General features: G+C 31.8%; 2 protein-coding genes across 3 annotated transcripts; both read right to left on the reverse strand.

Moving 5' to 3' along the window:
- Positions 1–16,889: 16,889 nt before the first annotated feature.
- LOC149897548 (uncharacterized) lies at positions 16,890–70,436 on the reverse strand. Of its 2 annotated transcripts, XM_090116110.1 has the most exons (9): positions 69,604–70,436; positions 66,270–66,456; positions 56,361–56,460; positions 55,679–55,787; positions 43,793–43,801; positions 31,428–31,519; positions 28,704–28,896; positions 26,548–26,702; positions 16,890–17,050 (listed from the first exon to the last, which is right to left on the reverse strand). In XM_090116110.1, the coding sequence occupies exons 1-9, from the start codon at positions 70,424–70,426 to the stop codon at positions 16,919–16,921; spliced, it is 1,800 nt and encodes a 599-aa protein (XP_089972236.1). In that variant the 5' UTR covers positions 70,427–70,436; the 3' UTR covers positions 16,890–16,918. The 2 variants fall into 2 exon arrangements, with proteins under 2 accessions (XP_089972236.1, XP_089972235.1); XM_090116109.1 differs by lacking the exon at positions 43,793–43,801.
- Positions 43,897–45,877, reverse strand: LOC149897549 (uncharacterized). The gene has a single exon (XM_090116111.1). The coding sequence runs from the start codon at positions 45,762–45,764 to the stop codon at positions 44,130–44,132; it is 1,635 nt and encodes a 544-aa protein (XP_089972237.1). The 5' UTR covers positions 45,765–45,877; the 3' UTR covers positions 43,897–44,129.
- Positions 70,437–120,820: the final 50,384 nt, after the last annotated feature.

A 120,820-nucleotide genomic window follows, 5' to 3' on the forward strand; every position in this document is an offset into this window, starting at 1 on the left:
TTTTTTTTTATTTGAAAACTAAATATTGTTCAGTTCTGGCAATTTGAATGCGGTGTATAAGGTACATGTTTCACTTTTTTATTCCATAACTAGCTTTCCGCCCGCGGCTTCGCCCGCGTTTTCAGAGAAAAACCCGTTCCCGTAGGATTTCCGGGATAAAACCTATCCTATGTCCTTTCTCGGGTATCAAAATATATCTATACCAAATTTCATGCAAATTGGTTCAGTAGTTCAGGCGTGATTGAGTAACAGACAGACAGACAGAGTTACTTTCGCATTTATAATATTAGTATGGATTAGGTATATTTTAGTGTTAATATTCAGATTTCAGAGCATTTAGAGGAAAATTACAGTGGTAGATATAATATGAACACACATTATACACATTTTTATAAAACGGGGTTGGTTCGTGAGTCACCTGTAACGTTTCCATAATTTCAAGTTTCAGATTTAAAGATATTCACGAAATAATAAAGTAAATTTTTAGAAAAAAAACAAAAACCGACTTCAAGACTATACCTATATGTACATTGTACAAATTTAAATAATTTCTGATAAACAGTCTATATGCCTACAAAATTTGAGGGTTTCTCTCGATTTTCCCGGGATCCCATCATCAGATCCTGACCTGGTGCCAATGGGACCACCTCTGACGTATGACCTACCAAATAAAAAAAGAATTATTCAAATCGGTTTATAATTGCCGGAGTAATCGCGTAACAAATATACAAAAAAAAAAAAATACTGTCGAATTGAGAACCTCCTCCTTTTTTGAAGTCGGTTAAAAATGAATATACTAACTAGTATATTGAATGAATAATGTAACTAGTGCATACTTAACTAAAAACTTTAAACTTTTAATCATGTTTTAGTAAGATGATAAGAAGAAAGATGCAGTTGATGCAAGTCCTAATAGTTTTTTATCCAAACGGCAAGCCAGACTCATACAGCTTTTATAAGCACTACAGGTTGTAATTTATTAAATAATTTACGGTTGTTTAAAAGTATTAAGTATCCAAGTTTAATATGCCTTTGCGTTCGAAGTTATAAAAGCAATCTTGAATAAATTATAAGTTGGAGCTATGTAGGTATATAGATATAGATATAGCTACGTATACGTATTTTGTTTTTTAACTTTTTTCAGATGAAATCTTTGATATTCTTAGTTAATCGATCGCCTTTTTAATAAGTCGGTCCTGCGTTTGAAGTCTAGCATTACAACACAGACATAATATATTATGTCTGTGCATTACAATAAAAGATAAACTTTGGTAGTTATTTATTACGTCCTTATTACGTCAATGTAAGAGATAAGAGCATTATTTTTAATTATAATGTAATATGGAATTTGTAAGGGAAGGCAATGCCTTCTGAGATACAGAAGAGTTCAATAAGTAATCCGGTTATCCTATATAGGTACTTACCCTCCCTTATCCCTTAACTATAAGCAAGCCTTTATAGCCTACAGAATGTTTCAATATTGTATTTCTCATAGCTTGAAACTGCATAATGTGCAATTGTATTACAATATCGTCCAGTCAATTGGTGAATCGGTACAAAGCACGTCAGCTAAATAATATTATGAATGGAGTAACAAAGTGCTTGCAAGCGAATATCTCAAACGTTTGAATTTGAATACACAGCAGTTTTGACTTTACAACGTTAAAGTTGAATATAAATCTAATCCAATGAATCTACGACCCAAATTACTTAAGCCGGGGTGCGAGGTGGGATTTCATAGATTACCAGCTCTATTTGATATTAAATTATTGTATACATTCCCGATTATTCAAATTTCAAATAACTAAGTTTGTGGAGAAACTAGCCAATTAATTAACTTAATATTAACAACATATCAATCTTTTTTATATAATTTTGATATAGGAACACGATTGGGTACCTACAATATGCATACCTAGTATATAAACATAATATAAACAGATATGTCTATAATAATTAGTTTTAACTTTAGATAGAAATATTGGATTTTTTAGTTTTACTTAGTTGGAAAACTTGTCTCTTAATTTACTTATTTTATTAACATTTATTTTTTGTTTACAGGAAATAACATCGGACAAATGACATGTTACTGAAGTCAGACATTCCCAAAGTGAATTTCGCAAATACATGGAAAATTGTGGAATTTCTTACGAACCGAAGATAATAAATTACCCTGCCCTCAATCCACGAACTTTCAGATTCTGTCAGTGATAAACGATGAAATTTTTGTTGGCGAATAACTGATTTTTCGGAGTTACTTTTTGTTTTACATAACTTCCGAACGATTATGAAGCGGGCCAACTTTTAATCTTTTGATTGAAGAACGAAAGCTCTTATAAATGAAACACGTTTTTGGAGATTCTTACCACTCTTTTAGATTTGACGTCACTTCTGAGCTTATGATATTTTTATTGTTATCACTAAGTTATCACAAATACTGAATTATTGGTGTTGGCAATCAAAATTTATAGTCGAATGAATTTGAATTGAAAATGGAATGTCAAAAGTTTGTAATAATCTGTGGTTCAAAAAAAAGATATATAAAAAATTTAAACTGTTTTGTAACCGTTTCTTATCCCAGACTATCTCTTCCCCTTTTAAGACAATAGATATGTACACAACTTTTATGAGATTAATACCTTTCTCAATATACTATAACCACGAGAGTTCTTAATCGTCTATAAAAGCAACATTTAAAATGTCAGGGTTCATATTATCTTCAGAAGTATAAGATTTTAGTGATTATATGGAGAGCTTATTACATAAGGTCATTGACATGTGACAAAGGAAAATTGTATGGAATTTTCCGCCCACGCATTTTTAGCCAAAATATAACCTCATTGTTTCCTTTGAGTATAGTAAACATTACTTAATTATATTTAATAAAGGATGTAATGTAAAAATAATTGCGTTAAAAAGTTGGTCAAATATTTTAACGACTTTCGTTTTCTGCTACTTACTTTTATTTTTCTTTTTATCCGGGGTTGTAATTTTTCGTACAAAAAGTTATAGTCCGGGATACATCGCCCATTTTTGCAAGTGATTACTATCAAGCTAATTTTTCGTGAGTAACTTTACTTTGATGAGATGCCCAATAATTTCATGTACGAAACTCTCGATTGTGGTAGCTTACAGAGGTAACAAGGATAAAAATTTTTGATTTGACGGTTCTCAAATATTTATTACGCAATTTGTAGGACAATATGTCTGTTGAATTATATAAGTATTAAATAAGTGAAAATAAAAAAATCAGCTGGTTAGTAATCATTTATGATGACTTCTTTATCGATACACATTGGAAAGGGGGACTCTTTGATCAAACCATAGATTTTGTAGGACAAATATTTTTTCGAATAATTTAGATAATTATCTTGAGATTGAACAAAAAAAAACATTCAGTTAGTAAGTAATTAATATTTGAGAACCATCAAATCAAAATATTTTATCCTTGTTTCCTCTGGTAGCTACCACAATCGAGAGTTTTGTACATGAAATTATTGGGCATCTCATCAAAATAAAGCTACTCACGAAAAATTAGCTTGATAGTAATCACTTGCAAAAATGGGCGATGTATCCCGGACTATTAAACAACATCACGGAAATTATTTTTAACATTATTTCAAAAATAAATGGAAATTATTAGATAAAGCATGATTATTATTTATATAGGTATAAATTTCCATATATGAAAAAAAAAAAACTGAATAAAATTGATTTGATTTTGAAACTATGTGAATTTTTCTGTAACTTAACATAAAGAATATATCATATGTACTTATTTCAGTTTCCTTAAGTATCTATAAATTATTCGAAAAGGGCCTTTTACAATTCCCTTTTTACAATTTGTAGCGAGTGAATTTATGGAAAAGCCATAGGGAAGGACTGAAGTACCCTACTTCAAGGGATGGGGTGTTTTTTGCTTACAAGGATTTACATAGCGGCTGTTTCAATGTCCCTTTCCTCATTCCTGTCACCAGCAGATATTGATTTATAATGTCATAGTTTCTTATTGAACCACTTCTGTTATAAGCAATTCGTTTTACTTACCGAAGACGGTATCAAAAATCAATAATACAATAAAGACACTATTTTATGCTAGAAAAAGAATACAGTAATAAACAGTACAGTAGTAAGTTTAGAAAACATCAAATGATATAAATTGCAGGAATATTAATGCAAGCAATCATAGATAAGGATCTACTTCCACAATTATATTTTCGTGTGATGTTGTTTTTTGATAAAGAAATACTGAAAGCATGTAACGATTTCCTTTTATAATATGCATAATAAAATAGTTTCAATTTTATTTACTCCATACAGCGTAACTGACAAAAAAACTATGCTTTTAATGTTTTATACTTACCTATATTACGATTTACGTGAACACTAATTAAAATGCGTTTAAATTAAGCACACTAATGAGATCAATTACTATTAATTTGAATTCAAGCTAAACCCGCAGTTTACAGAGCACTGAATTCAATAAACCATTATAACACAGCTCTAATATGTAACCCGGAAAAAATAATAATCAAATTTTACAACTCAATTACTTTTCAATATTTGTCCAAGAATGTCAATAATCAACATCCGTAACGAATATTTGCATCAAAAAGCTCAAGTAATTAAACATGAGACTCAACATAAAAATCCGCAGAAAATAATTGAATTATGCAATTAATTAAAAACGTAACAAGAACTAAAGTTAAACATCTAAATGAAATGCAGCGACAAATTAAATGGCGCCTCTAAATTGTACTTGTAGATGTAATTGCTCAAAGCATCCCCGCGAAGTTTGCTTTTCCTGATTGCTACGTAACTAAATAAAGGGAACTATAATTTTAGTCGACAACAGTTATTGTTTACTAACTTTGAGTTATTGCTTAATTATGTATCTAGTGACTGATGGTACTTGTAATTCTGCTCATCTATCACTTTTGACGTGGTCAAAGAAAATCATAACTTCAGTTACTTATACATCTATCGTTAGCTCAAAATTAAAGTATGTTGTCATAGCTTTGTGTTGGGTGTATTTTTCAGGAACGATATAATGTGTGCTTGTAATTGCTTTATTCAAGGAAAATTTTGCTTCAACATTAGCTGAGCATAACATGAGCTTTATTAATTACTAGCTTTCCGCCCGTGGCTTCGCCCGCGTTTTCAAAGAAAATTACCCTCTACATGTGTGCTAAATTTCGTTGTAATAGGTTCAATAGTATTCAAACTCAAACTCAAACTCAAACATTTATTTATTCAATTAGACTTCTTCCAGAAGCACTTTTGAATCGTCATTACATTCTTTAAATTTACCACCGATTCGGAAAGCAGTATCTATGGAGAAGAACCGGCAAGAAACTCCATAGTTGCTCTTTTAAAGTCATGTCCATATACAATATAATTTTACATTACATGTTACTTACATCTAACTACATAATATTATATATTATCATAATATGCCAAAGAACTGTCCTGTTATTCTTACGCGACAACCCTCCATGGATTTTCATCTTCCATATATTCCTTAATGCTGCAGTAGGCTCTCTGAACTAATACATTTTTTAAATAAGTTTATTTGCGTCAAAGAGTAACACACATACATACACATAGATCCATCCTCACAAACTTTCGCGTATAGTATTAGTAAGATAGGATAGGATTATTTGCATGATTAGGAAACCTACACATTAATCAAAGGTTACACAATATTTGTTTAACTCTAACCATATAAATGTATCCACGTGTACTCTATTTTGCTCACAATATAGGAATTTCATTTATTATTTATATAATAAAATATACTGTATACATTTTAATTATACAAATCTGCTTCTGTGAAAGCAAGGGCTTATGGTTACACACTCACAGCCTTTTTCGAATACCTACACCATAGGGAAGTCAGAAATTTATTTCACAAAGAAAAACTCCACGAGTATAGGATTAATTTTCGCTTATGGTATTTGGAAATTCGGGTCTGATTTAAGTTTGTATGTTGTTGAAATTTGTTCTGTATTTAAGAATTTGTAAACAAGAAACACGTTTGGTTATGATTTTTTAATTTTTTCAATTTTAAAGAACATAATATTTGTTTTAAAATTAATTTTGGAATGACTGTCGTTCGATAATTCTAGTTAATTTTAAAATGTGGTGGTTTTGGTATTATTTTATATTTTACTAGCTTTACGCCCGCGGCTTCGCTCGCGTTTTCAGAGAAAAACCCGCATAGTTCCCGGTCCTGTGGGGATTCCGGGATAAAATCTATCCTATGTATAATCCAAGTTACCCTCTATACGTGTGCTAACTTTCATTGTAATCGGTTCAGTAGTATTTGCGCGAAAGAGTAACAAACATAACAGAATTTAATTATAATTATCGTAATAAGCATGTAATCAAAAAGGCTTATTATTAACTCGTTTTCCTCCCGGAGGCAAAGATATCGAAAGAAGAGAAATGTCAAGAATACAATCGTTAAATGGATTTATCGATTTAATTGTATCCTTCTGGAAGGTTAGGCCATAAAACATGCTTACTGCTTAATAATAATATAGTAAAATACTTTTACTTTTTATTTCAGCACAATTACTTTTATATAGTGAAGATTAGATTAGTAAGAAATTTATAAAACTTTAGCCACGACTGAAAATTTTAAAATTATTTAGAGCACGAAGTTTTTCAAAACTTCTTGATATTTAGAATTGCGGTCGTATGAATTTCAGTACAAATAAATATGAATTAAGTACTTAATAACTTAAAATACCTTCCAAAATCAATATACGACGAAAAATATCCAGTGCTACGTCGTAGCCTTATTTAATCGTAGCATCGTATAAGTCGTAATTAGTTGTTAATCATTTTATTTTAGACTAGCTTGATTCCGCGTATTAACCTGTTACATAGTAGCTTTTATGCAAGACTGCATCATCCTACCATCCTCACAATAATAATAATAATTCCTTTCTTATTTAAACCATAAGTACAAATAAGTATATAGTATTGTAGAAACCTCGCTCGTGTTCTGGCCTACATCAATTAATGGACGCAAGAAAGAAAATATTCCATTTACATTCTTTTCTGTCGTCCTCCGAGATCCCTAACATTGTTTGTGTTACATTTTCATTATCCAGTGTATAAATATTAAAGCCGATAGGTCTTTGTGATTGGCGCCTTCGATTCTTAGCCTTTTTTGGTCTGCGTATTGATAATAATTTTAGCCCGCTGAATATGTTTTATTTTATTGTATACCTATTTCTTAAAACTTTGAAAGATTTCTTATTAAAATACATAATCGAAAATGTATACAGCTTTAAAAAACAAAGTAATAATTATGTAATCTTAAAAACTTTTGTTTTCTTATAATATCTATTTTATTTTTGATTATAGAGGTAATTTAAGTTTTCTTTCGTTTAATAAAGATGAACAGCTAATTTAATAGATTCACATTCAATTTTTTTTTTGCAAAAATGTTCTACTTACTAAGTATAGATATTATGATTACATTATTATATTACATTTATAAATAAATAAATATTATGTTGCTACCTTGTACGCATTGATAGAATAACAATATTCTGGTTCAAGTATTCCTCACCTGAACAGTTTCATTTAGCCAAATAACCAATTAACAGAACAAAACCCAACTACACGTGTAAGGTAGTTTCAAGGTAAGAGAGATTCAATATCAAATAGTTTTCCCGAGATCGCCATTTATCGCAGATTCAACGAAGATAATAAAAGGCAGTTGCAAATTAAAAATGGTAACAGTTAACGAGGATTGTAAATGAAATGTAGAAGGAGGAAAATTATTTTTGCTTATAATTAGATAAAACTAGCGGTCCGCCCCGGCTTCGCCCGTACATGAGTTTTTATAATTAGCATTTATGTGATAATAGCAGCATTACATTTTTAATAACAGCATAATAATTTCAACGGAAAATTGCTATTTTATAATGCGCAACTTTTATGAAATTCACATAATAATTTGTTCTTAGCTATAATTAACACTTAATACACATATTAACATTGTACAATAATTACAATATAGAGATTTTCTTTGATGGTTACTTTAAAGATTACCTAAGTATATTTTTATGGTTATAAGTAGGTATGAAACTATAGGTACTAGGAGATTAGTTTGTGAAAATCGATTTCAGATTTTAGTCAACTAAAATTGTATACTTACGTAAAAGTAGTGATTGTATTTTATCTATAAGTGTTTTTTTCCATTGACTTTATAATTTTGTATCTGAATTTGGTCACCCAAAATAAATAAATAAAAATAAATTATTTGTTATTATTTCACTCAAAAACAACTAATCAGATCGTAAGGAAATTTGGTACCGATATAGTCATAAATAGTCTTGCTATGCTACATTTTATCCCGGAACCTCATGAAACCGCGGGTTCCCAACTATTAGTACATATTTAATTGGCCATAAGTACAGCTACACTATACTGGTACTATAGACAACCATTACAAAAAATGTAATTATATAGAAAATAGTTGATAATACCTACGCACTATCAACTACTATAGAAAACGCTGGGTTTAGTTTGAAAGTTTACCTCAAAAGGGCCAATATTTGCGTACTAACACCCAGTTCAAACTTGTTCTAAGCTACTTGCATTGATTGTTTGCATTGCTTGGTCAGCGTATTATGGCCTAATTCCTATCTATTGCAAGGATTCAATGGATGATCGATTTTCTATTTTAGTTCGATTTTAGTGCACTGAATAGACAAGTTTTACATTCGTACAGTTTTTATAAAACATACAACTGTTATTTAATGGTTTCTACTTAACGAACGAACTTAAGACGAAGTTCGATCAAGTTGTTCAGGAAAAATTGTTATAAAATAATAGAATAAGAAAAAGAACAGGTTTACAATATACCTATAGGTGTGTATTGTGTTATTACATTTATTAAAACAAGATTATTTTTTTTGTTTCAGAGCTCTTTCCTAAAAAAACTCTAGGTAAATCTAACGTTTTTTATAGTGCAAGATACCTCAAAAGTTCACCAATATGGTCCCCGGAAGCTTTCGCCGATCTATATTGAACTGCAAGTAGTCCTTAGTGAAATTGACTCTTTTATTTTGTTGATGACTGATGTTGAGAGGATCATCTAATGCAATATAGATTTTTGGAGACATCAAAAATGTAGAAACTAAATAGTCCAGGAGGAATCGGCGCATGAGTACCGAAAACTATTCCACCTCAATTTTTTTACGTGATCCTCTTCAAATTGCCCTACTGATGATATAAATGCATGTTGCCATGGGGCAACCCGGTGCCATATTGTTTAAACCGAAATTGTTTAAACAATTGCAAGGAATTGTTATTTTTCAACCGGACAAATTTTTTTTATATTTTTTATCGAAATACCAATAAAAAAGGTCCAATTACTTTTCACGATAAAGTTAATATTTTCAAAGATATGAATTTTTTAAGGTTTGAAAAATCTCAAATTTGGGTACTTTCGACCCATGAAAAATATATTTAAAAAAAAAATAATATATAAGTAATATTTTTTTTTCAATTCTCTATACAATAGTTAATAATATTGTTAATAGAGATTTAAGAAAATTTCATTGTTTATATCTGTTTTTTAATTGTTAACTTCGCGCGCTCACAAGTACGCGCCGCTTACCTTTAAGTATCGCCGTCTCTCTCTTACTCATGCGCTGCATCGGCCTCTCTGTGTCTTGAATCATTATTTATCATTTATCTTAAAAACTATCAACTTTATCAAGATTTCTAAAGAGAGCAATCTTATTAATAATTAAATTGTCTACAATTTGTTTCTTATATATTTTTTTCTGAAATCAATTTTTTTAAAGTTATTTAAGCATAAATTGAAACATGTAATTAAAATTACTTTTTTGTCAGTTTATATTACTTTTTTGTTATTGAAACAGCAAGTAAGGTAAAAGACCCAGTTATTGACACTGGCCTAGTTGTTTGACACTCGCAATTTGATTTTAATTAAAAGAATGAAATGTTCTCAAAAAACCAAAGATCTTAAAATTTTTAATTCAAAAATTATATTTATTAATTTATTAGAATTGATTTGTTTTTTTTTTAACTAAAATAAAATTTAAAGTGTCAATAACTAGGTCTTTTACCTTATTAATTACATTGAATAACTTCTTCAAACGAAAGTTATAGATGGAGAAGTATGAAATAATAAAACAAGATTTAAAAATAAGTATTTATTTATTATCAATATTATTTTTATATATTATATTCTTACAGTCTTCTGAATCACAACCACATAGAAGTATGCAACTTATATTATTTGTGAGCGCGCGAAGTTAACAATTAAAAAACAGATATAAACAATGAAATTTTCTTAAATCTCTATTAACAATATTATTAACTATTGTATAGAGAATTGAAAAAAAAATATTACTTATATATTATTTTTTTTTTAAATATATTTTTCATGGGTCGAAAGTACCCAAATTTGAGATTTTTCAAACCTTAAAAAATTCATATCTTTGAAAATATTAACTTTATCGTGAAAAGTAATTGGACCTTTTTTATTGGTATTTCGATAAAAAATATAAAAAAAATTTGTCCGGTTGAAAAATAACAATTCCTTGCAATTGTTTAAACAATTTCGGTTTAAACAATATGGCACCGGGTTGCCCCATGGCAACATGCATTTATATCATCAGTAGGGCAATTTGAAGAGGATCACGTAAAAAAATTGAGGTGGAATAGTTTTCGGTACTCATGCGCCGATTCCTCCTGGACTAAAATACTAATGCATAGATGATTAGAACGACTTCAAAATGTTTCATCAATGAATTTCAGCAAAGTCGGTAACATGAGCTAGATGTCTTTGCGTAGGTGAAACCGTGTCTCTTCAAAATTCGGGTTCATACCTTGATACTAAATTTAGTTGATAACTCGTACCACAACCAATTAATGAAATTACTGGCAGAGGTTAAAGGATCAAAGGTCACAATGCCATTTTAGCTAAGTTTGCTTTACTTATGGTTGTTGTAGGTAACTTTGTTATGTATCAATATCGATAAGTGAGTGTTAAAATTGTTCTACTGGTGAATAATAGACCCCCATTAAATAAATAAATCATATTGTTTCGATTCTGTAAGTGTTTAAATAGTTCTAAAGGTCAATAAAACAACCCTATAATGTAATAAATAAATTAAGTTTTATTAAAAGATATGTTTCAAAAAAAGTGTTTCATTTCATCATAACCTTTATCCTATAGTTATGCCTATTTTCCTCACCAATTCAAGTACAAAAAAAGTACAACGATACTTAAGATGCAGACTGGAATACCGCTCTACCACAATGATCTTCTATCAATCTATACTAATATTATAAAGCTGAAGAGTTTGTTTGTTTGAATGCACTAAACTCAAGAACTGGTCCGATTTGAAAAATTATTTTGGTGTTAGCTCATTTATCGAGAAAGGCTGTAGGCACAATATCATCACGCTAAGACCAACAGGAGCGGAGCACTGCGGGTAAAGCTAGTTTCTTTACATTCTTATAACATTCATCTGGGTGTACACAAAAGATTATGTTTATTCTTTGGTTATTCATATATGCGGAATACCAAACTAATCAGTTAATAGTACGGTTATAGAATTATGAAAAGTACAAAATAATATTACCTATAATCACATTTCATTATTTTATTTTAAATCAAAACCTTCTTCCTTTTTATTGAAATTAAGTCAGATTGCAGTAAAGTTCAAAGGTAAAAAGGAAAGCAAATATTTTTACAAAATTATCTTCAAAGTATATTTAAAGTGCCCAATGAAGTGATTTGCTAAAATAGGTCAAGCGTGACCCTTACGATTGACGTAGAGTGAGTGAATATTGGTGGGGCATTTGATTCCACAAGCCTCTTGATTGTTTGAATAGAGCCATTTCTGAGACACTTCAACATTTTGTTTTTGTATGTAATTCGTTGTGATTGTATATTGTGTCAGGCTTCATCTTTTTTGGCGCAATACCATTTTTTATTCGCAAGCCGTATTGACTGCTAAGCTCTGAATTCTGTAGTTCAGTAGTCTTAGAAGTGTAGGTAACAGACTGATACGAATTGCATAGTACATAATATATAGGGATGAAATAAAACCATCAAATTTCAAGTCATCTGTTTATTTTCAACTATTATATGAGTCACATAAATAGTTTCAATTTCTTTAAAACACCAAAAATATTAACACGGAGTGTTCTACTTTGCCTTAAAACAAAAAGGACGAAGGGAAAAAACTAAGTTTAATATTTATGCCACTTACTAAAGATTTTACTGAGTTTTCAATAAAAACTTTCAAATGAAAGTCCTGACTGCACGATTGTTTTTTATTATCGGACTTTTAAAGAAAAAAGAAATCATTTTCACACGATTTGCAGTACCGTACTTAAAATGGACTTAGGAATAGTTTCAAATTAATTAGGTTAAACGTATTTTTTTCGACCTTTTTGTTATAAGAGCAATACTGTTTAACAATTTTAAAAACTATATCTAAGAAGAATCAGACTTTGAGAATACATTAGTAGTCATATAGTATTTTCGACTTGTATGAATTAGTTTATTGTAGACATTTTTTAATATGAATTTCACTTGTTTTGAATTTCCTCCTTACTTTATATTTATTATTTATTGTATTAGCAGATTTTAGAAGAACAAGTCGAAAATACTACACGACTTGCCTAAAACATTAAGTACAGTACTTAATTTTAATAGTATACATTAAAACAAGAATGCTGAAAAGTAAGATGATTATTAAATATGTATTGATGAATAAAACTACTTTTATTTCGTATAATAAAAATATAATGAAAGTTCGACGAAACTTTTATAAGTTTATTAAACTGAAAGAACTATAATATTCTGCAGGTAATTAAAATCTATACTAATTTATATTCAAATTTCTAGACGAAAATGAAAATTGGATTTCAATAATAAAGTATATTTATGAAAGAAAAGTTCTACAGTTAAAGCTCATTCTTCTACGAGTAGATATTATGAATCTATAATATACGGTGGGTTCTATTTTGATTTTTAAACATTTATAAGGAAAATAAACGATTCTATATTTATTTGAATAACTGTTAAAATATCTAATTACAGTGAAAAATGATTTATAACTTACCTATAGATATAATTTAGTCATGATTCAAGTACAACTAAATACATGTTTGTGAATACACATAATATACTTTCTTCAGAAAAGAAATAGCCCGCGTCGTTAAAAATTGTTTTCAAAAACTTTATATTTGACTCCATGCTTAAGTGTGAGCGAGACAACATAGGTATATATGTTCGCTAATGTGCAACAGAGAGGGAATACCATCGACCATTTCGAAAATCGATTCTTTAACGACGCGGGTTATATTACTTTGAATGATAAAATAACTACAATAATGGCACAGATCACTTATATATAAAAGTCGTAGAAAGTTTGGTTTGTTTAGAAAAATAGTAACTCTAACAGTAACACTTATATTAAACACGTGCAAGCGTAATATTTATTTAATACTGATATTTACATCTAACGCTAGTCTAAAAGAAGTATCAAATGTCTTAAGTAAAGAAAGGAAGAAAGATAATATTCTCAACCAATTACATTAGCGGTTCTGTATTGGTATAGGAGCGTGCGGTATTTTTTCGTTATTACATTGCATCAGAATGTATATCTTGGAAATTGTTTCGCTCTAAGAAAATTGCTATGAGTTTTTATAGTCTAGGAGATGGATGTCACATTCCGTGTGCCATGTGAAATTTAAAATAAGTTTCTCTTATATTAATTAATTTTAAAGAATTAAGTACGATTATATTTTTGGATTTCAAAAGACCTTTAATACATTTTACTGGGATTAATATTGTATGATAAATAGCAATTTTTTTTACCTATTTATATTTGTTTTTCGATTATATACAAAAATACCACCTTAATAAAACAGGCACACAATTCAGTTTTTCGAAACACGAGAGATTTTTACTAAAATTCTTTGTAATTAAAACCAAAGTCCATTAAAAGAGAATTAAATATGTAAGGGCCATTTTTGTCATCTTTTATTCATACGATTAATTACTCTGTAATAAATTATTTCGCTGAAAACCATGGAGCTTTTTATTTAAAATATGTATATTCAGTAAACGACTCATGTTTTAAATATCTGATAAAATAATCCATAAAAATCATATTTTTTTTACATTTAATTAAAAAGAATAAATAAACGATAACTCGAAACATAACCAAACTTTTTAAAATATCGTTTCCCCAAGAGAACTTTCTGTTAATAAAAAACTTGGAAAAAGAACTGCAAATAAACCAAATTGTGACCGTTTTCTCTAAGTGAAAGTTTTGTAAGAAAAACGGTACAATATCGAATCCGTAAAGCAAACAAGAATTGGCTTTTTATCCGTCAATATTTATACAACGAACGATAAATTTCTAGTACGAAGAAAAATACCCAAAATATACAATCTTGGTTGAAATCGTATTATAACAAAAAATGAGCTAAGAGTTTATAGGTCCTCTAAATTCTGAATAAATAGTATTTGGAAGAAAATATATGGAAACGTAGGTATTATAAGTAGAAATAGGAAGGTATGGCATCTTAATACTATTGACTAGATATACATTAAAATTTATAATCACTTTTAAAATAAAGTACACAAGTAATAATATATTTTAAAGACTAGAAAGTGTACAAAATATAACCATAGGGAATATACCTTATTCTAAACGAATTAAAATCTCAAATCCATTTTGATCAAGTCATCTTTAGTCTGTTAATATGTAGTTTTGTAACAATTTTTATTACAATTTTGAAGTGAAACTTCTTTATCGGGGTTGGAAAAAAATTTAGTGTAACATTTTTTCGTTACGCGTGACATTTTTCCGTTACGCGACATTTTTTTCTTATCCCTACTACGCGTGATTCGACGACGTATTTCTGTAAAGTTGCATATAGTAAATTATTTTTTGAAAAATAAGGTCATAAAGAAGTTTCACTTCTTACGTGTGTACACTATACACGCACACATTTTTTTATTTTTATAATATGTATAGTTTTGTAACAATTTTAATCACGTACTTTATTAAGTTATTGCAATGTATTTTCAAATTATTTGAATTAAGGTAAATAAAATTACTGTAAAATATGTCTCGATTATTGAATTTCAATGCTATACATAGTCGCATATTGAATTGTAAATATGCAATACATAGTCGTATAATTTACCAAGATCGGCTTGGTTATTGGTACACCATAGAGGTATAAAAATAAAGGTTCACATCTATATTTCTACAAATAAAAGCAATAGTTTTATTTGAAAACCTTTGCAAGTACTAACGCAAAAATATGGTGGATCAATAGTCAATACAGTCGAATGGCAATAGAATAAAATCGGAGTGCAATTTTACGGTCATTCACTGGTATTCAATACGCTTTTTATACAGTACACATAAGAAATTGAAAAAAGCTATATTTTTAAAATACAAATAACTAAAACAAAACAGTCATTTTCTGATATGAGGCATTTCACGCGAAGCGGACACAGATTTCCGGATTTCAGGTTGCGGACACAGATTTCAGTAATATTTTTTATTAGTATGTTACACCTGTATATGGGAATATTTATTTATTTATTTATAACACTTCATTGTATAAAACAATATAGGAAATGTGGTAGATACAAATTAATGAGGTACAAATATTTTGCACAATAGGCGGCCTTATTGCTAATATTGCCGCGCTACGCCATTATAATACATGTAGCTTCTAATTTCTAAACTTCTGCGATGACCACTCTAGAACTTGGCATGAAGTTTAAGCATAATATAAGCCATTTATTTAAGGATCTTAAAAAAATATGCAGTTTGTAAAAAATGACAAAGAAAAATATTTTTTTATTTTTCTTAGGAATTAAAAAAAAAATCGAAATTCGAAATATGAGGATAAAAAGTTTATTTAATTTATTTAAAAATACTTTTCTTGGACTGACAATTACATTCGAAGTCGCGCATGCCTAGCGCTAACTGACATCTTCAAATACCTGTATTTTTAAAACTAGCTCCCTACTAACCTATATATACCTACAGGTGTAACATAATCACTACATAGTATAAAACAAAGTCGCTTTCCCTGTCCCTATGTCCCTATGTCCCTTTGTACGCTTAAATCTTTGAAACTACGCAACGGATTTTGATGCGGTTTTTTTTAATAGATAGAGTGATTCAAGAGGAAGGTTTATATGTATAATAAGATCCATTAAGTAGTGGAGAAGTACTGTTATTTTTGAGGTTTCTAATGTGATGTCGTAAAAAATTACATTTATTCCGCTTACATTGCAAACGCAGGCTGAACCCTACGAGTTTTATCAAAATAATGTACTAAGTATTATACACATTGAAAAGGTCTACAGAAAAGTCCGCGATGGTATATGTCTATCTCTTATGGATAACCCACAATAACTTTTTTTGTCATTTACTTTTTACGACAAATAATGGCTAATTTTCGAAGCGATTTTAACCAATACAGCATTAATCCTTAACCAATTAAATACCATGGATACATTGTTCATTTAATATAGATCTATATGGCCCTTTACACCGTATGATTTAAGTGAATATTTTCGAAGATATTACAGATTTAAAAATTGCAGGACGTAGCGTTTGCGGCCGCCCGGCTATGTATTTTATACCCGTGCGATGCCGGAGGCCGGAGCGGGCCGCTATATTTTTATACCTATACAACGTTCACAATTTTTCTGTAGTGTATTTAGTATCAGCATTGCACCCGTGCGAAGCCGGGGCGGGTCGCTAGTAAAATATAAACGAAATCTGAAACCTGACCCTGAAATCTGTGTCCGCTTCGCGTGAAATGCCCCATATTATATTAGCTTTAAATTCGTATTTTTTCCATAGGTTTAAAGTACATGAAGATTTTCGCAGGACTTCGATTTGGAAATGTCGTTAATACATATTTTTTGTAGCAATTCCCGTGCGATGCTGAGAGAGATATGAGTTCTTGAGCTTGCTAACTTTGCCGGCTTTGCTTCCTGTAACAAATAACTAATATTAACGTATTAAAATATTACTAAATAGTAAGTATAGGAACTTATTGTATAAATATAAATATTTCAGTACAATTTTCACACACGGCACGATCTGATCCCATAGGTACTAAGCTTTCGCTTGTGTTATGGAAACCAGATGGCTGATAAAAATACATATATATATCATTTTAAATAAATACTTATATCAACACCCAGACATAGAGCAAACATCTATGTTCATCACACAATTTGCCCCGGGTGGGAATCGAACCCACGACCTCTGGCTTGGAAGGCAGGTTCACTACCAACTAAGCCAATAGGTCAGTAAAATAACTAATATTATAACGTATCAAAATATTACTAAATAGTAAGTATAGGAACTTATTGTACCTATAGTTAAGTATCTGTATTCTGTTATAAGTACGTGCTAGAATTGAGAAATACATTTGATTTGTAATTAATACATATTATCAGCAGTTCGACATGTTTATTTATTTAGATCACGTGGTCTATCTAATGTCAATCCCATACATTTTTCCTTTTCTAACTTCGTTATCGTTTTTTAATTGTTACTTTGTCTACGGGCCCTGATACCGTTTGACCTAGAGCTATTATTTTGAAACTCAAGCTATAGGTTGAGAACTTAGATTCCTTAATTTTATTCTAGTATAAAAAGCATATTTAATGATTTTACTGTATTATGTCATTAGAAGCCGTAAAAAGACCGTCTTTAAAGTGATTATATCGAAGTATTTATCTAAAATGTAATCTAAAGTATACAGAATTAGATATGTTTAGGTATGGCAAAAAGCCGAGGCGTAGAGGTAGAGTTAAGCCCCTTACAATGAAAGGTAAAGCCAAAACACGTGTAAGAATGTAAATAAAACTTGTGTCCCAAAGAAACACAATTATAACGTCGCTCGAATCTTATTATATTTAATATTCACTTTGAGCATAATGCTCTATTTCACATGCCCTTCGCCCTCACCCTTTATGAATTTTCCTCGTCAGAATATCAATGCTTTATGTCAAACATAATTTCGTGACATGCTCATGTTTAGCTAAACATTTTTTTGTTCGAAAAATAATTGAAGTGTCGCATGAAATTTTCAATGCACATTTTTCGAGGCTTAATTTGTCATATTTTTCCACTGTTATGTATGTGGAAATTTTATTTGTTACGTATTTTGTTTTTGGTATTCACACGAAATTTTGTTGCAAGCGTAGCTTATAAAAAAGTACCGTAGTAGCCAATGATGTGAGAACAATTTTAGTCAAATCTAAAGATACTTGTTACTGACGATTAATTTTTATACCGATCTCAGCCATGTATTTTCTACATGAAAACATAATGATAGTAAAGTATTTTAAAGGATACAATATGCGTGATTTATTACTTATATCATAGCCGACGTTTTAAATTATTTCTAAACAACGCGGTAAAAACAAATACATGCAAAGAGAAAGAAAAATATAACATTAAAGTAACCTGTACTTGTAACCCGCTTGAGTATTTGATCATAACTATAGTGTATGCGTGGATACAAAAGGTCTATAAATAAACACAACAAGAGAAAATGCGCATGTGTTGTTAACATAAGTAGGGACTCAGGATATGAATGGAATAGTTATAATAAAAGTAAAACTACGTGAAACAACCGACCCTTTTGTTATTTGAAAAATTTCATAAACTCGAAATCTGTATTCATAAAATCTAGTGCCATTTCTCGCTAAAAAATATTATTTTAGTTTCAAATCAGATCGGTGGAAAGCCAGTAATAGTTCCCTTTTCATCGGTTTAATGATGTTTTTTTTGCCTTTTTGTTGTTCGGTTCAGTTGTTTTCCAGAGACTAACCTGTGTTTTATTTTTTCCATTCATATGATAACGTTGAGAATTATTCATGCTTCTAGTTCCTATTGTCAGTGCTTTTATATGTTATTTTAATCTTTTATTCTTTAACATAATGTGTATTTTATCTGGAGCATTTTTATTTAGAGAGCACTCAAGCTGTAGTAAACTTTCAATTATCTATATGAAAGTTAACTTTATCTGAAATTGGAGTTTTAAACGTTATATTAAAAGAAAACAGCTGCTAAAGTTTCTATAATTATTGTAATTTTACTCCATCTTGCATTTTTATGGTAGATTCAATATCAATATAAAAAAAGGTTGGCTATACCTGAAATTGGTCTTTTAAACACTATATTACAGAAAAAGGCTGTTATTTTCAATCAATTACCTTAAGTAATCAATATTTAAAAAAGGTAATTGGACTTTTACACTCTCTATTAGGTAAGGAGAATAGCTGTTATTTTTGTTGCTGTTGTAGGTACATTCCTTAAGTACGCTTTAATAGTGTACTTCGCATTTTTATTCCAGAGTCAAAAAACTCATTCGTTAAACTGGTCCTAATAAATCACCAAAAACCTTACTCACAAGTACTATGAAGCAAAATTTAAGCTCGCTTTGAGACCGTGACGTGCTTGCGAAATGAAAGATTATCACATAATCCAGGTATCTCTGTCAAGTCGTCTATTCATGAAAAATCGGTCAAGTACGAGTCTGACTCGCGACACTAAGGGTTCCGTAAATCCGTAAGTTCTGTAAAAACTGTTATATTTATGAGCACGCGACGCCAATCGCAGTTTAACATTCTTTTTAATATAGTAGCTTTCTAATAGGAGCAGCAGAAATTCGTTATCTTTAAAAATTTCCACTGTCTAACAGCCGTGATAGTTGGAACTATCACGGTTCATGAGATAGTCTAGACGTGATAGACGGACGGACAGGCATACAGCGAAGTCTCAATAATAGGATGTCGTTTTACCTTCAGGTACGGAACCGCGTGGTCGCATATGTTACCGTCACATCAATAAACACTATAATAATTATCAAAAGTTAAAGTTAAAGTAAACTCAGTGTGATAAAAAGTGATTTAAAAGGAACATTATATATCAAAGTTTATTCGAAATTGTTTACGAGATAATCCGACGTGAATAAGTGCATCAAAAACAGTGTGACAATAAGTGCTACCAAAACAAACACAAAAGTAAAATAATTACAAAATTATAGTGTTAATAGTTTTTATGCTATGCCAAAACGAACAATAAATTGAAGGCTATGTGATAAAAGTGATAATAACTGCTCAAAAGGGACTAAAAATCAAAAACAAATTACGTTCTTTGTTTGAAAACCGTTGACAATTAGACTAAGTTTATAAGATGTCAACAATCAACAGCTGATTGGTTGACTATTTCACGGCGGTCATTGAACCAAGTCTCATAAAAAGCAACCGAGTCGCAATAGTTACATTAACATGCTTATTTTCAACTATTCTAATAAAGCATAGACGGCTCTGAGGACGAACGTACGTTTGAGCACTGAGAGATTGGAGATCGATCCTGGACGGGGGCTACTCTAAGATTATTTATTTTCAAGTTTTTTTCTTCTTATTTGAATAGTTACAAATATTATAAATTAACATGTTTGTAGAAATAATGATAACTACCTAATGAAAAAAATACAATTTGTGGCTGATTAAGCTGTACCGAATCGTCTATTAAATACGTGCAATTCACCGAAAGATGGCGGATAAAACAATTTGTTCCAAGTGTAAAGATGTTGTAGATATAAAACGCTGTTTAAAATGTTCACATTGTAAGCAAATACTACAATTTGATTGTGCTGGAATATCACAGAAAATGTACTTTTTAATGTCGAAGGAGTCTAGAGATAAATGGACGTGTAAAAAATGCGTTTCCCGTCTACAATCTAATGATCAAGAACTAACAAATAATATAACAATGCGCAAAGAACAGTACAAACATACAATTACAGCCACAAATCAGCAAGATATAGATGAACCTAAAGAATCTCAAATTGTAGATTCTCACATACTAACTGACTCATCCGATGAACTTTTCTGCTCTCCTTTAAAATTAACCCAACCTCAAAACAAAATTATAAACAATAATCAACCTACAATAGAGGACATAAACAAGCTAATAAGTCAGTTAAAAAATGACCTTAGAAATATGGAAACCACTCTGTCGGGCATAAAAGCAGATAATATTGAACTTCGTCAACAGCTTAGTAATATGAACACTGAAATAAATACGCTGAAGTCATTTCATATTTCATCGAAAATTCATTCAATAACACCTTGTTACGACAAACAAATCAGCTCTTTTTCCAGCATGTCCGTACCATCCTCTCCTGTTACACAACCAATAATCGTGCGCCCTCCTACTATCAATACACAATACCTCAAACAACAAATGGAACAATTACAGCAAAAACAAGACCTTACAAATAAAGAAATTGAGTCACTCACTAAACGATTGGAGATAATCTCAAGAAGTTTACTGACTACAACCATAGACAGATGCGATAAACTGAAGAGTTCTACAAATTTATCAGAGAGAAAGAAAATTCTTATTTATGGCGCACAACGATGTTCAGGTTTGGCTGCAGCTCTTTCTCGGTCTAGATACAATACAACATATGAAACGTATCGTGTATATGGTGAAACGCGACCAAACTCCCGCACTATAGATATTGTACAAAACTGTCAAAACGTCAAACTATCATCACAAGACAAATTAGTACTATGCCTAGGTGAAAATGACAATAATCCAAATGCTGTTCTTTCTTGTTTACGCACTATTTTGCAAAAGTTTGATCAAAATTGTATTATAATCTTAAACGTTAATAAAAATAATTTTCTAAATACATTTAAATTAAATGACAGTATTAAAAAGTTATGTAGGTGGTACAAACATTGTAAATATGTCCATTGCGGTAATGTTCTTCTTGATATCTGTAAATCTGTAAACTATTGTATTGATTCTTATGACTACGATGAACAATTTGTCAATCCGTCTAATCTCAAAAAAATTATGTTTAATAACAGACACACAAATGAATCGTATTTGCGTAATATTCCTAAAAAGGGGACGCTTCCTTATTATTGGACCCGGTATCAACATCATGACAAAAATAACAATTATAATAATTCTGATAATTCCACAATTCAAAAAAGTACATTTTTTCGTATCTAAAACGCAAGAACTAAATAAATTAAATTCAACATTTAAAATCCTTCATCAAAATATAGCCAGCATTTCATCTAAAAAAGAAATTTTGGAATTAACTTTAAGAGATCTGGAGGATATAGATTGTTATCCGGATGTTATATGCTTAACAGAAACGTTTTTAAAAAAAGGCCATGAGAATTTTATCAAAATCAATAATTTTATAATGGCAGCTTGTTTTTGCAGAGACAAACAACGTGGTGGCTCGTGTATATTAATTAAAAAGAATATATTATTTAAAGAGTTGCATTTTGTTAAAGAATATGCATCACAAAACATATTTGAAGTATGCAGTGTAGAACTACCTAAGATTAGAACAATAATTATTTGTGTTTATAGAACACCATTATCGGACCCTTTTCTTTTTTTAAATACTTTGGATAAACTCTTACATGATTTTATTAAAAAATTTAACTCTAAAACAAAAATAATTCTAGCTGGGGATATTAACATAAATACGCTTAAGAAAGGTAAAATAAGTGACGACTTTAAATTCTTATGCCACAATTATAATTTTACAATGCATATAAACGTTCCCACTCGCAATACCGCATGTATTGATCATATCATAAGTAACATATCTGACGCTTCGGGATCAGTGCTGCCTCTTCACCTTTCTGACCACGAGACTGCACAGCTATTATCTTTTCCCATAAAAAATGTTAAATTGTCAAGACCCCAATATATTTATAAAAGAGATTATAGTGATGCTAATGTTAAAAAATTTAGAGAATGCTTGCGGAATCTTTCATGGTTAGATGTGTACGATGAATTAAACTTTAACAAATCATTTAATATATTTCATGACCTAATGTGTCTTTTTTATGATCTATGTTTTCCAAACGTAAAAATTAAATTAAAACTATGTAATAGGATTGACAATAACTGGATAAGTAAAGGAATTCGAAAGAGTTGTAAAACAAAGAGACTTCTTAGATATAAATACTACCAAAATAAAAACGTAGATAATAAACTTAAGTACATAAAATACTCTAATGTATTAAAAAGATGTATATTTAAATCCAAAAGACACAGTAACATTAAATTCATAAATAAATGTGAAAATAAGAGTAAAGCAGTATGGAATGTTATAAAAAACGAGATCTATAATTTAAAAGAAAAAGATATTATACATGTTATTAAATCTGACGAAAAATATTTAAAAGAACCTATACAAATAGCTAATGCATTTAATAATTATTATATAAATTTCACTAAAAATACTATTTCTGCCCAAACACAAACTTCATTCTTAAATAAAAATTCTATGTTTTTAGCTCCAATGTCTGTAGATGAAGTAAAAACTATAATTTTATCATTAAAAAACACAAGCTCAGTAGGCTACGATAATATTAACACAAAAATAATAAAAGCATGTAGCATGGAGATAGTTAATGTTTTGACAAATCTTGTGAACGCCTCATTTTCTGAAGGAATTTTTCCTGAAAGACTAAAAAAATCAATTATCAAACCATTATTCAAAAAAGGGAGCAAAGAAGATATTAATAACTATCGTCCAATTACATTAATACCCATCATCTCAAAGATTTTTGAAAAATGTATGTACAAACGTTTAATAAGCTTCTGTGATAAATTTAACATTATAAGACAGGAACAATTTGCATTTCAAAAAGATAAATCCACGGTTCTCGCTTTACATTCCCTAATCAATACAATTCTACATAGTATAAATAAAAATAAAATAACTACAGGACTTTTCTTTGACTTAACAAAAGCATTTGATTTTGTATCTCACGAATGTTTACTGAAAAAATTAGAAAATTATGGTATAAGAGGTCCAGCATTTAATTGGTTAGCCTCTTATCTATATAACAGACAGCAATGTGTTATGATTTCTAACATTAATAAAATGAATGAAGTTGAAACTTATAAGTCGGAATACAAATATTCAAAATGTGGCGTTCCACAGGGCAGCATTCTAGGCCCTATCCTATTCATTCTATACATTAATGATATTCTGAATGTAACAAACCATAAGGTTATTTTATATGCTGACGATATATCAATAATTGTGACATCTGAAAAGAAAAATAATACGCTAAAGGATCATGTTCATGAGATTAATGTAACTGTTGACAAAATTATAGAATGGCTGACTTTTAATAATCTAAAAATTAATTTAAGTAAATCAATGTATGTACAATTTAATAAATATTCTATTGACATTCCGAAATTAGTAGCAACAGATGACCTAAAATTTCTTGGACTTAATATCAATCAACGTTTAGATTGGAAATCACACGTTGAAATAGTTTGTGAAAAAATTAATAAATTTGTTTACGCTCTTAGAAAAATTAAAATTGTCACAAATATAAAAACGGCTGTTACATTTTACCACGCCTGTGTAGAATCAGTACTTCATTATGGACTTATTTTTTGGGGTAATAGCACAGATGTTCAAAGGGTGTTTATTGCACAGAAGAAATGCATAAGAGCCATATGTAGCAGAGCTCCCGATGAATCCTGTAGACCAATGTTTAAAAAACTTGGTCTATTGCCGCTTCCGTCACTCTACATTTACGATGTTTGTGTGTTTGTATCAAAAAATCTGCATCTTTTCAAAAAGGCTTCTTATATAAATGATCGTAGTCGTAGGGATCCTAATAAACTTATTTTAGATGAAAATCCTCGACTAAAGTTGTATAACAAAAATTGTATTTTTATGTGTATTAAAATTTATAATCACGTACCTAATAAATTTAAAAATAATAATGGCAAATTATGTAAAAACGCATTAGAAGAATGGCTAACTAATCGGTCCTTCTACAGTATTAAAGAATTTTTTGATGACGAGAAATAAAATTATAATTGACAAGCTAATTTATATGATATAAGTAATAATTTTGTAATTAACATTTGATAATTTAATTGGACCCATTGTTTTATATACAATTATAAAATTTGCATGCTGTTTTTTAATGACGGCTAAACATGTTGTACCTACTATAAGTAAAAATGTAACATCTAAAAATACCATGTTTAACGTAAATAAAGAATTATGAATTATGAATTATGGAACCCTAAAAATGTGACGTAGATTCCTTGTTTACGACGACATATAACGAACTATGCTATAATGTTTGCAATTTTGGAGCTGTTTGATGCGCGATATTGAGTTCTTTGTGGATATGGTACATTTTGTTTGTTTGATATCTTTCTTACACGGAAATTGGAGCGATTTTACGTTATAATTTTTTGTCTGAGGATAGGTAGTAGGCTAGAGAGTGACGTAGACTACTTTTGACCGCAGTGAAACATTTCATTCCCATGTGCATTTCCTTTACCCGTGCGAGCAAAGCCATGTGCTCTAAGTTAGTAGGTTTGAAGGAAATCTAAGAAAGAAGAAAGAAAGAAATCTACATAATTCGTTAATCGATTGGGCATTTAAACATACAAAGTTCATATAGGTATATTATTAGAGTTACAACTATTGACGGAATACAATCTGTAGTGGATTTATCAAGTAAAATATCTTGTTCGAACTAAAAGATTGAAGCGTGTTTCAGTAAAACTTGGGTCCTTTGACTTGAAGTATTGGGTATCATATTATTTCAAGTATTTTGCCATCTGGAGTACTTATCTTATTTTATTAATAACTAAAATTGCATCTTTGAAGTGAAATTTATTTAGGCGCATTGAGAGTAAAATTCGCGTCAAGATCGCAAGTATAATATTAATATATTATCTCACATTGTATGAAAATATTGGAAAACACCAACAAATTGTACCTATATAAAAAAATTACAGCATCCCTTTTGCAGACTCCCAATTACTATAATAATTAATAACCCACCGTTTATAAGAAAGAATTTTATTGCTTTAATATTATTTATATCAGAAATATCTGTACATATTGTTTTATTACATCGGATAATGTTTTATTGTTGACTCTCAAGTTCACTATACACTTTGATTCTAACATAGATCATTGTGTAATTCCCAAAACTAATTTGGGATTATGTGACTAACAGCGGCTTAATTAATCATACTTTATACCTATTGACTTAATGTTTATTGTTGAGTATCGTTAATGTGAGTTTTAGTGTTGAATTAAATATTATAAAACAAGTAATTGTATCAAGCTAATTATAAATCGCAGATACTGAGTAGTAGCCCATAAGATTCCTTATTGGATATTATTCAATAAGAGATATAGAAAATGTTACTAACATTTAACATATCAAGGTATTCTTTTGAATATTTTTTGAGACAGTGTTTTTTGTTTTTCACTATATTAATTATTTCTGCTGACTACTGGAAAATTACCAATTTAATTTATGCTTTTAAAAGAAATACGTATAATTCACTTTTATTTCGATTATATCATAACAAAGAAAACACACTTAGAACAAAAAGAAAACATTTTAATTCTAGTAATTTTTACCTGTTTGCCAACTTTCTTCGCGTGTTTCTTGTCCCTGCTTTCTTTAAGTCTTATCTGTTTGAGGATTCCCACTAGTAATTCATCAACGTTGTGTTGGATGCCTGAAGACGTTTCTATGAATTTGCAGTCCCGTGATGTCGCTAAGGCTTTGCCTTCTGAAATAAGAATTAGGTTAGAACAAACTTTATAAGAATTCTTATAATTCTGTGTAAATAATATTTACTTAAACAACTATTTTTTTAATAAGTTTTAAGACTTCGTAGATTAATTGAAAACGCCGTGCAAATTATAATTATCTACTATATAAAAATAAGTCGGGGTTTTTTTTTTTACTATATAAAAATAAGTCGGGTTCTCCTTCCTAACGCTATAACTCCAGAATGCACGAACCGATTTCCACGGTTTTGCATTCGTTGGAAAGGTCCGTGAGGTTTATAGCAAAGAAAAGGTGTCTCTGTTGGCCTAACGGAGTTCGCCCGGTTTGCTAGTTTTATCATAAGAATATACTACTTAATCTAATATCTAATATATCTAATATCTAATATCTAATATATATTATATATTATATATTATTATATACTATTATAAAGGCGAAAGTTTGTATGGATGTATGGATGTATGGATGTATGGATGTATGGATGTATGGATGTATGGATGTATGGATGTATGGATGTTTGTTACTCTTTCACGTAAAAATTACTGAACCGATTACAATGAAATTTAGCACACATATAGAGGGTAACTTGGATTAACACATAGGATAGGTTTTATCCCGGAAATCCCACGGGAACGGGAACTATGCGGGTTTTCCTTTGAAAACGCGGGCGAAGCCGCGGGCGGAAATCTAGTATATTATAAAGGCGAAAGTTTGTAAGGATGTATGGATGTATGGATGTTTGTTACTCTTTCACGTAAAAACTACTGAACCGATTACAATGAAATTTAGCACACATATAGAGGGTAACTTGGATTAACACATAGGATAGTTTTTATCCCGGAAATCCCACGGGAACGGGAACTATGCGGGTTTTCCTTTGCAAACGCGGGCGAAGCCGCGGGCGGAAATCTAGTATATCATAAATTTCTATATGGCTTGATTTTATATAATACAGGATTTTTGTGTGATGTTACCAAAGCCAGAGAACTTTAAGAAAAAATTGAAACTCTAACGTGGGCGGTGTGACGAAATATTTACAACGAGATTTTAAAGTAACTTTCAATCGAAGCCTCAAAAAGTGCGCCCTTTAAGAACAAGTAAGTTTTAGTCTTGACATTTTCAGTTACAATCGTATTATATCTGAAAATGTATTTATGTATTATATACGCCTACCTAAAAATGTCTGGTAACCTTTTGCCATCTATGCCTTTTGCAGGCAATATTGAGAAGTCAATATAATTGAAATTCTATTTTGTAGTACTCCTATAATCTGCTTTAGTATTGTAGTGTCCTTAGAACTAATTATCTGGTATTTACTCAAGAGGTATGAAGCGTATTCTAGTACCTATTGAGCTTGAGAATAACGTTTGAAAGCTATGCTTTGCAGTAATAGGATTAAATCATATTCTATAACTCTCCTGATTTGTAGTCATATATTGGATTTTCTTACAGTAGTAGTTCAAAATAGGAAATATGTAAGTATTATATACCTAATGTCTATTTTGAACTAATTCGTTTGGAGTAAATGCTATGAATGTGTTAGAATAAATTGAAACATAGATATGAAAATAACACACTTAAACAATTAGAAATTAAATATTTTTAACGGATTTTAAACGTGATTTATTCATTATATTATTTTCCCGACGTTTCGAACACTTTAGCGAGCGTGGTCACGGGCCGACACAAAAAGACACAGACACAAAAATCTTTAATTTCTAAATGTATCATACTCGCGTAAAATCTAACACTAGAAAATACTACACTTAAACAAGTTAGTCAAATACCTACAGTAAATTCTACCATGACACAGCAGATCAAGATTGTTTTGAAGAGAATTTACTCTAAACAGATTAAACTATCATAACATTTACTAACACATACGAATTTCTTACATCTACACCATACTTCTACCTTATTCAGCATAGTATTTACAACAACAAAATTAAATACATCAATACAATACGACACCTATTATACATTATTCTGAAAAACTTACCATGAGTAGTCACCTGTCTCGCTCTAGCCAGATCCGCTTTATTACCAACTAGGACCACAGTTCTCTCCACGGTGAACTGCTCTCTTGCCAAATAGGACAATAATTCAGCCGCCCTGGTGAAGGAACTCTTGGCTACCACAGAGTATACAACCACGCAGGCGTGTGGTTCGTATGTTGAGAGGCAGTTTTCCACCTGAGGATGGAATTATATGGTGTGTACCGATGTTTAAGGCTGTTTTAAATATTAATCTTATATATAAAAATGAATCGCAAAATGTGTTGGTAAGCGCATAACTCGAGAACGGCTGAACCGATTTCGATAATTCTTTTTTTATTATATTCCTTGAAGTACGAGGATGGTTCTTATGTAGAGAAAACGTAAACATGTACCACGGGCGAAGCCGGGGCGGACCGCTAGTCTTATATATAAAAATGAATCGCAAAATGTGTTGGTAAGCGCATAACTCGAGAACGGCTGAACCGATTTCGATAATTCTTTTTTTATTATATTCCTTGAAGTACGAGGATGGTTTTTATGTAGAGAAAACGTAAATATGTACCACGGGCGAAGCCGGGGCGGACCGCTAGTTGTATATAATATAAATGTATATTCAGGTCAACTTTGTCTTTATATATTTTGTTAAATCAAATTTCACGAAGTCTTATGATCTTATCCTATAAAAAAGGTTTTCTTTGACTTTACTTATAGGTAGGTAGGATAAATTTTGGATAAATTCAATAGACAGGTTATTTATTATATTACAAAACCTGTAGCTGCGCTATTAACTATTATGTGCATGTAGTACCTATTATGCTCTATCCTTGACTTATAGCTGTTCTCTAAACTATGTTTGAACATGATTATTTACAACGCCACCACCTCTATTTTATGGAAAGACATTAACAATATTAATTTCTTTTCCAAAGCTAACAATATCTTTTAATAAATTAATTAAAGAAATACACAAATTGCTTGCTTAATTAATCATTTAAAGGCAAACCATAAAGACCTTGCGATTTTATTTCATTATAATAAAGAAAAAAATCAATATTTTCTAATTAGCAAATCCTTTCAGCCATTCAATTATTAATCTATTCTAATAAACATTTACTCCGTGTTTTCGAAAAATTTACAAAAGCTACAACTTTTTCAAGAAATACTGTGTATTGCGAATCAAGGTACTTACCAATATTTATCGTGTAATACTGTTCAATAAACTAGGTACCTATATAAAAATATACTGAAACACGGTCTACGTCCAGTTGATAATACTTTGATACTGATAGACTTAGAAAGTATGACGAAATACTTTGTTCTTTTAATCAATATAGCCTGGAGCCAATTTGATTTACATTTAGATACTTAATTTGAGGAAAACTCGTTAATTTGGATTCTTTTATGCTTTATTTATTATTGAAAATAATACAATACGAAAGGTTACGGGAATAAATTGACCAGGTATTTTCATAACGAACACAACAGATTTTTTGTATGTTTGGAAACAAAAGGACTTAATTAAAAGATAAAACTTTTATTCTATCAACAAAAAGCCGATTTATTAATGTTCACGGACGTCTGTTTATTGTGCTGTTATTTTTTTAACATTGAACCTTTTTTATAATAAAATTCTAAATTTGTATCAACAACATAAAGGAATAATTGTTCTTTTTTTATAATAATTTACCTTTAAAGTTAGGATTGGTATAACATTTTTTATGCCAAATTTACGGTTGAATTTTTTTTCAAAGAGCTGATTTAGTAAAATAGTTGATTAGCAATTTAGGAATACTTTGAAATTCTAAAATAAGTTTTTGTAACCTATTTCCAATATTTGTTGTATAAATTGTTAAGAAACAATATATGCAAATGGTATTATTTCTACCCGTAGGAGTAGTGTTCGATACAAATTTCAAACTGACTCAAATAGCGAGTTTGTGAACTCCATTTAAGTTAATAGTTTCGCTTACTAACCGATAGCTATAGTTTATGCTTACAAATGTACTTCATTATTACTTAGTCCATTGAAATGTTACATTTTTTAGGCCTAGCCTTGCGTTTTTTTAGAGGACGCAATTTTATTTTTTTGATGTGTAGGGGGGTTCAGTGTGAAGCTAAAACCAAGTTTGTGGGGTCGCCACCCTTGTCCCACGGCGCCATCTTGAAAATAGTGGTTGAAATGTTTTTTTAGATATATCATTATATTAAACTACATAATTATTTATCTGATAAAAAAAATTTTTGCATTATTTGTTGCCAATTAAATTCTCTACAACTTTGGTCCAGTAAGCTTTTGTCGTAGAACTATAAATAAAAAAGTTATAAGCGAAAATGTTCATAAATTAAAGTAAAGAGTACTGAAAAATAGTACTCACTTCGGAGCGCTGTAAAACCTTAGCTATTGACTTAATGAAAAAATGTTGTATATAAAAGTTGTTCCTCGAAAAATAATCTACAAAAATGGTCTGATATCATTTCTTCGTAAAGTGATAAAAAAAAAGTTTTATTGAAAAATATAAATATCTCTAATTTCTATATATATAAATAACTAGGATAGGAGGAATAAGGATTGCGTGGTACGAGGTAAGATAGAGTTGATGGTTAAAGATTTTTGTATTTAATTTGTTCAATTTCAGATGGAGCGGGCGAAGCTGCAGTGCTAAAATCTAGTATATTATAATAATATAACTACTAATACTTACAAACATTATTATAATAATACTTACAGACATTTCAGTGCTGGGATGGTCGATAAATATCAGCTCAGATTCCTCTCCATCCAGAAGCACCGACACCGATTTCTCTCCAAATTCGTCATCTGTAACAACATTAACTTTTAACACGATTTATTGAATTATCTATTAATTTTGTGACACACACAGTGAAAAGAAAACAAAGGGAAAACTAATAATTGTAATATGAATAGGTTGTGCTGAAATGTGTATCAGCATATGCTGTCGAATTAAAAGGCTGAATTTCAGTGTGACTGTGTGTGAAGGCAACGTGAATAATTATGTAAAGAAATGTGTATTTGTCATTATTATCTCAATGGTATTTGTTGAAATATTTCAGTTATGCTATTAAATACAGACATTACACGCATGCTGGGTACATAAACTTAATAAATATGATACCAAGAAATGAACGATAGTTGATATAGGCACAGTTGGGTAAGTAATTTGTTTGGGATTTAGATGGGTAATTCGTTACATGTAAATAATTGTGTATATTTTTTTTATCTGTTGTATACAATAATAAGTATACCTATATAATATATTATAGCAATATTGCAAATTGGACTTAATTGGGATGCAATTATGGTTGATTTCATTTGAAAGTATTATTATTTGAAAGTATTATATTAGTACATAATTGTTTCGAAAATGTTTCGTCTCTTTGAAGACCTTAGGAAAAACGTGTGATTTCTTTTTTTCATGAGTAGTAAATAGCTATAAAATTCTATATTTGATGTGTATGTGTAAATAAGAAAAGCAATTTTACGGAATATGTTAATTAAAAAATATATGAACAGTACATACGTATTCTCCAATGTTATTTGATATTTTTGTATGGGAAATGAAAAACTCGTAGACGATATACATCATTTAATATTACGGTAATGGTAAATAGAAAAAAGGCGGGAGAAATTACTTTTTAATATAATAACATTGAGACTGATATTTCTGAACGAGTGATGTTTCCTTTGTTGAAATTTCGGAAAGAAGTACAATGGACATGGAGTCGAAAAATTGTTATTGAAACTCCAGTGTAACTTATACATATTTTAAAAATATGTGTGTGACCCGCTAATTTAATATTGGAGGAGCTTAAAATGTAAATATCTTAGTTCTTAATAATGAAGTTTTAAACAAAATAAATCATTGTCACTCAATTGAATAAACATTTATACAAAATCGAATTATTCTTCTATCCATCACGACAGCATAACAATAGTTATATATATAATGTTTTTTTATCCCTTTCACACCAACTTGCCAAGTTAGGTGTGAAAGGGATAAAAAAACATACAGGCGTAATTCAACGTCATATTTTCTTCATACTGAAATCTCCAGTGTATTAGATATAAGCTCCTTGCCCAAAACATTCATTTATTCCTATAAAACAACCACAGACAGCAAGAAGTAACAACCTTGGTAACAACTAACATGGAAGGTATAGACAATAAAACCCTCAGTGACACGTATTGTGTCTATTCACTGCACGTTTCGCAATTACGCGGGAAATCGCTTCGGCAATCATGAATTGGCGGACTTCTCTTCAATCGAGACTGGATGAAGTTGTCAGTGCAAGAGGTTTGTATAAAAAATTGACGATGATATACAAATTTTTATGTGGATGAAGCTTCTAAATGTAAATATGTAGTTTTTATAAAATTTCTAATTATACAGGTTTGCATTATTATATAAACTCACTATTGTAATTATATTTATGCGCTCAAATTGGATAACAATATGAAAACTTTAAACTACCTATGTATAGTCTATACATACGATGTAAAATGCTTTTGCAAATTGGATACAATTATATTATGTTACAATATTATTATTGATTTCATTTTAAAGTATAGTTTTCATTAATAACTCAGTTGAGTTCAAACTTTTGTTTTATTTTTATTTTTTTTTCGTTACTTCTAAGTTAAACAATTTTGGTGCACAATAAAGTATTTTTGTTGTTGTTTGTTGTTGAGGTCGGATAGATTATGAGATAAATATGAGTAATTTATTAACATTCACATATTACATGTATTATTATATAATAATTGTAACGAAATATAAAAATAAATAGGGCTATAAATTACAATGTTACAAACCAAATTAAACTTGTAATTGATATGATGAAATATTGTGATATCAAGATATTCCATTACTAAAAAGGAAACATAACACGAGCATTGTATTTTGTCTTTTCAATGTATTCTATTACTAAAAAGATATGACATCTTATTTATATTATACAGTGAACATTTTCTTTTTCAATTATAAAGAATTCTTGGTATCAATTTCGTCATCAGTTATCAGAATATTTTAATGAAGTAAGCTTGAAAGGAACAACTATTAAATTGAGACAAGTTTACGAAGTTAACTATTTGGGGAATAACTATCTGTAGTAAGTTTATTGATGGGTAACAGTTTGTATACAATGCTTTGGAGCTGTCAAGGCAACTTGGAAATTATATGTCTGTGGATGATTTGTTAAATAGAATATAGATCCTGCTGTTTGATAATTCAAATGAGTCTCTTGCCCGTTTCGTATATAGGTACTTATCATACTTATGTGCATACATGTTATTGTATTTTTTGTCTATTTTCTTCCTTGTAATAGTCTATTATATGTATTTTATTTTTCAGTAAATTACATAAGTATCTAAGTTTATATTATGTGTTTATGGGGAAATAAACTTAATCTTTCTCATTTTAATAGTTTGGACAAGAGAGTGTTCTTTCGTGAATCAGAATTTTGTTCTTAACGAATGCGTTAAGAACTAATTTTAGAGCCACAAATATTTAGTGAAATTAATGCCAACCATCAAAGATTAAGTGACTTCTACGAAAGGTACCACATTAACTTCCGCACAAAACCATTTAAGCTATGAGGATACGGATTAAGCAACATAAATCAAAGCATCTCAAATAAGATCACAATAAATATCTTCCAGAACGTTCTGTAACCGATAAACCCATTGAAATGACATCGATTGAAGTATCTCAATTAACTACGCTACACAGCTCAACGCTTCCATTTGACACTTACATTGGCGCTTTGATTAAAATTCTTTTACAGCATCGGAAATTAACAATTACAATCCAATTTTATATAGTAATTATTGCTATTGGCCATCTGTTGATTGCAATTTTACTATGGATTGGAAACTTTTATAGCATTTCGACAATATGTTAATAACTAATGGACTATCTAAATAAGATCTAAATGCATATTACATGTATTTGTGTAGATAGTTTACATACGTTTTATACGTTTCTTATTCGTATTCAGAGCGATCTCCACATTGATCGTGATGATACATTTTAAATTTTAATATCGATTTTTGATTGTATTATATTATTGGTTATTTAATTTTAAGCATATCGTGAATTTCTATGTATTGCCCCAAGGATACAAGAATATTATACAATTTTTATTAAATATGTAAATATAATTTTTATATTATCAAAATGTTATTTTACGGCTAACCAGCTAAGAGCTTTGAATATTAAAATGTCAAGTGCAAGCGGATACGATGAGGTTCATCAAATTCAAATAACTTATTAAAATATGTAAGTGAAGTGAGTATAGTCTGAAATTAAAAGTTAGATATTAATAAGCCTTTCTATATAGAAACAAGTAAAAAAAGAACTGATCATGAATAAAAGGTAATAAATAAAGGTAGGCTGCACTATTTTTATATTAGGTATTATGCTTGCCTAATTAATCACTTCGCTTTATTTTATACATATTGTTATATAATTCGTTCATCCACTTTTCTAGTGTTTTTAGCTTTGGTCAAACTCAAACTCAACGTCAAATAATACATTATGTTCATATTTTCTTGTAAATTTATCTATTATTTAATATTGCGTTGATATTGTCTTCTGAGTTTCTCCAAAACATTTTTTTACGTGTCCCTGTAAATCTTTCTACATTTATCCAATGTACCGTCGCAGCTTCAATTTTACTCTCAATAAACTACAACGCTCGCTTCCGGATGCCTACGCATTCGTTATGATTAAAATGTAATAGACCGTTTTATTGCTAAGCCTTTTCGGAGCCATTTTATCATCGCTTCGCAAATTCTATTTATATCTATCTATCGGGTTGAGTCCTTAAATTCTTTTTTGATGACACATCTGTTTGGGGAGTTCCTGGATATTTGAAAATAGAGCTTATTTGGCAGTTAAAGAAGCGGTTTCAATCAAACGTTGAAAAATAATCTCTCAAATTCTTGTAAAATTTGGTAAATTACCTTAAATCAAGAGAAATCAAGAAGGAAATATTTACGTGCTTGTTTTTTCCGCTCACCTTTACACATTCTCATTTAACGACTACGGCTCATATAAAAATGTTAGTTGTCCCGGCAAACTTTGTTATCTTATCAATTAAGGGTATTAAAATAGTTTACGACCATTCAGGCCTACTGAATTCACACAAAAAATTTCATAAAAATCATTCAGCCGATTTTTTGGCGTTTAGTTACAAACACCATAACAAGAGCGACAACATAGATATACATATAGTTACCATTGAATTCAAGCCTTGGTATATTATTAAGAACTAGCTTTCCGCCCGCGGCTTCGCCCGCTTTGTCTAAAACATAATAAATTATTATATACTAAAACCTTCCTCTTGAATCACTCTATCTATTAAAAAAACCGCATCAAAATCCGTTGCGAAGTTTTGAAGATTTAAGCATACATAGGGACATAGGGACAGAGAAAGTGACTTTGTTTTATACTATGTAGTGAAGAACGCCCTCTGACCTATACGCAGAGCTTTAACTAATGTGAACGGTAAAATATGAATACCTACATGTACATAAATACCCCATGTAAGGGATACGGATTAATATGCTCCAGAAATAAACCATACATCAAGCTTAAGCCGCGTTTTAGCGAAACTATTATACATAATTTTAGTGGAGATAGAGTACATTTTATTTGGTTGGATTATAATGAATTGGAATTAAATAGCGAAAGAGAGGTTTTAGTAAAATTAATGTACAAATATTCGCATTCGAGTAAACATTAGCGTTATTTTGCAAGGTTTTAGGATTTGCTAAATTTCAGACAAATCGTAGAGTTTTTTTATTATTGTGAATACGGAAGCGCTTGATCACAATCTCGCCTGATGTTAAGCTGAGTATTCTTAGTATTTTTTGGGATAAAGGTAGCATATAATGTGAGCAAACAAGGAGCTTTGAGCTTATAATTTTTATAACAATCTTGCGCTCATAATACCTTGTCAATGAATTATGAGAGTTAATATTTTCTTATCCCGTTTCAAACTGAAACAACAACAACTATGATATAATATATATATATATATATATATATATATATATTATTAATAATTTATAGGTGAAAAACACCGAAGCATTAATTATGTTCATTATATTTTAACGCGACATAATTAATTTAAAACAAGGTACGATCGAGCGAGACCTTACCGGAGCGTAAAAAATATACCCCAAATAAAGTGAAATTCGGTCCCTTACCGAAAACTTTTCTGACCTTGTGACCGTACACGAAATTCTCTAATGAGTTTTACTTTTACAAACGTTTTTATTTCAGAATATTATATTCCTTAACCAATGCGAAATAGTTATGTCTTACTTTTTTAATAATTTACGATAATCTTGAAATTTTTGATATATAAATGTTTAATAATTTGAATAATGGTTTTTTTCATTTATAAATAGTTCATTCTAGAAAGTCATTTATCTTTTTAATAAGTAAATATTATATTAGAAAATAAAACACAACCACATGAACAAAAGATTAGTAATGTTTCAAATAAAACAAGCAACGCTCAACAGTCACACACATAAACAGAATTCCCTCCGTAAATAGTTTATTAAGGAACACTCTAAGATATATAACAGCAAAACACACTAATCTCCAGAGTCCAGAGGGCCGATCCATCGCCCTTAAGTAATTTGTAGCAGGTGCGGCCAACACAAGAAAACAACAGTAGCATTAACTCTACGAATTGATCGTTATTTTCAGAAATAAATTATCCCTTATACCATATGTTATAAATAAATTAACGCGCTGTTAAATACGAAATTCAATTTTGTAAGTGTCGTCCGAAATTTTACAGAGCATCGTCGAAATATTATATGGTTATAATTAATTTAATACATGTCCTTTCTGACATTTTGATATACATTTTCGTCTATTTAATGTAATTATATTGATTACTTCATAAAGTTTCATTGCGCGCGTCTTCTTCAAAGAAAATAACAATCGTTAGTTTTAATGCAAAAGTTATACCGCTGAAAGACTATAAATAGAAAAAATTTCAGTGTTGGTAACATCAAACTTTTTAATTTTTAATTTTTTCAGGTTCATCAGATGGATTTCACGGTTCACAATCCCACATCTTTGAAACAGCATTCACAACCATAGAATGAAGAGTTTTCCACTAAAGGATTCATGATTATGAGTGCTTTTTAGGGTTCCGTAGCCAAAATGGCAAAAACGGAACCCTTATAGTTTCGTCATGTCCGTCTGTCCGTCTGTCCGTCTGTCCGTCTGTCACAGCCGATTTACTCGGAAACTATAAGTACTACAGTGATGAAATTTGATGGGAATATGTGTTGTATGAACCGCTACAAAAATATGACACTAAATAGTAAAAAAAAGAATTGGGGGTGGGGCCCCCCATACATGTAACTGAGGGATGAAATTTTTTTTTTCGATGTACATACCCGTGTGGGGTATCAATGGAAAGGTCTTTTAAAATGATATAAAGTTTTCTAAAAAACATTTTTCTTAAAGTGAACGGTTTTTGAGATATCAGCTCTCAAAGTCGTAAAAAGTATGTCCCCCCCCCTCTATTTTTATAACTACGGGGTATAAAATTCTAAAAAAAATAGAGGTGATGCATGCTAATTAACTCTTTCAACGATTTTTGGTTTGATCAAAGTATCTCTTATAGTTTTTGAGATAGGTTGATTTAACTGTAATTTATTATATTTGCTGCTACGGAACCCTTTGTGCGCGAGCCCGACTCGCACTTGGCCGGTTTTTTATTGTGATTGTAGCACAGTAGTTAGCATTGATATTTGTGATGTTAGCATTGTAGTAGATTTTAGAATGTTACTAACTCAATAAAACATTCACGCATGTTTCAGTCTTTTACTTAATTTCTACACACATATTCCTTCGATATAATAATGTAGATTGAATTAATGATAAACGTATACCTACCTATTGAACGACTACTTTCCTTGCTTACTTTACGTATATAATAAAGTGGTGATCAAAAAATTCTTAACAAAAGCAGTAAAAGTAACCCTTGCAACAAAAATATTGCTTTCCTTGTATTTGCTATAAACCTTAAATGGGCTTTAAAAATAAATTGGAAGCTATTTCAGTTTAGTCTTAGGGTAATTACATTTTATACCTACAAGAATATATGGCTTCGAATTGCGTTTTGGCTATAATGTAAAGAATCGTTCATGGTTTTGGGTAGATTTTAAATTTATTTGAACGGTAAGAATTCTAATTTTACTTCTTAAGAAAAATTATAATTACTGCAATCTGCGTTTATTATAAGGAGTTATTCAATTCGACAAACACACATAGGTACTCGTTGACTTATGTATATATTTCACACTAGTATTCAATTCTTAACAACAATAGTGACTGAGATTTTTCATCTAATTGAATATAAGGCTGAATATTTTCAAGACACCTGCTTCTATTTCAACCAGGCATAGCTAAGAATCATATCGGCACAAGCCTATCTCAACAACGAGATTATAGAAGTGGTTTCATTCTTATTTTTGCATCCTTCAATTCTTAACAAGCTACGATGCACATATTTTTTTATCGTCAATTCACATACAAATAAGGCACAAGGTAATTTTAATGTGATTTTTTCTTCATTTTTCCCTCCTAGCTTCGATTGCACAATTATTTTCCGCCAACCATTGCAAAGATGTTCTTATTAATGATCGTAGGCTAAAATATAAACTATTCTTCACCTATAACGGCTATAATAAGCAAGCCATAAACATGAAATATACATTGTAACATTTAACAGGAAACCAAGTTACTATTTGCTCGGATGCCCCTACTTATGGCTGGTTGAATTTCACTAGCCTAAGGGGCAAGATGTTAATTAGGTAACCGAGTATCGCTTGTACATAGTCTTTTGATGTGGTCAATTCTATATAGATGCATAGATGGTATGAACTATCAAATCTATAGACTTTAATATATTTCGATCTACTAAACGTACCATGAATCTATACGGACGTGATTGGAAATTCGAATTCATTTGTATGGAGCACCGACTTAAAACGCGTGGAACTCAAGCCTCAAGATAAAAGTAATCTTTAATCTATATCCATACTAAATTTCGTAAAGATATGATGTTATTGCGTGAATAATTAATAATAGCATCTACCCATCCTCACAAATCTGGTTAAAATTGATAGGATAGGAGAAATTTTTTTAGAATGCCCAATGCAAAGAAAGAAAGAAATGTTTCTACTCATTATTATGTTTATTACTGTATATACAACTTCAAATAGGTTTGTGTTTTATTCATAATATAGACTCTTCGTATGCATTGTTACATGTGTTGACGTTAAAAAAAAAACACCCAAAACAAGAAACTTTGAGCCTTTGAAATACACGCCTTTCTTTTATTCACAAAAGAAGACATATTACATGTTGAGTTGAGCAATGTTATTCCAATAAAATTCGCCTGTACACTGTTAAGCGGTAACATATTTTGACGTGAAGCTATCGAGAGCATTTACTTTGAAAGCCCTGAAGCGAAATGCGGAGCATCCAATACATTTGCTTATAACTAAATATATGGAATACGTCTTATCTATGTGTGGCCCTGACACAAATCCTCCTGTATTCCCAGTAAATATTCCTGCATTTTGTATCTGTGCTACGTTAAGAAAAGAAGAAATTTTGTTTAAACCACTGCAATTGGTGAGATTTTCAGTAGATTAATATTCCGTATTGAAATAAAAAGAGCAAATATCTTTGCTTTGATATTTAACGTCACAGATAAAATATATGTTACGTTTATTAAATAAGGAAGAAATGGAACCATTCATTGGTTTGGATAAATTTTATTATATGCGAGTTCCTAGTGAATAATTTTGATTAAATATAATATTTCGAACAATCTAGTTTTAGAATGACGTCACAGGTGACCTGTATAAACGTGTATACAAAATTTCAGCTTAATCGGTTGAAGATATTTGCTTGAAAATTGAGTTGCTATATTCCACCCGAACAAACAGTTACCTATTTAATATTAAGAGTTAAAAGCTTGCCAAATACTCTAATTTTATTTTTTAACTATAAATATTATTACTAATTTTAATATTTAGCTTTATAGCATATTTGAACGCTATAAATGATACCTACAAATTAAACGGGATTCAATTCTTTTTTTCGGCAGGTAAAAAGACGCGGGTTCGGATCCCATATCGCGATTTTTTTTATCCTTTAAAATTTATCAACTATTTTATATATTACCTACGCTAAAATAAATTGATTTATTTCTGTATAGTACATTTTGATAGTAAGTAACTAGGCATGTTTGTGTGATTATGGATTCAATAATAATCTGTCTAACTTTAAGAAACAATAGCCAATGATATCTTTCGCTTAATTAAAGGTTATACAACAATACTATTTGATATAATAGTCTTCTAGGGCCCATAGTACAATGGAAACTGCTACAAAGGAACTAAATCCCCATCAAATTATGTACGTATTTCAGAAGACAATAGTTTTAGCTTCCAATACCGATTATCGAATAGCACATAATAGAGTCTAAACTCGATTAAGATTAAATCTCATTCCGAAGACTAATTGGACCTAGCTGACTTGAATCCACCTCCAACAAAATTGATAATTTTAATAAAAGTGAGTTGTACTCGTATACTCATAGAAAATGGTACTGAAACTAAGAAGAAGGTTAGAATTCTTAGCTGTATTATTTTCTTACAAGAAACTAAACACTTAAAGTAGGTAACTTAGATTTGATATTCTCTGAGACCCTGTCTAGTTAAAATTATTTCTATGAAAACTGAATATCATCGTGACACTTGCTTCTATATAGAACGAACTCAATTGATGCGACTTTTGATAAAAAACATTTCATTCTTACCATGTAGAATGTAAAGTAGCAAATAGCAATCTATACTTTAATATTATAAAGCTGAAGAGTTTGTTTGTTTGTTTGAACGCGCTAATCACAGGAACTACTGGTCCGATTTGAAAAATTCTTTCGGTGTTAGATAGCCCATTTATCGAGGAAGGTTGTAGGGTATATATCATCACGCTAAAACCAACAGAAGTGGAGCACTGCGGGTAAAACCGCAGGGCAGTTGTATGAACATAAAAGTTATAAATCTTTGTTTGTATACGTTAAACATAAAAATAAACTTATAAAAACTAGTCCATCTACTGTAACATTACGCAACTGTCTACAGATAACAGAAAGAATAAGGCTTTCAATTCTTCACCTGTCATATTGAAAGTTAACGATTCATCAAACTTGGCACGAGCATTAATGCTTTTTGAAACATAGGTATTATCTACAGAGGTTTTATGCCTATTTCTATTTTAACATAAGCTTTCTCGACCATTTTATCTGTATGATAAAACAATACGCGTAGACAAAACAACCATGGCATAAATAATGTTCAAAGCCCTTTGTTTTATTTGTAAATAAAGACGGTTTTATCAAACGAAAAAAGGGACAATTATTTTCAGCTTTCTTTTGCTTGTTTGGAGAAATATTTTTATTAAAATTCAAAGATCAATTCGTATTTCACTAGTCTTTTAAAGGATATAGATGGAAAAATATTTTATGAATTTTACAATGAATTGTGTTATAAATTATTCAGTTAGTGGATTATTTAGGGATTGAAAATATAGCTTCATAAGAGCGAAGTGGACGGATTATTATGGAACATATAAAGTTTGTTAATGTGTTTCATAAATATCTACATTAACTGGAATTACGGCACTACTTCTATTGTAATGAAAGGCATGTGTATGTTACTATAGTTGATAACCGCGTATCTAACGAGGATGAGTGATCATACACTTAACAATGTATGTGTTGATTGTGAATTTGTGATGAGAAAATAAATAAATAAATTTAATCTTTAATCTTTACACTATATTTAGTTACGAGCGTAGTAGAAGTTCTAGGTGTGTTATTCATAAAATTTAACGTAAATATTTACATACGTAGTCAGCCATACGTACGTTATACCTACTTTAAGGTGGGTCCACACTTGATCATTTTCGCCAATCATATCTCGCGACGCATGTTTGTTAAAATGGTTGCATAATGATCGTCCACATTTAGGATACGCATACTCGATACAATACGCCTGATGCGATTACTTGATGCAAATGTGGACTCACCTTTAAGTGTTCTTTTTTTACAACATTAATAATTAAAGTCCCTTCAGGGTTGACAAAACACAAGCAAAATATTTCCTTATCCTATAGCATTGAAGTCAGGGTTGACAAAACACATTAAAGCAAAGTTTTTCTTTATCCTATAGCATCTGTCAGCATGTTAGCATTATATTTTGTCTTAATCTAATAAGTGCGTGTATGTATATATTACTCAGCCTTACAACCTTGGCTTGGCATACCCGGGGAGCCTTTGTTAGCCGGGTTTCGTACCTCCCTCCGGGTATCATTACAATGATGAATGATTTCCAAGTACGTTACATTCTTTTCGCTTTGTCGAACAAGAAAGGCATTTTGATACCAATGTTACCTTTCACGGTTTCGGGAATATTTTTAAAAGCCCTAATGGAGCGAAAGTATTATTTTTCTTCGTGTTGTAAAACCTCTTTTGTTGAAGCGTTATTTTTTGGGTAGAATGGACGTGTTCGCTTTGATTTTGATCGTAACATATCGTAACGTTTATTAATATGATAATTTTAATAAATAATATCAAAGTGTTTTATGATAAGATTTAAATATGATGTTATATCAAGCAAAGGGGCAGGTGAGCCACCTGTACGGGTATGATAATAGTACATATTAAATAGGTACGTAACTAACACTAAAAATTAAAATGTTAAAATAGGGCTTAATTTATCTTTTGAATACGGGATATATAAATGTTCTCTATAATCTGTACCATGCTTAATCACTCAATATAAATTCTAATTAAAACATTAAACACAACAACAAAATGAAACATGCAAGAAAACTGTAAAATTGTGCATTGCCTTGTGAATTACTCACAAGGCAATGACTTAAGTGAAATATAAAGGAAAACAATATACCAAGAAGCGGGAAAATAAATGTATTAACTATTAACGTGTTAAAATAAAACTTACCACGTTTAACTTCGCCAGACCAGTGCAAGCAAAAAGAAGATTATTTACAAAAGAGTTTTTTTTTTTTTTTTTTTTTTTAAAAAGGCACCCGTCATCACAGGGTGTTCGCGCCACCTCTGGATTATAGTCCAGAGACATTTTTTGCTTTTTATTTATTTTTTTTGGATGGATAATATTAAAATACAATAAAAAAAAATACTAAAATATAAAATGACTAAAATATTATACAATAATTGCTAAAAATACTGTAAAATTAAAATTATTATAAAAATTCGGTAAAAACACGGCACAAAAACATTCAACTTAATCCTATATCACAGTAAAGAGCTAACTAATATCACACACTATTCCTTTGGTTGACTACGACTACAATATTTCTACAATATTGTAGGAACGCATCCCTACACTTGTCCCCCAGGGCAGAAGGCAGATTCTCACCCGTCATCGCCATGCCCAATTTTTGTTCAATAGCATATCTATTGCTTGCAAAAATTGGGCACTCGAGTAACAGGTGAGGAACCGTCTCCTCAACTCCAGGCTGACATAGACACGACGGATTATCCTTCAGCTTGAATCTGTTCAAGTAGAAGGCGAATCCGCCGTGACCAGTCAGTACTTGTGTGGTGTGGTGTGTGATGTTTATTTTCCCGACTACCTTGTATGCAGCAGCAGCGCTTGGGAAAAAGAGCTTCGTGACTCCGGCCGTTCCTCCTACATCGTATCTCCTATCCCATTCGCTGATCGTATCCTGTCTCAAAATACGCTTGACGAATGAAACAGGACACAGATCGTAATCCGGTTTCCTCCTCAACCCCAGAGCGGCCTCCTTGGCTAACTCGTCTGCCCGTTCGTTCCCCTTAAGCCCCGCGTGCGCCTTAATCCAAAACAGGGAGACCTCCCGCCTCTGCAATGCAGCGTTTCGGAGGGCCGCCCGTGTTTGCACAGCCAGGGGATGACGGGAACTCAGGGTAACCGCCTGGAGCGCCGATCTGGAGTCGCTGAAGACACCGACCTTTGCCGCTCCGCTCTTGCAGGCTATGTCTACTGCTCTTTTGAGCGCTAGGAGCTCGGCCTGATAGACGGTACAATACGGTGGCAACGCAAGTTTAACGGCCTTTGTCTCGGCCTCACCTTTCCATACGGAAAGGGCGGCTCCGACGCGACCCTCAATCTTGCTGCCGTCCGTATAGACCCTGTGGACGTGGCTGTCAACCACGTCGGCATAGGTGTCCTCATCTACCAAGCCGAACCCCAGCTCTACCTGCTCTGCCGGATGTGGGTCCTCAATCGCGGGTGCCATTCGTTCCACCTCCCTGTCCCTCAACACCGCCGGGTGCGACACACCCCTCCCGATCTCATAAAGCCTCGAAGCTTCGAGTATCCTGAGATCAAGAGGGAGAATCCCAGCCAACAGCATCGCAGAGTTCAGGGAGACAGTCCGATATGCTCTGCAGATCTTCAAGGCAAAACCCCGTTGAACGGTGTTAAGCCTCTTTTGGACCCCCATCTTTTCCGCTGTGGGTGCCCACGCTGCTGATGCATACAAGATAGTCGGTTCTATAACTGCGATATATATAGTCTTAACTACTTGGGGGTTAAGCCCCCAACTTACTCTGGCTGCTCTCGCTAATAGCTTGTAGCGGGCGATTGCCTTCTTGCAAACGTTCCCAACATGGTCGTTGAATGTCAGGCCGCCGTCAATAATAAGACCCAGTATTTTAATATTATCGAAATACTGGATGTCCACACTACCCATTGTAAGTCGTGGCTTGTCATATTTTAGTTTTCGCGTCGAGAGCAGGGCACATGTCTTATGTGGCGCGAATTTCAGCTTGTTTCTGACACCCCATTCGTCAATTATTCCTAATATGCGGTTTGCCTTGACCTCTATTTCTAAACCCGTATCTCCATCAAACACTAACACTATGTCGTCGGCAAACGCCTGACAGAACACTTTCATCTCCTCTAACATCCACAGCAGGGGATCCAACAAGAGGTTCCACAGGAGCGGTCCACCTATGGACCCCTGTACGCACCCCTTGTTGGTTTCCCTACTCACTTCCACACCTGCATACCTTACATTCACTCCCCTTTCACTCAGGGAGTTTACAAAAGAGTTAGCATCGGCCAGCCAGACAGTCTGGGGGACTGTGTGGAGACAATACCTACTAGGAATCAAAGAGTATAATTTATTGTTATACTAGCTGTGCCACGCGGGTTCATACAATGAAAGACGTCTGATTATTTATTGTTACCTTAGATCAATTGGTACACGCTATATGCCACGCGGTTTTAAGTCCTAAATCCAAGTAAAAAAAGCCTAGAGTATTTTGAAGAAAGTTTTCATTAAAAACTCTATTGAAAGAAAAGCTCGTTAAATTCATAAATAATACAGATACTTTTATTCTCGTAAACCCTTGCGAAGATATAAACAAGTTATAAAAACAAAAAATAATGAGAATATTTTCAATTAAAGGTTATGAACGTTTTTTCGGCACCAGCAATTAACCCACTTTTTTAAAACTTGTAATTATCTAGAAAATATTAAATAATCAGTATTTCTTGTACATTTCTTACAGCAGAAAATCTCCTCCTTCATAGTTAATAATTTTAAATTTATTTGCCTTAACAAGAACCAGTCCAAAACAACCTAATTTATTTTGTAGATGTTTCGACATTTTTCTAGAAAGATACGAAAAAGTTAAAGGTCGATATTGTTCATGGGCTACATAAAATAATTCTGACACCTTAGTCTGACAAAAATACACATTGAAAGGTGAACATTAAGGTGATTTTCCTTTACTTTTACCGTCCCTAATTCCATTTATAAAACATTCATTACTTTATACATTTAATATTTTGTGGCTTTTGTTGTCTTATCATATATATCGACACAAAATCGAACAATTTATCTATTGACATAATAATAAATGAGTAGGTACTGTCTCCAATAGAATTTATTAAAAATGAGTATGTAGTAATTACTAAATAAGTAATATTATAGTTAACCAGTCCCCCATTTGAAAGAAGTAAATTTAAGCTTATTAATCTAGATTATAAAATTGTGTCTTAATTTAACTACATCTACAGCTATTTTATACAATTATATAAGAAATTGTGGGTGTATTTTAAGTAATTTAAGAAATAATTTATTATATTTGTATCTTGTTAATTTCTACGGAATAATTTTACATTTATAAACCGACTAAAACTTAAAAAGCACTAAGCTCGGTTATACTTAGTATTTATGTTTAATGAAAGCGTAAAGCTGACTACTTCATAAAGCCAATATACAAATAGTAACATTGAGAGAGATTAACACAGACGCTTTATAAAGAAACAAATTCTATTACCACAACATTATTTAACCGCTTTAAATGAACTACGAAAATCGGGAAAACATAAACGAAGATATTCGCAATCTATTCATCTATACCTACTAATACTATAAAGCTGAAAAGTTTGTTTGTTTGAACGCGCTAATCTCGGGAACTACTGGTCTGATTTGAAAAATTCTTTCGCTGTTAGATAACCCTATAATTAAAGAAGGCTATATCACCACGCTAAGACCAACAGGAGCGGGTAGAACCGCGGGGCACAGCTACTGCTGGCTAAAATTAGAACGTCCTGTCACTTGTCAAACAACATTCTGTATGTAAGCTTTGCAGGTTAAAAGCACAAAGGGGTTGACAAGTTGCTTTGTGAGGATGAAATAAAAATAAGCGACAATTTTACAGCCTATAAATAAAGTGACCTTACATGCCTTTCGCTTGTCATATTTTTTCGGGTTTTGACAGTTTTGGTTTAAAAGAGCGATATAGGTAGTTAATTGAATTAATAATTTTACAAAAAATGTGACAATTTATCGTAAGACACAACCGAAAATGTACTTTCTACATTATTATTTACTTATGCCAATTTGAATATTTTTTTAACTTACACTTTTACCTATAGGTAAATATAAATGCTTCATAGAATAACCTCTAAGGTTTTAATTATTATCTACTGACGCATGTATTTTTGGGTACATTTGAAATATATATATATATATATATATATATATATATATATATATATATATATTATATATATGTATATACTATTTCGTTAATTACTTAATAAGTAAATTAACTTGAGGATAATTTTCGTGTTGTAGATTCGATTTGTGGCTGAAAAGGCGACGCTAGACAAAATCCAACCCTCAAATTGAGATAGATTTGTTTTATACTAATTTATTTTCAACAATTAATTAACTCAGCTAATCTAGTACTAATTTTGAGGATATTTTGTTATTTTATACCAATTATTATTGATTATTTTTTGGTAGAAATAAAGAAAGGCTTTGTTGTTTGTGTGACAGATTCTTGAAGTTGGTCAAGTAGTTTTGTGGCGTATGAGGCAGTTTGTACATAAAAATATACACAGACAGAAAGATGTTCCTGGTCGATCATACGTATATAGTCAAAGCGTTTAATTGGTCTTCGAATCGAGAAGTTAAGAAGACTTAACCATTGTCCAAGAAGGAAATTATTAAATCCAAAACTAATACAATATACAAACACATTCACATAATACTGGGGTCTGGGTATACAAAGAAAAATATTCAACTACGCTAGTACCAACACTGTTTATAATTCAAAGATTATTCTTGAGAAATATAAAACGATTTTTCATGTTCAAGATCCAAGTCTCACTCCCTCAATGAACATTTACAATGAAAGTGAAAATCTCCATTTTGTATTAGGTATGTTAAACTAAAATTCACGCGTTTCTTTTTGAATAAATAAGTAAATGTTTAGAGAAATACGAGTGCTGACGACGGTCTAGACTCTAGACACATAAATGTATTGAATTATTAAAGGGAAGCTTAGTGTTAATCTGCTTTATTTATGTAAGGCTATACATATATAACATACTAGCTTTCTGCCCGCGGCTTCGCCCGCGTTTTCAAAGAAAAACCCGTTCCCGTAGGATTTCCGGGATAAAACCTATCCTATGTCCTTTCTCGAGTATCAAAATATCTCTATACCAAATTTCTTGCAAATTGGTTCAGTAGTTAAGGCGTGATTGAGTAACAGACAGACAGACAGAGTTACTTTCGCATTTATAATATTAGTATGGATTACCTTTAAACGTTAGTGTAAAAAGATTTAACTTGCTTGTTTTGTTGCCGATGAAATACGGTAATTTCTACGTTTGACGATTAAATTATCTACATGTATTTTTACAAAACATCTTATTGTTGTCGTCTTTTTGAAATTTGCAGTTAACGTACGATAATAAATCTATGAAATATTAAATGCATTGGACGCTACATATAAAAGTATAAAGAAAATCGATATCTGAAGCAGATGTATAACATAATATAGCTACGCCTATTATTCCTATGAGCACCACGCCTGTATCATCTCAAAAGATAATTCATAATATCTTTTCTAAGCCTTTTATCGCAAGGGAGCCATCTTGTAATCTTTTTTAATATTCGTCCGTGGAGATACCCCAAATAGATTCCGTGTTGAATATTTATGAGTATTAAAGTTTGTGAAACAGGAAAATGTCATGACAAAACTGGCTTTTATAATTGGTTTATTGTCTAACAGTGTTTTGATGTTTCAGGTGGTTATAGAACACGTGTAGATTTGAATACCAATACCTTTTTGTCTAGTTAATTAAAAATTAGAATAATAAGTTTTTATTGGTTGATTTGATCATGCATATTGTGTTATTTTATGTATTTTGGGATATGTAGTTCTTCTTTATTACTTGTTTAAAATATTGATATGATATTTTAACATATTAGGGTAATTGGTTTACCTATAAATTATATTCACAGCGGCTCTCAGATTTTTCTAAACCATGTCTTGGTAAAAAAGGTTTCATATTTATTTTGGAAAAATTATTTAAATAGATTCATTTTCAACTTCATATTGAGGCATGTAGACATTCAAAGATTTGAAATCATAAATATTGGACATTTTAACATATTCCAGTTACCTAAAACTTATAATGACCTAATTCATCTTACAGCTCTTACCTGTACTCTAAAACAATTATCAGCTCTAAATAATTTTTAAAGAGAAGTGGAATAACTTTTACTTCGGGGCTTCATTACAACGATCTCACAACAAAAAAAAATATCAAAGAAACCGCCCAATTACCTACCATTATTTTGTTATAGCAATACTATTTAAGCAACTGTCTAGACTCTAGACAGTGCTATAAAATTGAGTCATAAATAAACTAGAAACTAACGTAATGGCTCCTGAAAATATGCGGGCAATTTTAGTTTTAGTTGCACATTAATTCAAAACATATCAATATTAGTGTTGTTAACTTCGTGTGGGGTATGGGCTAGAATTAGATGCATTTTAATTGATTGATAACTTTAGCAAATACGATAGGATTGATATGTATTGTTTTGTCCTTTTAGACAGATTTCTTTTCAAGTCAAGAATAGAATACAAGACCTTTTGCTTGTAGGGTTTAACGTGTTTATGATAGAAAGCAAAAAGTTAATGAAACTAACTATGCATTACGGTTACAGTCTTTTAAAAAAAATATATTATCTTGTAATATATATAAATATCGTGTCACAATGTTTGTCCTCACTGGACTCCTAAACCACTTAACCGATTATAATAAAATTCGACCACCATGTGCAGTTCGATCCAACTTGAGAGATAGGATAGTTTAAACATGTAGGTACCACGGGCAAAGCCGGGGCGGACCGCTAGTATTATGTATATATGTTATGCGTACCTATACGTATATGTTTTTTGTGAAAATAATCCCATATACGACACTGAATCTAGAGCTGAATCATATTTCACGTTTACAATACTGGTTTGTACTTTAGTTAAATATCACAAAACACAACGTCCAATTCCTCCAAATATTTACATTCAAGTTTTCTAGCAGAGGATGTGATTTTAAATAGAATTCGTATTTTCTAGTAAGTTTAGAAAAAAGTTATCTAGGAAATTGAATACTTGAAAGTCTAGTCTAGAACAGCTCACGGGAAGACATTTCGAGATTAGTTCCAAGACTAGCGAGTTTTTCTAACGTACAGAAAAGTTCCACGTTCATTATATATTTTACAAATCATTTATGTACTGTAAAATATTCCTTTTTTTAAATTAAGCGTCTATTGTGATTTTATCAAAACAATGGCCTTTAATTAACAGTCTTTTCTAAAGAATCTTAAATGTCCAATTTAATTCGTCTTTATAAAACTGCTTTAATAATAAAACCAATATTCTTCATACAATAATGTTCGCGCGTAGCAAACGTAATTTAACACAGACTCATAAATTATAATTCAAATGAAACCGTCTTTAAAATCACATGAAACAACACAGTAGTAAATGTCGCACATTGTTTAAATTTACTAGTTCACATAAAACAGATTTTCAATACTAAACAATCAAAATATTTAGTATTTCTACAATGTTATTTACCACATTTAGGTCTACTTTTCATTTGTTTAAGCGCACCGAGTTAGTTATGACAAAAATTTACTGTCTAACTAAATTATTTTTAATCTATACTAATTTTGTAACCGAAGAGTTTTTTAATTTGCTTGCTTGCATGCGCTCATATCAAGAATTACGCGTTCAATTTGAAGAATTATTTCAGTGTTAGAATTGATTGATTTATTTTGAATGGCTTTAGCTTTATATATATAAAGTCCAATAGGAGCAGAGCAATGAGGGAAAACCACGGGACACAGCTAGTTCTTAAGTGTATGTTCAATTAATTCCACTTTTATGTTGGAATGTCGTAAATATTTGTAATACTTTGAAACTAACTTCTTTATGTATAAAAATATGCTCTAAGCTAAAGTGGGGTCTCACTCAGTACTTGTATAAACTTCAAACTTCTAATCCTAAAGATATGTGGGGTGTTGTCCCTAACCTGTACGTGTAATAGAAAAACTTTGTTTGCCAATATACCCACGTAAAATAAATGTCGTCTACAAACTTTTCATACAGTTTACTAGCATTCTGCCCGCGGCTTCACCCGTGTTTTCAAATAAAAACTCGCATAGTTCTCGTTCCCGTGGGATTACTGGGATAAAACCTATCATGTGTGTTAATCCAAGTTACCCTCTATATGTGTGCTAAATTTCATTGTAATCGGTTCAGTAGTATTTGTGTGAAAGAGCAACAAACAGACATACATACACATACATCCATCCTCGCAAACTTTCGCATTTACAATATTATTATATAATTTAGGATAGGATATTCTACTAGAATACCATTTGTTTTTACCCCTCATTATCGTATTATCATTGTTTTTACCTCAATACTCAAAAGGGTCTTTAATCAAGTGTCCACAATGATTATTTCCAAGCACTTTTTATCGCTTAGCATCGCCGGTGTATTATCATCAATCTTTGTCTTATAAAACAATGCGTTTGTTAAATAATTTATTAAGAAAAGACGAGCGCCCTTAGGTCTCGTAATGAATGATTAAATTTTCAACGACCCCACCTGGCGACAACCCGCACATTTTGAGTGTAATTTTAGAATTATGAATACTGTGAACTTTCGAACGTGTACCTAAATTAAGTAGAAAATGACCCAGGGCAACATAAAACGCAAAAGGATTTTTTATTATTATTTTTGTAACATTTATCGACAATTTTTCGCGCTGCGCTGCGTCGTGATATTATCGAGAACTAAAAAGTAAAAACAGTCTTCCTCAATATTTTTTCCATGATATCTTTTTAATTTGAACCAGTAGTTCCTGAGTTTTGCTCTTTTAAATGAACAAGCTCTCTCTGTAACTTACGAAATTGGACATGTTGTTAAACACAGTATGTAATGTATTAAGGATTCATGTAGTTATAAATGTTAGTTTCTAATTTCGCTATAACTATCTGATGCTACCATATCATTAGGAATATAACTAACTTATACGAATATTCATTAAGCAAATAAACCTAACTAAATAACCAAAATCCATTTTAAAACATTTATAAAGTAAATCGACTTTGTTCATATGTCTCTAAATAACTGTGTAAACTAAACGCTCGCACTCCGACTTCTATTACTACAATATACAATTTTCTTTATTCAAATTGTGTCTCGTAGCTCATCACCCATTATAAAAATAAAAATGTCATTTGCTGGATATTTTTTCATATAACATAAGTATAAAAACCTACATATTCATATCACACTATGTTAGTGGAAACATATTGTTACATTGCTACAAATAAACAATTTTATTCGCAGTTTCCATATAAAATACGAGTTAGTATGCTCCGTGCTCGTCAAGTACTTGTAAAACTGGAAAGTTCTCTGCTCCTAACAAGATCATTTAGTTTCGTGTTCTCTACAAATTTTCTGGGAAAATCTTTAAGCGCGCCTTCCTTTCCTACGGTAATCTGTTATTACTTGCTTATTAAATCGTTATTTTAAATAACTATTTACCATTTTACATATAATTTATACTGTGTTATTACCCCTTGATAGAACTGCATTTTATACTATTTTATAGTTAAGAATTTATAAAGAGACACAATTTTTTTCTTACTAAATAAAAGTGAAACAAGTGAATTGAGTGATTCTTCAAACAATCTGAACTAGGTATTTAAATAGGTATTGAAGGTTTTAATAGTACTGTGTTAATTATTAACGAAAGTGTAGGTGTGCGTGGGCTACAAATTGATGACAGCTTAGTTTCGTTTAAGCCCATCATCATCATGACAATAACAAATTATAATAATATATTATTCTATAAATAATCGATATATTATTACTTTACAGGGTAAATTAAATTATGGATACATTATCAGTCTTTATATTAATCTCTCCTTTCAACAAATGTGTCTTAAAGTGCTATTTGCAGAAATAAAAACACAACATGAATCTCCTACGAATTTGGAAGAAGTTGCATGAAATAAAAAAAATGTAGTAGGTCATTACTTTTTTTTATTTCATGCAACTAAGGGCCCATAACATTTTTACATACATACTAGATATATATTATTTAGCAATTATCGCCCTAAATGTACTGCCATACGCCAAATGCCAAATGCCATACGCCACAATTGCCCATACGCCACAATTATAGAGCTCTATCATTATAAAACGTAATTATAACAGTATCAGAGCTTATAAAGCAAAAGTTGAGACTCTGAAATACGTAGTACAAGGTCGCATTAAGACAAGTTCCTAATATATTTCCGGTCGGTTACACGAAGATAATCATCAATAGACTCGGGAAACACTAAAACAATATAATGAACTACCATGTTTTGGCACGACTTTAGTAAGTTACTTGTAGAGTTGAAACAATCGGATAACTTCTCGTAATTTTTTCTATTGGTAGATATAAAAGTAGATATTAACAGGATTTATAAATGTTTGTGAGGGATTTCCTTGTACCTACTGTTTCACTTAATATGGTTTCTTATTCGTTTTTAAGTACTTACAATTTGCTATTCATTAGTATTACGATCAAGTTGAGTTACCTGCGTCTAAAAAAATTAAAAATTAAATATGAAATGTCCTCTTTTTTGTTTATTTGTGTTGTGTTTTCTAGCTAAGTTATGTAAGGAGAATCTGCATAAAGTATGTTGATGTTATAATAAATGAATTGTAAATAATCAACTTCATAGACAACCACGAATTCAACGAATCATATTTCCATTTCAATAGAAATAATGTAATTGAGTTTATATTGTATAATTGATTTACAGCTCTTACACTATAACAGAATTGCTTGCATCCGACACACATCCGCCGTGGCACGTCTGACATCTGGCTGGGTCTATATCTAATGTCATATTGAACACGATAATGTCGTCACTACCATTAGTTCGGGAGTAAATGGCGTGGAATAGCTTTGATTAGACCAAGAGCTTGTGTACATTTTGTACTACATACACTATTAGTGTATGAATGAAATGTACACTGCGTATGAGATGTGTAAAGTTATATATTGTGTAATTGAAATAATCCATGTATTTGTTTAGGGCGATGATAATTAATACAAAAGTTAGAAATCGTTGGAAGAGTCAATATATTATAGTAAATAAAACCGCCGTGGCACGTCTGACATCTGGCTGGGTCTATATCTAATGTCATATTGAACACGATAATGTCGTCACTACCATTAGTTCGGGAGTAAATGGCGTGGAATAGCTTTGATTAGACCAAGAGCTTGTGTACATTTTGTAATGAATAAACTATTAGCGTGTGAATGAAATGTACACTGCGTATGAGATGTGTATAGTTATATATTATGTAATTGAAATAATCCATGTATTTGTTCAGGGCGATGATAATTAGTACAAAAGTTAGAACTCGTTGGAAGATTTAATATATTATAGTAAATAAAACGTAAAAAATTTAATTAGTGACACCGTGGTAAGTGAGAAAAATCCTAAAGCTTAAAGTTAAGGCTTTAGAGCCACTTTCTCACTTTTAAAGTAACTTTGTTTGAATAAGAAATATTCTTGTGTCTCTTTAGGACATAATGGCATCATATTTTATACATATAATTGCTGTAAAACTATTTTTTGGCGCTAAAAATCGACGTATAAGAGTGATTATGATATTTGTTAATATGAGATTTGAGGTAGGTACTGCTTATTTAAGGTAGGTATATTATTATATCGCAGATTGAATCTACCACGAGTATTTGACTTCTTAAGCAATATTAGTATACCTACAGCTTAGTTAATAAAATTGCAAAATAATTTCAAATGTCAAATTAAAAGTACCTCATATTTTATCCTACAAATATAAGCAAATAATTAACATGCGTCATGCGTAAAATCCCTTCCGTATAAAAGTAAATCCCTAAACCCTTAAAGCAGCTACTACGCTATATTTTAATAGATTTATATGAAAAAATGATTAAAGTCCTTACCCAAACTCGCGTCGTATGTATTCATGTATTCTGACGTCATAAACTGGGACACAAGAGCAGTTTTTCCAACACCAGCGTCGCCCAGTAATACTACCCGATATTTTGGTATCTGAGGAAAATATATATGGTTAAAATACAAAAAAATATGTGACTCAACTGCATATTTATGTCTAATTTCTGAATAATGGGTTTTTTTCATAGAGAAAATGTGTAAAAAAATATATAATCGTGACATTTTACAACAATTTCTTTATTATGATAGAATAGATGTAGGTTTCATATTTAATACAATATTGGTTAAAATTTCTTGCAGAGCATTAAAACAATTAAACTCGTGGTAGTCAGATTGATCTACAACGAGTATTTGACTTCTTAGGTCATATATTTAAGTGTATATAGGTTAGTTTACAAAATTATTCAATTGTCAAATTAAAAGTATATTATTTTATCCTACAAATATAAGCAAATAATAATTTTCATGCGTCGTGCGTAAAATACCCTCTTTAATCTATAAATTTTTTAAGCCAAATTACCCTTTTAGCAGCTACTACGGTACATTTTTTTCTTTTTGTATTTTCTTTAAGAATCATCATTTAAACACACACACCTCGTTACATACCAGTTTTATTGGAACGTCATTATATTTCTGTTGTTCTATTAATAAAAAAAAAAAACATCTCACCGGATCCATTTCATCATCATCAGGTGTGGTGAGGCTGCCGGAGTCGACGGGCCGATAGCCAGAACAGCAAGAACCATCGAAGGGTGACCGGTCTGATGCTCTGCAGACAAAATATATAAAAATATTATATATACATAAAAAACGCTACGTATTCAGAACCTATAACTTTATTAAGTCGGTTTAAAGTGTAGGTAAAAATCTACAAAATATTGTAAAACCTAAAAAGTACTAGGCTAGGCTCTTCAATAACTATCTCTAGTCAAGGAATCACAATAAAATCGCTCCGTTACGACGTGAAAGAAAGACAAACACACACACTTTCGCATAGGTACATAAAATTAGTAAGGATGTTATTGATCAAATCATAAATATGGGTATGTTTTCTTATATTTATTTATAGTTAATACAGTCATTAGGTGAGTATAATGGCCCCAAACTACAGGCGTAATAAACAATTCGAGCAAAATTCGTACATAACTACGTAGAAATAAGTGAAGTGAAGTCCCGTGTCCCCTAGTGGGGTAAGGGGCAGATGCATTATTCATACATCTGTGTACGTAGAAATAAGAGCTCAGTTATTTTTCCATGATACAGATTTGATACATAGCTTTAGTTCATGTTTATAATGCGAGGACAGTATGAAAAATACCCATACTTATCAGTTATCACTTACTCCACACGTGTACTCATTATAGTATGTATGTATACATGTAGGGTCTTGATTGAATTGCATGTCATTAACTTGACATTAACATGGTAGCATGCCTAATTAATCGTAATCCATACTAATATTATAAATGCGAAAGTAACTCTGTCTGTCTGTCTGAAAATTTTCATGAAATTTGGTATAGAGATATTTTGATACCCGAGAAAGGACATAGGCTACTTTTTATCCCGGGAAAATGATGCAATCCCGAAAATCCAGCGGGAACGGGAATTATGCGGGTTTTTCTTTGACTGCGCGGGCGAAGCCGCGGGCGGAAACCTAGTACATTATAAGCTACATAACATTTCAGAAACATAATATAAATTTAATATTTATATCTATACTAATATTATAAACCTATTTACATTTCCCGCAGCCGGAGGCCCCAAAACGAAACTCAGATATACTTAGAAACTACATTTAATGACTAAAGTGAGACTTTACACCCATGTCTGCACGATGCAGACCGGAGTCAAAGAATGAATTTTTACATTTTAATAATTATAAAGACGTAAGCTTGGATGCTAACTAAGGGAAATCGGACCAACATTCTATTCCCGTGCGAACGGCGTATTCATCAGTTTCGTATGAAGGCAGGGCCGTAACTACCTGAAGAGTTTTTTTGTTTGTTTATTTGAACGCGCTAATCTCAGGAACTACTACTCCGATTTGAAAAATTCTTTCGGTGTTAGATAGCTCTTTTATCGAGAAATCACGCTAATACCAACAAAAACGGAGCATTGCGGGTAAAACCGCGGGGCACAGCTAGTTTATTATACTATGGTAATCTTGTTAATAGATTTACACCATAAAAACTTAGGAATTATTTACCTATTTGATAAAATATGACAAACGTATTGATTCTTATCACTGCTTTACATCGTATCTATTGTGATCCTTATTACACTTAGAATAGCGCCTTACTATTTGCTTATAATATGAAAAACTTAATACTTAAATCTTTTACCATTCATTTCATGAAAATATTGTAAAAACAAGCAAATTATGTAACTAAAGGTTAAAGGTGTTCAGTTAGAGTGAAAATACCATTCCAATTATAAATTAATATCGACGTAAATCTCATTTTTGCAATTACACATTATCAAAATAACGAGTTAATACCATTGGTTAATTCTCAATTATTTTACGAACGTTAATTAATACAAGTAAATGAAACATATTGATAATACAAAAACATTAAAATTGTTTATCATTTTGCTGATGACATGACAAATAACAGAATATTCAATAAACTTTATGTAATAAAGGATGAAAGGGTTCGTTTGATTCCAATTTAACATTGTTACATGAGAAAGGTATTGTTATCTGCTTCATACATAACTGAACAAATAATAATAATCGTTACATAATTTTGTTAAGAATATAAGTAAAAGTAAATTATATTTAATAAGACTTACCAAATATTTATTTTCTTGATTTTGTTAAGTATTTGCACAAAAAATGAGTTTACACATCCCGCGCTTTATTTAAATTTGGAACATTGTTTGCTTTTATTTTTTTATGCCATTTCTTTTTGGCCAGTTCGAGGATTCAAAATACAATAAGGAAAAAAATATTTCCAATCAAATGCCGGCATCGAAAAATAAACAGATGAAGAAAAAATAAATCAGTTCAATCAGATCACTTTCCTTTGAATTTGTTGGTGAATCATATTTTAGCAAACACAATTAATTAATATTTCCTTAGAATATTTCATATATTTTCTTATACAACCATCTATTAAATCCCACATGAACCTAAGTCGATAAACATAAATATTATCACATACATATACGAAAATGGCAAGTTTTTCTAGAAAAATCTTTTTATGTAACATCTTTTTTCAGCCGTGGCCCGTGGTGATCGAACCGCCACTGTCTGCCGCATTAGGGTCATTAACCTGAACCCAATGGTCAGTACTATGTTTTATTTATTGTTGAAAACATCTTCAAAAACATAATAGTATTTTAATTCATGAGACTAAACAAATGCGTAATACACAAGAGTAATTTTTATAATGAATAAATATTTATTTCTAGAAAATGGGTCCTCCAACAAGCTTTGTGTACCTATAATATCTATAATGAGAAGCGTATCAATATACTTAATATATTCATGTGTACATAAAAGTTAAAAAAAAAGATATTAAAATTAAATAAATGTTACCATAACAATGCTTCCTTGCAACCAAATATTTCCGTTCATTAACGAATGTTAACAGAGTGAAGGGTTGATATAAATTTAACATTCATATCTGTGTTATCTGTGTTTCCCTGTGATTATAGAATCGAAACAAATAACCAAATGAAATGCCGTGCAAAACGCACAGTTGTCGAACGCCATGCATCAAGATGGTGACGATGATATTTTTGTTAGTGCCGAGCAGTGCGGTGATGGAACTCTGCAGGTGGCATCAGTGCAAATAGTTCTTCAGTTATGCGTTTGTTTACAACAGCATTTTCTATTCAACTTAAAACTGTAATTAACTGTACTGCACACATAATTTCGTCAAGTTTTCTTATTATTGTTCACTTGTTTAACTATTTTTCATAACAGCACTGCTTGTATTGATTTTTGTTTTTATCTATTATTGTATTTACATGAATGCAGGGTAATTTTCATGTATTCACATGTATCTAACATTAGGGTCAGCTTTATCTTACATCACGCATTTGTTAAGGAATCGACTACAATGTAGGTCAATCGTACTATAATGTCTTAAGACTTAAAGCAGTATTATTACCAGTGTGGAAAAAGGACAGCGCCATACAGATCGTCTAGCGCCATCACTTTCTCACACTGGAAAAAATACTGCTAAGACATCATGTTAAGGTCACGATACAACACAATCACTCACTATTATCTGATTTATACATTTGCTGTCATTTTGAAGGCATTATTGTTAAGAATCGCAAATAATGCCCACGTCACAAATAAATGAAGAAATTGTTCATACTCAATTTAGTTTTATGAAAGGTGTGGTTATTCGTATTAAATAATTGAAACAGTTCACATAAAATAGTTACATTTTTAAGATTAAGATTGTTGTGTTGCCTAAGTACCTACCTCTGTTATAGTTCTCCGTATACTTTAATTGTTTAAAATAGAAAATCTCAATGTTTTCTAATTTCTATAGTAAATTATGTTCGTATAGTTGGTGGTGAATAAGTGCAAAAGTTATATCAGTGAAAAAAGTGGTAATTAATAAAATAGACACTTACGTAAGTCATAAACTATCAACACACAAACAGATCACTTAACTTTGTGCAATATAACAATACAACTTGGTTCGTGGTGCTGTGTAAGCAATATAAACGGATATTTATTATTTATGATCTTGAACTGTGAATTCACAAGTGTTTTACATCATTTATAAATAACTGTGAATAATTTTTTACCGGAAAAAAAAAAACAAGCATACACGAGGGTAAAACGAAAATATTACGTCGTTGCTAAGAACTATTTTTATTAAAGACTATATCGAACAATTAGAATATAAATTTCAACGTTAGCAGTACCAGTGTCCGTAGCTGTGTCGATCGACACCCTTACTCGAAGAATCGTTAGATGCCAGTTCAAATCATCACAGAACATTTATAAAAAAAAATATGTTTTTTTTTTGAGGATTTTTTTTTTTTTTTTGCATTTATAAATAGTACTGTAAGGAACTATTAAGAAAAAGTAAGGACCTAGACATTTGGAAAGAAAAAAGGAAAATAAGATTAACTTACACACTATGTCGAATGTTTGTAGTGGATGTCGAAACCTAATCAAAGGTTCTCATTTCCTAAGATGCTCTCTATGTTCTTTAGCGTATGATTTACAGTGCGCTGGAACCAACGATAAGAGATTTTATGCCATGTTACCTGAAAAGAAGTCTTCTTGGAAATGTCCAGCATGTCTAAGCCAGCGACCCAAACTGGATAACACCAATACGCCAATTCGAAACTGCACTAAACCTTGTGAGGACCTTGGTTCAACAACGGAACAAATGGATAATGTCACCCAAAGGATAAAAATAAGTGCTCCTAAACGGTCAGGAACTATTGCTTGCAATGACTTACCTGTAACTGAGGCCAGTTTGCGTGAGATTCTGAATACTTTTAAGATTGACATCGTCGATGAAATACAAAACGCCGTTGCTAAAGCAGTATGTGACAAATTAAGTGGCATTACGAAACAAATATCAGACTTTCATGACTCTTTAACCTTCTTAAATGACCAATATGAGGCACTTAAAAATAAACTGCAAGAACATGATACTGTTGTTGATAAATTAACTAAGGAAAATGCTACTTTATTAAGCACTGTAAGAGATCTTTCTAGTCGACTAGCCTATGCGGAACAGCATCAACGGGATAGCAATGTAGAGATTAATGGCTTACCCGAAAATCGCAGTGAAAACTTAATTAATTGTCTTACTAATCTTGCAAAAGTAGTAAATGCAGATATCATAGACGGTGATATAATGCATGTAACTCGTGTGGCTAAAATCAACAAAGATGATAGTCGACCCCGTGCTGTTGTTGCTAAATTGCGAAGTCCTCGCCATCGCGATATTCTGCTGGCGGCGGTACAAAAATACAACAAATGTAACCCAGAAGATAAATTAAGCTCACACAACCTGGGAATTGGTGGAATTAAAAAACCAGTTTATGTTGCAGAACATTTAACCCCAGCCAACAAAATTCTCCATGCATCTGCTAGAATTAAAGCAAAAGAAGCGAGATACCAATTTGTTTGGGTTCGGAACGGCAAAATATATGTGCGTAAAAACGAAACTAGTCAAGCATTACAAATCCGATGTTTAGACAGTATAAAACTGATGACATAGTCTCCTTTTCTATATCCCCAGTGAATGTTGCGGTTCTTATTTAAATTTATAATAATGATTACCTTATATTATCAAAATGTTAGAGGATTGAGAACTAAAACTAATGACCTATACAAGAATATTCTGTTAAACTCATACGATGTTATTGTCTTAAGTGAAACGTGGCTTAATTGTGGCATTTCTAGCAGTGAAATATTCGATTCCCGTTATATTGTTTATCGTAGAGACCGTATTTGTAACAAAAAAACTAAGTTGGATGGGGGTGGCGTCCTAATAGCAGTAGCTCGGAAATTACAATCTTCTAGATTATTTAAATATGAAAGTGAATATGAGGATCTTTGGGTGAACATTACTTGTGTTATTAACGGTGTGACAAAAAACATACCTATTTGTGCTATTTATCTTCCACCTCCAACCAACTACAATGCCCTTGACAAATTTATTTATAATGCTAATAATGTACTGGAACATATGGAAAATGTAATAATACTAGGTGATTTTAACTTAGGAAACTTAGAATGGGCTTATGGTCAAGGCGGTACTTGTGGAATGGTTCCTATTGCATGTCACGGTCGTGTGGAGTGTGCTTTGGTTGATTTTATCAACTTAAATAACCTTGAGCAAATAAACAATATTACAAATCAAAATGGAAAAATATTAGATTTAGCCCTAACCAATATTCCTCGTTTTAAGGTATCTACTGCGATTGATATATTGACCAAACCTGATCCCCATCATCCGTGTTTATTTCTGAGTCTGGTATCTGAAGCACCTTCCACACTAAGATGTGATGACTACGTCAGCTATAACTTTTTTAAAGCCGATTATGATTGTATTGTGCGGGAACTGGAGAATATTGATTGGTGCTCCAAATTCGCTAACCTCGTTGATATTAATGATAAGTTAGAGGCATTTTACGACATTATGCGTAGTGTAATTGATAACCATGTGCCTAAGAGTAAAATGAAGAAAAGTAAATACCCTCCCTGGTTTACGTCTGCCCTAATTCACGTTATCAAAGACAAGGAAAAAATGAGGCTCAAGTATAAGAAATATAAAAATCCACGCGATTTGTTTGAATTTAATTTATTACGAGAACGTTCCCATAAATTAATTACACTGTGTCATCAAAATTATAAGTTAAAGATCGAAAATGCAATCTCGAAGGATAGTAAAGCTTTCTGGAAGTTTATAAATAGTAAACGCAACAATCAGACATCTTCCATACCTTCTGTTGTGTGCCTAAATGACAAAATCGCGACCAACGGCCCTGATATAGCTAATCTTTTTGCATTGCATTTTTCTTCTATATATTCTGAACCCTTATCAACTATTTGTGTTCAGAACAGCGAAGCTGCTTGGGATTCTTGTGCAAGGGTTATTGTTTCAAAAAAAGAGGTTCTTCTCAAGTTGAAACAACTTGATATAAATAAAGGTGCTGGTCCGGATCGAATTCCTCCTGTATTTCTTAAGCGCGCTGCTGTCGCAATTGCCTCCCCTCTCGCTATAATAATTAATGAGTCACTAAAACAAGGTATATTTCCTGAATATTGGAAAACCTCTACAATTGTGCCCGTACACAAGAAGGGTGACCTAGGTGCAGTCAATAATTACAGGCCTATAACTATCTTATCTTCATTATCGAAGGTGTTTGAATCGCTGATCTGTCCAGTTTTGACTCGATATTTAGATAAATTTATAACTCCACATCAACATGGCTTTAGGAAGGGTCACTCAGTGCAAACTAACCTTGTTAAGTTTTTGTCTGACCTGACGCCTGTGATGGACATCGGTAACCAAATGGACGTAGTCTACACAGACTTCAGTAGCGCATTTGACAAGGTGGATCATCTGACTTTACTCGCAAAATTAAAAAACTATGGTATATCGGGTCCTATTTTACAATGGATTGCATCTTACTTGGATAAAAGGAGTCAAGAAGTTGTTGTAAAAGGTTTCAAATCTAAAGTGTTTACTGCTACATCTGGTGTTCCCCAGGGATCACATTTGGGTCCACTTCTGTTCGTTGCTTACATCAATGATATCTGTGATTCTATCAAACATTGCAATTACGCACTTTTCGCTGATGACTTAAAAATTTACAAAACTGTTAACAGTTTGGCGGATGTAGCTGCTATCCAGAATGATTTAGGTAATATAGGTCAGTGGTGTAAAAAAAATAATATGATAATCAACTCTAATAAGTGCTCATTCATTCGATTTACAAGGAAAAAAGTGCCATTTAATTCGACATACAGTATCGACAATGCTCCTCTCCTTCACCAGTATGAAATTGTCGACCTGGGTGTAACCTTGGATAGTAAACTCAAACTTACATCTCATCTTGATACAATAATTAAGAAAGCTGCAAGGATGACTGGGTTTATTAAAAGAAATGCAACATCCTTTAAAGCATCCACAAAAATTGCATTATATAATGCACTCGTACGGAGTCACCTCGAGTTCGCATGTGTTGTGTGGAATCCCCATCACGCCGTGCACTCGCAACGCTTAGAATCGATTCAGCGATCGTTTACTAGACATTTGGCTTTTGCCTCCCAAGGTATCACACATCGATGTCCATATACTGAGCGCTTACATTATTTTAAAATGATGACGTTAAGAGATCGCCGTAAATTACACGACCTGGTATTTCTTTTTAACTGTGTAAATGGTTTAACTACCTGTGAGGATATTGTTTCTGGGATCTCTTTTCGAATCCCGTATAGTTTACCCAGAAAACCGATTAGTAATCTCTTTGATCTACCAGTGAGTCGAACTAATTTAGTACGTCAAGCACCATTGCCTCGAATGTGCGCAGCATATAATCAAATTGTCACATCTATACCGGACCTTGATATATTCTTTGGATCTCTTGCACAATACAAACATAAAATTATTAATTGCTTGATTAATAATAATTGTAAAAATACTTAATTATAGATAACATTAATTAAAATAAAATTCATAAATAATTCTATATAATTTCGAGAACTATCTATTATTGTAAATGCTGTGTACACCTTTCATTGATAAGTACATAATATTAATTAATTAATAATGTTAATTTTATCATTGTCAAATGTATTTATTGTTGGTGTGCCAAATTAAAATAAAATAAATAAATAAATAAATAAAAATACATAATATGGTAATATTTTATAACATGTTCGTAATTAATAATTATATTAAAAAGAAAAAGAATTTCTATAATACAATGTATTACCTAGTACATAATAGGCATCTAATCTGTGGTATTACAGAGTATGGTAAAATCTTCGACGAGGTAATCTTTAACTGTGCATATATTATTACATATATAAGTTTTCCTACATTTTACACTGGTCCAGTTTCCATAATGTGCTTAGGGTTAAGCACCCTAGACTGGTAAAATATCCAGGAATATTTACTTGCGAATAAGCTTCTCAGTTCTTTGCGCTCCTAGAACTTGTAATATCAGAATGAATACCTAATTTAGAAACAATGTACGTTATAATTTTCTCAAAATGGATATAAATAAACTAAATATAATTAAAAAAAAAAATCCAAAAGTGCACGCCTCATCATTTTTTTTTAATAAATATTTATTAATTATTATTTTTGTTTATTTAATAACAATTAAACCACATCGAATCAGACCCTGAAAAATGAAAGGGTTCTATTCCTGAGCATACTCAAGCGTAAGAGAAAAAAAAAGACTCGATTAGTAAAGTATTTCGGTCGCTATCGTGTTAACAAGAAAAAGGATCCGCACATACAGACACACGGACGTCCAAGACAGAACTTTTTTAAACTGTTTTTTTTAACTAGTTTAAATAACAAAAATGACATCAAAAATATCATGAACGTTAAAAATAGTGTTTTTTCTTAATATGTGTGTGTATGTATTATCTTACAAGTGCAATGTATGATACATAAAGACATTTTAAGTTTGAAAAATCAGATGTTTTGCGCGAAGTGACAGTAGTACCCACCTCAACGCTTCGCTTATGAGGCGTGCAATAATTTCGATTGTTGTGGTTCGTTTCGGTCTGAAGACATCGCTACATTGCCAAATTGAATGCAATTTTTCAACGGACTTCAAAAAAAGAAGAGGTTCTCAATTCGTATTTATTTTTTTTTACCTTAGGACGATTCGATTTCTCTTTATGTGAAAGCTAGTGCATTCCCGTTGATTCTATTTGAATTTTATTATGTTCTGACCATTTGAAGGCAGTTTAGTTTTTTTTAAATAGTCATTTTTCTCCCCTTTTTAAGGTTCCGTATCGAAAGGGTAGAACGACACCCTATACTCAGAATTCGCTGTCTGTCTGTCTGTCCGTCTGTACCTCATGAACCGTGATAGTACGACATTTATAATCCCACTTACCTGCTATTAGTAGAATTGACAGACGTGTTAGACCGACTCCGTCGATTGCAAATGGAGTCGCCACAGTTCACGACGCCCCCTTTGGTCGTGATGGAGAAGGTCCGCAACCGATAAAGGTCGTCGGAGAGACGAGGGTTATATGGCTTCTCTGGCAGCGAACACACGCGCGGTCTTGAGTGTTCTACTACTGTGAACAAGGAAATAGATTAAGTATTGTAAATACGTTAATTATTATCAGTATTAAAGTTAAGGCAGAAGGCAATTAAAATACATATTATAATTATGGTCCAATTCTACTAGTAGTTAGTGCTACGCTGCTACCTATTCTACATTTTGTTCAACATTTTTTTTATAAAATGTACTTATTTGATTGTTCACGTAAAATATAGGTATCTAATAATAAATTATTGGCTTGAGTTAAGATACATGTTAATTTTATAAGTACAGCTTTGCTACATTGGCCACAGATTAGATACTGGCCTTGGCATATTAAAAAAATACATTTAAAACAGAAGTTAAATCGTGTTTTTTATAATACAATGTATTATTGTCCCGTCTCATGTATTTAGAGAAAATTATAACGTTGTATACTGTTTATTTTTAGTTACGAGTATTCCGTTTAAATAAAGTGTTATTTTTAAATTAATTTTTAATCTTTTACAAACAAGGTTTTGAAAAATGAAAGCTTAACTACCATAACCTAATTAATAGATCTAATAGCTTCTATTATAACCCGGATAATATAAGAGGTTGTCTATTCAGAAGAGCACAAAAGAAGCGAAGTAAGTATTTTAAAAATTCATAATATGGTCGGTTTTTTCCTTTATAACGTAATCCTCTTATAGTGGGTTGTGTGCTGATCTAATGGGAGATAGGCCGTGGAAAAATGCAACCTTATTTTATGGCTTCGAAGACTAATGGAAAGGGTATTGAACTCGCAAGAGTTGGAAATTAGAGTTATAGGTCAGTTTGAAATTTTGAATTAGGTTTAATAAATACATACATTATTAAGAAACATAAATAGAGAAACCAAGAGGTAATATTTCTGCACAAAATTTGATTTTGCACACAAAATTTAACAAAAAAGGAAAAACCAATCTAATAATTACATTAGGTATTAAAGACGAATATAAAAAGTTTAGCATGAAATTCCCGTGTTTTAAAACCTATATGAAGAATGTAAACATTTTCCGAATTTATAAAGACGCTATTTTTTTAAGATAATCTAAATTTGTACACAAATTAATACAAATACAAAGGTTCTAAGAATAACATTATATTGCCAAAGGGAAATACTGCCTACACGTTTCAATGTACTCATTCATTATCTATAATAAGAACAAAACAATAATAAGTGATAATAATATCTTTCGAAAATCTTTTATTTAAAAACACTTGTTATAATTTTAGTACTATTTATAGGAAAAAAAAGACGGGTTGCACTCCGGGAGTGCCGGCAGAAGTGAAAACTTGATTATTAACGTTCAGCATGTTTGATATTTTGGAATGGTATCCGTCTTACGCATGGAATATTAGGGCTAAAAAAAATCCGTCTTAGGTACGCTTTTTCGATCAGGCCACATGTCCTGACGCGAGTTTAAGATTTTATACCCAACGCCGCTAAAGAAGTTTTCACTTCAAAAAAAGGTTCCATCCTCAACATCAATATTTGTAGTCAATTTTGTAGCATCTTAATTTAAATTATAAGTAAACTTGATATTGTGGATTCTCTTGTTTTAGATTGGCATTGACAATCGAATTATAGGATGGATGTTTGCCAGAGAAGAAAATGCTATTAACCTTATTTTAAATTCGATAAATTACATTACACAGGTACATTAGTCAAACATAAAAAACCTTTTTATAAATGACAATCTTCAGGGACGTAACTAGTTGGGTAGTTATTTTTTATTAAAACCGTATTTTTTTTATTAATTTAAATACAGTTTTATCTCATGGTCAATGTTTGTAATAATACAATAGATAAAATATATCTTGATCTATATTACCTACAAGGGTTTTGATGTATTGTTATTAACAAAGGCATGTAACAGAACGTTTGTAGAACAATATTAAAGGAAATTGAATTATCATAGTTATACAGAAGTATGCGTGACTTGATATAACGTACCTACGTACTACATGTATATGAGACTATATTATAGTTTTAATTATTCTCGTGAAAAATTGATATGAATTAATACTTATTTACAAGGAACGTAATCTTAAATAATTTGGAAAATCCAAAAGTGCACGCCTCATAATTTTTTTTTAATAAATATTTATTATTTTTGTTTATTTAATAACAATTAAACCACATCGAATCAGACCCTGAAAAATGAAAGGGTTCTATTCCTGAGCATACTCAAGCGTAAGAGAAAAAAAAAGACTCGATTAGTAAAGTATTTCGGTCGCTATCGTGTTAACAAGAAAAAGGATCCGCACATACAGACACACGGACGTCCAAGACAGAACTTTTTTAAACTGTTTTTTAACTAGTTTAAATAACAAAAATGACATCAAAAATATCATGAATGTTAAAAATAGTGTTTTTTCTTAATATGTGTGTGTATGTATTATCTTACAAGTGCAATGTATGATAAATAAAGACATTTTAAGTTTGAAAAATCAGATGTTTTGCGCGAAGTGACAGTAGTACCCACCTCAACGCTTCGCTTATGAGGCGTGCAAATTATGGTAACCTTGAATTCAATTATATCTCCATACTACTGTTGAATTTGTCGTTTACAGGATTTAAAAATTAAGGTAACGGACAAAATATTAAGGCACATAATAAAACAGAATCACCTGACAGGTAATAACTTAGAATTATACCATAATCTTTACGACTATAATAGTCAATCAAAAGCTCTTTCAAAAAACGCCATAGATCCAGCATTAAAATTTAAGAACCACGTAAAATCCGGCATACGACCCATAGTAACGACCACGTCATATTAATTTACAGGCGAAACTTAAACCTGAGTACGAAAATTAATTATTCCATAGGCCTTTTACAACAGAAATTCTGTTATAACGTAAAATGTAACAACAGATGTCAACACCGACGATTATTACAAAGGAAAATTATGTTTACACCTTGTACAAATTTACCTTATTAAATTTGATATAATGAAAATTCTACCAATTATTATGGGCACGTAATGAGCTTTTCTGGGGCGTAATTTAATACTTTAAGCATATTATTTATACGAGTTTTATCATTTTGATTTTGGTAACAGTTACGTCATACTTTAAACGATGTTCATAGACGTGGAAATCTATATTAAACCACTAACTAAAATTCGAAATGTACTCCAATCGATAAACTTACCGGGTAACTCCAGGAAATTTGATGTTCGCCGTTGTCGACCGCGCATAGTGTTTTGGAAGTTTAGAGGGCCGATATCTTCGACTGAATCACAATTTGATACAGTTGATTCTCTAGAACCTCGTCTACTCGCTAAATATGCTAAGCCTCCTTTCATAGAACCCCTTCTCATAGGCGAGCATGGTCGGCTTATACTGGTCGACCGGGTTTGGGGCGTATCATCAGTTAAATCAGTCAAGTCTGATGTGGATTTGCGGCAAGCCCTCGATGACGTGGTTGTTGCTTCATCATCCGCGTCGTGCACAATAGCTGAAGGTGTGCCTGGCATCGCGTCAGTCGAATCATCAGTGTGGCTCGATATAATACTTGGTGACGTCACCAGCCGCGGCGAACTAACTGTGGAAGTGGAACTGTATAGCTTCCTTGTTCGGTTCGGGGAGACATATCCAGGGTTCGTGTGAATGTGCACTGGTGGAGGTTTGGGAGACCTGGACTTTTCGCCTCGATGGTGTTTTAGTGAGGTTGTGTAGTGGAGGCCTTGGGCTCGGTCGAAGTTGCAGGGACTGGAGCGTTCGGAGGGAGATTTTTGTTGGTTGAAATTGAAATGCCGTGGACTCATGGGACTTCTGTGGCCGTGCGCGAGTGGGCTTTTCGGTGGCGCATGCTTGTCGTAACTGCAACCGGATTGGGGTGTGTAATACCCAGAGGAAGAGGTGCTGGAAGTTATCGAGGGGCTCTTTTGTGGAAATATGAAATGCCTTGGACTTTTGGGTGTGAGCGGCTTGGGAGAGAGCGGTGGGTAGCCGCTCGGGCTATTTAATGCCATCTTTAGTTCACCTTTAGCGCCTTGGTTGAAGAATCATTTCCCGTTTACCTGTAACAAATAGAAATAAAAATAAACAAATGACGCACTTTTAATATTAGCTTTAGACTTTCGAGTATCGATAGTGGTTGATAACTTACAATCTGTTATGAACTTTGCATCTATTGTTGCCTCTTCTACCATAAAAAATAAACCTAATTGTTATATACGTACTAACAAAATTGATTCCACAATACTTGACGATATTTTTTAATTTTCCTTTCTGTCTCATAGACGATATTGTAGGTACAAAATACTTCAAATATTGAAGCCGATCGTAATGAATTCATCCCAGTGAATAGCCAATCAAAAGTCAATATTCTAACAATCAAATATTTGTCAATGGTTCAATAACAATTCACTCAAGTTTATACAGAAAGGGAACAATATTTAAATTAACACAAACAAGGTTTATCAAATGATATCAAACGAATTTCCTTAAATCGTACATACCTACTCTTATTAGTTATTATAAAAGGTACATACATATTTTAATCTAGTACTAGCTGTGCTGCGCGGTTTCACCCGCATTGCTCCGCTCTTGTTGGTCCTAACGTGATATATAGCCTATAACATTCCTCGATAAATGGGCTCTCTAGCACCGAAATAATTTTTCAAATCGGACCAGTAGTTCCTGAGATTAGCGCGTTCAAACAAACAAACAAATAAACAAACTCTTCAGCTTTATAATATAAGTATAGATTATGTGACAATATATACCTTAAAATGATAAATCTAGATATATACATTATACATGTACTTAAGTATCACTAATTAATCGCAATAATATTTAGTAACCTTTTATAGTACAGTACATGGATAAATTAACGAAGTTATTGTCCATGTAAGTACCTATATATAATGTATAGTATTATATTACCTGTGATTTTGTCATTGGAGATACATGAAATAGGTACATTCAGACTATATAATATCTATACTAATATTATAAAGCTGAAGAGTTTGTTTGTTTGAACGCGCTAATCTCAGGAAATACTGGTCCGATTTGAAAAATTCTTTCAGTGTTAGACAGCCCATTTATCGAGAAAGGCTATAAGCTATAATTATATCATCTCGCTAAGACCAACAGGAGCGGAGCAATGCGGGTGAAAGAGCGCGGCACAGCTAGTACGTAAATAACTAAATATACAAACACTTGTCATGATAAATACCTTAATTTATACAACATATGAACTGAACAATGTCTATAATGTGCGAGTAACAACTAACAACTCGACACGATCTCAAGAACGCTTAAGTTACATTGAACACAAGTAATTCTAAGTACGTACCTAAATTATTCATGTTCAGTTTAATTAATTTCAAACCTTGGTATAAACTATAAATGCTTGAAATGTTAGGGATATCTGTTTTAAGTTTGTGAAAATTTATTCTCATATGTATTCCTATTTTTATATTATAACTTTAAATCAGGTGGCATTTCAATAAAAACTGAATAAATATTAGTAGATAATAGTTTTTTTTAATGGTCAAAAGATCATCACTATATTAAATAAAAACTTTCAGAAACTTTAGAGCGATTTGGTCGATGTGGGATGAAAAACTAAAAAACTACTACGCCTCACGAATAATCTGCATTATTGTAAAGAAAACTCTTTCTACAGTAAAAAATCTGTCTTTTTGTAGAAAGAGCTTTCTCAATCAGTTCATACTTAGTAGGTACTTTAATTCAAATATAACAAACAACGAAAAAAAATTCTCGAAGTGAGCAGAATCTAACTACCACGCAGCTCATAAATCAAAAGTATTTATTTAAATTAACGGGCTAAAATTTAAATTATTTTAACGTGACAGCAAACCCAGCGAAGTTTACCTACGTATTTTATCCGCCCCTAACTTTCCATTATATTTCTGAAATTGAATTTTCTTTATTTATAAGGCGTGGTGCGAAATTTTGAATCAAGACGTTATTGTGTGTTGAGGAAAGTTTTATTAATTTTCGTTTAAATAGGTTTGAAGCTTAATTTTCGTTATAATAACGAAGTATTTTTCGAGGTTTATGTATAGTTAGTCTAAAATAGGATATATATAGATCAGTATTTATAAATACAATATTATTTGAACTATTTTAGATTATCTATAGGTAGTTAATCGAAATTTTATTTTTTTAATTTCAAAATACTTTCAACTTTTAACTTGTTTCTTATTGAAAATTATGCTTAAATTTTTCATCATTATTTTCATAATAGGTATGTGGTTATGTTTTTTAATTTTCTATTAAGTACATCGACATACAAATAAAATAATTTTTCATTACATTCACATTATATATTATCAGTATATTATTATTAGTCTGTGATATTATGTAGATATACCATGCAGAATATTATAGTAAAATATTACCCATAAATAAACTTCATACTAGTTACTAAGCAAAAAACATCAGTAAAAATAATCTTTGATCATCCAACCCAAATGTAGAAGCAAGATTGTTAGAAACAATAAATTTAAAAGCAATTAAAAGTACAATTCGACTTTTGCAATAAATAAACCCACAACATATTCATCATCAATCAAAAATTTGAATTAGTAGATATCAAGTCAAAATTATTAAAGGTCTTCGCAAAGGGTTCATGTAATTTATTTCAAAGGGTCTGGAGTCAGGACATCAAAGTAATTGACCTCCATTCAAAGGCCAATTTGAGGTTAAAATTTGGGCAAAAATAAAACAAGCTTTTTAACAAAATACATATTCAATATTCATATTTCACTGTCACGTACAATTTTTGTGTGAAACACATTTTTAACGAATGGTCATGTTGTATGTATGTATTTATAGGTTAGTCTTTTGTTGTAGGTATATTAGAATCAAAATAATTCGATAGAATTGTTTATTTGTGGATGATGGCTTCGTTACATTTGCATTGTTTTGATTTTATATGCCTGTTTTATAAACAGATTATAATGTGTTTAATAATTATTATAAATCATAATATTTTTACGTTAATTTTTTCTCCGTGTTTATTTTAATTCTTCCTTTAAGTAGGTATGTATCTTCCTATATTATATTTTAAAAGCAACGGAATTCAAAATGATAAAGTCTATTTACTTACGTGCTTTACTAAAACAGGGTCTTCTAATTTCCTATTATGTTATATTATTCAAGTCTAATATTATACTTATTTATTAGGCAAGAAAGTCTATGTACAATAAATTTACATTAATAAACACAGCGATCGATCTTTCCTTGAAAACAAATCTTTCTCAAAACCAGTATTCTTGACTTTGATGAATGACTTTATTGCCCGAAGTTAATTCCTTTATACATATTATTATGCTACCAAACAAGAGTATTGTGTATTTTAATTTAAGCCATAATTTTTGATGTATACAAATTCTATTTAAATCGTATAAGTATTGAATACCTATGATGAAACAACATATTTTGGATTATTTATGAATAATCCAAAATATGTTGTTATATTTAAAAATAGAAATAAATATTATACAAATTGATTTGATCATTTTACACATAATATTGTAACAAATTGATTTGATCATTTTGGATATTTTTATATATTGTGTAACATAATACGATCCTTGTATACAATTTTTTATTTTTATTTTGGTAGTGCATTTTTATTATTATAGTAGGTAGGCAAATAATTTCCATGCCGTTAACAAATCACTTCGCTTTATTTCATAAAATATTGAATGTGCTCGCAGAAAGAAATTCAAATAGAAATGCATTAAGAAAATTATATTCAGCCACTCCATTTGAAACAAACTTACAACAAAAACCTTTTAGATCATTACACAAATTGCGTCTAAGACAATTTCGACTCACGATTGGTGGATTGCGTGAAAAAGTATCATTATATATTATTTTAGCATTTTGTTAACTGACTGTGAAATAGAAGGTTCTCGAAGTGGTCTCTTCAAGTGATTTTTTTTGTTGTAGATGGCAAAAGAGCTGCTAAGTTACCTGATGCATACTACCACCGCCCATAAAAATTTGCAGAGGTGTAGGGCTATTTAAATTTAACACAGACGGCGAGAATATATTATTATTGTAAAATTTTAAAACGTGTTACACGCGGGAAAATATAGTTATTACACAGGGTACAAGAAAAGGCGTATCCGCGTTAAGAGCTTAATTATTGTAATTACTTCTTCTATTGTGTGTTCGTTAAATAAATGATGAATTAACACATTACTTTAAAAAAAAATATAAGAATGAAAGTTGACTTTTAAAATTAAATCAATATTATGGAAAAAATCAATATAAGACTCAACTTTTATACATATATTACATCTATGATGTCTATAAAATTTATGTATAAACTAAGCTTTGACAACAAAAGCTTTTTCTTTATAAAAGTACAACCTACTCAAGTTGTTTTATTCGTGGGCACTGCTTATAAGGATTTGCTAATAAGGACAAAATGCTTTTAAATATTTCAGCTTTGTTTTTGCTAACGCCCTCCATGAGGCTATCTTTTCCTATCTTTAGATAATATTATCGATTTTACTCTAATATAGAACACATGTGTATATGCTGATAAAATTCCTGTGAATTATGAATGAATGATGTGAAAACTACCGTCCAGTCATTGTACTATATTATTTTTGTAATATGATAATTCTGGAATGTACTTATATTATATCGCAGTATTTGGAACTTATTACATGTTTATGACTTGATAAAAATGAGATAATAATATGAAACTGATGTTATATTATGTTATGTATTTATTGTTCATGATTCACAATGCCTAGAATTTGCCTTGTGTAGAATTTTGTTGACCATCTTTTTTATAATTTTTGTTTATAATTTGTGACGTTATAAATTATTGCGCAGTTATATATGTAGTTTGTACTACAAAGTTTTGTTTATAAATATGTAAGTACAAATTAATTTTTTGGTCTAATTAAACTTATTTTTTTTTAAATCGCATTCATTTTATGATTTTCGAATATCCATGTAGTAATCGTAACTTTTTGTAATACAAATCGATCCAAAACTTTTACCAATCTCTCCCAATTTCTAAGCACTTCGTAATTTGGTGATTTCTATGTTAATTTATTGCCTTATTCGTACGTCAGTACACTGGAGACAAAGGGCCAGAGGACTGACGAGCCAATTATATCAAATATGAACGTTTTCTATCGTAACTAAATTACTTCGGAATTGAATTATGTAGTACTGAGGACTCTTAGATTATGATCTCCGATCATTGAATTTATGCGAATAGAAATTCGAATTGAATCCAATCAATGGACATCGGATTCTGCGAAATCTAAATAGTTTTTGTAGAGGAATATGACAGCTTCAATATATTCTATTGGAATTCGGGCTTATTTACTTGTGTTGGTGTATTTTGAATTTATGAATAATAGATTTATTTTAAGTGAAGCTTGTTGTGGAGACTTATATAAACATAATATTTCAGGTTGCTTTATCCTTTTTTTTAAGTGGCTGCATCAAAAAAGGATATAATTGTAGCACAGGAAATATAATATTGTAGTAGTCATGGGAATTTACGTGGCAGGCTTTGTAATTTGAAGCTGTTTGAAGGATTTGAGCACGTGACGTGGATTGGTTGCATTCCACGTGTACCTAAAGACAATAAAAATGACACTAAGGGCCGATTTTTCAATGCTTGGATAAAACTTATTCGTCGAATAATGTATAAAACTACAATTTTAAAAACATATTCTAATTGCTCGTATTTGACAGTTTACGTGACATTTTAATATTATCGTGTAATACTTTATTGGACGGATAAGTTTTATCCAAGCATTGAAAAATCGGCCCTAAATAAATTATTTTTAAAGCAAAATAAAATAAACCAACTATTAAACCATAAATGAAACAAATTCGGCTATTATAATTATTATGTAAGTACACCTTTTCTGGGGTAATAACGTGACTAACACCAATTTTAATACATTTGTACGCTAGATTATTAAATCGTACGCGAAACGTTTATAAATGGTGTGTTTAATGTTTATTTATTTAACGCTAAGGATTCATTCATAATTACTTTCTAGTTAGTGAGTTGTAGCGATTTATAACAATCTAGTGGCATGTTCAAAAATAAATATTATAAAATCCATACTAATATTATAAATACGAAAGTAACTCTGTCTGTCTGTCTGTTACTGAATCACGCCTAAACTACTGAACCAATTTGAATGAAATTTGGTATGTAGATATTTTGATACCTGAGAAAGGACATAGGCTACCTTTTATTGCGAAATATGTACCACGGGCGAAGCCGGGGCGGACCACTAGTAAATAAATAAATTTGTTACTCCTTCACGCAAAAACTGCTTAATCGATTTTCATGAAATTTAACACACACATAGAGAATATCTTTATTTAACAAATAGGATAGTTTTTATGCCGAAAATACCACGGGAACGGAAACTATTTGGGTTTTCATTTGACTACGCGAGCAAAGCTGCGGGCGAAAAGCTAGTTATACATACATGTGAATTGTGATATATTGTTATGTTCTATTGCCCCTTTCTTATGTTTTCTCTGCATAAGAACCCAAAAAACGTTAAATAAAAATTAGCCAAATTGTTTGAGCCGTACTCGAGTTTTACGCTTAGCAACGAATTTGTCAATTATTTAATAAAGATGGTATCCATCTAGCTGTTGCCAGCAGATTCGTCCAAGTTGTCAAAGGAATTTCCCAGGAGAATGAGATGTTTCACTTCGGTAAAAGCAGCCTATACAAGCCTGTAGCCTCCACCACCAACCACAAAAATCATACTAAAAAAATATTTCCGTTGTTACGAGAAAGAATGACAAACAGACACAAATAAAGAAACACTTGGTATTTGTAATATTATAAAGTTACGGTTAAGTAAAGATTTTCCTACACGGCAATGTTATTGACCCGTGCGACGTAAACACTTGTAAAGTTACGTCATGAAAAGTTTTGTCTGTTTGGATCCCTTTGTTTAGATATATAGGTCAATGACCCTTTCATGCCACAAGTGTGAATTACATCTTTGGGAATTGAACACTAAAAATTGTACGTACCTATACAGATTTTGAGTAATTTTACTATACAATTTAGGATATTATTATGTTAAGTACATATAAAGTACATATCGTTTTGTGGTTTAAATAATTATTTTTATTTGTTACTATTTCTCATGTCAAATTAAAAATAAATTAAGATAGTGGGTTTTCATAGTCTATGGCCGATAGATAGTGATCTTTATACGTACATTTGAAAATTAAATACAACAAAACAATGCACGCAAATATAAAAGAAAACAAATTTAATCTTATAAGATAGAATTTGATAGTTATCGGAATAGTACCACGGGATCGAATCAATCAACGCCGTAGGACAATTAGGTATTCAATAGTCCAAGCATCGCCAGCGGGCATAGCTAGTAAATATATTCATTAACCAACAATTGACGTTTCTGAGGAGCTTGATTACCTGTACAGTGTATTGGTCAACATGAATTTACATATTATGCTAATTAGAGCAGGCTCCAAGGAGATGTTCGTTTGCAAAAATAGCGGACCTAAATCTGACTTCTGGTATAGTTCGTACAGTGAAATAGTTGCATGGGGGAGTGGGGGGAGTATTCAAAGATGGCGAGTATATTTTCAAGTTTATGCCAGAAATAAAGGCCTAATACAAAAATATCGGTGTCAGGGCTTAGAATGGCATGGCAGAACATTCTTGAATCAGCCTCTGTGTGATTAGATATCAAATCGGTAACTTCAGTGAAAGTTGCGCCTTGCAATTTAAAACATTTTGTGGGGTCATCAAATCCACCACATACGTATAGCTCACTTATATTATATTACGAACTATTGAATCGTAAACAATGGACTATTGTTAATTATTTAAAATGATAATTTAAAAAATATATTCATGAGATTTCAATCTATAATAGTGGTTTAAAGTTAACTCAAAAATGGAGCATTTTCGTAAATTTTCTAAAAAATCATAGAGAAAGTGTAAGAAATGTTATAGTATACTATATATTCGTGATCTGCTCAATAAGTTCTTTCATTTGATACCCCACACGGTATGTTTTGGAAATTTTTATTTTTTTCTTTGTATGCCACATTTAATTACCGCGGTGGGGAGAGGGGGACCACAAAACTGATTGGCAACATCTGTCTATAGGATGTCTGGGATCTATACAATATATATCAGAAGTCAGATTTAGGTCCGCTATTTTTGCAAACGAACATCTCCTTGGAGCCTGCTCTAAATTTCAAACCTACGTTCACTGTTCTTTAGTTAAATAATGTAAAAATAATTAGAGCATTGTATGTATAGTGATGCATATATATAAGAATAAAGACTTGTACTATAATATGTTACTAACTTTCCGCCCGCGGCTTCACCCGCTATGTCTAAAACATAATAAATTATATAGGTACTTAAAACCTTCCTCTTGAATCACTCTATCTATACAAAAAATAATATATAAAAAACACCGCATCAAAATCTGTTACGTAGTTTTAAAGATTTAAGCATAAAATATAGGTACATAGGGACAGAGAAAGCGACTTTGTTTTATACTATGTGAAGAGTATAAAATTTATAATGATTTTATTATTAGAGGATCCCGCAAAAGGTCGACCTTCGCTTATCTGTTTATCAGATGAAAATTAGGTATATTTTATGAAATAGAATATTTTTAAAAGCCCATTTATTTATGTTCAGGAACACAGAATTAACGTGTTTTTTTTTTTAATAATAGATACAATTTTAAATCTTTAGAATTTAGACTATTTAGTATTTACTGTGAACTTGAAATTGTGTGTTTACGGTAAATTTTATACTCGAATTGAATGCTATATTTTACGTTACTGAACCTGTATAAAAAAAAACTTAACATACATTAAAATAAGATTAAAAAAATAAGATCTATATTAATTATAAGGTACTTTTAATTAATGTATTTCTAAAGTTTAATATAGTGGTCATGTGTAGTTATAAAAATAAACGGTTTAATGAGAACCTCCTTTTTTTGAAGTCGGTTAAAAATATGTCTTATTTGCCGATTGCTTTAATACTGAACATTAACATGAACTCGTTATTTTGTAATTATTAAGTAAATTACAAACGTTCTTAGCGAATTAATTCACCACTATTAACAAATACCATATTACAATGGTGGCTTTTAGTTGAAAATGTTATGCCGGGTCCAGACTGGTGAAACGTAACATGCAATGTAACATTCTGCCTTTCATTGCATGTTCGCTGCTGGTGTGGACGCATAGCGCGCTCATAACGCGCATTCACTACGAACATCCCGCGTTCGTCTGTTTCCGCCATTCTGCCGCGAACACGGCCCTTCGATACACGTTTTTTTCGTGCGCGTCAAACCGGTAGATCACACGAAGCATGGAGTCCGAAGACCACGTTCTTGCTATGACGATTATCAGTACTTCATTATTAATAATACATCAACCCATGAAAACACGCCGAAGACCCTTTCTTTTGCTCATTCCACGCAGTCTCGTCCTCCATGTTCGTTGCGTTCTCAAACGACCGTCCACATTGGCTGCTCCGCGCACCCTACGCGCCCCTTTGTGTTCGTCGAAAAACCGACAAATTTCGGATCGCTCCGCGCGCGGCTTGTAATGCTCGTAGCATGCGCGTGTAATGCACAATTCGCGCGCGCACGACGTCCAAACTATGAGAAATTGTTACAAAGTGTGTTACCTTTCATGATACATTGCAGCAATGTGGACGGTGAATTCTTTCATTGCATGTTACATTGCATGTTACGTTTCACCAGTCTGGACCCGGCATTATAATCTGTCAAAATATATGCATGTTTATTTATTTATTTAACACTTTATTGTGCAAGAAACAAAATATACATAAAGGTTACAATAATACGTTTAAAAAAAGCACAAAGGGCGGCCTTATCACTACGCAGTGATCTCTGCCAGGCAACCACGGGGAGAAAGGCAAAGAAGCGCAATATGTTGTAAAACAAAATAAAACATCTGTTTTAGTTTAGTACTTTCGACATCAAAACGAAACAGGATATTATATCCCTTTAAAAACTTTCCAAATAAACTTAATTAAAAAGGAAACAAAATACCTGTTTTACGACATTCTATCTCGAACTGTTACTTCCAATAAAATGTAATGAGTAAACAAGCACTTTATTTTTATTACACTGAACAAGGAATTCAAGTGAGTTTTTTAATGTTTATCAGTACTGTTTTACCTAAAAATATATTTTTAATTGCTTAAATTACCCGGATACAAAATGATTAGAGTAAAAGAAACACAATACAGAAAAAAATTGTCTTTGTCCGATGTATTGTGTGATTTTAAAATAAAAAATGTGTGCGTGTACTACGTACACACGTAAGAAGTGAAACTTCTTTATGACCTTATTTTTCAAAAAATAATTTACTATCTACAGTAATATTATAAAGAGGAAAACTTTGTTTGTTTGTTTGTTTGATTGATTGTAATGAATAGGCTCATAAACTACTGGACCGATTTTAAAAATTCTTTCACCATTCGAAAGCTACATTATCCACGAGTAATATAGGCTATATATTATCACGCTAAGACCAACAGGAGCATAGCCACGCGGGTGAAACCGCGCGGCACAGCTTGTATACAATATTACAGAAATACGTTAGTCTAACACGCTCGTCGTTTCGCTCCTTGCTACCTATTTAAATATTTACACCAGCCGCTGCTGCAACTCGCTCGCTTCGCTCGCTCGGCTCGTGCGGTAGTTCAAAAATCAAAAGTTAACCTAAGATGCTCGTCGCTTTGCTCCTCGCTACCTATTTAAATATTTACACCGGCCGCTACTGCAACTCGCTCGCTTCGCTCGCTCGGCTCGTGCGGTAGTTCAAAAGTTAACCTAAGATGCTCGTCGCTTCGCTCCTCGCTACCTATTTGAATATTTACGCCGGCCACTGCCGCGACTCGCTCGCTTCGCTCGCTCAGCTCGTGCGGTAGTTCAAAAGACCAAGGGAGACGCCAAAAAATTCGAGTTATATAGAGTTTTCAACTTATAAAGGATTTCGACTTAGGCGGATTTTGATTGGACATAAAGAGTTTGAGGTTTATTCTTATAAATGTAGGATCGGGGCCAAATGAAAAACACTTTGAACTTCTTGAGATTTATTTTCGGACCACAATCTTAATTTTTAGAAAACATCTTACAGAGAAACAGCCGTCTTCACCCACGATCCCAATGAAAAGAGAAAGATCATTCCTCATTCGCTCTCTACTTCACATTCACATTCACTCATTGATTCGCTCATAGTTCTTCCATTCTAATCATCGTTCAGAAAGTAATCTTACACGTTCAGAAACATCAATTAATCATACATCTCACCCCATCATCCCACACTCGGCCATTCCTGCACCATGTCTGCCCTCAGACATGCACACACAGTCATCAGTCATTCATCATCATCATCATCTTCCATCATCAGTCATCATAACACCGTATTAACACAAACAATTATAGAGTTATACAAACAATCTTACAAGTATCTTTAAATTTTTTAAACTTTCCGCATAAACAAAAACTTACAAATATCTTTAAATGTTTAGAGTTCATACTTATTAAACAAAAACAAAATCTTACAAGTTTCTTTACACTTTAAAACTTTCAACTTAAACAAAAACAATAGTACCGTTCTACTTTAAATACTCATAACAAAATAAACCTTTAAGAAAACATTACATTTTCAAATAAAATCAAAACTTACAAAACCTTTCTATAGTTAATTACTAAGTTTAAATAAACTTAAAGAAAAACTTTTTCTTACATCTTGTTACACAAAATATAAATAAAGACTTTAAACAATAAACCTTATTGTTTTATTTAACCCACGACCTTTCCTTCTTAGTAGTGTAGTTAACACATACAACTTTAACATGTATCACAAGATAATAATTTGAGCAATAAATCTTATAAAATAAACAAATCTTCCACCTTTCTTTCAAGCATAGTCTTTCATACACATTATTATAGAAAAATATATAAGTCTTCAGAATAACCTGAAACAGATAAAAATGTTAAGGCAAAATAAAACAGTATTCTTACCTCAAACTCGATCAGACCATTTCTTCATAAATTCAGCACAAGATGATGTTTTCTTGGATCCCTCTCCAGTATCACAAACTTTTTCAACATCATACCTATCATTGCCCTTTATTCCTGTAATCTTATATGGACCAATAAATTTTGCTTTTAACTTCATAGATGTTCCAAATTGAGTCTTCTTGATAGCAACTAAATCTCCTATGTTGTATTGTATACTAGGTTTCCTTTTCTTATTATAATTTTTCTTATTTTCTTCTTGTATTTTTAAAATCTGTTCTTTTGCTTTAATTCTTGTTTCTTCTCTCCGAGCTATAAAACTAGATACATATTCTTCTTCTAGCATATGTACAAGTTCAATATCTTCTTTTTGTCGCATCTTCACTCCAGTAAGCAGTTCAAAAGGTGTTGTTTTGATACTTCTCTGGTAAGTACTATTTAGTGCTCTTTGCAACTTACTTGTATGCTTATACCAGTGTGTAGGCTCCTCTATACTCATCTTGGTAAGTACTGATATCATTGTACGGTGAATACGTTCAACTTGACCATTCCCTCTTGGCACTCCTGTTGTGATTTTAACGTGCTGGATTCCTTCTCGCTCACAATACTCTTCAAAATCTTTACTCGTGAATGCTGCTCCTCGGTCGCTTACAATTCTGGCTGGGTTACCAAATGTCTGTTGTAAAATCTCCATTTTATCTATAGTTTCTTTAGCTGATACCGTCTTCACTGGGAATATCCACACAAATTTTGTGAAACCATCAACAATAGTGAGTATGTAATTATACTTTTTCTTCGTCTCCGCTAGAGGCCCTATGTGATCGCAGTGTAAAGTGTGCAGGGGTCCTTCTTCTTTAGAAATAGGATGTAAATAGCCTTCTTGTTTACCTTCTTTTCTGCTGCCCAATATACAAGGAACACATGACGCCAATAGATCAGTTACCTTCTTCTCTAAGTTTTCAATATAATAATCTTTACTAATCAGTTCTATAGTCTTCTTCTTTCCAAAATGTCCATTTTCATGTGCTTTTCTTATAATAAAATCCTCCATTTTTCTGGGAACAACTAGGGACTGCTCTGGCCCTTTGCGTAGTAAGCCTTGATAAATACAATAGTCATTGTATGTCTTTCCGTCTTGCAGGACATCAATAATAGCTTTCAAACCATCGTCGCTCTCCTGTGCACATTGCAATTCTTTATGCAGGTCCATAGTAATCGCAGACACATATGGATTTCGACTCAATGCATCGGTATGTCGCATCTTACTACCGCTGCGATGTTCAACAATAAATTCATAATCTTGTAGAAGTAAAATCCATCTTGCTACTCTAGTACACTGCACCAGGTCTTTCTTCTTTAAAGTCATCTCAAAAGCTTTGCAGTCTGTTACAATCTTAAAAGGTTTACCATGTAAGTAATGTCTGAACTTTTTAACGCCTTCTATGATAGCTAAAGCTTCCAATTCATAGCTTGTGTACTTGCTTTCTGCGTCTGATGTTCTACGACTCATGAAATGAACAGGATGCAGTTCTCCGTCTTCGCTACTTCTTTGCATTAAAATTGCTGAATATGCTATATTCGACGCATCAGTGTGTAATTCTGTTTCATCATTGAAATTATAAATCTTGAGTACAGGTGCACTCGTTAAACTCTGTTTAAGCATGTTAAAAACTAATCTGTGTTCATCATAAAACTTAAAATCTGCATCTTTCTTCAATAAATCTGTAAGTGGTTGAGCAATCTGAGCATAATTTTCAATAAACTTTCTAAAATATGAGCACAGTCCTAAGAAACTGTGTAACTGCTTGATATTCTGTGGTTCTGGAAATTTGAGTACAGCTTCAGTCTTGTCAGGGGAAGGCATGACCGTTCCATTTTCAATCACATGTCCGAGATACTCAACTCTCTTTACTAACAGCTGTGACTTCTTCCAGTTGATATTCAATCCATATTCTGATGCTCTTTGTAAAACTTGTTTCAGTCTCATAACAGCTTGCTGTTCATCTCGAGCTGGATATACTTTAGCGCTTGCTAATTTATCTATAAGATCGTCTTCTATTGGAAGAGGATATTCATCTTTTAAAATCTTTTTGTTTAACAGTCTATAATCAATACAAATCCTAATTGAACCGTCTTTCTTTTTTACCAATACCAGAGGACTAGCAAAATCTGAATAACTTACTCTTATAATGCCGTCTTTTAACCATTCTTGAATCTGCTTGTCAACCTCGTGCTGCTCCTTAGGTGACAGTCTGCGTGGCCGCTGTGCAACAGGTGTCTCATCCATCAAAGTTATTTTCAGTTCCACTGGAGCTTCCTTTGTTTGCTGTGGCATGTAGCTGTCAACTAACCTCACTACTTCATCTTTCACACTTTCATTATTTACTGTACCTACAAGATCAACAGTAGAAAAAAAACAATTAATTTTCGTCATCCAACTTTCATCTTTCGGAAATACAAACACTGTTCCTTCATCCATTACCATAAAAACATTGCTCAAGAACGCACGACCTACAATAGCACAGTAAGGCATACAGTTATTAGGTACAATATAAAATGTCTCTTGTTCGAAATCACGCCCGTCTATTCGTAACTTCACAACACAATGTCCAAGTGTTTTAACTTTTGCACTGCCGAGACCGGTGAGTACAACGTTGTCGTCGTATTTTGGGGTACACATCGATAAATAAACGTCCTCGTTGACCAAATTCACGTCGCTACCACTGTCCATGAGCGCTGTGGTTTCAGTATTATTCAAAATTATTTTTTTCAAACGACTTTCTTCACTTAAACTTTTCTTTATTAATTCGTCATTGTTTACAATCTTCATAACCTGTTGAGACTTGTCATCTGTCAACTGATTAATAGAAACTTCATTGCAATCATAGTCAATCATTCGTTCATTATTTCTTATGCCGCCATCTTGACCGACAAACTTCCGATCGAAACTTGATTCGCCGACAGATCCGAACATCGTTCTTTTCATACTTCTGATTTGTTGCGATTGAATTTCGTTCTTATCGCCGCCGCTTGCGCTGACGCCATCTTGTTTATGAATGCTTCTATTTTCAAATCTTGATGCGCCTGTTTTTTTCAGATCACATGCTGATGCTATATGTCCGTATGAGTTACAACGAAAACATTTAGCTCCTTTTTCTTTGTTAGGGCAGCTTGATGAGGCATGCCCGTGATCACCACAATTATAACAACGAAATGTGTTTCTTACATGAGATGAATTCGAATATACACTTGTAGGCTTATCTTGACGGTCTTGACTGGGACTAATTTTATTCGTTTTTGACTTTACTAACTCATAAATTTTCAGCTTTTCTTTTAATTCCGCATACGTTTTAATTCCATATAGCATAATCTTACTGGATTCATCATCAATAATACCGTCAACTATGTACTTTATAGTCACGTAATCAGCTAATTTGCCGCGCTTACCCATCTCCTTCATGATAAGTAGATAATCAATGCAACTTTCGTTCGGCTTTTTCGTTCTCGCACTCATTAATTCATGTACCGTTTTCGTATCCCACGTAGATGGAAATTCCTTTACTATTTCTTCCGCCAGCTCCTGCCATGTCTTGAATGGTCGTTCCGATTTAAGCCAAAGAAGCGCCGTCCCGCTTAGTGATCGCCTGGCAACAAGAAGTTGCTGTAATGGTGTCCATTGAAATATTAATCCATTATCTTCGATATATCTTGAATCCACTTGTGTACAGGGTAATTAGAGTCTTGTCCGGTAAATTTCGGTATAAGGTCCGCCGTCATGAATAGTGTGTTCTGTTGCTGCTGTGTGTCGCCGCCATTTTGTTTAAATTCTTTCCTTCCTTCGTCTTCAATATTAAAACTGCTGCTGTTTCTCTTGTCCTTTTTTCCCATCTTTGCGTCTTTCTTATAGTTGTCGTCTTATTGGAATACGTCTTATTAGTCGTCGTCGTCTTGTTAGCATGAAAAGTTGTACCACGCCGCGCCGCCTCGCCCGGTGAGATAACCTAACTTTCCCGCCGATCGTCTTTCCGTCGTAATCTTTGATTTTCCTCTTTCAATTGGACGAGCCCCCAAGATTGTAGGATCGGGGCCAAATGAAAAACACTTTGAACTTCTTGAGATTTATTTTCGGACCACAATCTTAATTTTTAGAAAACATCTTACAGAGAAACAGCCGTCTTCACCCACGATCCCAATGAAAAGAGAAAGATCATTCCTCATTCGCTCTCTACTTCACATTCACATTCACTCATTGATTCGCTCATAGTTCTTCCATTCTAATCATCGTTCAGAAAGTAATCTTACACGTTCAGAAACATCAATTAATCATACATCTCACCCCATCATCCCACATAAATATTGAATTCACAAAATCATAATTGAACACCAATCAAGCAAACACGTGTTAACGTGAGTCATAGATTTATTATCGTATACTACTAAAATGTTTTCTAAGAAACAATACTGTAATTACATTGTCGGCAAGTTCTTAAAGGCGGTAACTTATTTTTGTTCGAACAATAGAGGTAATAAATATAAATTCCTAATGTCGAAATCTCGAAACAGTCAGAAATTAATGACGCATATAGTATATACATATTATGACAGAGGATAAGCTTAAATAACTTGAAAAATAAATAACATGATCTCGCCCACGTGTTGGTGTTTTAAAAAATTCAATCAAAAACTGAGGTTAACTTTAAATACAATTTTAGAAAAATAAATACCACAATCAACATTCAAGTATTAGAAAAAATTGATACCATAATTCCACCCACGTGTTAGTGTATTGAAAAATACAATCAAAAAGTGAGGTTAATCATAAATAACTTAGAAAAATAAATACCATTATTACACCTAAGTATTAGAAAAATAGATGTAATTACTTATTTACTTTTTTTAGAAATTCACTGGAATTAGAATTAAAACAAACCCTTTGATTTTGCTGATCACTTTAATAAAACATGTATAATGTATATAGTCACGAGTACGGCGTAACGCAAAAATGTCACGAGTACGGCGTAACGCAAAAATGTCACGCGCGCGGCGTAACGCAAAAATGTTACACAAAATTTTTGTCCACCCCCGATAAAGAAGTTTCACTTCAATAATATACTTTTTAGGGTTCCGTACAGAAACGGTAAAACGGGACCCTATTACTGAGACTTCATTGTATGTCTGTCTGCCTCCAGGCTGTATCTCATAAACCGTGATAGCTAGAAAGCTGAAATTTTTTATATGGCATCTATCATTATGGTTTTAAATCAAGAAACATGTGTTTTTATTTAATTTACATATGGCTTATGTCATTAAAAAATAAAAATAAAACACATAGAAAAGCTTACCCTAGTGTATGGTTTAGTATCAGAATTGTATAATATTCTTTTTTGATCAGCTAAAAAAGACCTAATCTTTCAGATTTATAGATATTCTATAAATCAATACACACAATATTTAACTTATACATATACAATGTAAGAGCAATATAGAATCACGAGCACTATTTCAAAACTCGTTTTTATTTCATGTTCCATGAAAAATATTCTACACAAATCGTACCGCGAAAACCGAGCTTTCATAGATCCGTAAAATCCTTGTTGACCCGATTCCTAGTTGGAATTACTTTCCGACATCTCTTGAAAATCGGAAAATTCAACTGTAAAATGTATTGCAGTATTCCAACTACGCATGTTATTAAGTTTGTTTTTCAAAGCTATTTTTGTTTAATACCAAAGTGAAGGGTTGCCAAGAAGACAAACACATCATAACAGTTTACGCATTTGTAATTATTACAATGTTTTTAATATGTACCTATGTACCTAAAAAGCTCTAATATTTGAACAATGAAAAGTACTAAAATGAAACTTTAATTATTATAATAACCTATTATGTAGTCTCTACTATACATATATTTTTTACCCCACAAGCGGCCTTTCTTTTACTATAATATATCAAAATAGAACATAATATTATATTTTATTATCAGTATAACAACTTGTAGAACATTGATGCATGACGTTTATTTACTTAATCTGATTAACCTGTTACAATATTTACGTTCTAATTAAATGCATTAACATCAGCTGTTTGATAAGAGATAAATAAAGCATTATCCTACATTATAATATTACTAGCAATGCCCTGCGGTTTCACCCGCATATATAGCGATATCGTTACAGTGAAAAGTCTACTATAGGTCGGACTATAGGTTTAATTTTTAATCACATGAAAATCACCTTTACCCCGTCCCGCACTACGGCCTTTTTTTTGTTTTAGTGGGGAAATCTTTCATAGATACCCACGGCCTCCGGGGGAGGGGCCGTGGGTTATGTCGGATTCCTACCGACCAAAACCCCACTGCAGTGTTCCGTCAAGACGCATATTGGTAGAATTCCTCCGTGACCCCCGCACTACGGCCTGCTCGAACAGTATACTTACTATTTTCTGTAGATTGACACTTTTAAAAATTCGTTATATCTTTTGAATGGAATATCCAATTCTTTTCATTTAAAAAGTATTTTGCTGGTATTGAAACAGTCTATAATAAAACATCATTTAATGGGATAAGGATTAATATATGTGTATGGATAACATGGTTTGATTACTGTCGGCACTTCTATTTACTTTGAAAACGTAAAAAAGTTGTCGTAGTAACATAACTACTGAAGATGGACATATGGTATCGGGGACTTTCTTGTAGATATTGATCCATTCTATAATACCGTAGAACATTTTTTTGTTCTATCTTCAATAGATTCCGCAGCGCACGCGATGACATAAGTTTTATTGAGGATTTTTTTACACCTTGGGTTACATTATTGCATTTTTGGTAAGGATCTCTAATTTTTTTGAAAATGCAATATAGCCTATGTTGCTCAGTAAAGATGCAGCTTTCTAATGGTGAAAGAATTTTTGAAATCGGTCCAGTAGTTTATGCGTGAAAACCATACATACATACATACATACATACATACATACATACTTACAAACTTTTCCTCTTTATAATATTAGTATAGATAAATGCGAAAGTTTGTGAGGATGGATGTATGTTTATGACTCTTTCACGCAAATACTACTGAGCCGATTAGAATGAAATTTAGCACAGATATAGAGGGTAACTTGGATTAACACATAGGTTTTATCCCGAAAATCCCACGGGAACGGGAACTATGTGGGAACTGTGTGTCTTTGAAAACGCAGACGAAGTCGCGGGCGGAAAGCTAGTCCTACTAATGGTCATAAATGGCTATTTATAACAGGACTGTGAGAAAAACACGTCTAAATAAACACTGTTATTTCAGATTTGTTTAGTCTGGGCCTAGGTGTCCTTGTGTGAAATGTCTTGGAATATTTCTTCGTTGCTATTTGATTTTTCTTTGGTATGAAATCGAAAAAGCATACTCTGATGTAATCCATTATAAGAATAAAATGATGCAACGTTTTTTCTAATGTATTTCGCCAAAGAAATATTTGTTGTAACATTTCTATGGTTGTAACACTATGTTCCTTTGTTATTCAGAAATAATAATATTAATAGACGACATAATATTATAATTATTTATAGAAACCAATTAAGTAATAACTATCTCAATAAGGGCCGATTTTTCAATCCTTGGTTAAAATTTATCCGTCCAATAAAGTATTACACGAACATTTTAAAATGTCACCTGTAAACTGTCAAATACAGACAATTAGAATACATTTTTGAAATGGTAGTTTAACCGCTCATATGCTTAAGAAAAAAAAAATGACCCCTTACTTAGCTACGCGCAACCACAGTTGCAAAAACACGATCGAGAATCTTGTTTCGCGCAACTGTGGTTGCAAAGCGACTTTCTTATTTCAATTGATTATAAACTCTATTTCATACTCTCAGAGTCTAATTTTTACGTATTTAAACCAAAGACAACTAATTGATTCGTCTATTTCTCCCCAGTACTACCAACCTTTCAAACAGAATTTTGGGAATATCTTAGTTTGTATCTTACGTGTCTTACAAGGAAGTGTTAAAATATGCCGTAATTGTTGTATTTTATTGATTTCTACTCGTGTTTACTTACCAGATTATTCTCTAACATGTGTTTTATTGTTATAAAGTAATATTTTAGTGACCGTTGTAATAAATATGTAATAAAGACGACTTTAAAAGTTAGTAGACTTTAGACGATTTCATAACTTTTTAAGGTATACGGTAATCATATATTGTAAAAATAACACAGTTTTGTATAGTATTATTACAATAGCAATCGATTACAGTCAATATATTTGAAGTACTCCTCTCGCGGAAGTCAGAAATTAAGTTTTAATAGCGGTGCGTCGAACGCGCGGCGCACGTTCCAGAGCACTAGCAAAGTAGGCTACCTTTATTTTTTTTGCAAGCTATTTAGCGTATTTTATTTTTGCAACTGTGGTTGCGCAAAGCATATGAGCGGTTAATACGTTATTCGATGAATAAGTTTTAACCAAGGATTGAAAAATTAGCCCTAAATAAAATTACCTTATATAATACATGAGATAAAAAAACACATAGATTAAAGAGCTCGCAATGCGCAGACTTGATAAATGAGTTAAAAGTAATAATATAGGTATGTACCTACATATTTGTTACATAACATATCAACAGATAGAGTACTGGCTATATCATAGATAATTTAATACTATACTTATATATTATGATACTACTAGTATTATATTATCTGTGATGACACTTTCTACCTCACCAAGTACATTTTTACATTTGACATGATCTTCCATACAGTTTCAACCTCGCCATTCGTAAAGGCATTGTCAAAGAAATCTAAGAGATAGAAGATACTTGAGTTTGCCAACTCTCCACGCTTTAAACCCTCTGAGCACACTTCAAATGTTCTTTTTGACTCGGCACGAATTCCATGACATCTATATACGTTAGTACGCAGTAGGTCAACTTTTCCTTTGTGTTTTAGAGTGTTCTTTCTGTATCATCGGGTCATTATTACAATGTTTTATTGTTTTTTATTACAATTTGTCGAATGTAGATTTCAAATATATAAATATTTACCGTTACAATTATTTTAGAAGCACTCTGAATCATCATATCCACAAATTAGTGGAAGCCTATACAGAGATGAGTTAATAGAAACTTTGTAGTTGCCTACAGCAAGACATCTCAAGAACTACTGGTCCGATTTGAAAAATTCTTTCGGTGTTGCATAGCCCATTTATCGAGGAAGGCTATATATCATCACGATAAGACTAAAAGGAGCGGAGCCACGCGGGTGAAACCGCGGAGCGCAGCTAGTAATAGATAGCGTTACTGGTGTTGGTTAAATTTTTGAAACGTGCTCCCCGAATTTCATAATTTTGAGGTGTCTAATATGGCGGTAGTGACTTTTCATACTAAACTGCTTTTTCACCGGTAGAGTGGCGCAGGTGTCACCGGTAGAGCTCCACAAACATTCAGATATTAAAAAGTACACTAGCGACTACTGTGAACCGAAACTTATATGTTTTAGAAACCAAGTTGTGTCTTACAGCTCTGGGATCTTAGACTATAATATATATTATACTAGCGGTCCGCCCCGGCTTCGCCCGTGGCACATATGTAAAATAGATGTTGGCCGATTCTCAGACTTACCCGATATGCACAGAAAATTTCATGAGAATCGGTCCACCCGTTTCGGAGGAGTATGCAGACTAACATTGTGACACAAGAATTTTATATATAAGACTAGTGGCCCACCCCGGCTTCGCCCGTGGTACATATGAAAAATAGATGTTGGCCGATTCTCAGACTACCGATATGCACAGAAAATTTCATGAGAATCGGTCCACCCGTTTCGGAGGAGTATGCAGACTAACATTGTGACACGAGAATTTTATATATAAGAAGAAGATATAGCTTACACGTTACTGGTATTTAATAACAGTGTATTAGAATGTAAAGACTTTAACGATTTTTTAACGCGATTTATTCCACTATTATCCAGACGTTTCGCACGCTTTGTAGCGTGCGTGGTCACGGGGAGACTGACCAAAGAGAATACAAATACATACTACGTAAGAGACTGACCACGGTCAGACTAGTCCATACGTCGGGATAATGAATAAATTGCGTTTAAAATCCAAAAAAAAATTCTCAATGAGTAATACTCGCGTAAAATTAAACACTGGAAAATATTATTATTTAATTAATTAAATAAAAACAATAATGTATTAAAATTAGCAACCCATCTATGATCTAGCAACAACAATTATATTCAGTGGAACCGGATTTCGAATACATAACAAAACAGTCTTCTAGTGATTTAAATGTGTAAGAGTCTGAAAAAAAGGATAGAAAGTCAATTAGATATATCCCTAGGTGCCACTTAAAACGAAGTATCAAATAAATAACTATATAAAATACACGAAGGCCAGCGGATAAATTTTAAGATAATCATGTAATTATAATATGACGTATAGATTAGATATATACATATAATATGTATAATGTATATTATGTGAAGGAAGGAGCTAATTAACTCGTTGACTGACTAATTGACCAATGAACAGCCAAAACCACTCGTTTAGTTTATTTGAGTAAACCCTTTAATAATAAATTAACCTTTGTGTGTAAGATCTTCCTATACATATTATAAAGAAGCTGAATTTACTTCTTCAATGTATTCCAATTATTTTCATGCAGTTTATTTCTTTACACATACACATTCATCCATTTACACATGATTATAAAAGAATATGACTGACCGGTTGGCTTGGTTGGTAGTGGCCCTGCCTTCCAAGCCAGAGGTTGTGGGTTCGATTCCCACCCGGGGCAAATATTTGTGTGATGAAGATAGATGTTTGCTCTTTGTCTGGGTGTTGATTATGTATATAAGTATTTATTTAAAATTATATATTATGTATGTTTATCAGCCATCTGGTTTCCCATAAGACAAGCGAAAGCTTAGTATGGGATCAGATCGTGCCGTGTGTGAAATTGGTCCTGAAATAAAAAAAATATATATTGTATATAGAAAAGTTCATCAACCAGCTACCAGCCCGTAGTTTGCATGTCATTCATTTCAACCATTAAATTTGAAAGATATTTCAACTCAACCTAACGCATGTCATGCTGCATTATAGTCTAGGGGCTAAGGGTGTTTTTATACCAGAGTTGTGCGAAGATGCGTAGCGAGGAATGTGTGTGTACCAATCGTATCGTGTCATATCTCTGCGCAAAAACCTTGCGCCTATACTACTCAAGATTATATACGGTTTTTTACATACATCTCTTGCTACGCATCGTCGCATCCTCGTACATCTCTGGTGGAAACGCAGCCTTATGAGGGTTTAGATTCCATCTATACATCGCTAGCCATATTTGTAAATAACACATGTCATGTTATTTTTGTCTAGAGATGAAACATGATGTGGCACATTATTGTGAGCAAACGAAGCTATTCATCTACGCAATTGAAATAATATGCCAGTACTTATTTCATGATGTAGGAGTAATGTAGGTGTATTCACAAACTAAACTTCGATCTAATAGTACTTCTTTAATTATGTTGGCAAAAGTTATTGAAGTGAAACTTCTTTATCGGGGTTGGAAAAAATTTAACTCAACATTTTTTCGTTACGCGTGACATTTTTCCGTTACGCGCCATCTTTTTCTTGTCCCTACCACGCGTGATTGGACGTATTATTTTTTGAAAAATAAGGTCATAAAGAAGTTTCACTCCTTACGTGTGTACACTAGTACACGCACACATTTTTTTATTATAACTTATATAATAATCTATTTGTATGTGACTATGTATAATAATATCTTGTATATGTATAATAATGTCCACATTTACGTATATGATAAGTACCTTATTATATTATCTTTGTGTTGATAATACACTAATAGTGCCTTGTTGTATAAGAAAGGTTTTTCTAGAGTTAATTTAATAAGAAGCATCAGTTCATTACTTAGCGCTGTCTTTGTTGTATTTTCTTCTGCTTTTCTATTGTTTCATGTTACAAATGATCATTCAATAGTTAAAAATACATTTTTAAAAACAAAAAAAGGTTAACAAATTTTAACAAAATACTAAACCGCCTATAAATTGTCACAAATGAACATAAAATTTGATTGGAACCGCATTGGAGATATCAGCTTTCAAATAAAAAGAGTATTATCAAATATAGTTCACCCATATGAAAATGGAACTGCTACATTCGTTTGGATGATTTTATTCGTAATCAATGTTTGACTAATTTATTGAAAACTGTTTAGAATCACCATATCTATATGCTAAAGTGAACTGTCTCTGTTTATAAAGCTTTATAAAGCTAAGGAATGCTTTAAGTAATTCAAGCTTCTACAAGTTTAAGTTTTCAAGTAAAGTTAGTATAGTGTCGTTCTAATAAATAACTGTAAACCTTTATATTCCTTAACTTATGGATTCCTTGTTACTGACCTGACGAAAGAAGGAGATATGTTTTTTTAAGTGCAAGTTAGCAGTTGGATTTTATTTTTAACTAGCTTTCACATTCGCCTTCGCCCGTTTTGTCTATAATCTAATGAATTATATAGGCACCCTTCCTCTTGAATCTCTCTTTATACATATTATAAATCTTAAATCTTTAAAACTACGCATCGAAATACGTTGCGTAGTTTTAAAGATTTAAGCAAACACAGGGACAGAGAAAGTGACTTTGTTTTATATTTAGTGATTAGCCCGTTTATAATATTCGTATAGATAATAACCAGCTTTATAATATTCGTATAGATAATAACCAGTTTCAAAATATAATTATTAATTATATAGCTTACACTTGGTTTACGCCCGTGTATTCTATTACATATTACCAGCTGATCATAAGCTGTGAATGCAAAGCATTTAAAAAGAAAATAATCATACTAATTTTATAAATGCGAAAGTAACTCTGTCTGTCTATCTGTTACTCAATCACGCCTAAACTACTGAACCAATTTTCATGAAATTTGGTATGGAGATATTTTGATACCCGAGAAAGGACATAGGCTACTTTTTATCCCGGGAAAATGACGCAATCCCGGAAATCCCACGGGAACGGGAACTATGCGGGTTTTTCTTTGACTACGCGGGCGAAGCCGCGGGCGGAAAGCTAGTTCTTGTATAAATGAGTAGTCATATGATAAAATTATTCCACTATTCTGTTCAAAGCAAAACGAACATGTCAACAATTGAATAGAAATGATTTCTCGTAAATATAGCGTCGTGTCGGTTCGAATCAACTTGCTTTGTTCCGAATCATATAAAATACATGCAAAGAGCTTTTCATATCATGCGGAGACAATTTTGAAATCTAGTGCGGTTGCTATTTTCTACGTCATCAGAAAGATGCTTGAGAGTTGGCATTTTCTTTGTAGGAGCAGCTTAAATTCTTCTATTTCACCTCGATTCGTTTTGTAAAACTGTTGTAAAATATGGCTCGCTTAAAGATTCTGTTTTTATATCTAACTTCAGGCTTGTTGAAGCTAATTATTAATTTTAATGGAAGTTATTAACGGATTACATAAGTGCATAAACTTAACTCAATGAAGAAGTGTTTTAATATTATCAAAACTTTGTAGGTATAATTAATACACAAACAAATTAAAAAGTATATTTTCTTGTATTAATTAGTTAAACTTAACGTGCAATAGTAATAACGAAAATACCTTAATTTTTAAACTTAGTAACTAACTATTTAAACCACGCCGCTACATTAGCAATTCATTTTAAATACATCCACCAATGTCAGCGTCAGCATTTCAATATATTGAAAAGTTAACGTCAGTCAGATTGCAGAGTGCCTTTTCAGTAATTGAACCACAGTATCAGAGAGCTCAATGAATGAAACTGTATCTAAAATTTCACGTTATATTGCGAATTGAAAAATAAAAAGTACAAATAAATAAATAAATAATTTATTTTCTTCGAAAACGTAAAACTACAGTTACAAAAGTAACAATTAAGCATAAATGTATGTATGTTTCTAGTTATAGTACGAAAATAACTTAAGATAGGTACTTCTTACTAATACTAGCTTTCAGCCCGTGGCTTTCCCTGCGTTGACTAAAACTTATTTTAAAATTAATTACAAAAAAAATCCGCTTGAACTAGTCTATCTCTCATAAGAAACCGCATTAAAATTCGTTGGTTAGGTTTAAAGATCTAAGCTTACATACGGACAAACAAGCAGAAGGAAGCGACTTTGTTTTATACCTACTATGTAACGATCATTATCCACTATATATTAATCGATATTAGTTATAATTTTAGGCGAGTTTATTTGAATTCGCTTTTCAGAGGAACTGCTGATTCGAATATAGGTATGGATTTTGTTTTAGTTTGTGTTAAAAAAAAGTTATAAAAATGCGATTTGTTATTCCTTTTAAAAATTGTTTACAATCTCTTTTTGTTGCCTGTGTGTGATAATTATTTAACTGATTTGATACAGCTTTAAAGGACGTAATTATAGGCCAGTTATACAAATCATTTGGTCGTTAACGACTAGAGTTCAGGAATTTGCCATTATTTTCACATTACTGGACGAAGACTGTGGCTGCTTTCCATTCATTTGTTATACTTTGAATTCTATCAAATTTCTACACGTCTTGCTAACGTAAATTAATGAGTTGCTGAAAAGTTTTAGCCTTCTTTAGAAGCAATTTGCATATTCTATACAAAAATAGTAGTTATTTATTCACAAAAACATCATCAGACATGAAAATAAAAAGTAGTACTTACTATAATTGATAGTATTGTATTACCCATTATGTTTGATGCCTTTGAAACCATTGTATATCAAAGGAGATATAGCAATTTCGTAGCAAATAGAGTTTTGTAAGATCTACCCACGGTACTGCCTACGTACATAGCAATCAGGACATGTAAATCATACCTAGTTATACGTTGTTTGTTAACGTAATCTCTTTGTTCCTTTCAACATCAGAGAACAAACGTAGACCTTTGAATGCAAAATAGTGCTACGAATTAGTACCTAGCTACGAAGCTACAGCGCTATGGTGCTACGAATTAGTGCCTAGCTACGAAGCTACAGAGCTACGTTGCTACGAATTAGTACCTAGCTACGAAGCTACGAATGTCTGTAGCTACGAATGAATTAGTTCGTACTGAGTCATTATTCAAACTGTCTACATTATTTGAGCTAGGTCTCTCTAATCTATAATCTCTTATCTATATTATCAAGTAGTAAATTACTATCTTTTATCTTTACTTATATATCTTTACTTATCAATTACATACTTATATTTAACCGCAATTAATAAGATGAGAGTGATTTAAAATATATTGTTGATACTATTTAGTTAAAAAAATAAAAGATATTTATCGACAAAAATGAAATGTGTGACTATCGAATACAATTACTATTACTGTTATTAAACTTATTCCGTCTTATTACAAAATTTTACATGGTTTGATTTAAACACAAACTATAACGAATCCAGAATATAAAGTTATGTTTTAACTTTAGTTTAAACTTAACAGAGGTTTAAACTTATCTATTGTCCTTGTCTATAGATTAACGCTAAAACAAATTTTTTCAATATAAAACCTTTCTCTCAAAAAAATGTCCAGCCAAATAACATATGAATAGCAAAAGCAAATTATTTCTATTATTTCTATTTACGTATCGCCTAACTAACCGCGATAATGTGGTCTTTAATAGTTCCAAAAATACGTGTCAACCAAATGTGAACCTAATTCTAAATGCATTAGAGTTCATAATGATCTGTATAAATGATCATTTGCCTACGCCTATTCATAGAAAAAAAATACTATAAGTTGATAAAAGACACGCCCTTAAGCAGGTGTTGTGGTTAATTAAAATTAATTATAGCTGAATAAACCATGTTCATAATAATGATTTCGTTATGGTTAGTTATACTGGCTTCAGTCAGCGGCTTGACTTTTATCCCTTTTTATCCTACTAATATTATACTACATCTTAATATATATATAAATCTCGTGTCACAATGTTTGTCCTCAATGGACTTCTAAACCACTTAACCGATTATAATAAAATTCGCACACGATGTGCAGTTCGATCCAACTTGAGAGATAGGATAGTTTAAACATGTAGGTACCACGGGCGAAGCCGGGGCGGACCACTAGTATATTATAAATGTTTGTGAGGATGGATGGATGTTTGTTACTCATTCGCGCAAATACTACTGAAGCAATTACAACGAAATTTGGTATATAGGTAGCTGAAGAGCCAGAATACGACATGGGCTACTTAAGACATAAGCTACTTTTTATCCCGAAAATCCCAAAGGAACGGGAACTAGGCGGTTTTCGTCGCGGGCGGATACATAGTATTTTATAACGATCGAAGTTTAACATACTAGCTGCCCGAGCAGACGTTGTTCTGTCCCATTCATTGCCCCTTTTGTGTCGTTTCAAGAACGTTAAAAAAATAGCCAAATTGGTCGAGTGGTACTCGAGTTTACCCTTAGCAACATATTTGGCGATTTATTTTAATTGTATAGACACTAGACCTTAGCTTATATTTTTTAATTTGAATTTGTATATCAATTTATACCTATCATTGAATATAAATCACAAAATGTTGCGTGTTATTTATTTACAAAAATAACAAATACAAGATTAAGTAAAAACACGAACAAGAGAAATGTTTTGCATTTGTTCAGATTCCTTTTACATACCGATGATTCAATTTCAAGAAATGATACATTTTGTGAAGATATAGAATTTACATCAAACTCAATCGTCCGAAAATAAATAATATTTATGGATAAAAGGATATAGAATACGAGGAAAATTTCAACTGAAATAATTCTCAAGCGAAAATCTTTATTTTGTCAAACGTTTGTAATCCCAATAATCCTATTTATGTTGAATGTGAACTTGTATTTATATTATCGTTATTCGTATATGGAATACGTAAAAACTGCTGAACATTGTTTGTTTAAATTCTGACGAGTTGAAAACGGGATAATGGATTCTATACAATATTGGTCCACTGCACTTAATTTTTGCTTGTAAATTTTGTAAATAAATATATAGACAATAAAACAGAGCGTGTGCGTCGACCACACGTGTCAGAAGTGAAACTTCTTTGGTAAGATTTAAAGATATCAAAATCGTCTCCTTACTCCATGACGTGACGGTATTGACATGACACGATCTTGAAATTTTACTCTCAACGCGCTTACAGAATTTCTCTAAAACAAGTAGGTACATGCGTTTACAGTTACAAGGAAACAGTAATTTAACTCTATTTGTCTGTTTATTTGAGTTTTATTGCCCTCATAATTTTATCGATCATACGTCATGTTGAGCGTCACCCAGTGAAGCAATTAATCTCTTGTCATCAACCAATTATAAGGAATAGTCCCTTAAAAGTGTCGAGTTGTAACATAGTACTTTGTACTTACATTTTATAAGTCGAAAAGTACAAAGTTATGTGAATTTAAATATTGAAGAGCTTTTTAAACACATTAAGCTTAGGAAGTTTGAAAGTAAGATTTAGTATTTTGTAACAGTTGTATAGATATATCAAGTTATAGTTATCGATACATTCCAACCAATAGGATTTTATTTTTAAATTTTACAATTAAGAAATTCAATCGAACAGACCTTAAACACATCAAAACCAAAAACGTTTCACCATAACTCCCAAAAGAATGATGACCAGTAATGGCGTCACTATATTTACGTCCCTTCGTCCCCCTGACCCATATTATAGGAATACTTTTAACAAATTATGCTGTCGATTGCGGTTCGCCCTGACAGGAGCTATTACTCTTGCAATGTGATGAAAACGCGCCATATTTTTTCTACTAGTTATATGGACGCGTTGATAAAAGACACGTCGTATCGATACGTATAAATACAGATAGTTTTTTAGTTTATGTTTTAGTGGTAATAGAGCAATAAATAGTTTCTAGCGAAAAGATGGGTGCGTAATTATATAGTAATTTAGGCTACTAACTTACATTAACAGTTCATTAACATTTTATTTTTGTAATCTTAGTAGGATAGGATTTATATTTTATATCTGCAGTAATAAATGTTAGTATGCTAGAAGACAGCTAGAATGTTATAAAGCTTCGATCATTATAAAAGACTAGATTTCCGCCCGCGGCTTCGCCCGCGTTTTCAAAGGAAAACCCGCATAGTTCCCGTTCCCGTGGGATTTCCGGGATAAAACCTATCCTATGTGTTAATCCAAGTTACCCTCTATATGTGTGCTAAATTTCATTGTAATCGGTTCAGTAGTTTTTACGTGAAAGAGTAACAAACATCCATACAAACTTTCGCCTTTATAATAGTACTAGCGGTCCGCCCCGGCTTCGCCCGTGGTACATATTTACGTTTTCTTTACGTAAAAACCATCCTGGTACTTCAAGGAATATAAAAAAAAAGAATTATCGAAATCGGTTCAGCCGTTCTCGAGTTATGCGCTTACCAACACATTTTGCGATTCATTTTTATATATAAGATTAAGATAAGACTAGCTGTGCTCCGCGGTTTTACCCGCAGTGCTCCGCTCCTGTTGGTCTTAGCGAGATGATATTATATAAGCCTTCCTCGATAAATGGGCTATCTAACACTGAAAGAATTTTTCAAATCAGACCAGTAGTTCCCGAGATTAGCGCGTTCAAACAAATAGTATAGTATAAATAATATTTTAGAAGAATTATTCAGATAAAAACTTAAATTATAACTCTTCCATTATAACATAGTCTAGCAAATATTACGGTAATCGAAAACGTGAACGTTGCTCTAATGAAAATCTCGGACGCCATGCATTTTAACTACTTGGATATTAATATTTTATATCCTAGCGATCTAGTGCTTTCCTGTTATGTATGCACTAAACGTTTTTAGTTCATATAAAAGGATGTAGGTACATTATTTTATAGATAAATGTTATGTGTCTACGTCTTTTGAAAATGTTTGTTTAAAAATTGAAGATTTTAACGGATTTTAAACGCGATTTATTCAGTATATTATTAACCCGTATTGTTTAAAATCCGTTAAAATCTTTAATTAATATAAATTATATAAAATCAAACACAAGGAAATACAATGTTTATTTAATTACATGTTATATGCTTATGTAGTAATATTGTGCAGTATAATCTATAATATTATTTACTAGCTTACCGCCCACGGCTTCGCCCGCTTTGTCTAAAACCTAATAAATTATACTATACTAAAACCTTCCTCTTGAATCACTCATTCTATTAAAAAAACCGCATCAGAATCCGTTACGTAGTTTAAAAGATTTAAGCATACATAGGAACAGAGAAAGTGACTTCCACCATTCTGGTCAAAGCAAAACGAACATGTCAACAATTGAATAGAAATGATTTCTCGTAAATATAGCGTCGCCGTCGCGTCGGTTCGAATCAACTGTCTTTGTTCCGAATCATATAAACTACATGCAAAGGGCTTTTCATATCATGCGGAAACAATTTTGAAATCTAGTGAGGTTGCCATTTTCGTCGTCATCGGAAAGATTCTTGAGAGTTGGCATTTATTTTCTTTCTAAGAAAGCAGCTTAAATTCTTCTATTTCATCTCGATTCGTTTTGTAAAACTGTTGTAAAATATGGCTTGCTTAAAGGTAGGAAGTTATAAAACTAATTTCAGTCTTGTTGATGCTAATGATCAATTTTAATGTAGTTATTAACGGATTACATAAACTTAACTCAATGAAGAAGTGTTATAATCTCATCAAAACTTCAAATATGTAGGTATAATACACATACGAATTAATAAGCATTTTTAAAAATACTTTATTGCTCTAGATAAGTTACAGACTTAGAATAAAACTAAGATACATCATAACATACTTTCTTGTTTGTATTTATGTGTGTTAACTTTCTCATAAGTAAATGTAATAACCAAATATCTCAATATAAACGTAGTTACCAACTATTAAAACCACGCTGCTCCATTAGTAAATACATTCACCAACATATTTATTTACCCTTATAAAAGTACCGTCAGCATTTCAATATATTGAAAAGTTAACGTCAGTCAGATTGCAGAGTGCCTTTTCAGTAATTGAACCGCAGTATCAAAGAGCTCAATGAATGAAACTGTATCTAAAATTTCACATGATATTGCGAATTGAAAAATAAAAAGTACAAATAAATAAATAAATAATTTATTTTCTTCGAAAACTTAAAACACACATTTACAAAAAATTACAATTAAGCATAAATGTATATATAAGCATAATGTGTTATAGTACGACAATAACTCAAGATACTTCTTACTAATACTAGCTTTCAGCCCGTGGCTTTCCCTGCGTTGACTAAAACTTAAATTAATTACAAAAAAAATCCGCTTGAATCTTGATCTATCTCTCATGTGAAACCGCATTAAAATTCGTTGCTTAGGTTTAAAGATCTAAGCTTACATACGGACAAACAAGCAGAAGGAAGCGACTTTGTTTTATACCTACTATTTAACGATCATTATCCACTATATATTAATCGATAATGGTTATAATTTTAGGCGAGTTTGTTTGAATAATATTATAGCGTCTGGTCTATCGCTATTATAACCATAATAATATTATTTTGACTGTTTATAATAATACCTATGAGATAATAAGAAAACAATATCAAATATATAAAGGAAGAGAGTTAAATATTAAATATTATTGTATAAGCTTCTACTTTTAAAAGTTTAATATTTATTATGCTCTTTTATAAACTTTATCATACCATATACGTTTTTAATCATAATAACTAGGTAGGTACTCTTACACCGACGCGTATAAAACTACTTCGTGATATTTGTTTGTGCTTCGTTTAAAAGTTTTTCCTCACAAGAAACTTTTATAAACTGCATGATACTAGAGAAAGCTCGATAAAACTAGTTCTTTTTTATTTTTTATTTTGTATCTATCTTCCGGAGAATATTAAGTAACTAGCTTTCCTGCCGCGGCTTCGCCTACTTTATCGAAAAATTAACTACATAATTATAAACTAAATCTTTCCTCTGTCTTAAAAAAACCGCATCAATATTCTCATCAATAGTTTCCATTATTATTATTAGATTTAAGCATACATAGAGACAGACAGAATGCAGCTTCGTTTTATTCTATGTAGTGATTATCCTATACAGTTTTTCAATTTAATCACACAGTATGTGCGCAGTTACTCGTGAAATCGGTCCCTTTCATCGGGGAACATTATATTTTTATAAAACCATGCTACATTGAACCTACTAAAACTACGTATTTTTAACCGAAGTATCCAAATATGACGGAGATTCAAAATTCATAACTTTTTTCATTTTTTGAATGCAGATTATATTTTAATTTGTTTAAATATAAAAAAATAGTATGTATTTAGATCTAAAAATGGTGTGAACTGTGAAGAATGAAATGAAAAAATTGTTTTACCCAATATAAGTATTAATAATCACTTTCATAGTCCAATGAGAACCTTTTTAACAATATTTCTTTGACCCCGATTACACATACTTAGTATGATAAATGTGTGTGTATTGATCCCTCATTAATCCTAGCTTTTAGCGATAAGGATATCATTATCATTATATTATGGGTTGACAAACCAGTTTTGATGCAATTTTACTCATCTATACTAATATTATAAAGCTGAATAGTTTGTTTTTGTTTGTTTGTTTGAACCCGCTAATCTCAAGAACTACTGGTCCGACTTGAAAAATTATTTCGGTGTTAGACAGCCCATTTATCGAGGAAGGATTAGGCTATGTATCATCACGCTAAGACCAACAGGAGCGGAGCCACGCGGGAGAAACCGCGGGGCGCAGCTAGTTGAATCTATAGCTAGTAACGCAATAAAAGCTCTGCCACAGATAATATAATACTATACTGCATTACACATTGACAGAACGCCCGTCTATATCGGAATGTTCACAGTTGAACGCATTCGTATTCCGACTAATCACGGCATCGCAATTTGTACAGCAATCCAGCTCTGCCAACGCAGATGTGCATTTGTATTGAATACTCACATAGTGACGTTTCATTTAGTCAAATATTTGGATACGATATACGTGGGAACTGCAAGTTATAACTACTCCACACAGAGCGAGCAGCCTCGCGAAGCAGTGGGGTTAAAATGTCACTTGATGGGCCTTCTTCGCAATGGGCGTTGAGCGAGTAGAGGCAATCACAATAATGTAGAGGGCCTAAATGCCGATGATCGGCCGTCATTTAATTGTAAATGTTTTATCATTTGTTGGGCCAACGCTTCCCTTTGTGTAGAGTACCCGTACATAGAGCGAGCAGCCTCGCGAATTCACTTAAAACAAATAGCACGAACGATCGCTTTGCCTTGAATTCTTCAATTGCAGATTGCGGACGGATGGTCAGAAGAACAATAAAAATTAAGAGAAAGATCGTTCTTGCCATGTTTTAAATGATATTCTTATCAAAGCTCGGTCTATGTGCAAGTCCGCACTGAACGAGCGGTTTCGAACAACAATTGCTTCGCGAGGCTGCGCGCTCTGTGTGCACCCGCCTTTACTCGTTATAGATAGTATACTTCCACGTGTATGTAACATCGAAATGAAACTGAAGCATTTCATTCAGCTAGCATATTTGAGAAGCTTTTGAATTGACACATTTCATAGCAATTAGGAACTACCGGTTCATAGCAGTTTGTAAAAGGAAAGAGCCGGTAATAAACTCTGCAGCTTTTAGCTATGTGTAATCAATATTCAACTGAAATTAATTGCTTTTTAGTTTAGTTACACTAAAAAAAAACTCAGTTTTACTTTTAATAGCATAGGAAGAACTTATAATGTACTAGTGGTCCGCCCCGGCTTCGCCCGTGGTACCTACATGTTTAAACTATCCTATCTCTCAAGTTGGATCGAACTGCACATGGTCTGCGAATTTTATTATAATCGGTTAAGTGGTTTAGGAGTCCATTGAGGACAAACATTGTGACACGAGATTTATATATATTAAGATTAACAACCGATCTTATCTTACCTTTAACTGCAGTAACATAAGAGATGGCTTTGTAGTTGAATTTCAATCATTTCAGCACACCTGGGACATTTTAATAATTCAATAATAAAAGATAACATAAAAGAAAACTAGTACGTAACTACATAAATGATACTTAAATGCATAAGAGAGCAAATATGCATCATCACATTACTTTAATCCCAGATCCATAGTTCAGAAAGATTCTAGCACACCTAGGGCATCTTAATAATGATTATTCAATCATAAAAGAGTACACAAAAGAAAACTAGTAGCTACGTAAATTATAAATTATAATAAAATGCATAAGAGAGCAAATATGCGTCATCATATTACTTCAATCGCAGTTCCATAGTTCAGAAATCCAATACAAAATTGTAGAAATCTCACAACACCAATTTACATTCTCTTTGTTCGAACATCTACTACATACACAAAGTTCCTGAACGAAATATCCACAGTAATGCAGAAACTTTTCTCCTATAAGTCTGTGCAGTTAAAAGAAAGCTTAATTTATTTATACAAACGAAGCCGCAGATGACCCTGCTGGCAAAAGCAAATATTTCTATACCTTATGTATTATGTACTATTCTAGTACACGACCTACATCACTACCAAGTATTATCATTATCCGTTTAGCGGTTCCGGGCCGAAGTTTGGTAAATTATAATTATTCTGTATTTTGACGCTTCAAAAGGTTCTAATTGATGGCAATCGCATGTATGATACACGGGCGTCCATGTATAAACTTTCAACCCCCAGAAACTATACAGCGGCTTTCAGGGGAAGCTTTACGTACAGCGCTACTAGGTGCTGGAATAACTTACCTCCGCCAATAAGAAATTGCAAAACACTGCACAGTTTTAAACATCAGTACAAAAAAGTTATACTTGCTGAATTTCTTAACCAGCCCTAATAGCGTTGAATGTATAGCCTTATCTATTTTATTTTATTATGTAGGTATATATTCATTCTTATACTTATCTATACGTATAAATTACTTCATTACATCTTATTCCTTAACCCTTTATATTTAAATATCTAGTATGTACAAGTAAGTTTATATTATTATGTATTGACAATTTTATTTAACCACTTCAATATATTTATATTCTCCTATTTTAAAGTTTGAAATATTTATTTTATTGGCTTTTTATTTTACATCACAAAAGACCGTTCTGGTGCTCCAAGCGTAGCAAGTCGAGGGGACTACTGAAAACCGGCGCCTCTCCTCTAACACGGAGAGGCAAATGCTGAGTAGTCCACCTAATCACGAATACCGACTAATATTTGAATATATTCATTGTATTTTAAGGTTTAAAATTTATTAATGTGTATTGTTCTCAAAAGTGTATTAGTTATAAGTGAAAAATTGTAGTTAAGTATTTGTGATTAAATGTATTTTCTTTCTTTCTTTCTTTCTAAACGACGTCTAGTTGGATAAATAAAAGTTTTAGTATGAGTTTTCACATTTATAATTTTATTTGAAGGCATAGCAATTTACTCAGTGTACACTTCACTACAAAATACTACAGTTAGATCAATATATTTAATCAAACAAATTCTCTATCTCAGGATATCATGATATCGATTGTAACCACGGGACGCAGTACATTCCGCAGTGGCCATTAGTCGATACTCGATATTAAACATTACTATTTATCTTTTAAAAGGAAATGTGCGGTTTCTGGTACGTACATTTCAGATAGCTGTGCCCCGCGGTTTTACCCGCAGTGCTCCGCTCTTGTTGGTCTTAGCGTGATGATATATAGCCTATATTCTTCCACGATAAATGGGCTATCTAAAACCGAAAGAATTATTCAAATCGGATCTTGCGATTAACGCGTTCAAACAAACAAACTCTTCCAGCTTTATGATATTAGTATCGACATCGACATCGACAGCCATCGTTAAAATGAGGATTCAAGCGTTCTGAGCCAAATAAATGCAAAAATACAAGATCAATTATTATTTGTGCAGTTTATACCGTTGGAATTGGTTTTACCTTCGCAAACTCTGTTTTATTTTTATTCTGAATCATAAGTTTTTGCTTTCCTATTGCTGAAATAATAATTTAGTTTGCATTGAATTTGTAATACTTTTCCAAATATACCTACATATTTTAAACTTAATAAAATTCCCAATATTATGGAAACTGACTCGTAATTAGTTCACCATTTAATAATTTTAAAAGATATTTTTCAAACTACGAAATTAAACAGTTTGTTTATTTTTCAACAACATCGTAAAACTCATAATGGGTATCGAATTATTTCTATGAGTAGTAAAATATTTTCATTCAAAGCATCATTATTTTGTCTACTAGTTAGTACTTACAGTTTTAAAGAGCATTGAAGAATACTAGTTCAACAGTGAACCCCATCTTATTATTGCTCATCTTGTCATTGGAGTGGACCATAATGTCTTAAAGCAGTATTATATCCAGTATGGGAAAGTGATGGCGCTAGACAACCTACATAGCTCTGTCATTTTTCCACACTGGAAATAATACTGCTTTAAACATGATTCACGATTGACGGGCCACGGACTGGTCGCGACACGGTGTAAATCAGCCTAAAAAACATCATGGTAGACCCCCTCGTCTTCCAAAAACGATACTAAGACTGTAACACAAACAATATCCTATATTAACCCATAATCACCCACACAAATAGCAACTACTGGTCTCTGCTATTTCTGAACCATCTATTGTTTACCGAATACCGATAAACGGAATCTAATGACGCTAAATGATCCAAATATCGGTGCAAATAACGTATTATTGACTGCTGTAAACACAAACGGTGTGTGGACTATATTTATTGAAAATTTCGAGCTTTTAACGTGAATTTTAGATATGAATTGCCGGGAAATTAATTGCGTGTTCTATTATTAAACATCGTATGCATGGATTGGTTTACTCTGCAACGGTATAAGCAATCAATCTCTTTCTATTAGAGTATATTATAGTGTAAACATTTCCTAACAAACTTAAACTAAATATGAAGTTCCCACACGAAATCATCATTGAAACTTGAACTATACACAAGTCAATAACTGCGTTAAAAACAACCGACTTCAAACTTGCACTTGCAACATTTACAAATACAGACAAAAATGCTCATAAAATAAAAACTACTGGGCCTATCCGAATAAAATTTTTATGGGACCAATTCGACACCATCCCGCATCGAACAAAAAAAGAATCACGTAAATCGGTTCAGAAACCTCGGAGTAATCGGTGTACATACATAAAAAAAAAAAAAAAACATACCGGCCGAATTGATAACCTCCTTTTTTTTGAAGTCGGTTAAAAAATTGTCTAACCCACATCAAAATACGTTCATATTTACGTTTAATATATTCACATCTATTTGCCAAACAATACCCTCTAAACTTTTCCACTTTAATCAGCAAAGTTATGAAGTAAACAGAAAATTTCATCAACAATAGTTCGTTATGAGGCAAATTATGTCCCGCTGTGACTCGATACGATAAAACCAGCCACATAATACAATAAATTACGTGTAGTTTTGTCTAGTTGGCAATAAAATTTGTGGTATTTGTTCATAAATAATGTTGTATGGGGTTCGACTTAATTCTATACGTTTGGACAAGTGCTGTGTAGATTATTCATTTAAATAAAACTTTAGACATTAAAAAGTATAATGTTTTCTATACGATTAAAATATCATTAAAGCTATCTGTGCTACATAAGCACATTTAGAATGTTAAGAAGAAAACATTTTGAAGGGATAAAATACAAGCCCGTTTTGTAAGATACTTTGTTAACAACCAACATGGAAAGAAAATTAGATAGAGTAGACTGTATATCGAATTAAAAGGAGGAAAGATTTCTTTTTTCTGTCAACGAATGTGGAGAACGGAAATTACAAACTAGAACGTACGTATGTATTTTGGCGTGTTGTGTTGTATTTTGTTGACTCAACAACATCAACATAAACAACACTAGCTGCGCACCATGGTTTTACCCGCACTGCTCCGCTTCTGTTGGTCTTAGCGTGATGATATACAGCCTATAGTCTTTGTCCATAATTGGCCATCTAACACCGAAAGAATTTTTCAAATCAGACCAGTAGTTCCCGAGATTAGTATAGATGTTTTTAAAATAAGTATGTACTTACATTATTTATGCTGTCATTTATAAAGCTCTACACTACTAAAGTGATGTAAGATGCTTCTCAAAAATACTTATAACCGTTTAATTTAGGCGATATTGCTATCCTATTTGTATGTATGTATATAAAACTGGAAAATCATTTTAAAAATTTTTATAAGTAGAATTAATTATAAGTACTTACATTACATAAGCTTTTCATTAATAAAGCTCTACACTACTAAAGTAATGTAGGAGGCTTCTCAAATAATATGTTCTAGATTTTATCAGAAATTCTAGATAGTTATCCGATAGAAGACATTTATATAGAGTAACCCAAGGAGTAAACACTTACACGCAATATTGAAGCTTATAATATATGGAGCTTCGGACAATATGATAGCGAGATGTAGAAAGGCTCTAACGTTTAGTAACGACATCTAGTTTAACGTTTGTCAAATGTTTCACCAAGGGAACTTAGTGAAAAATATGCTAACAACGAAAATAACGAATTAGGAATAGTTGTTTTAATGTTTGTAAATTAAATTTGAAACCTTTTTTGTATATAAAGTTGTGGATTTTATAATATTATTTAAGTTTTTAAATCCTATAGGTAAGATTTTTAGTAAGTAATTCACTAGTTCCAATTTTATATAAAAGTCAAAGTGAAAATTTGAACAAAAATCAAAACTAAAATGCAACCCATCAAGAGGTACATACAATGTATAAATTATATTTTGAATTACATGGTATAAGTTTCAACACTGTTGTAATTATATATTTGTTCGCCATTTTTTCCCGGAAAATCTAACTATTAAGTTTGATAATCAAATAACGAAATACATACCTTAGGCAGTAATTTAATAAATAATAATATGTTTGTAGCGATTCTCGCAAACAATATGAACGAATGGGGATATTTGTTTAATCACTTAGGTGCAATTACAATTACAAATTTTATCACTTTCAGACATCTTTATCCTTATTATTACTAATATTGTAAATGTGAAAGTATTAATAATTTGTCTTTATGTAATGTTACAACGGAACAATTTCATGGTATGACTAGCTGTGCCCCACGGTTTCACCTGCATTGCTCCACTCTTGTTGGTCTTAGCGTGATGATAAAATAGCTTATAACCTCGAAAAATGGGCCATCTAACACCGAAAGAATTTTTCAAATCGGACCAGAAGTTCCTGAGATTAGCGCGTTCAAACAAACAAACTCTTCAGCTTTATAACATTACTAGCTGAACTCCGCGGTTTCACCCGCAGTGCAGTGCTCCTGTTTGTCTTAGCGAGATGATATTATACAGCCTATAAAAAATATAGTTAGTTAACATAATAGTGTTTAAACCTTATGTTTACATAGTTATTTTGTATTGTATGGTTTCTATAATATTGCAATACATACATACAATACACTGAAGATTATGTCTGTTCACTGTAATAACAATAAAAAACCTGATTGTAAACAACGAGATTGTCTACTCTGTAATCAGGAAATTATATGAAATGCAGAACGTAGCATCTATTTATGAATAAAGCAAGTTATTAAAGTGTTACTTATCCTAACGTGATTTGTAACATAATAAACCTATTACTACATGACGCATATATATTCGTCATATTCATACCACATAATCCTATAAAATTAATCTAGACAACTTGTATTTCTCAATAGAAATTACTTATAATATTTTACTTTTTGTGACAACGTTCTTCTTTGACTTATTAAAGCTCCTGTATTTACAGTATCTAACAGTTTTTAAGTCTGTTTAAAGTGCAAGTGTAAAACCAACAAATATAAACCCTTGTAAACGTTCAAAAACTGGAGCGGAAAACTTAACAAGCGCTCTGTAGTTAACTCCAATTTAACAAAGAACCTTGCGTTTTAATTCTCTCGCAATCTATTCCCGACGTTATAAAGTTTAAAAGAAACAAATAGTGTTATATAAACAGGGCAATACGGTTTTATTAGTCGTTAAACAAACCACGGAATGGTAAATGACTAAATTGAAAATTATCCCGCAATATGGTGCCAAGGTAATAATGACGTTGTGTGTTGTACAATTGTACATGCGTGATATGTAGATTCAAATTGGTCTTAATTGGTTGTTTAATTTTTGAAGTTAGTCTTTAGGCGCGTTGAGAGTAAAATTTCAAGGTCACGCCACAGTATACCGTCACGTCATGGAGTAAGGCGACGATTTTGGTATCTTTGAATCTTGAAAGTTTCACTTCTGACACGTTTGCTCGGCACACACGCTCTTTAGTTAAAGGTATTAAAAGAAGTAAACAGGCTAAAATAAATCCATTTAAAATGTTTGAAGGTAAATAATAAATGATGAATTTAAACAAGACTGAAATTATTTAATTGTGTTTGTGAACACAAAATCGGACAAATTAATAAACAAAGAATAATACCTAGACAAAATAATTGATTGCAAGTAAAAATCGTATCTGATGTGTGGGTTGGCTATCTTTATCTAATCATAATTTGATAGTCTATGTTTCTACTTATAATTTTATTAGTTCTGTAGAGCTTGTTAGACAAATATAATGATCGAATTAAATAATATTTTTATTGTAATTTTTGAACATTGTTGGCAAAAATATGAATTTTATGTTTCAATTTTCTGTAAGTATGATTCTGATAGTCCAGTTTAAATTTACTGAAAATTGTAATACAGTTACAAAGTGTACAATATGACTTTAATCCGTCAGTCCTCGGATCACAGACACAATAGAAAATCTATTGTGTCTCGGCCCGATCGGGCCGCTCGGTGGTCAATGGGTTAAAGAAGATTGTAGTCAATATGAAATAAAGAGCAATGTGAAAATTAATGCTTTTTATTATTCACCAGTCTTGATTTCGATTTATCACAAACTAGCGACTCGCCCGCGGCTTCGCCTGCTTTGTCTAAAACCTAATGAATTATATACTAAAACCTTCCTCATGGATCACTCTGTCTATTAAAAAAAACCGCATCGAAATCCGTTCCGTAGTTTTAAAGATTAAGCATACATAGGGACATAGGGACAGAGAAAGCCACTTTGTTTTATACCATGTAGTGATAGTGAAACTACGCAACGGCTTTAAAAACTTCTGTTTATGTAGTCGATATTACGTATGAGCACATAATTAAATGTCCAAAACACACATAATTAATTATTTCAATTCAATGTGGTTGTTCCCACGAAATTCCTTAAACAAGATCTGTCTAGAGTCTAGACGTACAGGCATTGTTATTTTTAGGTAGTAGCTATTCAACGAGCTTTGTGAGCTTATAAAATTAATTACAGCTATCATCCTAGTCTAAGCGGAGACAAATTTATCAAACAAAATATCATTAAAGCGTGTTGAGCCGTTCTTGAGCTATAAGAACGACTTACTATAAAGTATTCATAATGAATCGTAATCTATACCTATGACATTGGCTAGATTAGTAATTATTCTGCACTAGAGGTCCGCCCCGGCTTCACCCGTGGTAAATATTTCGCAATAAAAGGGCCTATGTCCTTTCTCGGGTATCAAAATATTTCCATACCAAATTTCATGCAAATTGTTTCAGTAGTTTAGGCGTGATTGAGTAACAGACAGACAGACAGAGTTACTTTCGCATTTATAATATTAATAATATGGATATCAGCATATGAATATCATCAGATACATCTTACAAGTAACTTTTACCATGGGAAAGTTAATGATGCTCTCAATAAAATGGCTGAATAAGTTACTTGGGTTGTAAAACGTATTAAATCATACTTGTATTTATATTATTATGAATTCAAAGGTTTATATTATGAAAATTGTAATAAGAAATTTAAATAAATTGAATAAATTGAATAAAGGTCGATACGATCGCAGTGTTGAGCTTTTGTCATGTTTAAACGCGATTTATTCATTATATTTATTACTAGTGATCCGCCCCGGCTTCTCCCGTGGTACATAAAATATATTATAGCCTATAGAACTCATCAGGGATTTCGTAGATATCCAACGGTGAAAGAATTTTCCAAATCGGTGATGTAGTTCCTGGGATAAGCGCGTTCAAACAAACAAACTCTTCAGCTTCATATTATTGCTGAAATGTAATTTATGTAAGCGTGGGTACGGGCAGATTATACGAAGTTATATAATCGGATTATACTTCAGAGAGCAGTTTAAAAAGTTGTCGCTAAGTTAAACTTTCGCTGGGTCAATTTAGGCAACAGGTGTGCTGCGAGATAATAAAATAATTTTAAACATTTAAGATATCTTTTTAGATGTTTTGTTTAGGGCTAATTATTCAATCCTTGGTTAAAACTTATTAGTCGAATAATGTATAAAACTACCATTTTAAAAAACGTATTCTAATTGCCCGTATTTGACAGTTTACGTGCAATTTAAAAATTATCGTGTAATAATTTATTGGACGGATAAGTTTTATCCAAACATTGAAAAATCGGCCCTAAAGTTTATTTAAAATATTGTTTTTGTTGCGGAAGGATGTCTGCATTTTGTCTGTTATTTAATTATAACACGTACAAACTCTACATAGTTTGTATTGAATCGATTATTAGAATAGGATAATTTAGGTTTAAAATTATTCATAGAAATTAATATAACATTTTATTAACCAGGCATTATTGATAGAGAAAATATTTCTAAATTTTTATCGTCGTCATATTTGTACAGAATGGAAAAATATTGTTTATATATACCATTACATAGTATAAAGCAGAATATATTTGACTAAATATAATTTCTCAATAATATTTAGATAATAATCTAAAATGTGAAACGAAAAATCGTTATTAATCACTGGCTATTCACCAAAAATCCCATCAAAAATCACGTGCAAAATTCTCCAACCAAAATATAAGCTATAAGGAGAATTATTTGAAGTACAATTTTGCCAAAAATCCCGTAAAAGGTATCCTCAGCCCGTGACGTAGCTGTGTACGTTAATATCGAAAATCTCTCTACAATCCGATCCTACACGATATGTGAGCGAACAGCAACAGGTATATGAAAAATTACACCAAAACTTACCGTAAGAAAATCCAATATATTGCCCCACTCACGTCACACGAATATCGATAATTATAACAGGAATTATCACTGAAAAAAAGCTGTTTTCAATATTTATTGTGCGAGAGAAATGCGTGTAACCCCGACGGCGGTTGGAAAGCGACTGGGGACCGAGCTTGGTCCGTGTTATTATTGAGATGTGGACGTCCCTTTTCAGGCTTAGACTGGTGATGTAATGGGTTATTGACTTCGATTCATGATTTCTGTATCCTTTTTTTCATAACACGAACTAGGGTCGCTAATCGATAGTAGCAGCTCGGTAAACTTACTTGAATACCCCTGATGAACGTATTTCTAACTGTTAATTAATACTTTTTTATTGAATTGATTTTTGTATCGAACCGATAAAAGATTAAATTCTTATTAAATAGATATATGTTTCAGTTATCAAAACCAATACAAAGTTTTTTGTTTATTCAGCCTCCTTGATATATGCCTTCACGCGTACTTTAACCATCTCTACAATGTGGAGATAATGTAGAGTTTACGTAGTCTCTACGCAATTAAATCTATTGCTGAGAGAGAGAGAGATAGACTTTAGATAATTTTTTTTTATGTCAGAGCAAGCAAAGAAGCAGATGGACCACCTGATGTTAAGTGGTCACCACCGCCCATAAACACTTGTAACACTAGAAGTGTTGCAGGTGGTTTGCCGGCCTTTTATGGACAAATAAGCTCCTTTCTTGAAGGCCCCAATGTCGTAAATATATATATGATACGGTTTAAGATATATGTCGATAAACAAAAAATAGTCTTCTAGTATTCTTTTAAATGGTAGTCGAATAATACTTGAGATGACTTATTATTGACCGAAATGATTTTTTTAGATTACCTCAAATATCTGCTTCACACCTTTCAACGTTAAAATACCAGTGTACCACCATCTTTACCAGTGTACCGCCTACGATAACATTCAAATTCATCCTTAAACCGAGCGTCATAAAGTTGATTCCAATGATAATGTCAAATGGACAACATTAAAGCGCATGTACATTGAAATGATAATCTGTTGGTTTATAAGATCCTTATTTGGTTAATTAATTACGTCATTAGTACAATTGTTGGAAATGTATCCAGGATGTAGTTATAGTGCAACTATTTAAGCCTAGTTTTGCTTCTCTGGAAGTTATTGATCACAGCCGTTTTAAAATTTGTTTCGAATAATTGTTTTATTATAGAATCCTCAAGCTTAACAACTATATCGCTAAAAAGTACAGGAGAGAACTGAGAAGCCACAGACAAAAATTCAGCTTCAAATGGTCAGAAATGGACAAAACTTAACCCTACAGTAGTAGCGTATACAAAAGTGACGTGTGAGGTCACGGACGGTGTATTTTTAAAACAGGAAAAAGTACACAAATAATTTAAAAAGTCAATTAAAAAGTCGCAAGCAAACTGCCGCCGGCAACCAAAAGCATGGCACTTGCATGGCAATGAACCGGAAGGTACTCAATTAAAAATAGGTAGGTTTCGAATTAAAATCATACAAATTAGTTCACCAAGTCGAAAGTTCTGAGGTAACAAACCCAAAAAATACATTAGAATTGAAAATATTTTTCTCTTTTTGAAGTCAGCTGGAAACTAAAGAAGGGTAACTCTTAACTAATAAAACTCAAAGGTGAATAGTGATCTATCAACGCACAGCCCAAACCACTCGACGTATCGGGCTGAAATTTGGCATGCAGGTAGATGTTAGGACGTAGGCATCCGCTAAGAGAGGAATTCCTGAAATTCTTGCGGGAACGGGGAAAAACGGGGATGCACGTACAAAGTCGTGGGCGGAAGCTAGTAAAATATAATACGCTATATCTGTAGTTAATCTTGAATCTCGATTAATAAAGATTAAACATAGTCTAGCTTTCAAAGGTAATGGAGGTTGTTGCAGGAGAAAATTAAAACTCGCACCGCTAGATAAGAAGATTACTGCGGTTAAATAGACTGATTAAATTATGTATTTATATTCTTAAGAATTAAACGTTATTTAGTTTCTATTAAAATGAGAATTAATATTTAAATGCGAAGTTACGTAAGTAGGTAAAATTGTATTTTTTTTGTAATGATTTTCAAAATTTCAACTAAGTAGGGAAATAATTATATCATAAATTAATGCTTAAAAAGATTGCATTTAAATCGATTAAAATAATCATTATTATTGTCAATTACCGTTGTGCATTTTGGCTTATTAAAAAGAAATAACAAATAAGGGGGTTCTCCCACGAAACTTTTTATAAATATGACTGTACATTTAAATTGTAGTTATCTATAATAATATTATAAAGCTGAAGAGTTTTTTTGTTTGTTTGTTTGAACGTTTGTTCGGGAACTAATGGTCCGATTTGAATAATTCTTCCGGTGTTAGGAAGTCCATTTATCGAGGAAGCCTAGTCTAAGACCAACAGGAGCGGAGCACTGCGGGTAAAACCGCGGAGCACAGCTAGTTGGTAATATATTCGATTAATAGATAGGTACAATTTTTACCAATTTTGAATGACTCAACATTATGAAGAAAATAAAAAAAAATCTCCAAATACCCGAAAAAAAAGCAGCAAATTACTACATTTACTGGCAATAATACTACCTGATCAAGTGATCAGGTAAGACTTTTATTACACTACATAATAAAAGTCTTACTTTTGCCTCGTAATTATATATTACTTTAAGCAAATTTCATTTTGTGTCCAATAAAGTTCATCACAACACGTGTGTCCAATTAATATAACATTATTGGTTTACAAGAGCGCTCACTGAATTATTTCATTACCATAATTGTGTGGACATAAAATTGGTGTTTTCAGAACTCATAGTTTGTTTGTCTGGCTTTTCTGTTGATGAGTATAATGAATCATCAATCATGGGAGCTTATATTAACGCTTATATTTTAAGAAGTTTGTATAAAATAGGTACTTTGGTAATATACAGGGTGTAATCGTTAAGTGTGCACAGGCGATTTTTCCGTAAGTATTACAGATAACAAAAAACTTTAAACTGATATCGAAAGTACTTAACCTAATGAGTAAAATGGCCGTAATAAATTTTAAAATATAAATCGAGAAATATAAAAAAAAATATCTTTAAGTTTAAAGTTTTTTGTTATCTGTAATACTTACGGAAAAATCGCCTGTGCACACTTAACGATTACACCCTGTATAATATATATTATATACACAGAAAATTCTAAATAAGACGTCATTTATATTTAGTTTTCATTGTTATTATTAGCTCTTTGTTAAATTATCTTTCCATGTGATTTCAGCTATTAGTCAATTTTATCTCACCATGTAATTTTGGCTTTCTGTGAAACTTTAGTTTTATATGTTACAGCTATCTTTGCGCCCGCGGCTTCGTTCGTCCTGTCAAAAGAAAGTCCACATAGTTCCCGTTCCCGTTTCATTTCTGGGATAAAACCGTTCAGTGGTATAGGCGTGAAGAAGAGACATACACATAGAGCGGCAGAGTAACTTTCACATTTATAATTTGTATATTAACCGTGTATCAATAAGTATGTATTGACGATGACTATTGAGTTTCTTGGTATAAAATTACTTATAAAAATCAAAATCATGTATAAGAAAATTGGGTGCTAAATTACGTAAATTTCGATAACCCACAATATTTTGACACTTTATAGCCTTTGTTAAAAAACCTTCAATCTTCCAAATACATTTACACAGGCTCTAATGTAAAGAATTGATAAAGTACCAAACATTTTCAGTTTTACTTAACAGTCCAGCCTTTAAAATTTACTCAGCTTACCTGAAAAAAGCTTTGAAGCATGGCTTACGTGCTCACTCTACAGTTACGGTCCCTGATAACCTATATATGTTATATATATATGTAAGTGGTTTCTGAGTGCTAGTTCAGAAATAGTATGTATAGACTATATGTTGGACGTTCGGAAATACGTTACTTTATTCAATTATGGACTCTATTGGAGAAAATAAACGTTTTACCCATTGGAGGAACTATTTTATTTTTGACAGACGTTATAAAAATCATACGATTTTCTTTTTGTATCGTTTCTGCCCATAAATTAAGTACCACAGCATGCACTATATTGGCTCTAATCAATTCATCATTACGGTTAGCTTTCGGAGATCAGCGGTGATATGTTTTAATAGTATACGTGTTATTTTATGAGTCTCTTACTTAGTTTGATAAATAATTATATATATTATTCATCGTGTTTTTGCCTATTTCACGTATTTTTGAAAGAAAAATTATTATAATCAGAAAAACATTTTACATGAAAATTTTTTTGTTTGGATTTATTTTACTAGGTAAGTATACATTAACTCAACATTTTCAAAATATGATAGACAAATGCAATAAGTTACACAAGTATACAAGAGTTTTCATTTTATATTTAAGAAAACTTATTATTAAACAAAAAATTTTATAACGTATACATAATACATTATGAATCAACATTTGCCTGTTAGCTGGCGTAAGGTTCTCAAAGATAAAGGCAAGGGTTTTGAAGAAGCTCAAGTGGTTCCCAGGGAAAGTAAATACTTCCAGTCAAAGAGTTTTCCCAACTGTTGAGGTGTTCCGTGATGACGTCATTAAAAACCGCTGCAGTTATATGTATACCACAGATATACACATACACTACAATACTATACTAGTAATGTATACCTACGTGTAGATGTCATATGAAAATATGTATTTGGAATAAGTATTTTAGTAATAGGGATGTTGTCCTATTGAGCATTTTGCTTTGAAGTACTTTTTGTTGCTGTCGACTGTTTCATGTTCAATGAACTGCTAATATCTATTTTTACTTGTGCAAAGTTAGAATAATATTTCGGATTTTTCCTTATGAAGATCTGAATAACAATTTTAATAAAATAATTAATTAATGAGCTTTTTTCGTTGGCTTTTGTTCTAAGACATCTTTTCGGTAGCGTCTGCTTATTAAAATCAATATTATAGCTTGATATAAAAATCTATAATAGCTATAAAATTACAAAATGAAATAACAAAGCGATTGAATTATAGAATGTTTCTTTCTTTCTCTTTCTATATCATCTTTTCTTACTTAGGCCTAGTTAAGAAAAAATAATTAAACGTTAAATAAACATGGTTTAAGGTATTTCCACTATGCGCTTGCAAACGGAGTCGCGCGCTATTCCTTTACAAAGTTTAATATCAACAGATCTGAGAAAATTAAATCTGAAAGTTATCTCACCCCGCTATATTAACTTGAAGATTGAGTGAAATATTATTAGAATTATAATCTAAATAACTTGGACGCTTTGAGTTATTTCACAGAAAGATTTCAGTTGATTTTGTAGCAACGTATAACATTAAACTTCAAATTATTGGTTTATTTTTAACTAGCCGCTTGTCCCGGCTTCACTCGGATAAATAATAAGCTTTTATTACTCGGTAAAGATTTAGGTTTTTGTTGTAGTCTTTATTTTCAAACATGTTTTGAGTTAAATCGTAATTAACAAATAATAATTAAAGCTTTCTTCCATATAAGTTAACATTTTATGTATCATAGCTGATACTTTCCCTGTGGAATAAAGTGCAGATGCATTCTACATATTATGTTTCACTGATCCATTTTCATGACGGAGAGACAAGAATGCAGAAGGCTAGATCCACTATTTTTAACATTATAAAAAATTAAAAAAATAGACCTTTTAGTTATAATTTAACCTGTTATAATAATTATTTATACGCAATCCATACCTCGAAATGATCTTGGCCTTATAGTTACAATCTTAAGAATTATAACCGTAATCATACGTAATCCACACCTCAAAATGATAATTCTAATCCCTAAGACGTTACCTAAAGCTACTTTATCAAACGTGAACTCTATCACCACAATTCAAACAAATTATTTATTTACATTTTCTCAAATACTATCTACACCAAATATTCCACGGCTATTATTCATAATTATCCCCTGTTACTTTACACGCAAACTGACGAATAGAAACAGGAAGAAACAAATTAATATACCTTAAAAGCATTACACCTTCATTTGTTTGCGTTAGTCTTAAGACTGATTGTTTTCTCAAATGCACGTTTATACTGTGTTAGGCCTCTTACACATTTTGCCGTAGCCTCTGATATGGAGCCGGCCAAAAACGCTGCCGCCGCGGTGTCGTGTGAAAAGGCTCTTACGCGTAGAT

Source organism: Colias eurytheme, chromosome 25 (genome assembly GCF_061535395.1).
Source record: "Colias eurytheme isolate Ceu_HAF_F1 chromosome 25, ilColEury1 Martin Lab GWU primary, whole genome shotgun sequence".
NCBI classification, from domain to species: domain Eukaryota; kingdom Metazoa; phylum Arthropoda; class Insecta; order Lepidoptera; family Pieridae; genus Colias; species Colias eurytheme.

Excerpts from the sequence above, each read along its gene's own strand:
- LOC149897548 (XM_090116110.1), bottom strand. The coding sequence starts at position 70,426 with ATGGCATTAAATAGCCCGAGCGGCTACCCACCGCTCTCTCCCAAGCCG. Across the intron at positions 55,788-56,360 it reads ATGATGATGAAATGGATCCG|ATACCAAAATATCGGGTAGT; the intron begins GTGAGATGTTTT and ends TATTTTCCTCAG. Across the intron at positions 28,897-31,427 it reads ATCCCAGCACTGAAATGTCT|GTGGAAAACTGCCTCTCAAC; the intron begins GTAAGTATTATT and ends TTCCATCCTCAG.
- LOC149897549 (XM_090116111.1), bottom strand. The coding sequence starts at position 45,764 with ATGTTAGAGGAGATGAAAGTGTTCTGTCAGGCGTTTGCCGACGACATA.